Genomic DNA, 121,896 nt, shown 5'->3' with positions numbered 1-121,896 from the left:
CGTCAGTGCTCTTCTGTGCGCAGAAATAACGTCACCGACATCTAGCGGTGGTGCCGCCGGGTGGTGCAGCTAATAAGTCTGAGTTTGTTGAGTCGCATGTCCAACGGCTGTTTTGGGGCCCTTCTGCATGTTCAAGAATCATTGGCTGTCCAATGAAGAACAGCAATGAAATTGCTTTTCATTTGGGTTGAGTTTTGTCAAATTTGACATTACTGTGAAATTTCGTATCATGAATAGCGGTAAAGTGGCGGATCCAGACATGTTTATAAGGGTGGGAGCACCGACTACATAAGACGGGAGCCAGTTCCAGTCATGCTTCAGTGATTCCTTAACAAGCAATCAAAATGATTTCCCACAAGAGGGTGTGTGTGGGGGGGGGGGGGTTTGCATCCTGGGTATTCCCTAAATCCGTCTCTGAATACACAACATAATTTTTCAAACAAAAAATAAAAGACAGTCAAATACAGTCGTCACAGTGATGGAGAGTGCCAGTAACATATATATATATATATTGTTTCATTTTAACCTACAAAAGTTACGGCAAGATGCATTGCCAAATTTAACAGTACATTGTTGTGTTTGTTTTATTCAAAGGGTAAACATATCTGAATGTCCGAAAACACATATAAAGTCAGTGAAATTTGAATATTTATCTTGCTAATAGGCCCGCGCCCCCCCCCCCCCTTTTCTTAATAATACCCCGTGAAAAAATAATACTGTCATCAAGGGCTAAATCATCGCATTTTAATTCTTATTGATACAATATATAGCTAATTGCATACATTTTCTATTAAACTTTAATAAGAACACGTTAAATAAGGAAAAACTAATTGAAACATTGAAATATATTTTTATCTAAAAATCTTTGAAAAAGGGGGATCCCCCTTCTTTTTGTAAATATGCTTCAGATTTTTGATACACCATTAGAATCCTGGATCAGACCCCTGTTTGTACACCATGTTGCTTTTATTTAAGAATTGCCTATATCAAAACTTGACTAATAACCCCATTTATATGTTCTTTCGTTAACCGTCAAGACAGGTGGTTGTCCCCTCATTATATTTAAAACTAATTTGATTGGTCGAGCCAAAGATGACGTCTTATTTATCAAGATGACCCCGAAGTCAAATTCATTCGCATATATCGGAGTTGCATGTTGTTTGTTAAATATACACATACACAGAAAATCAATAAAAGTATATACATAAATGTTCGTCATATTTTCCAGTATATGGATTTTAAAGATTCGTAACAGCTTGAATGCTTCTGTTTAAATTGAATACAAAACTAATTTTATTGGTGGAAGGATTCACGTGGTTTGCAATAAGGTTGTTTAGCTCAGACAGCTCGATCTGGATAGGGAAAAGGAGAGGACACATTTAACAGGCGGCTGACCCACGGAAAACGACCCATCCCTCGAGGTATTCTAGGACACCTCCCGGGACTTACGACCATGGACTTGCTATACGAAAGTGATCAAAAACTCGGCGATTTGGAAGAAGACATGTGCGATATATTGGACAACGACGCTTTTCACTCCCCCTCCTCAATGGTAAGGATGCTATTTTGTTGTTCCATATGTGATACATTTTAAACTAATTTAACTAATTGGCAGTGACTAAAAATGTCTCAATGATGTTTAAAAAGGGTATGGATAAATTTATCTAAGAAGACCAAAATGAAAAATATGTTTAAACAAAACATGCCGGTAATTCGTGATTTAATTTCCATATGGTTTTGAAATTTGTAGTCACACGCCCATCTCTTTGACCACGGATGGATGATTTTATCTGTCAAAAAGTATGACAGTGAAATATAAAGTAATTATGTGTTATTTGATGTGTATTTATTGGGGACAATGGCCTCAAGTTGTTCTAAAGTATTATAAAAGATGGGATTTTCGAACCGGTTCTTGTGATATTTAAAACAAACAGCTGTTCCTATGAAATAACATGTTTTGCCCCAAGAAATTATCTTGAAAATGTATATGGTAATACCTGAATATTTCAGGTTCCTGTTTGAATCTGTTTGTTTTCTTATGTATGTAAATACCCCATGTACCAAATCTAAGGACTTCCTTGTCTTCTGAATTTTGGCAGAATTCTTGGGAAACAATACATTCTGTACATGCAGTTCAAGTTACAAAATTAAATCAATTGCCAATGATTTGGGATTATTTAAAGTACAAAAATAAATGTAGGAAGTTGAAGTAAATTTAAGAAAAGAAATGTATTTTGATTTGGTTTCTGTTGGAAATTATACAAATTTTATTCTGAAAATGATATTAAAATAAAATAAAATGATTTAAGATTTTTTTCTTTTTATTTGCAGTATTTGAAACTTTGTTTAAAATGATAGGAAACAATCTTGATTTTTATCCCTGCTTCTCCAAAATTATACATAACTTCCAGAACCCCTGCTGGTTAAATCCAGATAATATAGGAATTACAGTTAATGTGCCATTTCAGGAGTAAATTGACCTTAACTGGCTCAAGGATTTATCTGTTTTTAGTACACTGACCATTAGTACATGTGTTACAAGTACCATACATAATTAGTTACAATTTGACAGGTGGTTATAACATATTACATGTTGATCCTTATTGAGGACAACTCTCAGTGGCTTTTTGTTTTGAACCACAGTTATAATGTATGGTGGGAATATTGCAATATGTAGAACCACTTGAAAACTTAATTTTCCACGAGATGGGACCACATGTTGTTTATTATACTGATAAATGGTTTAAACCTGGAATAAATTATTATGCATGAAGCACTTGTGTAGTCACATTTTAACCTGTGTTTTTTTTATTGAGGGATAAATTCATAACATTTGTCTTAAATCTGACTGTTTAAACATCTTAATTATTGTAAGTCTTGACTTTCTCAGAATATACTTAAGTGTATATTACTATGTACAAATGAAAGACATAGTTTGAGGGTTAGGGATAAATATATTTTTAGATACATTTGTACATAAGATTCACCACAGTGACTTATAATTGAAAATAACTAGACCAAACAAATTCTGTCAGAAGAAATATAAGCTACATCAGTTTAAAATCTGATCTAACCAAAAAAGAACCCAATGTAATGTATAGCCAGTCAATGAAAAGGAATTCGAGCTATACATTTGGGAAATTACTTCCAATATTTGAAATGATGGTCAAAAGTTTATCAACTGGCTACTGAGCTGCAACTGTCAAGATAATGCATAGGAAAAGAACTGTTCTTTTGATATTTATTTTATGGTTAATACAGTGTATGTTCAAATAAAGTTCTTTTATACAACTTATTGACCAAATAGAGTACACACAATGTGATTCAGTTAGTAATCACTCAATGGTCAATGTTTTTGGTAAATTCTGGTGATAATTAGTGATTCACTCTGAATTCTCTCTGAATATACTACAGCCTTAGTACTGGATGGTAAATGGAATCACAGTTTCATCACTTGTATATTCAACTTGTTTTTAAGAAATTCACTTTTAATTGCAAGAGATCTTTTTTTCATCAAGTCGTCTGGTGTTCAGGTAATATGATACAGTATTAAAAAGATTTAGGATCACAAGTTTAAAAAAGAGGAGGCAAATGGCTCCTGCAATGTGGGTGACTAACGGTTGATTTATGTCATCGTAATTTTAAGAAGTAGTTGTTATATAATGCATACTAAACATGTGTTTTAATCATCATATATGTAAATTAAATCCAGAAACAATGGATTTTATTGAGGATAAATCTGTACCATGTCTCCATGTGTGGGAAAGTTGTATCTGTAAAGCAATTTGTCTTCTTGAAACTTGCTGAGCTAGCAAATTTGATTTCAAAGTTTGATAATGATTCTTGTGGAAATGATTTTTTTACTGGGTTGATTTTAGAATGGTTAAATAAAGATGTCACAATTTATTACCCAGAAAACTAATAAAAATTTAAGGGTATGTATTATGAGGTGCAAAAACATAAGGAAATCCTCAATACAAGTGGTTTTCATTTTAAGCCAAGATCAGCTGATGCATTGTAGAAAATGTTGACAAATTGCAAACATCAAGCCTTATTACTAAATTCTATTCTAAGCCCTTGAAATGTATAAGATAAACATTGAAGAATTTAAGTAACTAATAATGGATTTTGTAATTCAATTTATCCCAATCTGTTACGTAATTGCTACAATTCATGTTGTCATCCAAAATAATGAAATCCCCAATTATGTTTGGCATATTATTTGCAGATGACATCTCAAAGCAGCTGGCACTTATGAATCCATTCTTCATGATAATTCTAATGAACATAGGCAAATATTAGCTTTCTGTCAATGGCTAGTAGAATTGACCATAACACATGTATCTTCAGCATGTTACAAAATACAGATGTTCTTTTTATCTATTTTTAAAGTTCAAACAATACCTATGACCTTTAACCTGTATTGACCCTCAAGCAATTGACCACTCACCCTTTCAACAGAGGCATCAGCTGTTAAAATGTAAACAAAGAATTTTATCATCAGACTGAGTGCATTAAAGTGGAGTTTTCCTCTTACCCATTACTATGTTTTAATCATAGGAGTTTAGACATTGCAAGATAATGATGTGGATGTGATTCAGACCATTGTTTGTTGTTTTTGGTAGCCTTAGTGTTAATTGAATTAGGGGCTCCTGAAAGGGAAATATTGAATGTACTCAGCACTGTAACTGTAGACTACAGTACAACTGTCTGGATCTCTAGTCTTTTATCTAGGACCTTTTTGTCTGGCATAGGGGTATGATTCAGCCAAAGCATGTCTAAATACAAGTCTGTCTGATCCCAGAATGATATATATATACATGTATGCAAAGAATTAAATACATTTTTGTACTCATATTTTCGAGATTTTGTTACACTTAAAGCACATGTACATGTAGATAATATAAAATTTGTAAGATATGTAAAACTTCAAAGTAAGTAGGAATAATAGGTAAATGTTTCTATTAACCTTATCTGGTTTGAGGAGACAAAATTTGGGGTTAGAAATAGTTTAAGAAAAGATTGGGAAAATCCCTCTGGTGTTTTCGTCTAAAAGCTCACAGCCTTTGGCATAATTCCACATCTTATCTTTTCTTTATATGCATTAACTGCATTATAATTACATGCAGGTACGTGAAGATGGCTGGATGATCAGGATATTAAAGCAATAAGGGTGGATCCCAAAACTAGCTGTTTAAATTCAAATGCTACAGTTGATATCCAAAGAAAAATTTAGAAGTCCTTAGTTATCCCACCCATCTATGAATAAAATTTATGATTTATGATTATCCAAAGAAATATTTAGAAGTCCTTAGTTTTCCCACCCGTCTTTGAATAAAATTTATGATAACAAATTAGTACTTTTACTTACTTATCAAGACTGAAAGTTAATTTTAAAAGGTTTCTTTTGTCAGTTGGGTGTAAAAGTACATAAATAGACTTTTGAACTAATCATTCATTTTAATATACAACACAAAAACTTATATGAAGTGTAATTTATTATAGTAACAAAACAGTTTTGTGATTGGAGCATTTAAATCCTGTTTCCTGTTTCTTCATTAGGAAACCAGTTGAATAAAATGCCAGGCACTCATAAAAGCAAGACTTCCGAAATAAAACCAGTGTATTGGTGATACAGACATGTAATAGGAAAAGTTGTAATTTATCGCCAATGTAACTTGCCAACTAAGTATTTCTTTCTCATCCCTCATGTTCAGTTATAATATTAATGGTGTACAAATGCAGTATGCCAGTAACTGATGGTGACAAGGTCATAAAAAAAATTAAATTAAAACATCCTGTTTCGGTTAAATGAAAATAAGGCACATGGCAGATTGATTTCACAGTCCTTTCTTTCTTATACTTTGTTTAGTTTTACCATTATATACCACTGACTTTTGAGGGACAATTTTAAGGAGCATGAGCAGGTCTTCTTCTGTACATGTAGTACCAGTAATACATGTACTTCACCCTCAGACTTCACTCCTTTCCTTCTTATGGCTTGTTTAGTTTTACCATTATATACCACTGACTTTTGGGGGACAATTTTAAGTAGCTGGAGGAAGTCTTCTACAGTAGCTACAATTCATATTCTCTATTCTATACATGTTATAACAACTTTATTAAAGGAAAATATGTATAGAGAAGGGGACTTAAGGAAGTCTGATAGGCCAAAACAATGAGTGAGGGTCTTCCAATAGTGGTAATGAGAAAAGAATCTGTTTTTAGCAAAATTTTTTGATTTTCAGTTTTAATGATACAAAAGTTCTTGATTGAAATCTGTATATTAGGGTTGTCTGATCGCATTTCCAAAGATTTAATCTTCGTACTGTTTATTTTTATTTTCATATGACCATACGGTTGCTATTTTACCCTTTGAACTCTGTACCAAGTAAATATAAACAAAAATGTACCTTTGAATATTTATATCAATCACAAAAACTTTCCAGTTGCAATTCAACTATATATAATACTATCATAAATAATTTATTTTCGGGGTCATAGTATCAACGATATTGATTAGATATATGGTAAGGTTCAACAGTTGTTCTTTGGCTTACTACTTACATACAGTCTCAATTGATTAGCTGGTACACAGGTGTTAGAGCTATAGAATTCATCATGTGATTATTACTAAGACGAGAAAACCTACATCCCCCCTTTTTTTTTGCGAATTAAAAGATTGTTTTATGACAATAATCTGATCTGAAAGTGAGATTTTATTTCGTATTTGGAGTACATTTTATTTCAAAATTTCTTTTTATACATATACAAATTCTATGTTTAAAAGGTAATTTAATACCCAAATCTAATTGCTTGGTTCAGTGGTTTCAAAATGTAGAACTACATGTATGCAGTACTTAAAACAAAGAAAGGGATTGGAAGACTTGTATTTGTTTAAAGAAAAAACATGTGAAATGTGTTCTTGTTGGAAAAGGGAGGACTCATTTTTAAAAGACAAATTTCCGATTACTGAAATAAAAACTTAGTGTGAAGTTGTAATGTTTTTATCAATAGGAAAATGTACACTATAAGGGTCATATTTGTGACATGATGATATATGTATCTTATCTAGTTCACACACCTTCTATGGGATATGTCACCTGGTGTACAATGTCGCTTAAAAGATGGAAATATCAAATACGCACAAATTTGTCAGTAAGTTTTTATCAGCTGTGGCACACTAAGATAATTTGGACTTTTATGTGTTAGTCGTACTTTTCCATAAATTGTGCATTAGTTTCTTTTAATGAATATGATGGAATACTGGCTAACATACATGTACATGTAGATTTTGTACAGTACACTACACTAATGGACTTAGTTCATTTGAACTATGGATATTGTGAAATGAATTTGTCATTTTTGGGGCCATTTAAAGCTTGTGGTTGTGTGTGAGCCAAGGCTCTGTATTGAAGACCGTACTTTGGCCTAAAATGGTTTACTGTTACAAATTGGAACTTGGATGGAGAGTTATCTCATGGGCACTCATATCACATCATCTTGTATCTTTTTACATACATGTACATGTAGATTTTGTACAGTATGAAATGGACTAGGTTCATTTGAATTATGAACAAATTGGATATTGATGTGCAATGAATTTGGACTACTTCTGTCATTATGTGATGATTGCATGTACATTTTTAATCGTCTCTAACAGAAAGAGACATTTGTTCTTCATAATATATATTCAACACTATAAATATGTTGGATTGTTTTACCCCCTTTAGAAGCCTTTACCACATCAAACATTACTGTACAAGTCATGCAACTTAACAATGATGAATGTTTCAGTAATTTGGTTTAATTTGATTTCCCATAGAAAGTGGTGCATGCTGTAGTGTTTGTGATGATCTACATATAAACCAGACATTTACAAAGGAGGTTAATGGTCTGATTATGATCTCTGTAATATAAGTCTACCGTTACTTGATTTGACTCAGCTTTTCTTACCATGATCTATTGAAGAGAAGATTCTGAAAATGTAGAAGTTGTTGTTCATTTATTTTTCTTGACCACTAATAAGCCCTCCATGGATGGTTAAAGTCTCCTTTATACATTTGTAATTGTTGATAATTTCTGAACATAAATTCCATAGATATTGAAAATGGGTATTGTTTGGGTAAAACCAATTTTATTTTGCAGGTTGCATTTAAGTTTTATCTATGTCCTAGATTTAATTTGGGTATTTTTTGTTTCAAACAAAAACAAAGAGAGAAAGAAACAATTTGTCTACAAATGCCTTAAATATCTGAAAATCTTTGTTACTGCAGGTACTACATGTACTCATAAATCGCTCTTAGTACATGTAGTACCTGCAGTAACAAAGATTTTCAGATATTTAGGGCATTTGTAGACAAATTGTTTCTTTCTCTCTTTGTTTTTTTTATGGTGTTCATTATGGCAGATCTTTATAGCTGTGATACACAAATGATTTGTATTTATTTTAACCAGAACTTGATAGACTACAAACAAATCAATTGATCTTCTAATAACCTCCCTCCCCTGAAGTCTGAACAGTTTAGTATATGTGTTAACGTTACAAATATAGGTCATATGTTATTTTGATTTAAATGTACTGGAAGATACCCGTTATCTTCTTTAGATAGGGGTTTTCTTGTAAGTTGAAAAGTTGTAAAATCAAGTGGATTGATTGTGAAGTTGGAATCGGCACTAAGTTGATAAACCCTCTAGCTTGGACAGTTTGACCCCACTGGAATTGGTACATGTATGCTCTGTCTTACATTTTATTGAAAGACAAACGTGTAAAATCCATTCAAACAAGATCGTAAGCATTTGTAGTCAATATTATTTTGACTAAATTTGCTGTAAAAAAATATTTTAGGGAAAAGAGTAAATCATATCACAAATGTAAAATTTGGGACTGTAGAATTACAAAAAGAAAACTGGAAATATCAACAAATTTGGATAGACCGGGGCTAGAAGCAAAGTACAGTAAAGTACATGGGAAAAATAAGTCGGTTAACAGTTTAAGAGGTTAAAACTGAAAAATTTTGGGTGATGACAACTTTTGATAGATAAAAATGTTCAATCCTCCATGCAGTTTATAATGTTGTGATAACCAGTAATTGATGACCGACTTATTTTATATTTTAAATATTTATAAATAAAACTATAAAAACTGTAAAACTGTAAATCTTGCATTTTGTTTTAATTTGCATAACAACAGATGTCTTAAATATTGTAGAAATGTGTTGGTCGGAACTCACTCACATTACTACAATCTGTCGCCATCTTCAATCTGTTAAAAAGAAACTTTCTTTAAATTGTCCTTACCCATCTTACATCTTTGTGGTTGTTGGGATAATCTTTGGTCATTGAAAAAAGGGGATTAATTGACTTTTTTTATTGAATATAGATGGAGATAGGTTTGCAAGATGTGAGTTGGCAAATCCATGTTGGCAAGCTGACGCAACATTGATAAATTTTCTATCAATCGATATGGCTAACAATGTACCGGAATACTATCCATTCAAATTTGCGAGGAGTAACCGTGCAGCCATGTTTGAACTAATGGAGGATATCGTGGATTATTTTATGGTTGATATTTATGTGTTTTCGTAGTTTATTAAGTTAGAAATGTGAAATGAAGATTTAAAGTCTATTTTTGTATTCACATTTGTCTCATCTTGTTGTTAAAGGATTTTAATTGTGCTTTTAAAATGGTGATCATTGGATTATATTTTGTTTGTTACAATTACAACAAGTTGTACAAAAATGTAAATATTGGTACTTATTGTTTATTTTGTGGCTTTGTATTTGTATTCAATTATATATTCACTCTGACCTCTTTAAAACTGCTAATTACACCATGGAATGTGCTCTTACTATAACTTCATCAAGGGGAGGTAATTACTTATTACAGAGCTGTTAGCCTGGGATCCGGCCCAATCTAGCTGCGTGTCGTAAGGGCCAGGTGGGGAACAAATACCATGTGATCGATTCAGTGCCAGTTGACTCTGAATCTAAAGTGAGGCTGAATAAATATTTGCATAAAATTTGATGTTTGATGTAAACCAGCACAATTGGAATCCAATTGACACCTTGGACATGTGAAATCTTAAACTTTTAACTTTCTCACCAGGGGATTGCTGATAAGAATTAACCCTTTTCTGCTTACTAATTATCATCTTACTACTAATTAGATATGATAACACTATACATCAATTCATAAAGAAAAATAATTACAGTCTAATTTTTACTAATTGATGTTAAACAAGAATTGATTGGGTACAGATGTAAAACAAACATTGAGGACAAAATTAGTATAAACCAATCATTGACAGGCAGTACATTGATACACGCCTGGCTATACTGACAAGATTAGCCAGGACCCCAGGCTACAGAGCTGTGAAAGGGGGAGACAATTACAGTAATATGGATTATTTGTTTGTTAGTGGTTAACTGAACCAGCTATGGTCATATGTTTATAAATAAAGTATCCTAGGGAAAATGGAAGATTATATTGCATATGAATATTTTATGTTTGTCCAGAAAGATTGTTTCTTCATTATTTTTAAAGTCTTGAAAAAAAATACTAAATTTTACAAATCAAAGCTACTGATGGAGAGACAAATTGAACTTTTATTGTTTACAGTTAAGATTTATATCCAATAATATAAAAATATATCACCCAGTTGTTTACATATTTAGTTGACTGTCATAGTAGATTAAATGATATCAATATTTGTAAGTAATACTTGAAATCTTGATTTGATCTTTAACCCCCAAGTCATGTTAATTGAGAATAATTATTAATAAGACAATATTCTTAGTACAAAAAGAATGAGGAGATAAAATGTTGACAGACAGATTGTGTTACCTGTCAATTGAACTGGCCTAAGGGGATGTAATTTATATTGGTGGCTAAATTGTCTCAACACTTTTAAGTTTAGGGGTATAAATGGTAAGTTATCATTTTATAAATGACAACTAAAGAAGAATGGAGGTCGAAGAGGATATGTTGATAGATATAATTGTTAGTTTTCATACTTTCTTAATTGATGGATAAAAAAGTGATAGTTTGATTATTACAGTCTTCATTTAGATTAATGTTTAGACAGTTTATTTTGTGCTCTGGATTTCCCCCCTTTTATTATATTATATCATGGGAAGTTGAATTGTAGGAGACTTTGTGCAGCAGGTGTGATTAATGTGGAAAAAAATCCAAAATTTGGTAATGAAAGCTTTTTGATTGACAGGCCAATGAATTAGGTCATAAAGTTAAGGTTTTTATTGCAAAATGTTGGTAAATATGCATAATGCTGCAACAAAGAGCTAAAGTGTTTGAAAATAGCTTTAAAAATATTTATGTATATTACCTGAAACTTTTTTTATATGTTATTAAATAACTGTAAATGGTAATACAGGTTCATTTTGGACTTTTTCATGTTTTGCATAAAATGCATTCTATAAGATTGAGTGCATCATGCTATTATTTAACCTTTTATAATTTATATAGTTTTATTAACAATAAGCGTCTTTTGTACCTTTTCTATATTTACATTAGCTCGTGTATTTAATTTAAACTTAAGTTACAAGACTTACAAATATGAAGAAATAGTCAACGTTTTTGACCTAAGCTTATTTAAATAGTTCAGTTCTAAATTTAGCCATGTGTGACAATGAAGGGTAGCCCAAGTCATGATAATTTTTTGTCCAAACTTGCGTCACTTGTATGGTGTGACGTCTCTATAAACATTAGCGTAAACATCGTGAAACTATATTTTGTTAAAGGCTAATAATCAGAACATATTTTAACATGTTTAAATTCAAAAGATTTGATTTTTATGGGAGAAGGTTACATTAAAATTTAAATCTAGCTGGTTAAAGGTAAAAAAAATCTTTTAAGGATGTTTAAATTGAGAAATTTCAATGTGGGAATATAATCAACTGTGTAAAAAATTTGTGTAAATTTGTTATTAAAATTCTCTCTTTTGTTCAATTTGTAATTTCTCTCCTTTTTCAAGTGAGGGCGGGATATTTGGAGAAAAGTACAGTGCATTTGTAATTCACAAGTCTAATTATTTCCTACTGTTATGAATTATACTGGTAAACATATCTAAAATATAGGAATTTTTATTGATAAAAGTTAGTCAAGTAAAACCACTGAATGCACTCATTTCAAAACAAAAATGAATATTTTCATAATAATCTGATATATTGTCATTTATTGACTAATGCTGAAACCAAAACAGAAATAATTTTTATATATATGGGTAAATATGTTTTCAACTTAGTTGTACTTTTAGTATTATTTGTAACTTGATGTAGAATTTTTGAAGTGAAATATGAGAGAACATGTAAGGAGGCCACTGACTGATCTCTGTGAGGAGGCCAATGACCTCTGTGTCAGTAAACCTCTGTGAATGATGGATTTGTTACAAGGGTGTAGTATAGGTTTACATGATCACTCGGCCAAGAAGTCATTAAGGAAGCTGTCTGTATTAGATTTGTTCAGAGCTATATTGCCACTCAGGGTCGTTTGTAGTCTGTAATAGATTTGTTCAGAGCCAGAGCTGTATTGTATGTCAAGGTTGTTTGGGAAACTTGTCTAGAAGAGCTTGATGTATATACTGAGTACAAAAAGTTTGCAACACATATGTAATAAAAAATCTTGATATTTAAATAATTGCAGTTGCCTAATTTTATTTTTAAGAAATTTTAAGTCTAATAAATAATACACCTTATGGTTAATTTATTTGTTGCATGAATTCATTTATTTTCGATCATGATTAAAGAAAATATAATTTGATTTCATGGTTTTGTCTAAGTTTTCATACATATGTTTACTTGTTAAACTTTTAAATGTACTGAATTGGTACATAAAATAATAATGTTTTCACAGTATATAGACTTTGGAGGTCATTTTTACTTATTGGTTGGTTAGTGTTGAATGAATGTACGTATTTTTGCACATAGCTGTCTTCTGCATTGTTTGTGTTTCTAATCCGATGATTTAAGATAAAAATGGGGTTTTTGGTTGTTTTTTTTAAGTGGGGATATTATATATAATGGTCCTATTCAACCTTGGGATTTCAAATCTGTTAAAAGCTTTTTTTGTTATTGTAGGTCTAGCTGTGTAAATAAAAAAATCTTTCAAATAATTAAGAAATAAAATTGGAAGTGGCGATTTTGTTTCTAATCCATAGATGTTTGTTGCATTAACAGATAAACTTTGTCCCCTTCCTGTTCTGTATCCTTGAGATTACATAGTAAGCGTCTGCTGTGGGTCAGTTGTCTTACATTTTTTGTCCAAGATGACCACATGTATGGTGTGTCCTTATAATATGGAAGTTGGTCATTATTATGTATGTGTTTTTTCTAGATGATTTAATGGATATTGATATACTTACGAAATATGTTGTTTAGCTGTGTACTTAAATTCATGCTCAAGGTTCAAGGTCACAGCGGACAAGTTATGATTAATAACTAATGTTTTTACTCCAGAGGAATTATTGGTGTATTAAACTGTATATGCTTGTCCATATTTTTGATCTGTAAATCAAGTGTCACCTATCAAGAATATATTTGGTGTTCAAATTTTGGTAGAAATATTTCTGAATGTTGTAAGATTATTATAAAATTTTGCTGGAAGATAAGATTAAAATGGACGCTTACATGAACACTGTGACACTAAGCTAGCATGACATGCTTCTACAATAGGTCTATTTATTGCTTGCTTCTTACAGCAAAAACAAGGTTAGCTATTGCAAAGTAGAATGCTTCTACAGTAGGTCTAGCCATTTCTTACTACAGCTGACAAAAACAGGTCTAGCTATTCCTTATTGGTGCTACAACATGTAGCAAGAAATTTAGTTCAAACAAGCTTGCTTGTGTGGAAGACCGTACTTTGACCTATAACGGTTTACTTTTACAAATTATGACTTGGATGGAGAGTTGTCTCATTGGCACTCATACCACATCTTCCTATATCTATGGTTGTATAATACAATTGTATTTTTTGCTTTTCAGAGCTCTGATGACTACATGGACAATGACTGGCTCAACAGTTTTTTCGAGGACCCCGTCCTCAATGACAAGATGATTACAGATGCTGTCCCCACGCCAAGGATTCGATCAGAACACAGCTATTCTACAATCAACAATGATCCAACATCCCCCTTCGGACTTACAAAAATTGAAGGTAAATAAAACGTACATTAAAATGATGAGTCTAGAAATCTTTGAATTAGTATCTTACGGACATGGTCAAATCTAAATTGAAATTAAAGTTGAATAAATCTTACACCAATGATGTCTCTTGAACTCTTTGATTAAGTTAGTATCTTATGAACGTGGTCAAATCTTGTTGATTTTTGTTTGATATTTGTATCTTAACATGATCTCTCGTAAGTAATTTTACAAATTTAATAATGTTTTTGATAAGTTATATTGTAAGGTAAACTTCATTGAGCAATTGCAAATAAGAATTGAATCGTATGTATTTGTAAGTAAACAATTTGTTTGGATTAGGCTCAAGTTATATAGGTCTGTAATATAGATAAACTGGCTATCTTCTGTACTGGCAGATGCAATCCAATATCTGTAGACAAAAATCTGCTGTACATTAGATATCAAAAACAATTTTCAATAGCATTAGGGAAAACTGATGCCATTGTTTATGCCGAAATGATAGGGGTAATATGGTAGTCACTGCTATTGCCAGTGGCCCCCAATATCTGATTAAGAAATTTAAAGTAGACAGGAATGATTTTAATTGACTATACCGGTACATGCATTTCAATATTGACAGAGGGGGGTGTTCTGATGGACTGTTTACTGGTAGTTCTTTTGTAGGGCTTAAGATAACACTATCTACTTTTATTTATCTACAGAATTAAGTATTACATATCTATAGTGAATGTGATTAGGTCATAAATAACTAGATTATATGTAATCAACGAAAATGGCCGAAATAGTTGTTTGACCTAATCATGTGACTGCACTGCAGACTACTCTAAGTTTTAAAATTGTCAAATTTTGATTTGAATTATTTTAATTTGACATGACTTGAAAGGATTTATTTGACACTAAAAACACATGTGAAATATAAAATGCATTTAAAACTATTACAATGTTTAATGCTAATGAATAATTTAGTACATTTAAACTAGGCCTAAATTCATGATATTGATATTATTTTAAATAAATATTGCCTATATCACACACAATTAAAAGTTTAGTACCTAATGCATTGTGGTGAGAATTTTGGTCTGTTTTTACCTTAAATTGTACATTTTGTTTGAGTTTAATTAGTATTTACAGTGGTGTAAAGTATATTTTGACTCTAGGGAAATATATACATCATTTCCCTTGTTTGCTTTAAAGGGAGATAACTTAACATAATTCTAGTATGTGAAATAAATGCAAACATATATTTAGTTCATGAAATAAATGTATTATCGGAGAAAACTTGCTTAGATGTTACCAATACTGGACAAGGTGACTATATTGTAAGAGTTCAGCAGTCTGAGAGATGAAAACATGCCTAAAACTGGCCTACAGATATTTATGTAATAGATAGAAAATGTTTTAAAGATTTGAAACCTAGTACTTGTTCTATCAAGTTTGTTGGCTGGTTTTATAAACACAAGAGTGGTACAAAATGTACATACAAAAGCAAAAGTGTCTATTTTTTTGGTATAATACATCCCCATTCTTAGAATTTATCAAATATGTGCTTTCATTGGACATTAATTTACCTTTCTCTATGTATTAAATTATTTAAAGTTAGTTGAGTTAAAGCAATATATTTATGTGTATTAATCATCTTGCATTTCAGAACTTGACTTCTTTGGGAACAACCAGGCTTTGGACTTGTCCGGTACCACAGGAACACCACACAAATCTATCCCTGAAATGAGCATTAATCTGACACAGTCATTACTGAACGTGACGCCAAAAAATGAACCTGATGCAACATCACTGCCCACGATAACTACAACAACAACACGATCATCGGTGTTGACAAAGCATCAACCGACCATAATACTTGCCACATCAACTCATAGTCAACCGACACAAGTTGAACATGTCATATCTCATACGGCACCAATCGTAACCATCAAAACAGAACCACAAGATTTCATTGATTATTCCGACAATTCAGGTAATTTAGCTACAGACTGTATTTCTGTGAAAAGTATATGTATATATGTATTTTTTATATGATTTTGACATTTACATAGCAAATTAGTAACACCTGTTACAAAATCGATGTAAAAATGTTGGATAATATACACGGAAAATGTAGACACAGTACACAGAAGATGTAGACTCAGAACACAGAATTTGGTTGATTTTAAAAACAGTATCTTCCCAACATTTTGTTTCAATATGTTAGGTTTGGTGGTAGAATTTATATTCAAAACAACTTATTAATCAGGGATATGATATTTATGAGTTAAAAAGTTTTATATTCAACTCCAAAAGAGGTCTATAGATATGGAGCAAGCAAAGCAAGCCAACATACAAATTATACTATAGATAACAGATCCTTTGTTATGATATAAAAATGTTTATTTTAAGAAAAATCTCTCTTAAAATTAATATTTCAGGTTTTATAGACCATGGATTTCATTATTTAATAAAAACATTCAAAGGACAAAAGACATTTTTTATGAGAAGGCATTTATGGAAATTATTGTAATTGCTGTATAATTAGTAATTATCATTTATGATAATTGTTTTAAGTATTCCATTATAATTGACCAGAAGTAATTTGAAAGTGTTATTATGAAAGTATATGATGTGTAACAACACTAAAAATGTTGTCTGTCAATGAAAGTGACAACAGCGAATAATTAGGGGTTCATTTCACCTCAAAATGTCTACTAGGCTCAAAAAGGGAGGAGTTCACAGAGTTATATATAAACTATTCTAAGGTACTTATTCATGGTGTGGAAGGAATCTGATGAAATCCTTCCATTTTTTTATATGTCCATTTCTTTTGTTTATAATATTTTATTAAGTGGGAACTTGTCATTTGCTTGTCAAATAAATGATGATATTAGTTTTAAACCTGTTGTTGACCATCAGCCTGAAGGAAAATACAGCAAGTTTTAAATAGAAGATAAATCTGACGTTTTGTCTATAATATTGTGTTAAAGAATAGGCTATGATCTTGATTAATTGTTCTTTAATCTGGATCGTTTTCTTTTAATTCTATTATGATAAATTACATTTCAATATATGCCTACTGGCAAAAATATACATAACATGTCTTAACCCATTGATCATGCATGATAAATGTAGTACATGTACACCAGGCTTTTAGTTAATGTTTTAAAGTGCTTTTCTTTGTGATTACAATTTGAAAAGAATCACAGTTAACAAAAAACAGATTAAATTTAAATGAAATTTTAAAAGACTTGTGTTTATTTTTGCTTTTTAACTTTTAACTTTCTTGTTCAGTTTTCTTTTGGTTAACGTAATGATCATAAATTACTACAAAAAAAATGTATATTTGAAAAAATAGCAACATGTTTTGTTTTTCAAATAAAAAAGGGCATACATTTCTTTGTATAACGTTTTTACCTTGTCAATAAATGTCTACAAGTACACATGAAGTACACATGATATCATTAAGTATATGTTCTAGCGGTCATGTTGTATCAAGATCAATATGGCGCCCAAACTTCATTTTTTGCAGTGTCAAAGCACATATTTTTGACAATTACGTAATCTCTGAAAAATGAAACCTTTTTCTAAGCCATGCTTTTATCAATGATCTTTAATGAAATTCTTGATTAAAAAATATAGATCATATGTGTCTGGTATTTTAGGGGGAAGGTAATTTTGACACCAATGAAAAGAAATCTGTTCACACTGTTTAATAAAATGATTTTTCAAGAGAATAAAATCAATTCTTTTTTATTTCAGTAAACATTGACTCATTACCATTGCCACCAACTCCTCCTAGTAGTTCCTGTAGCGACAGCGACGGAGGATTGAGTCCACAACGATCAGCACCATCTAGTCCTATTCGTCACATGCCTCAGAAAGCATCACATTGTTCATCTCTATCACCATCATCATCTAAACCATACTCTCAGCCATTCTTCACTAACCCTGTAAGTACTAGACATGATGATTTAGTTCATTTGACATTTTACAACCCCTGAATGTATGGCACATGATGATTTAGTTAATTTGAGATTTTACAATTACAACACCTGAGTGTATGTGACATGATGATTTAGTTCATTTGAGATTTTACAACCCCTGAATGTATGACACATGATTATTTAGTTAATTTGAGATTTTACAATTACAACCCCTGAATGTATGTGACGTGATGGTTTAGTTTATTTGAGATTTTACAATTACAACCCCTGAATGTATGAGACCTGAAAAGTTTCATCATTCAAATAATGACACCTATAGTCTGCAGTGCCACTTGTTGATTTAGAAAGGGTCCTCTGTTGATCCATTGATAGGTTGATTTGAATGATGAAGACAAAATGGGAGATAATGCAAATTATGAAATAATAAGTTTAAAAAAAACAAAATCTTAAAGATTGAAGCATTTAGAATTTTATTTTCTATTTATTGTTGCCAAGATACTTTAGTTAAGTTGTACATGTTGCAAAGCTGTTATTGAAATGGAAAATTTTTAGTTTACAAACTAACAAAAACTTCAGTATTGGGCTAGTAACAATTATGTTATTTAAAAGCTTCATCATGTTTTCCCTCAAGACAGTAAAATAGAAAATATTTACATGTAATTTACAGATACCACAATCAGGAGTGCTAATATTATCAGAAGAAGAAAAGAGAACATTAATATCAGAAGGGTACCCAGTACCCAATAAACTTCCATTAACAAAACAAGAAGAAAAAAATTTAAAGAAAATCAGAAGAAAAATAAAAAATAAGGTAGGTATTTAGTGTAGATGTGTGTATATTTTGTATACTTTCAGTTTTTTGTTATAGTTTGTAATGTCCTTAATAGATGGATTTCCTGTCGTGTTTGAAAGAAACAAATTAGTTTTGGTATTGTATATATGACTTTAGAAATGGGGGGGGAAAAAAATCAATTCTGAAAATATTCAAACTTAGTTTAAATCCATTCAGTAAGAATTTATGATGTTTTTTAAAAAAGTATTCACCGTTTTCATAACATTATGGGAAAATTGATTATAATTAATATTTAAATATATAACATTACTCAAAAGTATGCCATTTCTAGGCATTCACCAAATTTTCATATTGTTCCTTAACAAATTTGAAAAATGAGAACATGTCAATTTAAGACCACCGATAAGATTTCCATTGTTAATTTGTAAAAATATTGCAGATCTCAGCACAAGAAAGTAGACGGAAGAAAAAAGAATATGTTGAGGCTTTGGAAAAACGAGTGGAATCCTTTTCACAAGAAAATAATGATCTGAAGAAAAAAATGGAGATGTTAGAAACAAACAATAGGTCTTTGATAGGACAGTTACATAAACTACAGAATATCGTGGGCAAAGTCACCCGGACAACGACGGGCAACGGAACGGGAACTGTGCTAATGGTTAGAAAATAATCTGTTATTATCAGGGATTAAAACTTTGAGAGGGATCATTTTATTATCTCCCTTTGTTTTATGTGTGATATTAAAACAAAGATTTATATCCAGGAGGATATTGGACTTAAATTTTGAGGATGTGAAACGAGGAAATGGACCTGAATTAATTTATTTTAGAAATGTGTTTATTTTATCTTGATTGTATTTGTAAAATGTTGATCCCTCTCAAAGTTTATGGTTGATAGGAAAGCTGTGTTGGTTAAAGTGCTATATAAATAAACTGTTGAAAATCAGGACCTGTATAAAGTGAAAATTAGGAAAAATAATGAAGAGAGAAAATCAGGACTAGACATCACAAGACAAAATCAGGACAAGACTCAACATAATACAATACAAAATCAGGACTAGAAAAGACAAATTAAAATCAGGACTAGACAAGACAACATGAGACATTGCAGATGTGAAGATAAAGTTTTACAATTTGTCCCCACCGTGATATATAGAACAAATTCAGCTGTTGCAAAATAATGAACTACATTTGAAATTTAAAAATCAGATTATGATTTTCAACAGTTAGTACATGTATGTGTCTAGTTTATGTTCATAAAACACAGAACCATCTATATATTTATAAATATTATAAATGTCTGACTGGAGTAATATTGTCTTAATATGCTGAAACATTCAAATGTGCAGAATACAGTAAACTGAACCTTTTGAATAAAAGAGTTATATGTTAATCAGTGTCAACTTTGTAAAATTTGTAAAAAAAAAATCATTAAGTTGACAAATTTAGAAAAGTACAAGTATTTATTTGTAATGACAAAAGAAAAAGAAGAAAAAATGGAGTGATTAATAGTATGTACTATTGCTGACACATGTTATTTATTTCTCAGATAAATATCATGTAAAACAATTGTTTTTTTTTCATGAATATCAAATTTTTATGTAAATTTATTATAAAACAGATTTTCTTATTGCCTGTATTTTATTACGAATACAATGTAACATTAGAAAAATTCAGCATATTAAAAACAGGACAATGGTTAACAGGAAAAAAAAAATACATGTTCAGGAATGCATTATTACCTCAGTCAAGACATACAATTTAGGTTTAAAGAAAATAGAAAAAAGAAATCGAAAATTTACATGTAAACAATTAAATTATAATCCATGGCCACACTTTGGTAAAATTTGAGAATAAAATAGAATAAGAGATTCAAAGCAATTTTTTAAAAACAAAATTTTGTAGAAAAATTCTAATTCCATATTTAATATTACAAGAAACAAAATATAGGCAAAAGTTTTGTTTACATGTAAATACTTCAAAATCAATAAGCTAAATTGTTTGCATGTTCTAATGCAGGTTTTGGTTTTGTGTTTTGCTGTCTTTTTGGGAAATTGGACACCATCCTCGTTGAATATTGGTTATTCTACGAGTTCTAGCATGTCGATGAATGGTGGGGCTTCTTTATTTTCCAATCCACGCCTGCTTCAACCATCTCCCAGGATGGGACCCTCGGTGCAGAATCCCAAGGTGGATGCTTACTCTACTCCTAACAGTAAGTATGGGGTCAAGGGTTATATGTATAATTTCTTGACTTGCTTATTTATACTTTTCAGTCAGCTGTATAATATATATGATCAACAAAATAAAGTTCATTCACAGAGAAAAAAGTGTGTGTTATGTGGTATCTATATAAAAAGAGGGGGGTAATCATTTCACTTCCAACCATCAATAAACAGGAGTTAAACTATAAATGTTTATTTCATAAATTAATTTTTAATCATCAATAATTGAATTTAGTTTTGTGGTTATATATTCAATATTTAAACAAATACAATTACATGTTAATAATTGCCCTAAATCACAGAATCTTTTTTTTTTCTTTTTTTTTCAACTTTAAATATTTTATTTGACTACTGGATGTGAACAATGTCCCTTAGCGCTTCAACAATGAAGCTAAGGTTCCTCCCTGTGTTATCTATTACTAATGAAACCAGGGGATCACAAAATCTACTGTTTGAAGTATGCACAGGACAAGTTTCAGTATAGAAATAGTATCATACTACTGATGTGAAAAGTAACATAAAATTCAAACTTTTAATCTATTCCATAATTTGTTCTTGAGATATTATAATTGTTTCAAAATTATTGAGATTCAGTCTGGTATTATTGCATTGATAAGATTGTATCATTGTCTTGTTAATGATCTACACCTGAAGAACAGAAAACTAGTCTGGTTAATTAACATAATATTGCATTAAATTAAACCACAAACATTCTTGTTTATTGTGTCACATAATTATCTTTTGTTTCATACTGTGTCAATGAAATATGTTTAGAGATGGACAAAAACTTGCACAATAAAATAAAATGAAATTGTACACAAATATATAAATTCGTGCTTATTTAAAAAAAATAGATGAAATAAATGAATTAAATTAGATTTGTTTTTTGTTTTTTAGTGAAATCTAGAGTGCTATTATCCTTGTTTGAAGAACTAGAAGATTCGACAAGGTATTATCCGTATGGCCCCATAACACCAGGTGGCACCGGTAAAGAATCTCTGTCACATGACCTTGTCAAAACTTGCGAGAAGGGTCCCGAGATATCTCCACCAACTTCTGACGACAAAACTGCCAAAAAAGTTGAAGTAGTAACAGTTGATGCCAGAATTGGTAATGGTAATGCCACCATCAATGAAAAAGATGCAACGCAAGCCATCATGTATCCAGACATATCGGCCTCAGCAGATTTCTTACAGCAAAGTGGTTCAAAAGCTGTTGATGTAGAAACAGCATAAAAAACAATTCAAATAGTGCTCTAGCAGTGGTTATGGACGTGGTATTCCGTAGAAAGTGCATTTCACAAGTTCGTTTTTTAGTCATTTTAGGAGGGTTTATGTATAGGTACACTGTTAATATTTGTTTTTGTTGATTACAACTGTTATGTGAGAAGAATTCGTTGTTTTTGTGAATTTTGCAAATGTTTATTGATGACCTTTTAATTATGTGGACCAATTTCCGTTTTTAGTGAGGTCTGTGTGAAACTTTCCACGCTTGTTACGAGCGTGGACGTTATCTCTGTCTCTTTTATAATCACCTTTTTTTGCTATCTGTTTTACAATTTTTTACTGCAGTTTTATTTTTTATTTTTAAGGAAACAGAAAAAAAAGTAAAAAGAGAGGAAAATGAATTATAATCTTTTTTTTTTTATTCTGGATTTTTTTTTGTTTTCTGTATGACGTCACGGCCATGAGTTTGAATTAAGGATCATTGAAAACCAAAAGAACTGAAGAAAAAAAATCTAATTGAGAAATTTTCATGTGTTACCATAAAGAAAGGTCCACATAATTGTATTTATTATTTTGTTAATTGTTCTCTGCTAAATGTATGTATTGATTTGGTGGTGCTTCGGCCATAAGTAAATTAATTGTTCACTGTCAATAAGAGAAAAATCTGAAGTTGCGATTAACAAGTATTCAGCATTTCCAGTGCAAAAATGTAGCAATGTGTTTGTTTTAAAATACCGGCTTGGAGGACTTTAAAAGAATAAGATACAATTTTAATTCCTTCTGGAATAACATCACCTGTGAACAGTGGACAATCTTAATTTTGCTTTTATAGGCCATGACATTTATGTTAGCATCTCAGGTGGAAACGTTGATCGTAAAATTACTTTGAGATTGAAGTATTTATTTATTTGTAAATTAAAGATAATTATTTATCGAATGTTAAATTGTTAAAAATTTATTTTGAAATTTTAATTATTTTCAATGATATATTAAACAATATTTTTGCGTCTCTGTGATAAAAAAAAAACTATCATGACTTGAATTATTTATTTTTATTTTATTTTTTTTGTTTTGCAATAGAAAGAAAGACAACTCTTTGGCATTTTATTTTTGAAATAAAGTACTTATGGTATTTTTCAGTCAACTTCTGATGACCGACTATTAAGTTTCAATGAATTATTTGTTTATTTTTTTTTCAATGTCTAAAAGATAATAATAAGAGTACAATAGTGCGTATTCATATGTATGAATGATCATTTGTGAGTCTGAAATGCATGTGTACTGTATGTGTTTGTCTCAGTTGTAAAAAAAGATATATATTTTATTCATGGATGGATGAGCTTGTCATTTATCATTTTATTGAGTTGCAATATTTTATTTTCATGCCACTGACGTGCATGAAAATTGGCTATTGTCGGCAAGAGTGCATTTTGAACATTTAGTTATTTAATGAAATTGTATTTATAAAATTTTAAAACATGAGTCCAAAATAAATTAATCGTAGTTTTATTGAATGGAATTTTAAATTTCCATATTCGTACAGCATTTCCAAAATAATCACAACTTCTATGCAAATGGTGTTGTAAAGAAAACTGTCATCAAAATTCATATTTATTTATTTGTATTTATCAAACATTAATTTATTTTGGTTTCATATTCAAATATTTTTGACACTAGTCACATGTAAATAGATTATAGATGGAAGGGAGCTTCCATATAAATATGAAATGGTTGTGGGTTTCAAACCATTATTTCATTATATCATTATGTCTGCAGTAGTACAGCTGGTTGTATTAAAATTGATGTACATCATGCATAATAAACATTTGATGATGTACAACATACAAAGTTTAAAAATCAATGTACAAAATAATTATATTTCATTAAATTTGTTTTATTAAGACAGCTAAAAAAATAGCAGTTTTTTTTGAGATTTCATTAATTTCATGTGCAACAGAAAATATTTATTTGAATCAGAAAAAGATAAAATTTGTGTGTGTACAATAGAAATTAAAGTATAGAAATTAATCAGAAAGTGCTGCTTTGCATCATTTATCATTGTAAAATTTCGGGATTACAATGGGCATGATTGTACATACAACATGTTAAAAATATATATTAATATATCAAATAAAAAAAAATCAGATACAGTTGTGTGTTGACTCCTCATAATTTACTGCCTTTTTAGAGTGAAATGGTTCGTTTACTTTCCTTTAATGCCAAGATAGGGCTTCTGTTGGTGTGATCACTATTAAAATAAGAATGTGTCCCCAGTACATGAATGCCCCATCCACATTATCATTTTCTATGTTCAGAGGACCATGAAAATGGGGGAAAATCTCTTATTTGGCATTAAAATTAGAAAGATCATATCATAGGGAACATGTTTGCTAAGTTTTAAATTGATTGGACTTCAACTTCATCTACCTCGGCCAAAAACTTTAACCTGAAGCGGGACGGATGAATGGACTCCATGGAGGCACAGACCAGAAAACATAATACCAATAAATGGGGCATAAAAAAAGATATTTTGCTTATTTGTTACTTTATGTCTAACTATCTGCTAGTGTTGTACGACCTTGACTGGCTGGTAACCCCTCACACAGTCGGTACTTTTTGTCTTATATTTTGAAGGAACAGCTAAATAATCAGTAGTGACTCATTTTCTTTGGACTTGGTCATCAAGCTAATTCTATACTATTGTTAAAGAACAGTGTAGCATTTATATTCATATTGGTGGTATTTCTGTTTTCCAAGAACTGGATGTGGTTTTGAAAATTTTCTATCTTAAACTTAAAAATTCTTCTGGTCTACCGTTCTTAGGTTTTCGTTGTCTACAAAAGAAGTCCCTAGTGTAAACAGTGTATAACTTGCATGTTTTATTTGATACACTTTCCCAATTTATTTCTTGATATTAAATGCATGAAATATTAAGTAGGGGGATGTAATTACATGTTAAAAAAAAATTGGGTGCTGAATCTTCATGTTAAGCAGTGATTTGGTCCAGTTCACAAAGGTCAAATTTTATCACGTCTGAAGCTGTCAAACTGAACTTTACACCACCTTAACACAGAATTGTCAATATTTTGAGTTAGAGCTGGTAGAAGTTTCTATAATTTTGATATTAATTGTCTCACTAGTAGTACACTACACTGTAAAAATCTTTTTGAGAAAGAGCAGGTGCAATTTTTTTAATTTGAATTTATTGTCTTAAAGAAATGCAATACGAAATAACTGTGTTCTCAGGCCAGAATTCTGTCCAATGATAATTGAAAAAGGGAAAGAAGACATGGCATATATGTCAATGAGACAACAGCCATCACAACACCTTGTAAAAAAAAAGCATCAAAAGCACCAAATGCCAACATAGTCTTGAACAATAAGTTGAGCTCTACACATCAAATTTTGCATAAGGTGTCCCACGTCTATTCATCCAATCCCCAAAACATTAAAAAAATAAACTAAGAAAGACAATGGAGTCTAAAAGTTGTTCAATAACTAAACAGAAGCTATACCTTCAACACCACATTCTCAAAATAAATTAATATATGACAAAAAAACTGACTGAAAAAGGTCAAACACATTTATGAAGATGTCAAAAATACTTTCTTTTAGATAAAGAGGGAAGAATTAGTTACAGTAAATTCAGAAATTATTGTGAGCACTTGTTAGTGCGATTTTGTTATTTAAGACTAAAATGAGATTTTAATTTTTGCTAAATTAAAAAAATACTGATCAATTCATATAAAAAATTCAAATGAGAGTTGAAATTATTGCGATTATAACCCTGTCGCATTTTTCTCAATAATAAAAACATCACAATAATTTCTGAATGTACAGTATTGTATTTGGCTAGGATATCACAGAAGAGAGTTTTAACTTTAAAAGATGGTCATTTGTCAATCACTACAATCCTTTTTGAACGAAAGTGATGCACTGATAAGATCCTCTTATATGTCAAAATGATTTCTTAATATCAGAAGACATTTGATGGTAGTAACAAAGAGTTCAAGCAATAATTTCATTACAACCTTGACATTTTATGCATGAAGAACTAGGATGAGGCAAGTTTCACAGAATGATGATGCCCCTATAATCCTCTGTATCTAAAGAGAGATATAAGGGGCCTCAATGGCCAAGCACTCTTTCAACTAGTGTATCACTAGCTTGTCAACACAGGTGAGATAAAACCCATCACATTGCAGGACTCCAATTTTAATTGACTGGGATTGTCAGTTTTCCAGTAGAAAGTCGTGGTTTATGGGCACTCCACCTATAAAAAAGACCATCTCATAATAGCCTATAGTGATGAAAGTGGCATTTAACATTAATCTACCGATCAAATTTACGAAATATCTTCTTGTTTACATTCATGATATAAGCTAAGAGAAGGAATCTCTGATGTCCAACAATAAAAAAAGCAAGTGATACGTCAGTGGTAATAAAAGATCATGTTGGAACTTGGAAGTAGAGAGAACAGCATGGACAAAAGAGAGATATTAGTCCACAAAAACCTTAAGATTGTTTAGTGAAACCAACTGTAAGAAGGGTTTTAACACTCAACCTCAGAAATATGTTGTACATGACAAAATTACCTTAGAAATATGTTGTACATGACAAAATTACCTTAGACATATGTTGTACATGACAAAATTACCTTGACAAGTCTTCCTTGGTTAAAGGATGGGGTGGTGGATTAAATATATGAATAGATGTGGTTATATGTGACACAAATATGTTAACTGCTGTGGATTAATTACTTTTGTTTAATATCAATTTAGTTTTTATGTATAGGGGAACCAAGAATTTTAAGTCCAAAGAAACACAAATTTCAATAAGAATATATGCAGACTTTGGTAAAATCATGAATCCAAATATTCACAAAATAGCAATTTTACCTCAAACCACGAAAAATTGGTACCCACGAAAATAACTGAATCCACAGTAAGTCATGAATGTCTCAAAAGTTTCAAAGATATTACTCCAGATTTCGAGTTATGCCCCTAGGAAATATAAATTGTATGCAAAATTACCTATTAAGAGCTCTAGATCTGTGTACAATTGTTGCCAGATATTTATGAAATTTATACATGTATTATCAATGTCTTTTAAAAGAATTATGCTACTTGAAAATATTGATCATATGGAAAATTGCATTATTAGCCCTTTCATATGTTCAACTCTTGCAAGAATGTCATAGGCTGATATCAGCAATTGATGTCATCTTTGAAAATAAGTTCTAATCAAATAGTTTGAACAAATTATCCCCCTTGGAATGATAGATTCTAATGAAAATCTTAACTGTATTTGCTCTGAAGAATATGTTTCTTTTATATATTGATATATATTTTTATATGACCGCGGTCATATATTGGTATCACATTGTCGTCGGTGTCGTTGTCAGCGTCGTCCGTAAACAGGTGGTTTCCGGATAATAATTTTAGTATTAGTAAATAGAAATCAATAAAATTTTAACACAATGTTTATTATCACAAAAAGAAGCTTGGGATAGATTTTGGGGGTTATGGTCCCTAAGGTTTAGGAATTAGGGACCCAAAGGGGCCAAAACAAGCATTTATCTAGTGTCAGTACAAAAAGTTGTGTATAAGTATTTCAATTGTTCTGAAATTGTACAACAATATTTAATAGCATACGTAGAAGGTTGGATGTTTATTTTGTGGGTTATGGGGCAAACAGTCTAGGAATAAAGGGCCAAAAAGGGGCTAAAAACAAGCAATTTTGTAGTTTCAAGACAATAAATTGGAGTTATATTTCTTTGTCCAGAATGGTTGTTGAATCACCTAAAACCAATGCTTTATGAAATTTTGAAAATTGGAGTTATCTTTCTTTGTCCAGAATAGTAGTTGAATCAACTTAAATCAATACTATATACAATATACAATATACAATGCAATATTCACTTTACTACCAACTGATAAGTTAAAGCAGTCTTTTCCGTTCAGTGATTACAAGCACTTTGATTACTATTCTAGGGTTATGTCCCTTTACAAATGGAAAAATTGAAGATTTTTTTAGTTTCTGTTCTCTTAACTTAAGTTGGTCTCAACTAAATTAAATGAAATATGTATATAATCTAAACTCAGTTTAAGTTCAATTTTTCTCATTTCAGATTTCAGAAATTAAATCTGAATTTCTTCAAATATTTTTTTTTTGAGAGGATTAATATTCAACAGCAAAGTGAATTGCTCAAAAGCAAAAAAAAAAAATTAAGTTCATTAGACCACATTCATTCTGTGTCAGAAACCTATGCTGTGTCAACAATTTAATCACAATCCAAATTCTGAGCTGTATCCAGCTTGAATGTTGTGTCCATACTAACCCCAAACGTTCAGGGTTCGACCTCTGCAGTCGTATAAAGCTGTGCCCTGCGGAGCATCTGGTTTCATTTATTGCCTTTCAACCTTGCATAGATATCAAATGTGCAATGCAGGGGACATTTGACCACTGTTCTTTTATTCATATTGAAATATCAGTTAATGTAACTTGAACCTCAGCCATTCATAAATGGGTTAGATTAATCACACAGTAACCATCACTTTTGCAGAATTCATAATTATTCTGGATTCAAATATCTTTCTTTTTCTACTTTGTAAACTAGACATTCTCTTATACATACAGGTGACATTTGTAGTATCTGCATGTTAGAACTTTGCACGCATTTTTTTAAGCAGAACTTTTGTGGCCAATGATTTGATTTTTGATTTTTTTTGTGTTTTGACGCCACTTTTAAAAGCACTGCTTTTGGGCTATTTCTTGTCGGTCAGTTTTTATTGGATGGGGAAGCCGGAGTGCCTGGAGAAAAACACCCACCTTGGATAATAAAACTGATAATCCTAGTTAATTAAGATTGGAGTCAAGTGCACCCACAACAGCAGGTATCAAACTAACAACCAAAGTGTTTACTCAGACTGGCTAGTGATTATAGTAGTAACTACTTGAACCACTCGCCCATCTAAGCCCTCTTGTGGCCATTGAGATTTCTTAATATTAAAAAAGAGCTCTTTTTGTCCACTTTGGCTTGTTATACTTATACAGCCTCATTTGATAGATTTATTGATTAATTAATATTTTTGTGTATTATAGACACATGAATACAATGAATGATGACTTGAATCTGAGACTACTATAACAGTACTATGTGTTATAGTAGTCTCAGCTTGAATGTAATACTTTGAAACAGTAACAATGTGTTTGAGACGCCTAATTGAAAAGAGACTTCACACCAACTCACTAGAATCATAACCAATATAAGTGTAACCTCCGAAAACTATAAACTGGCTTACAAAAGCACAAATATGAAGTTCAGGAATTTATTAGTCCTGTACCTACGAAGTGGAACCTACTGACGAAGTCAAAGGGGACTTTAGGTTTGCACTCTGTCTGTCTGTCCATCTGTCCATCCCTGAAACACGCAAATCAGTTTTCCAGACTTTTTGTCTTCATGCTTGAAGATAGTGATTTGATATTTGGTGTATTGTTTTCTCAAGTTATAACAACTTACAGGTCAAGTTCGATATTCATGATTTTAGCTTTTCTCCTTGCCCTTTCCCTAGAACTTTTTATGAAATACTTATTTTAAAAATTCAGATAAAAATAAAAACAGAATTCTTCTGTCCCTATAACTGTATAATGCTAACAATATATTTTCCTAATATCCATTTCCTTTTATCGATTTAGCTATTTAAAAAATATTTATTTTGATAAAACAGTCATATTCAAAATCATTATAAGTATTTACAAAATACACCAACCTTCAATCTTCAAATATTCTTGTTCACAAAACTGAGACACAACTACACCTGTCGATCAGTTATAAATCAATTATTAAAAACATTCAATGTAGTGAACAGTTTTTACCTTTTCTTATAGGTTAGAGAAAGGGTGAGTATGATCTAAACTAATTACTAGAATGAAGTAAATGATATCGTGAAATAGCCTACCTTTGAATAATATTTAAGCTAAATGTTCAAACTGCATCATAAATACGATTTCATAAAATATATAAATGTGATTCGAAAAATTATATTTTCTTTCTTTTTTTTTTGAATTTTATTTTATTTAACAATTTCAATTCATTTACTGAACTCGATACAAAGAGAGATTACTCAAAAATAACTAACATAAGGACCGTTTCTACATTTGAAAATGCCTGTACCAAGTCAGGAATATGACAGTTCTTGTCCATTCGTTTTTGATGCGTTTTGTTATTTGATTTTGCCATGTGATTATAGACTTTCCGAATTGATTTTCCTCTGAGTTCAGTATTTTTGTGATTTTACTTTTTCAGTATATGAAAAAGTCTTTTCCATTTGGTATTTAGTTAGAACTTGAAAAGAGTTATTTCCCTTACGTTGCAAAATTTATTTCCTGAAAAAATTATAATACACAATATTTAGCGATGACAAACTATTTATTTAGAATGAGACTAGATATATGCTTGCTTTATCTCCTAACATTATTTTCATTCTTACAGGTAAATATATCCGTAATATCCCTATCTGTGAAATAAGTACCTTAAAAATTATGTCAACAATAAATGTCGCCAAGGTTTTTCACTTACTCAAGTTACTGTCAATAGGGCTCTTCACGGTTAGTTCGGCCATATTGGATAGGGGGCAGATTTTCATAATAGAGGTAAAAATGGTGTGAAAAATACGGGAAAACATCATTAAAACAGAGCTGTTGCTTGGAAACACACATAGGATTTCCCACACTTTCATACCAAAAATTTCCACCTCCTTCCAAAAAATCTGCCCCCTATCCAATATGGCCGAACTAACCGTGAAGAGCCCTATTATGTAAAACTATCTTTTGCATGTCTGGGATCATTTGAGAAAACCCATATTAGGCAATCACAACATTAGTTCACCAGTTTACTTTTTAAACTTTTATATACCAATTAACTGTTTTTCTTTCTCAAAATGTTTGAAAAAAAGAATTGCGGAAAGTTACATTGATTCGGTTCACATAGATAACAATGCAAACATGCATAAGCAACAAACCTCCAGTTGGGGATCTACAACTCTTGAACTTTAACAGTACATTACCCAAACTGCCTGTTTGCTCTTCGTCTTCTTTTCTTTATATACAGAAAGAATATCAACTGGTTGATCTACATCTATACTATTTAGGCACTGGCTACGGTTACATTGAAATGTAACAATAATAAAAATATTATTGTAACATCGGTGACTAATTGCCGGAATGCAATGTTGGGTAAGGAACCGATTAATTATGAATGTAATAATAATTATTGAGGCTACAGTTACATTGTGTTTTTATATACATGAAAAACAGCAATGTACGCTAGATTTATTAAATTTAAATCTTCTTTAGTTGTGTTGCTTAATTCTTTCATATGTACTAAATAATACTTGTAATAATGATAGATAATAAATATTATTATTCAACAAATGGTGTTTAAATAGTTTTACGTATTAATGGTTTTGATTGTCTTAAAGATACTACTTTAGATTAGTAGTGCCAAAGGCGAAACATATAGTTCAATGGTTTGTTGTTGAGAACTTGGACTGAGAAAAGTGTTTACTGCACACCTACTATTATTACTGTCATTACACTTTAAACAATTGCAATAGATGAAGAGATTCATATTACCAATTTTGTTTTGGATGAAAAAATTAAAACTTGAGATGCATTTGAAGCGAAACTGAAACAATATCAAGACACAGATTTCATACAGCTATAGATACAAACGCAGCTCTAAAAAAATTGATACATCAAAAGCAAAGTTTGCTAACTGCTAAGTTGTATACTAAAATCTGAGGTAAACCTAAAATCCGTAATGGACGGCAATGCGTTCATATTGATAGATGACATGAAACTACACCACATGCTTCCAACAAAATATTGGATGAGAATATCAACATTGCTAGAGTAAAAAAGTAAATGTCTTCAACTTTTATTATTTAGTACATTCTTATGGCATTGATGTTTTTTCGTGTAACAGTAATGTATGTAACCGTAGCCTCAATAGTTATTGTTACATTCGTAATTAATCGGGTCCTTTCCCAACCATGCATTCCGGCATTTAGCCTCCAATGTAACAATAATATTTTTATTATTGTTACATTTCCATGTAACCGTAGCCAGTGCCTACTATTTATCTGCTGTCGAAATCAATAATGCAGATGATAACTTTTAGGCGCATGCCTGGTTTAACAGTATTGTTGATGATTAGAAATATATTTTTAATTTTATAATAATTTTTCAATTTTTATACATGTATATATACAAATGTATATGCTTCGAGTACCCAAATTGCACCTATTCAACAAATATAGCTGTGGAAATCTTAAAGTTTTTTTTGAGACAAAACACTTGGTATTTTTATGATTTGACATAATACACATCTGTCAACATAGCTGAACACATTGAATTTAAATATACACAAAATGATCACAGTATTAAGTATCAACAGATGAAGCGCTCACTGGAAAAAGTAAATCTACAGAAACGTCGTCATGCAACGTTCTCAAAAAGTCATCTTTTAAAAATGAGCAAATTAAATATGTTACAAGCATCCATTTCTTATAAAATGGATATTAAGAATGGACTTATGTCAAATTGTTTTAAATATTTGAAGAAATGGAATGAAGGATGTTAATTAAAGCATGGATGCAATTTGAGTACTCCTCATTACAGAATCCTGGATTGTTTGGGTCGTTTCAAACCCATTTTTCTATGATTCAATATGGATTCAAAATTGAATTGATTTAACTATCTAGTAAATAGATACATAGTCTAAATAAACACTAAATGGAAACTTTTGTCTGCATCACAAACAAACATAGGTGAAAAATTGTCAAAAAAGGTGCAATTTTGGTATTGACAGGTTACACGTCATACAACATGTACAACAGCAATCACTTTTCCTTTGTGGTGTCAGATATTTTCCCTCGTCAGGAAGTCGAAAGTTATGAAAAAAAATACTCATTTCCACAAAACACAGATGGATTTTGGTGGTGTCTTTTACATGTATACTATTTTAGAGTTATATCCCTCTACAAATGTAAAAAAAATGCTCAAAAATAGGTTTGGATCGCTTACTTCAGTTTGCCTCAACCAAATGTTATGAAACTTATACACAATGCTCATTACCAAAATAAGATCAATTGAATTGTTGTGGTGTCAGTATTACCGTTCTAGAGTAATGCCTCTTACATTAAATGAAAGGGGGGCATCATCTGTGTCCCATGGAAATATCTCTCATTTATTTTATAAGAGAAAGACTATTTTTCTCAACCTCATGAATATTCATCTTAGTTTAATTTGCCTTTGATATTGACATGTTAACAAAATTGCAGTTGAAAGGAATGGAAGTTCATGGACTAGCTAGAACACTTCTATAGAAATACATGTATTCATATACATTTTGCTGCAGGATGTTGAAATAACTTTTCAGGAATTAATGAATAATTTTGTTCCAATTTTAATCATTGAAAAATCAATTTTTGACATAGAAAAAATGTAAGTTAACTGCATATTAAAGTTTCTAATGAATGACATTATGGGGTTTGTTTGGATATACGCCTGAGGCGGCCTATTGTTACCCATAGGTACCTATGGTTTGATATTTTGTGTATAAAATATCAAATCATAGGCTGCCTAAGGCGTATATCCAAACACACCCCATGTTACATGTACATCTTCTCTGTAATTTTTTTCAGGCAGCATCACAAGACACAAGTTTCGAAGATGTAAGATGTAAATGTGTTTGTCCTCCGCTAAATGAAGTTAACTCTACACAAGATAGAACAGTTTTCATAAGTGCTAATGTTAATCCAAACATGTGGTAAGTTGTTCAATCAAGGTTAATTGAAGACATTGTACATTTTTTATTCTACAGATAGGAATGGATAGAAATACATGGTTTCAACTGGTACATTAAAATAAGGAGATGTAGAATGATTGCCAATGAGACAACTATTCATCAGAGTCGCAATAACATTAGTTGCTGTACAGCCTTCAACATGAGCAAAACCCATACTGTATCGTTAGCTTTACAAGACGAAATGTGAAACAATTTAAAGGAGAAAACCAACAACCTTATTTATAACACAACAATTAATAAAAAACCAATATGATATACAGCAACCAATGATATCCACTGAATTAACTGCCATTGAGTTATTTGAAGTTCCATGCATATGAACATTTATTTATAATATTGTAGCATCTATATTATATTATTTTTTGTAGTACATTTGTAAATGTATATAATGTTTGACCATGAATCAACAGTTACACCATTCCATTTATGGATGATTAATAGTGTTGTAATGAAGGTTAAAGCATCTAAAAAAGAAAATTTACAAGACATCTCAGTAATTACACAGATATCTATTAAAATGTACTTATTTTAAGTTTTGTTTTACAATAATATAATTTTTTTTTATTTCTATTTTCAGTACTTGTGTTGAGGTAGTAAAAAATGCATCACCAAAATTATGCGCACAGTGTGAATGTAAATATGAAAGTAGAAATACAACTACAATAAAGGTAGGGGAAATAAGTCACAGTGTGAATGTAAATATGAAAGTAGAAATACAACTGCAATAAAGGTAGCGTGGATAAGAAAAAGTTGTAATTCTGTAAATACATTATGATTTGCTTCAATTTATTTTAGATTTATTTTTATATTTTACACTATTATCAAATTATAGTTAAGTTGGTAAGGCATAGTATAAAAATATACTTGATCAAAGTAAAGAAATCCTAACACAAGGAAGATATGATGATAAATTTTAAAGTTCTATACCAATGAATAATATTAATGATTTTTAACAGGAATTATCAATAAAAGATTAAACAGTATACCTGTAATACTAAAATCGAACATTGGGAAAAAATGCTTTTTTTGTTTGTTTTTGAAGCAAAATGACTGATACATGTACAAAGAACATTTAAATGGGATTTTAAGCCACTTATTATATATTATATATTGAAAAGCAAAAATAATCATTGATAAAAAAAATCAGCAAAAAATTACATGTGAGTGATATAGGCCCTTGAGAGCCTCTTGTTTGTGTTTACACTTTCTTTCTACGAATGATACTGTATAAGTTCAATCTGTACATGGTTACTGCTGTCAATTACTATTCTCACTTGAACAAATAATGAATCATTTGTTGTTAACAGGTAGTAGTCATCTTTACCATATGTGTGGTGTCACTGCTGTTTGTTTACATGGTATTCTTGTTCCTGTTGGATCACCTAGTGTCATGGAGACCATCGTCATATCAACAACACGTCAGTGAGGAGGTGAATTTGGTAACCATTTGGGCTTGGGGAAAGCCTGTTTTATATAACTTTGTATTATGATACATTAATATAAACAAGCTGGTGGTTAAAATTTAATATGTTTTTGGTGCTTTTTTCTTCCAAAATTATAAGAAAACTTTGGAAAATAGGAACAGATTCTTTGAATTTCAAAGAACTTCACTTTTTTACCTGTTAAATATTAATTATGATTAGGTAATTATTTTTCTACAACTGGAACATTAACATTCTTCTTTTTTTTTTTTACCACAAAAGACACATAGGAATTTTATCTTTTCAATTCTATTATACATTTGAAAATGATAAGATAAAGTATGATTGACAATGAGACAACTATCAAAACAGACCTTTTATAATGTAGATTCAAGCTCATCCCTGTTCAGTTGATTTTATAGGAACAGACATCAGAATACATGTAAATCCAGGTTTTGGACTGTTTAATTATTGTAAAATGATACTACAAAATTACAAATACCTTAAACTTTTTTTTCACAAATTTGACATTATATATTTTCAAGTTATTGGAATTAATTATAAACTCAAAGGGATGTTACTTATATCTATATTTATATTTTTTTTAAAGTAAAAACTTGTTTATATTATTGTACATGTTGTAGTGCTTTGCTCTATATAACTTTTAATATATGCATACATACATACATGTATACTTAACTTCAACTGCAGGGATAAAATTATTTCGGCCCTGTTATCTTAATAGTGTGAAAACTTGAAAGATTTTTAGCAGCTCAGCCAACTTCATCAGAAATGCAATGTTTGCTTGCTTTGTTTAATAGGTACATGTATTATCAGCATATATAAGAACTTTGCATGTGCATTTCTAAATCTTGTCAATATCCCAGAATAATTTAATTTTGGATGTAACTTGTCTTCTGATTGGCTGACGTTATTTTGTTATCAGGCCATAGACATAATTTAGTCATGTGACCGTGACGTCATCAATGTTTTTTCATGGTTTTCTACGGTTTAAAATGGAATTTAGAATTAAATTATAAGAAATGACTGTAATATTTTTTCTGTCTATTCGAAATAACATAAAAAATGAGGTGCACACTGTTAAATCACCTGCTACGCACGTTATTCAGTGTGCACCACATTTTTTATGTTATTTCTTCATAGACAGAAAAAATATTACAGTCATTCCTTAAATAAGTTTAATATTTTTGAAAATACTATTACCTTATCAAAACTACATCATATCATAAAATTGCAATAATTTGAAAGCCAGTACACATGGCAATATATAAAACCCTTTACATCAGTTGTAATGAAAGATGCATCTTTTGGTTATTAGGTTGGCAAACTGCCAATTCATTGAAGATGAAGAAATATATCATTAGGGGCCAAGATAAAAAAATAGTAGAGAAATTTATAAAAAAAATCTTTTACCTTTTTTCGTTAGTGTGAAATGATATGCTTTGTTCATGAGAGTGCAATATTTAACAATGTCATATGGGTATTTTTGCTTTCATGGTTAATACCAATCAAATGTGCATGTCTGCTGTGAGTCAGTTTCAATCATTACAGAATTAGCCAAAATAAAAATATCTTGGTATAATTTATGAAGTGCAAACCAGTCATTTAAGGTTCTTTTAGCTTTATACATTGATTTATTAGCAAACTTGTCTATGTCACATTTATTGAATGATTATAAAGCTAAACTGTCATTAATTAGGTCATTTGATGCTGAACTGTCATTAATTAGGTCATTTGATGCTGAACTGTCATTAATTAGGTCATTTGATGCTGAAAATAAATAAAAAAATTATCACATTGAAAACAGTAAAAACAAAATGAGGAAAATCAGAGAATACAGGGTAAAGAAATCTTTTGGAGCTGTGTTAAATTGACCATTGTTTGAAGTCCATTGATAATTCTTAAGTGTAGAGTTACATGATAACCTGAAAGACGTCATTATTGATTTGCCTCACAATAATATTCACAATACATTTTAAATTTGATCTTCATCACAAATATTAATCTTCAAATCTTTGACGTCCACATGCTTGCATTGATTTTTACATTTAATACTTTATCTAAGCATCGTCCTGAACATGTTTGAAAATTTGCTACTGGACGTTAAGCAACCAACAATCAATCTTATTTAGCATGCACAATGTACTTGTTTGTTATTACCGGTATTTCATTAAATAAATGTATAACTTGGCATGCCATCAATGCACTATGATCATAATGATTCTACAGTTTTACAGAAAGGCAAAAGATGGTTTTAGATGATGAAAATTTTGTTTAATTGAAAATGAGTTACAATTTATCATACTAATCTACAATCTATTATAAATTCTATTTGAGCATGTGAGGTTCACTAAGTTGTAGAAAAAGGTTAGGTTTAAGAAATATTGTAAGGGAATTAAGGCAACATTAGAATTTGTAGGTTCACATCAACCTGGCACTGAATTTGGAGCTGAGGACCAACTCCGGGTGCAGGATTTTCTCGCTGTGTTGAAGACCCATTGGTGGCCTTCAGCTGTTGTCTGCTTTTTAATCAGGTTGTTGTCTCTTTGACATATTCTCCATTTCCATTCTTAATTTTAATCGATAATAATTCTGTTATTAGAATAATGAGATTCCATATATAAGACATCAAGAAGAGGAGGTATGTGAATAGAGTAGACCTTTATAGTGATTTATTAAATAGAAATACTGAATAAACTGACATGTTGGATATATACTTTTAGGTAAATTTTCAAGATTTTTTGAATTTTTTAATGAAATATTTTTACAATTGCTACATTGTATTTGATTTATTATAAAATTATTTAATTGAAAAAGGAAGTTTAGTAGATGTATTTTAGATATTTATATGCTTATGCAATGGGTAAAAGTGAGTCGTAAATTTCAAATAGAAATAAGCCCAATACGAAGAATACATATGGATATAATATTTAATCATTACAGGGCTCAGTTTTAATATCCATAAAAAAGTTTTTTATCCAATATTTGTCAGAATATTCTGTAGTTCTATGGTACATTGAGTGAATATATATCCAGATTCTTCACTATTTTTACACCATCCTTCAGACTAATGAACTCTCTATTACATTAGTATTACTTAGTATAGGGGTAAAATATTTCACTAATATTACATATTGAACTTAAATTATGACATTTATCTCTGTTGTATGTTTATACTACATTTTGTATTATAATATAGTTTCTCTGTATCAATATTCAGTCTATCAGTTTCTCTCTCTGTCCTGTTTCAGGTTAAATTTGTTTGGTCTATGTAGTTTTTGATGAATTTGAAGTCCAATCAACTTGGAAACGTCGCTTTGATATGATCTTTCTAATTTTAATGTCAAATTAGAGTTTTGATCTCAATTTCATGGTCCATTGAACACAAAAAATGATACTGTCCAGCTTCAGGTTAAAGGTTTTGTTCAAAGTGGTTTTTAATGAAGGTGAAATCCAATCAACTTGAAATTTAGTACACATGTTCCCTTTGATATGATTTTTCTAATTTTAATGCCAAATTAGAGTTTTGTTCCCCAATTTTACAATTCACTGAAGATAGAAAATGATAGTGTGAGTGGGGCATATGTGAACTTTGGACGATTATTGTTTTAATTAAATTTCAAGTAGAAATGACAAATCACACTTTTTCACATCACAGACTTAATACTATCTTCGATTCCCTCCTAAAAAATTGCTAAAATGTAGAAAAATATATCATCAGTTGTGAACCTATTTTCTTGAATTTCTTAAATTTTATTCAGATTGTGTCAGAAACTATTTAAAAAGAATTTAAAGATGAGGAGATGTGATATGATTGCCAATGAAACAAGAATCCACCATAGACCAAAGGGCCTTTATAAATTGCACTTTGCACAAGAGGGACTGGAATTTAAAAAAAGCACCAGAAGGGCCTGGTTTTACTAATTTTAGTTATAGATAATATATATATATATAGGCCTTGCATGTATACTAAATATGATGTAATGGGTTAATTTTATAACCAACATACAGTTAACTTGTTATTGTTATATTAGAGAACAAACACATACAACATTCATTATAGGTTGAAATTATAACTTGTTATGTATATATATATATATATATGTATATTCCATGATAAAACGACAATTGAGTCACAATGACCCACAAAATATGTATGTTTTATGCTTGCTGCAGTTAATTATGGTGTGCAGAACTTTTGCTAGATTTCTGTTAACTCTTTATCAAACTTAGTGACTTGCAATTTTTTTTTTACTACCAGTTAACCTCTTTTAATTCATCAATATCAATTATATTTTATAATAGCACAGAATTTCTTGTCATCTTTCCTTTCTTCCCATAACACACACCCTAAAAATATTCCTTGTCACATTACTTATGCTCATAGTAGGTTATTAATAATATATGAAACAACACCTTCATTGTTCTATAAAAATGCCACAATATTAGAGAGGATGCCATAGTATATTGCATTTCAATTTCAGGAATTCTGTGAAGATCTGTCTCAGTAAATTCAGAAGTCATTTTCAGGTGTTTTCATTAAGTCCTAAAATTATCCACAACTGAAAACTTTGCCATTGATTTGACACATTATACTTTCTTTTTTTAGGATGAACACTCTGTGACGTCTGCTACCCCAGTGGTGTCAAGGGCAGAGTTGACAAGACAAAGGTCAATCATCAACCGTGTGACAGATGAACAGAAAAGATGGAAGGGAACTGTGAAGGAACAGAGAAGGAATATTTATGATAAACATTCCATGTTAAATTAATTATCACAAGACTAGGATAGATTGAAATGGAATGAATTTCAAGAAGACAACTTTGGTTAGATTGCTAGTGATCATGCATAATATATACATCATTATCTGGATGAAATAAATACATGTTTTATAAGTATGCCACCATTTAAGGAAATATTCAAATGTAAAAGTACATTTTATGTCCCACACCTATACCAAGTGTTTTGAAAACTCCATTAAAGGTCCAAATTTGTGCTCAATTAATGTCTTAACTAAGTAAAGTCCCTATACTCAATATGACTGTTACTATGATGTATTTTAGAAATGTGTTGATAACAGAATTGATGTGCTTATATTAATTGTAGAATGAATATATTTTGTTTTGACGTAAATATAACAACTTATAAACCATTGTTAGAGATGTGTTATGTTGAATTTTGAACATGGTAATCTATTATATTTATACTCAATATAAAATACAATCCCACCATGAACAATGTTAAATGGTTATCATGCTGATGATGTGAATACACTGATGATGTGAATACAGCATGCCTTTTTCCAGTTCTTGAATTTGTTTATTTTTTGGGCAGGAAGTTTAAATTTATGAATTAATGGTTGCAGTTAAATATAAAAAGTTTTGATAACAGTTTGATGAATATAGGAGACCAATATTGTGGAAGGATTTAAATGGTCTTTAAGTATCTCATAAAAAAAAGAAATATTATATTAAGTTTCATCATGGATTTGTTAAACCGTTTTAGAGTTATGTCCCTTACTATGCAAATCCTTGGTTTAACTGTATAAGATTTGTGTAAGTAGATAAAAGAGATACCATTAGAAAACCTATAACAAATTTATGAATATTTTTAAAAGGTAAAACAGTAATAAAATAAAATAAAAGTGTATAACTTAAATATAAAGCATATTTGAATATAAATAAAGATTATACTAGTTATATAGTACATTCCATGTATTGTGTCAAATGTTTATATTAATTTATTTTATTATGTAAATAATTGTTATTTTGAATTATGTAAAGTGTATATTTGATAAAGTAAAGAAATGGAACATTTATGATAATCCAAATATTTCGATGACATTTGCCCAACAAACAAATTAAGGAATGCCAGTAAATATTAGGAATGAAGCATAGAATTGTTTACAGAAATTATCACAAACAAAACTTAAAAAATTACTCATTTTAGATAGATAGAAAACAGGGTAGTAGACTATATGTTGTTCGGTGTGAGCCAAGGCTCCGTGTTGAAGGCCGTACATTGACCTATAATGGTTTACTTTTTGGGATACGATTGCCTTTAAGCAATCTGTAGACTTATACCGGTGGCTCAGAGCATTGCCCTCACGTCAATCGTTTTATTCTAAACATTAAAGAACATCTCAGATTCTTATGATTGTCTTGCTTTAAAAGGTAAAAACAAACAAAGGGATTGAACTTCAACAACTTTCCTATAATGTTCTTTTCATAATCTTCATGTTTGATAATTCCCTTGACTTATATGCGTGTTTTAAACAACACGGAAAATCAGAATTAAGCAGTATTTATATTTAGTATTTTTATAAATTTAGAAACACGTCAGAGGGAATTCCCAGTTTTGATAAAATGCGAGAGTTCTCTGAATTCCGATAAATCTATTTCCGTCATTTTTAAGAACTGAAGTGGAGTTTTTCTTATATGTTACCGTTATGAAACTGATATTTGAGATTGTACTTCCATAAAGAAATAGAGAACCATCTAGGTCGTTTAATAAACATTTAATATACGTTCTTGCTCCAGGGTTTGTTTTGGAAATTATGCGCTTGCGTATAGTTTTCTTGACTTCAAGGGGTTTTAGATTGAATGGTTGCTGTGGATTCTCCACTCAATTAATTAATTTATAACTCATGGGATCTTTTCTATGTATTTCTGCTATTGAAGGTTATTGTTGTTGCATAATTTTAAATCATATGCATCATTTGAATTAAAATAAATGTTGTCCTCATCGTAGAACACCCCTTCAGACGAAATGGAGTCTTCCATATTATTGTTTCGAGTTGTCTCCCTTCCGGAAGTAACTTCCGTGAATTCTAAATCAAAACAACACGTCGAGTATTAGCTTGTTCTGTCAATAAACGTCGTATTAAAAACGATCGCATTTTAAACCGATAAATGTGTACGGAAAGGAGTCATGATCACTGACCCAAAGGAAATTAAATATTTAAAGAGTTAGGAATGGGGTTCCTCCTAGAATTAATGTAGGAAAATAGGTGATAAGATACGAAGTGAAATACCTTCTCTCAGTCTGAGCACATCGAAGAGAGAAGCGAGAGAAGCTCTACTGTGATAGTCGACTTTGGTATATTTTTACCCCCTTATTGATATGATTTCAAACTCCTGTGGTCTGAGCACAGGCAATTGTTTCTATCCATTGGAAGACCCACTATCAACGTATATTTACGAGTAAATGTACGTTGATAGTGGGTCTTTCAATGGATAGAAACAAGTGCCTGTGAGTCTGAGTCTCAGTGACTGCTGTGGAAAGTAAACTTAGAATTGATAGTACAAAAATAAAACATAGGCCTGATTACATTGTTCATACACTTTTATCCGTGATTGGCTATTTTGTAACTATTTTAAACGTACAGTTGAATTAGTTTTGAAAATAATATTATCCAGCTACATGCATACATGTACATGTGTCAATGAAACAACGGCAATCGTATCCCTCAGAGCAATCTGCTCTTTGATTTTAAATTGTTATTTGGATGAAGAGTTGTCTCATTGGCACTCACACCACATCTTCCTATATCTATATAATATATGTATAGCTAGGAAATATTTTGTATACTATTCTATGATATTATAAGTTTTGTTTTATCATGTGATTTTTGTATGGTCAAAAATGTTTGTGCAATATAACTTCTCTTGTTTGCTAGAGACAATTATTGTAATGGAAAAAAGTGTGTTGTCTTAGATAAAAAATAAAACAGATTTTTTTCAAATATTGTGTTCTTTCATCCTTTTTTAACTGGAAGCTGAAGTTTTAAAGGTTTTGCACAACCAGTTAATGAAAAAATCTTAAGTCTTCAAAAATTAAAAAAAAAATTAAAGTTTGAATTAGTTTAAAACTTGTCTGAATATTGACATGTTGTGGTTACAGGTTTTTGTCAAATCTGCAACTAAGGATGCAGAATGTGAGACATTGGGATTAATATCATGCAGCTTCAACAGCTTAGACAATTTGTTTAAAGATTTGTATTTTAGAAGTTCTATATACCTCATACCTTGTATGCAGGAACCTTTAATATGTGATAAAGTTTCTGTCTGGCATAATTATACCCCTGCTTTACAAAAGTGGGGGTATACTGTTTTTTGTCTCTGTCTTTCAGTTAGTCGCATCTTTCTCAGGAACTACAATTCTTGGATTTCTGAAATTTGGTATCAGGGTTTACATCAATCAGCTATACCTTGTGATGGGTTTTCAGATTCATCACTCAATAAATTCCTGTTTACCAAACACTTGTATCAATTTGACAGTTTATCCCCAGAAATTCTTGGGGGATGAGTGAAATTTTTGAAACAACCAGTGATAAAATTTCATAAATGAAATCTATAAACCGTGCTGAGATTGATTCCCCTGTCATGGCAATATTGAAGGCGAAAGGAGGGGTCGGTGGGAGGCAAGTTTTTAGCTAAAACACTATTAGAGCCAATATTATTCTTATAACTGCTTAATCTGCATTTAAATAAATGAATACTCAAGGCAGCATACACAAGTTTTTAATACACAACTTCTTAATGGGATACTCCTAAGTGGGAGGAGTTAAAACTGCACCCAGATTAATGTATCAAGAAACAAAGGACAAAGGAAGCCAAATGCCACAAGTGGTCACTAATTAACAAGACATGTATATTTGTATTGGAACTGATGTAATTAGACCTCCTGCTAAGAACATGTGATAAACTTCACATCTAACTGATTGACATATGATAATAAATCTGTTTCATCTCAACAGCAAAGAAAATACACATCCTGGGAAAATCCTAAAATAATGACTACTGATTAATTAAAATCAAACTATGTATAAACCTAACTTATATAACATATAAGTACCTAATAAAGTTTCTGTCTGGCATAATTATACCCCTGCTTTACAAAAGTGGGGGTATACTGTTTTTTGTCTCTGTCTTTCAGTTAGTCTCATCTTTCTCAGGAACTACAATTCTTGGATTTCTGAAATTTGGTATCAGGGTTTACATCAATCAGCTATACCTTGTGATGGGTTTTCAGATTCATCACTCAATAAATTCCTGTTTACCAAACACTTGTATCAATTTAAACATGATAGCCTAGTTTTAAATTTTGTGTCACATTTTTCTCAGGAACTACATTACAAAGATTTCTGAAATTTGGTTTGAGGGTTTATACAAGTCAGCTATACTGTGTGATGCATTTTCAGATTCATCACTCATTAACTTCCTGTTTACCGAACAATTTTATCAATTTACACATGTTAGCCAAGTTGAAAATTTTTGTCACATTTTTCTCAGGAACAACATAACAAGGATTTCTGAAATTTGGTTCAGGGTTTATAAAAGTCAGTTATACTGTAAACCAACTTAATTTCGCGAGCGATTAATTTGCGCGACTTTCGCGAGTAGAAAAATATCGCGAAATTAAATCGTCGCAAATATGTATAACTTGGATCCTTCCTTATTAAACTACATCAAGTTAATTAGAAAATCGCAAAATTAAATTGCCGTGAAGTAGACTAGCTGGAAATAAACACGAAATAAAGTATCCGCGAAAATAAGTTGGTTTACAGTATACCGTGTGATGTCTTTCAGATTTATCATTCAACAACTTTCTGTTTACTGAACGTTTACATCTTTTTACACTATTAAAATTACCCACTTGCAGCGGGGTATCCTCAATGAGCAGTAGCTTGCAGTTTCACTTGTGAAGTTTTTTTTCCTTGGCCTCATGGTTAAGTGATTTTTTGAAAAAAAGTAAGTGTTTTTTGTAATTTAAATATCTCACTGAGTAATAGGATATCTGTACTTGGGGTATGGTTCCTTGTAAAATGTTAGTCCCACAGACAGGGTTCACCTGAGCACAACCTCATTACATGGATCAGTGAAGGTTAAGTTGTAAAGGAATGCACTTTAACTAGAAGCAACTTAGTAAAAAGGTTACACATGTTGGATATAAGCAAACTATATTTCAACACATATAACATTGTCTATTTTTTTTTGGCAATTTTAAGACTGGCGATGATGATGAATGGCTACTAAATGCATATTCAGGACAAGAACATGTTAATGAAAAATGAATATAAACCCTGCTTTGTACAAGACTGACACACTGAGCCAGATTTTTTAACAAATTACTGTAAATTCAGAAACTATTGCATGCATACAGTAGTAAAGATTCCAGGAAGACCTGTAACCCTACCAGAACACATTATTCTTACTCTTGAGTTGACCAGTCTAGCTCTTACTAATTTATGGGGTGTACTTTGTGGAGAAGCAGCAAATACTAACTTTAAAGTCTTTGGTTTAACCTACCTGGGGTTGAAACCCAGGACCTACTACACTCACCACACAACCACTAAGATGGTTTGATAACTCTGAAATGGCGGATCTGAAAAACATCCAAAATTCTAATATAACATGCCTTTGTGGGAAATAGCGTTGTCAAAATTTGAAGAGGAGTTGGTAATGCTGTGGAGAGAGGTGAACCAAAGCATTGATAAACTGATAAATGTTGGTATACTATCATATGTGCATCTAAGACAAGCACACTTAAGGTTATTCAGTGATTAGTTGGGTAAACAAAAAAGGTTTACTAATGAGGACCAGTTCCACTATTTGGGCACAAGTAGCATTCCAAAATCAACTTCAATCAGAGTGACAAACAATGCCATAGAAAGAAGCCTTGAACACTTACCATTAAATAAACACTATTTAAAGTGGCAATGACTATTTACACTGACAATCTTTTAAAATTGCTTAAGGTGGCTTGTTTGAATTTCATATAATGTTGACAAAATATTAACTTTGAGCCTTTGACAAAAATATAAAATTTCAAAAAACTTAAACCACTAACTTTTTTGGAAAAATTTCATTGGATATGTACAATGTAGTATTTTGACAAACACTTACTCAGATTATTGCGAAGCGATTATAGCTCTTCATCTTTTATATAAGCTTTGGATTTCAAATATTTTGGCCACGAGCATCACTGAAGAGACATGTATTGTCGAACTGCGCATATGGTGCAACAAAATTGGTACCATTAATTTTATTAATATTTCAATAGAACATTATCTTTACAGAGTTATCTCCCTGTAGTGTTATATACCACCTTAGACAAATGCACCACATCTTTAAGGAATGATATAAATATGATCCACTTTCAGAACAACATCTTTGTTAACCAACACACAGAATTGTTTATTTTAATTTCTGAAATTTCGACTACAATCTACTATGTGATCCCATGAATAAAGACAGAAGTTGTCAAACCAATAAAAATTAATGTCTATTAGTGACTGGGTGATATTACAACATACAAAATAAAACAAATAAGATCTTTGTACTTTTAATTCATGAATTCGTGTAACTGGAACACAACTATCTTAATGTTTTATGATACATTGTTTTCTGAAAATTCTCAAATGAGATAATAATGTTAAATAAATAAGATTTATAGTAGGTCTACTAAGAGGAATTTTCAATGAAATATTGAACTTCTTAAGGAATCTCTAATTATTTTTGAATGCTTCAACAAAATTCTGATGAATCAATTTTACATAATGAAGATCTCTTAACTTACACAGTTTTACTCATTCCCTCAGCTCCTCTTTTTTAGAGATGGAAAATGATGCAAACAGGTTTTAAATGTGTAGTACATTTAGTGCCATAGAATTTTTCATAAATTAGTGTTGAAGACAAATAGACCATTCAAAAAATCTTTTAAGTTGCTCAATTAAGTAATGCATAATACATTTTCTTTTCCACGACAAGTTTTGATTTAAAAATATTGAAAGGACTTATCTAAATTTTGATTAAGTCATTTTATTCATATGGAAATTCCTCCGAAATATACAGGAACAAAACAGTAAATGACTTGAAAAATTAATAAAAAGGTGTTGAAGACACTTTTACCTTCTAACGTATATTTTTAAAAATAAAGGATACATTAAAGCTTAGCACAATAGCATTTCTCTGCACTTATAACATTTAACAGAAAATGCATAGCATTAATAATATAACCTGTTCAATCATAAACAAGGCCACAGCAGCCAACTATTTGAAAAATGGTTTATATCTTTTGTACAACCCAGTTTCTTTACCTTTCTACACTATGGTACAGTAATGTTTGAAATTGGAATGATCTATTTGGTCAGTCATCTGAAGTTATATCTAATAAAACAAGCTTTGAAGTAAATCTTGAGACTTCTGACCAAACTATTGAACAAAATTATTAAAACTTGTAACAATTCCGTAAGCAATAGTTATAAAACAATACTTTGATTTCTGATTGATATACCGCAAATTAAGCACCAACAAGCAAAAATGTAACAAGTATTAATAACAAAACAAGGGAAATAACTTTTGACTAAAATAAATAACATTGTTTTACAAATAGTATCTACCAAGAGGCTCTGTTCATTCTATCTTATAAAAAGAAGATGTACATGTAGTATGATTGCCACTGAGACAACTCTCCACAAGAGACCAAATGACACAGAAATTAATAACTGTAGGTCACTGTATGGCCTTCAACAATAAGCAAAGCCCATACAGCATAGTCAGCTATAAAAGGCTAAAATGACAAATGTTTAACAATTCAAGCGAGAGAAGTAAAAGCCTAATTTGAAGAAATTATCATACTATTTGAGACTTTTTAATTAGTTTTTGTTGGGCACTAATTTTCATTGATTTTGTAAGATAGGTGAACCATGAGTTTTCAACAAATTTTCAACAAAACTAAACTTTTCTATATACTTGTACTTGTATACAGAACTTGTCAAATCGACGAAATCATGTATCTATGAAAAGAGATTTTTTCCTCAACTTATGAAAATGGATGAATTCACAGTACCTAATATGAACCCGAGACAACAACCCGACCAAAGAGCAAAATACAGCCAGCAGCCAATAATGGGCAAGAAAATTCTGCACATGCGGACAGGCTTCATTTGACCCCTTAACAATAATGAATATAGTTTATGTTAATTCTTGTACTGAAATTTCTTTATATAACCTAAACATATACCTATCTGATAACAAAATTAAGTCTCATGAAGCCATTTAATGGAACAATGCGTTTTAATAACATGATTGTAACAATATTTATGAGTTAATTAATGAGTTAACTGAACACATTTCTATCATCTCGCGGAAAATATACGCCGGGAAATACGAATGTATGAAGGTTACTATTAAAAGAATAATGCAAATAATCCTGGCACAACAATCTCACATTCAAAATATTTCTTAAACAAAGCAGTTACTAAATACCACTTTTAAGTACTGGATCAAAACAATAATGTATTCTACAAATTCTATGAAGAAAAAACTACAAATATTACTGTTTGGTCTAATATTCATAAATTTTGCTTTCTTCAAAAGCTTTTTTTTTTTTTTTTTTATCAATGTCCACTTAAAGATAAGTTGACACCCTTCTTGCACATTTTCAAAACAAAGCAGGTGAAACATGTCAACAAGGTTAATAAAATTGCAGACTCTCTGAATTGCTGTTGTCTATTTTAATAATTATCAAAATAAGTCAAAGTTTGCAAAGAAGCTTTAAAGAATAAGTTAATAATAGATACATCATTCAACTCTTTTTTCTATTAATCCAATACATGTTTGTTGAATAATATATATTTCTTTTATAAAATACTTGTTCCGATGGGCAATATCTTTTCAAGAACTTGTGTCACAAATTTTGTAATAAATGAAAGATATTTTCTTTTTTAAAAACCATTTATGTTTCTTTTTCAAATTACAAAAAAATATTAAAAAAAATCTTTAAAATTGATAGGACATTGAGTTGAAGTTTCTGTAAAGGTGACTTGAGGAATCATAAAATCACGTCATAATTTAGGGACCTACTGAAGATTCATTAATTTTATCATGGATTTAGAAATAAACTACCTTTTTTTCGTGATATCTTAATGGATGGTACTGCCAAAGTGTGCATAGAAGCCTGTAGAAAGTTTATACTTCTTTGCTTATACTCATTAAATTCTTCAAATATTGAAACCTAATGAGAACTAATGAACCCACTGTAATTCATGGCTCTACCGTTAGATTCATTCTTTAAACATGCAAAAGAAACAAGCAGTAAATTTATCACAGTTGAACAAAGGTTTAAATTATAAAATTAAAACCCAAACAGATAATTTAACTTTGTATTAAAAAAAAATAACAAAAAACAACATGGTTGTGGTAACTATAAATAGCCAATTTATCACAGATAAAATATATTAAGAAAACAGCAATATAAAAATTTAAGATGGTTTTAAAATAACTATGTTTTATAAAGAAATCACTAAAATTATTTTAACAATATCAAATGTCAGTAAATAACATTTGTAACAAATTAAGCAGTCAGCTCCCTAAATCTCAGACTCAGCAATATACTGTGGATTCATTATTATTCCTTGAGAGGGTTTGGGTGAAGGAGGAGTCCTGATCCCGAAATCCCTGGCTTAAAAAACGTGAGGTCCTGAATTTAAATAAATTTAAATCCAGACATCCTGAAATTCGAAAATAGAATTCCCAGATTCCGAAAGGGTCAATCCGGAAATCCCGAGCTTAAAAACGCCCTATTCCGGAGTCCCGATAAAGGTCCTATCCCCCCTCTTTGTTGGTAAAAATTTTCATGGATATTGTTGTACAGGTAAACAACGTATTTAAATGTTAGAATAACAAATTTTCTATAAGGTTGTATGGAGACTTTTACAAAACCATGAAATTAATATTCTCAAAATGGTATGAAAATTGGTACCCACGAAAATAAATGTATCCACAGTATATGTAGAGGAATGGCATTTTTATTTCTGATACTGACTTTATTAGCTATATATCAAGTGAGCCCACTAGGGTGATCTGATATATGAAATGTTGAAGTCAGTAACGGTATCAAAACATGCCATTATGCTTTTTATTGACAATAAATGCCTGGACAATATAATTTTTTTGGTTAATAATATAAAACAGTTAGTAAAGTTATTGTTTTAGCATATAAGACATTACGATAGTTGCCAATATTTTTGAGTATTATGTAATGTCCTTTATATAAAAAGTATAAGGATGTTAATCAAAGGGGAATAATCAAATTGCGGATAATTTGAGATATCAGAAGTAAATATAATGCAAATCTATCATTTGGGAGTGAACAGAGATTTTGAGATACAGAGGGTTGACTGTACTTACCATGTAAACATAAGTTACTCCAAGAAAGGCATTTTGAAATCACTAACATGTATGTTAACTTTGAAATTCAACTTTCTACGAAAGGACTTTATGAAATGATTTTCTACTTTTATCAGTGGGACATGTTGACATTGGCTGCCTTCCTGGGTAGAATTTATACTTAAATGGAAATAGTAGTGAAAATCTTTCTTTATTCATATAGTTTGATTAGCAGAATTCACAAGTAAATTACTGTAGATTCAAATATGTTCAAGGATACCATTTTTTTTTGGATTGAAAAAAAGATGTCGTTTAATGGATATTTGATTTAATGGTTTTTTCAAAGTCTGCATACAAGGTTTCAGAAAATCTTCACTAGGCAATCAAATTCGTGGTTTACCTATACCCTCAAAATTGGATTCACAAGTAAATTACTGTAGATTCAAATATGTTCAAGGATACCATTTTTTTTTGGATTGAAAAAAAGATGTCGTTTAATGGATATTTGATTTAATGGTTTTTTCAAAGTCTGCATACAAGGTTTCAGAAAATCTTCACTAGGCAATCAAATTCGTGGTTTACCTATACCCTCAAAATTGGATACCACTAATGATAATGAATCTACAGAATTTTTATTGATTTGTTGGGTATCCATTAGTTCTATGAATATTCATTAAGTATGGTAATCATTACATTAGTTGTATGAATATTCATTAAATGTCTGGATTGAATATTTACAAACTAAGTTATTGTCTATCATTCCATATATATATCTTCTGTTGGATGCGTAAATGCCATATATTCCTGGTAAAATCTCTTGAAAGCTTGTCTAAAAAATAAAGAATAAACAATTAGAATTACTTTGATGTCATATCAGCATTTTATCGTCAGCCATCGTCGGACGGGGACGATAAATGACTGACCCATGTTAAGAGAGAGCCATGTCTCTTGCACGTTAAAGACACCCTTGTAGATTTCGAAAAAGAACAGGCTAATGCCGCTACAAGGCAGCACTCGCACCAGCAAAGTGGAAAGGGATTAATATAAGTTGCGAAACTAGTTTCCCAATCCACTATAAATAAATACGTTTAAACTAACTGAGGGTTCATTAACATAATAAGTCAAAACAAATGTAGGTAGATTCATTGTATATGCATAAAATGTAGACTTTTCATACACATAAACATTTCCTTAAAGATTAAATCAGGGTTGGGTTTGGTTGGGCATACACTCTCTATCCCCTGGGCTGAATCTGTCATTGTCATTATATGACACGAATAAAACATTTTTATGTACAGTTATTTCTAAATAAATCAAATACAGATAAATTTTACATCTTCATTTAGCCTGCTTCATTTTTACATTAATCTAGAATGTTTGTTCATTTTTCAAGTCAAGCTTAATGAAAAATTATACGTAACTGTAACAAACTAATGACCGAATTTATTATTTTTTTTAATTCTGTTTCCTTTTTTTTTTTCTTACTATAAAAAGATATAATGTTACAGAATGTACATACCCTAATGCATCATTGACTTGACGAGTTGATTTTTCACCAAGAAATACATGGCATGCAAATCTATACAACTTTGGATGTTTTGTTATAAAAGCAAAATACCTGAAACAAAAATTGATTTTTAACAATTTGTATAGAAATATTTGTGGTTTTTTTAGCAACATAAGTATAACAGTGTGTAGCAAAGAAAAACAAGAATGTGTCCATGTGCCTCATCTTCACTATCATTTTCTATGTTCAGTGGACCATGAAAAATTGGGGAAAATCCCTAATTTAGCTTTAAAATTAGTTAGATCATATCATAAGGAACATGTGTACTAAGTTTCAAGTTGATTGGACTTCAACTTCATCAAAAACTGCCTCGACCAAAAACTTTAACCTGAAGCGTGACAGACATATGGACGGATGCACAGACTAGAAAACATAATGCCCATAAATTGAGCATAAAAATCTATCAACAACAGCATGGGCATTAACAGACAGCTTGTTTACTAATGTTAAACTCTAAAAACAGTGTAATGAGACATCATACAAGTGGAGGAATTAAATGTGGTCAAAGAGATGAAACAATTTGTAAGTCTGAATTTACACATTAATTTTAAATTGTAATTCTGATTTTTAACATTTTTGTCAAAACAGTGATACTGTAGTCTAGAGATTGATATATATATATATATAGTCTTATTTTTAAATTGCTTTCATCCATTAATTGGCTAAATGAAAATCAAAACTATTATGGATATTGCACTGGTGAATTGGTGAGTTATCTCCAATTATAAAGATCAAATTGTTGAGTTATCTCCCATTAAAAGATCAAATTATTGAGTTATCTCCTATTAAAAAGATAAATTTATTGAGTTATCTCCCATTAAAAAGATAAAATTATTGAGTTATCTCCCATTAAAAAGATAAAATTATTGAGTTATTTCCCATTATTAAGATCAAATGAACTCATACGAGTTATTATACAGACATGAACTTTTATTTTTCTTCAAATCTGTATCCTTGAACAGAAATTTGAATATGATATTTAAAAACATTAAAAACATTTTAAATGTTTGATACTTAGGTGAATTATTGAGTTCTTTCCCATTATGAAGATCAGATGGTTGATGTTTGTTGATGTGGCCATGAGTGTTTCTCCTTTTTTTATATAGATTAGACCATTGATTTTCCTGTTTGAATGGTTTTACACTTTTCATTATTTGGGGCCCTTTATAGCTTACTGTTCCATGTGAGCCAAGGTTCCTTGTTGAAGACCTTACTTTGACCTATAATGGTTTACTTTTACATAGGGAAATTGTTTTTGGGAGGGGGAATTTTTCATCAAGGAGCCACAGAGAAGGTTTATCGGGCTTCTGTGAGTCACAAATTGTGACTTGCCACTTGGATGGAGAGTTGTATTATTGGCACTCATACCACATATTTTTATATCTATTTTTGTTTTTTACAAAATCCTTGACCTTGTATCTGGGACAAAAAGAATAAAATAATGTTAGAAATTTTTTGAAATATTTTCTAATCCCATGTACTTAGGTAGTGAGATACTTTATGAAAACCCTCAAGTTTTGACAAAACAGGAGATAATAAATAACATTATACCTCAGTTATCATTTTCTATATAAAATAAGTACACAATAATTTTACAATTTTTTTCTAATTGCAAGCATTGAACTATTAGACCGGTCAATAGTTTCAAACTATTGGACCTTGATGAAACTTTTTGACCTCAAGCGTCATTATATTTCGCGGAATTTCCAATGCAGCTACAGGATTGAAGGATTTTGAAAATACGACAGGAGTATCAAAGTTGGTTTTACCTGTTGTATCAAGGGTTGAGGTCAGTGCAAGACATAGCCTTAGCATATCAGAATATTTATGAAGTAGCATGTAAACGTTACGGTTGTGTTTCTACTTTATATATTAAGATAATAGATTTATCTGTTGTCTTTATGATATAATAAAACACTTGACTAGATATTTGTGGAATAGTAAGTTTATTGTCCCCTTGGATACAACTATTGCCCTCGTCTACCCTCAGAACAATAAACTTACTATTCCACTCATACCCAGTCAATAAGAATGCAGTAGAGTTCACCTTTATATATTTCAACTTACTTGTCTTTCCTAGGATGACAGCCACAGTAGGTTATATTCTTTAGTGCAAAGAAATGAGTAAAATCTGTGTCTTCGTGCTGAAAACATAGTAATACATGTAAATAAATATGAAAATAATAATAAAACTTATATATATATCAAAATTAATGCTGTTGACACTGTAAAAATTATAAGATAATTTTTATTTTTTTTGTAGTTTCATTAGTAAGTAAGTAGACTATTTATTAAAGTGACCTACAGTAGTGTGTCAATTAATATAGTTTCACATACTGTGAAAGTACTTTTATTCGTGGGATACCAATTTTCGTGGTTTTCGTGGATGACTTTATCCACGAATTTAAGTGTCCAACGAAATAAAACAACCATCGTCCAAATCAAGACATTGAAAGATCCCCATCGGTTGGTTTGACTATGATCTAGAGAATATATTGAAAAACGCCAAATCTGAGAATACTTTAATAGCAGTCACAGAACTACAACCGCATGCATGCATATACCCATTTATTTTTTAATAATCCTGTACAACTTTTGATTTTTTTATTCTCATAAAAAATATTTTTGATCGATGAAAGTCAGATTTCCGGTATTGATACGCTAGTATGATAAAGTGTTCATTTTATATCCTCATAGTTCTCGTACATATATATGGGAAATAATAATTCCATGCTGGGCTTGATTTTGATAAGAATTATTTGACAATTCAAGATACTTTTATAGCTTTTGTTTATGTTACTGTTTACTTTAGGTGACATGTTTATGGCCTAGTTAGCGCCTTTGATGGTCTTCAATCTGTTGATCACTTTATCATGGGTTAATTAGTGTTATCACTACGATTTACACGGGTCAATGTTTACTTTGCAATTTAACTTCAATCCAGACTACTAAGTATTTGTTACCTTCTTTTCTAAAGGCATTAATTTTTCATTTTTTTTTTTAGAAAACTAAAATCCACGAATATAAAAACCCACGAACATGTAAATATTGCTCAAACCACGAAAATTGATACCCACGAATTAAAGTACTTTCACAGTAATATATACATATACACCCGACCCAATGGGTCTATTATAAGTCATCAGAGTGACTATCATTGCTACAAAGTGGAAATAATTAAACTAAAAAAATATGAAAGTTGGAAGACTTTGAAGCAGAGAGTCCAAAGCTTTTGATTGACAGTTAAAAAATGATAAACACTGGCATAGTATAATTTTTATGAAAACAGTTACTCACCCCAGTTTTACTTTTGTCTAACATTCTGATTCCATACTGACTTATTTCTACTGTACATAATGGTGGAGGTACTATACATTTCTGTGACCTTCTCGATAATGCAACCTGTTAAAATAAAGACAAATCTGTCAACCAAATCTATAGGATAACAATGTGTAACCCAATACTTTTCGGTGAATTAAATTCTTGTATGATTTTTAATTTTAGTTTCTTGTGTAAAATTTGGAGTTTAAAATGACGTCCAATATCATTGTACTAGTATACATATTTTTAGGGGCCAGCTGAAGGACACCTACGGGTGCAGGAATTCTCGCTACATTGAAGACCCATTGGTGGCGTTCGACTGTTGTCTGCTCTATGGTTGGGTTGTTGTCGCTTTGACACATTCCACATTTACTTTCTCAATTTTATCTCTTTTTTGCATACATGGAGCAAAAGTGACTTTGGTGCAATAAATTTTTGCTTACTTTGTTAATGTATTCTAATGAGAGATTTGTTGATACATGTAGTTGGTTGCTAAACGTCCAGTTGCAAATATTCCATACAAGTTCAGGACCATCTGATAGAAGAAGATCAAAGCTTGTGGCATAATGTCAACAATTCATATTGGACTTTTCAACTTCTCGTGAAAGTCATGAGAATAGTTACTAGTAAAATTAAGGTGCTATACAGTATTTTCCATGGAACTATTTCAATAAATCATTGTCAAAGCCTATCCCAGCACCAGGCATGGGGTAATCGTAATCAGTAATCGTAATCAGCTGTAATCGATTACATTTTGCAGTGTAATCCTATGTAATCAGTAATCATGCCATTTCTGATTACAAGTAATTGTAATGTAATCGATTACATTGCAAAAAAATGTTTGTAATCATGATTACTGTTAGATTACTTTAAGATTACATTCATACGATAACTTGCTGATTACAAATCTTGTATATATATAACAATAGTTTTTGATAGACAAGATGAAAATAAGAAAATGTAAAGCTTGAATGAAAAATCATGAAACTAGTATTCACAATGATGGGACCTTGTTTAATGTGATAAATTGTATCATCTATATAACAAATTTGTATTACCATGTGTTTTATTTTGTTAACAGTTTACTAAATGAAATAGTTACTAGTAAAATTTAGGTGCTATACAGTATTTTCCATGGAACTATTTCAATAAATCGTTGTCAAAGCCTATCCCAGCACCAGGCATGGGGTAATCGTAATCGGTAATCGTAATCAGCTGTAATCGATTACATTTTGCAGTGTAATCCTATGTAATCAGTAATCATGCCATTTCTGATTACAAGTAATCGTAATGTAATCGATTACATTGCAAAAAAACATGTGTAATCATGATTACAGTTAGATTACTTTAAGATTACATTCATATGATTACTTGCTGATAACAAATCTTGTATATGTATATAACAATAGTTTTTGATAGACAAGATGAAAATAAGAAAATGTAAAGCTTGAATGAAAAATCATGAAACTAGTATTCACAATGATGGGACCTTGTTTAATGTGATAAATTGTATCATCTATATAACAAATTTGTATTACCATGTGTTTTATTTTGTTAACAGTTTACTAAATGAAATAGTTACTAGTAAAATTTAGGTGCTATACAGTATTTTCCATGGAACTATTTCAATAAATCGTTGTCAAAGCCTATCCCAGCACCCCAACTCCATACATCATAAGGTGTTTCGAACATCTATTTAGACCAATTAGAATTAACTAATTGACCATGGCCATGTCCATCGTCAGGAGCCCAAGCCATAGCATAGTGACACTTATTATAAAAATACTGTTCATTGAAATAAAAAAAGATTTGACAACGATTTATTGAAAAATTTAAGCAGCTCATAATTTATCTGTCAAATCTTATGACAAATTACAAAATAACTTATCCATCAATTACCAAAAAAGTGCAGAAAGTTACTAGATTGACACTTGGACCAAATGCATATTACAGGCAATTTGTGTTTGAAAGTAAGGAACTTGAATACAGGAGGGATTAAGCGAAGCTTCAGCAAATATTTCAATAGTACAAACCTTATTAATTGCCTGACATAAAACTTCATCTCCTTTGTGACTATTAACTTCTACTGACCCTAGAAATCGTAACTGGAATCTCCAACTTCCATCTTCATCCTCTGTAAATATCAAGAAAAAAATCTAAAAGCCACATATTTGCTACTGTCCTGTTAGGATCATCCACTTTCTTACTCTTGGATGTTTTTTTTTTAAATTTTGGTTTCAATTAAGGTGGTACCTAACACTACAGGGAGATAACTCTGTAAAATCAACAGAACGTTTTAATGACATTGTGTTTTTAAGGGAATATTAAGCTTCTGTATGATCAAAATAAGTGTTTGTAAAACTGCTATATAACCAGTGTAATTTTTCTGATTAAACGGTTGGTTCAATTCTTTTGAAATTTTTATATTTTTGTCAAAGGGTCAAAGTAAATACTTTGTCAAAATTTTAAGAAAACAAGAAGTAATTGTAACAGGATGCTGTTACGAAGTCTCCCAAACAAAGCTCCCATAACTCGCCATTTATATGGTCCCATGTTCATTTGATTTGATTTTTTGTCAAATACAAGAATATATATGGCTTACGGGTGGGGATCTCCACCATTTACAAGTATTCAAACAGGAGGGGGTGGTGGTAATCCCCAGAGACTTAACCTACATTTCATTTGATTTGTTTTATTGTCCCATACAAGAATATATGTGGTTTAGGGGTGGGGATGTTGACCGTTTACAAGTTTTCAAACAAGAGGGGGTGGGGTGACCCCCTCGGGACTTCCCTTTTATTTCATTTCATTTGTTTTATTGTCCCCTACAAGAATAAATATGATTTAGGGGTGGGGATCTGGACCATTTACAAGATAATAGCACATTCTCAAATTGAACGGGGTGGGGGCAACCCCCAGGAACTTCCCTTTAATTTCATTTGATTAGCTTTATTGTCCCATACAAGTATATATATGGTTTAGGGGTGGGGATGTTGACCGTTTACAAGTTTTCAAACAAGAGGGGGTGGGGTGACTCCCTCGGGACTTCCCTTTTATTTCATTTGTTTTATTGTTCCCTACAAGAATATATATGGTTTAAGGGTGGGGATCTGGACCGTTTACAAGATAATAGTACATTCTTAAATTGAACGGGGTGGGGGTGACCCCCAGGAACTTCCATTTAATTTCATTTGATTAGTTTTATTGTCCCATACAAGAATAGATGTGGTTTAGGGGTGGGGATGTTGACCGTTTACAAGTTTTCAAACAAGAGGGGGTGGGGTGAGCCCCTAGGGACATCACTTTTATTTCATTTCATTTGTTTTATTGTCCCCTACAAGAATATATATGGTTTAGGGGTGGGGATCTGGACTGTTTACAAGATAATAGCACATTCTCAAATTGAACGGGGTGGGGATGACCCCCGGGGACTTCCCTTTAATTTCATTTGATTTGTTTTATCGTCCCATTCAAGAATATATATGGTTTAGGGGTGGGGATCTGGACCGTTTACAAGATAAAAGCATATTCTCAAATTGAAGGGGTGGGGATGACCCCCAGGGACTCCCCTATATTTCATGTAATTTGTTTTTTTGTCCTATAATCATTTCTGAAGACTGCATGTATCTATCACTTACAGTTTTCAAGTTATATTCTTTTGAAAATTTTAGAAAATAAAATCCTATAGGGTTCTATAGTAAACCCCTCCCTCCTTTCTACCCCCAAAAATACCCCTTAATAGACCCCAATGCACAAACGAAACATTGATGGCTCACCTAGACATGTTAGTCTAACATATTGTAAAATCCTAAGTAAATCTGACAAGCCGTTTAGAAATGCTGCGGACAAGTTCATTTTTAAAGTGGCGGAAGAAGAGGAAGAAGAAGAGGAAGAAGAAGAAGAAGAATAATAAAAATAATAAGAACTGACCAAAAACAATAAGTCTCCAAACTTTGTTTGGGAGACTTAATTAAACGAACCAAATTAATTTTAGTTAAAGTGTTAGGTACCACCTTAAATGTTTTAGAGGTTAGTATGACATCCATTTTTGCTGAACTAGTATACATTTTTGTTTAGGTGGCAGCTGAAGCCTGTCTCTTGGTGCATGATTTTCTGACAGTGTTGAAGACCTGCTGTTGGCCTTAGGCTGTTTTCTGTTCTATGGTCGGATTGTTGTTTCTTTGACATATTCCTAGTTTCCATTCTTAATTTCATATATTATTTGTTTTTGTAACTTTGTATAATAGTAGTTATCGCTATTTTGTGCATTTTTCCTTTGATTTTTTTTTGTAATAATTTTTCATATCATGCTACTCGCTTGAGATGGAAAATTATTGCTAGATTCTAAGGAAGAACGTAGCGTTGCTAACAAAATTGACATGAAATTGACAACTTTGTCATAGGTAAAATAGCGATAAACAGATTATCATTGGTCATCTCAACTCGATTGCCTTTCTTGCTTTCGCTGTCTCGGCTCAAGCGAGAAAATCAATCTTGTTGAGATGATCAACGATAATCTATAAGTATTTCTTATATATAACTATCATTGGAACATGAAAAATAAAAACCTGGTACATGGCAGTCAGAGGAACTTAAGGTAATAGCTTATACAACCTATTTATAGCCAGTGATATTGTTTTCCTTAAATTAGTGGAGAATAAAGGCTTTTTCCCCTGGAGAAGAATCCCAACTTGAAATAAAAATGGCTTCAAATTATTCCCAAAAAGACAATTATTTTCCCGAACAGTGCAGTCTCAGTAGTAATTGTGCGTGAATACAAACTTAAAAACACCCATTTAAACATTTGTCATGCCTAAAATGACTATATGTGCAGATTTGAGAGTCTATTTATGTATCTTCACTGACAATGAGGGGTCTTATTTCATATTTACCTCTTGAAAGGGGATCTGAAAATTGAAGATCCAGCCAAATTCATGGTTAATAATAAATTTCCCAATTTGATAAAAATGATGCATATTTTCCCAATAAAAAAGGGTAGAGGTAGTTTTGAAAAAAGCCAACAATATCACTGATAGCCAGGTTTGACTGTATTATATAAGTAGCTAGTAGACATGAATATGTATAGGATCTAAAAAAAGGCCACCTCACTGTACTTAGTTTTTCAAAATCACATACACAGGAAGAGACAATAGTTGAAAGAACCAGCCAGTGACTTGATTGCACTGTACAATCTATAATCTCCGTGAAAATTTAATGACCTTGAAGAAATTGTCCCTGGTTTTTGGTGGTGTCCTGTTGCACAGTCTTTAGTTTTCTATGTTGTGTTTCCTGTTCTGTTGCTGGTATTTTTTTATTTTTTTTATCAGAGTGTTGCTAGTTTATTTTGGACTTGTGAATTTAAAGATCACGTAGGTATCTTTAACATCTCTTTAATATTTTAGAAAATATAAGTCATTAGATGTAATACAAGATATATATCTAACAGCTAAATCAATGGATATTGTCTTTTATGTCGATTGAATGAACTATCAAACAGTTGAGCCGTAATGTAGTGGTTAGGGCATTGGATTGCTACCACAAAGGTTCCAAGTTTGATACCCTTGTAGATTTTAAAAAAAAGAGCAGGCTAATGCAGTTACATGGCAACACTCAAACCCACAAAGTGAAAAGGGATAAATATAAGTTGCAATAACTTGTTTCCCAATACACTATAAATAAATATGTTTAAACTAAACAGTTCAGTAGCAAATAAAGTGCATTTAGCGCCTTAAATTACCTGTTTCTTCTTCCAAGAACTGTAAATCTGTTGCATACATTGATGGAAATATTCCTTGTTGTCCTGATCGTAAATTGACACCTTAAAATCAAATATCATTTCTTTTTTAATATTTGTGGGTAAGACATTTTTACTTTTTAAATATTTTGATATATCAGAAATGACTCAATATGTAACTTTAAATATTTATAAATATCTAATTTTTTGCAGCAATTAAGTTTTGGACTAGTGGTAACATACAAAAAAAAAAGGTTTTCCATTTTACAGTTTCAAACAAGATGTTTATCATTGTCATTTAAATGTTTAGCCCTGCACATTTTTATTTCTACAATTATTTTTTATAAGTAAATTAGACAATCAAAATGTTTTATTAATTGACTGAAAAAAAAATCTCAGATACCTTTCAAATCCTTTACGACTGTTTGAGAATGAAATGACACTAAAATCGTTTTCTGTCCATATATTAACAATATTAAAGTACAAACCTTCACACCAAAGGTCGTCACTAGTTTTTGTTACATGGAGGGGATCTCCTATTTCTATTTCTACTTCGTCTTTATGTCTTGGTATAAATCTGTGCATTCCTCGGTGGGTTACTTCCAAATCTAAATAATTAACACCAGGGTAACTAGACGATGACCTTCTCCGTGAACCTGAAGTTCAGATCAAGAGGTTATTATAGATAACTACTGTAAATTCAGAAATTATTGCGTGCATTTATTATTGCGATTTCGTCATGCGATTTTAATTTTTACGTTTTTGAGAAAAATCCTGTTTACCGGTAAATCATATAAAATATTTTAAAATGCAAGTTTAGATCATTCCATTTACAACTCTGTCACATTTTTCGCAATAATTTCTGAATTTACAGTATTTAACATTTAATCCAAATCAGCCTTAGTATCATTCCTCTTTATCTCCACTATTAAACCTGAGAACTTTAGTTTGAGGTCTGATATGGATCAAGGACTGATACCATTGACAACAAGTGAAACTGCTAGCTACTGCTCACTGATGATACCCCCCGCCGCAAGTGGATAATATTAATTGTGTAAAAATATGCAAGTGTTCGGTAAACAGGAAGTTGTCGAGTGATGAATCTGAAAACGCATCACACGGTATAGGTGACTTATATTAACCCTTAAACCAAATTTCAGAAATCCTTGTATTGTAGTTCCTGAGAAAAATGAGACGAAAAATATTCATGGGACGGACGGACTGACTGACAGACTGACGGACTGACGGACTGATGGACTGACGGACTGACGGAAGGACAGACAGAGGTAAAACAGTATACCCTCCTTTTTTTCAAAGCGGGGGTATAATAAGATAAATATAATATGTTGAATTCTGTGAATTTAGTGTAAAATTTATCAATTTAAATCATAAGCTGTCATTCAAAGTGCTTGTAAGCAGTAAAAGGTAAGGATAGCATTAATTTTGCAAATGGAGCTAGATTCCTAGAATTTATGTCTGTCATATTTTCTTTTCTTAAATTTGTTTTGTTATAAATTAGGTCATCAGGTTTTCATTCAAATAGTTTGACAATTTTTCCATATCAGGGCCTCATGTAATCAACTATACCGATTGAATTTTCTGATTGTTGAAGGCCATACAGCAATCAACAATTGCTGATCTCCCCATATTTGAACTTAACTCTTGTGGATTAGTTTTTTATTGGAAATCATACCGCATTTCCTTATCTTTATATAGATAGGATGTACAGAATTTTGTGCTCCTTCAAGGGTAGGAATCTACCTTTGAATTAAATCACTTTGCAGAATCATAACAAACTTTGAATACATGAACCTCCTCATAAGGTTTTTTTTTTATTATTATCGTGATTACTTGGCCATTTTATTGTGATTTTTTTTATTACCAGACCAAATATTTCATGATTATTTGATTGTTTGATAATTTAGGACTATTTTTGAATATTTGATTTTCTTGTTTAAAAAAAAAAAAAAAATGTGATTATATAAGGAAAAATTTGTGATTATGTGATTACTTCGACACCCCCAATGAGGGGCCTCATAAAAGAAGAATGAACATACCATCTGAATCTCTTCCGTCTCTTCCTGATGCTGAGGCTACGGATAAATGTTTTTTCTCTACAGAGGAATCCTCTTCCAAATATATATTATTAGAATTTAGAAATGGTTTTGTGTTCTTTGAAACGCTATTTGTAAAGTGTGAACATTTCAACTCTTCTAAATATTTTCGACTAAATTTTGGATATATTTTGTCATTAGCAGATGATTGTTTTGTTACGGTAGGTTCACTAGGTAAAAACACATCGTCCTCTTCTGCAGAATCAGTTTTAAGTAGAGCTTCTTGCAGTTCGTCAGCTAGACATTTCTCATTTGTAACTGTTGACTTGGCTTCTTCTACTGGTAATTCAGCTGAAATGAAAATCAATTTGAATCAAAATACTTCAGACCGTGATTGATTTTTATAAAGATTTTAAAATCAAGTCTAATTCTAACCAAAAAACTAAATTCATTATTGTGAAACCAATTTTTTATTTTTATTGCTTTAAATTACTGTGCAAAGCTATTGGTTTTATTCGATATTTCCTATTTAATTATTATTTGACAAATATTGATTCTGATAATTTGCCTTATGATGAGTTTAAGGTTCTATTGGCTACACAAAGATATAGAATAAGAAAGTCTTATATCTAAATACTTGTCCCAAACAGAAGTAGATCGATTGATTGTTGCTGTTTTAAAGCCACTTTTAAGCAACATTTTTTGGCAATTTGTGGTGGTCAGTTTTTATGGGTTGAGGAAGCCCAAGTGCCTTGAGAAAACCACTGACCTTTGAAAGGAAAACTGACAATCCAAGTCAATTATGATTGGAGTCGAGTGCACCAACATGAGTGGGGTTCGAACTCACAACCTGAGTGTTGACTGGCTAGTGATTACAGTAGTATAATTTATTATACTGCACTCGTTCGATTTGAGCAGTCAAAATATGTTGACCGTATATTTTTATGTCATATATATATATTTATATATATACAGTCACTGACCAGATAGCACTTTTCCTCATGAATATTTGAATAGAAATTGCCAAATTAATTATTCATACGACATCTTCAACCTGTTCTTGTTTCCAATGTTTGAGCAACTCAAACTTATTTCTTTTGCACTTTAAAAAAAATATATTTCACTTGTTCATATTTTTGGTTTGCAAACTATTAATCATGCTTATTGTTGATATTTTAATCTATTTTCTAAAAAATTCGTTCACCATCGATTGCAGGTTTCAACAGGTTATGCATGTACATTTCATCATGTTGACAACTTGTATATTTCTCCGCCTGCATGATATAAGGCCCTTTTATATAATGGGGAAGTTTCCCAATATTTAAATCAAATAATAACATTACCACGTTAAACAACAATTGAAAATGTTTTCTTTTTTAGATTGCAGTATAAAGACAATTACAGAGCATTGACTTGATATATCAACGATTTAAGGATTTGGCTGGAAACGGGGAAAAACCTCGACAGAACCTCGCATCTCCCCGTTTCTAAGCCTCATCCTTATATCGTTGATATGTCAAGTCAATGCAATATTATTGTCTATCTATAACTACATAGACCACTTGGCCCCCAAGAGAAGAAGATATTAAATATCTAAGATAAGGAATAAAAGAACAGTATGGGTATTCAAGTACTGATGAACAATGTTGTTTTAACTTTTGATACTGTGAATCTCTCTATAACTTTTAAGAAAGGTTAAAAAAAAAACTTGTATCAAGATGAATTAAACCAAAATAAAAAAAAAATTGTATTTAAGGTGGTACCCAACACTTTCACTAAAATTAATTTGGCTCGTTTAATTTTCATAAAATTTTGTCAAAGTATTTACTTTGACCCTTTTACAAAAATATAAAAATTTCAAAAATTTTGAACCAACTGTTTTGTCAGAAAAATTACACTGGTTATATAACAGTTTGACAAACACCAATTTTGATCATTGAGAAGCTTAATATTCCCTTTACAACACAACGTAATTAAAACGTTAAGCTGACTTTACAGAGTTATCTCCCTGTAGTGTTAGGTATCACCTTAAATCAAGATAAGTTTGTGACAGAAGTACTTATAAAAAGATTTTTCTAATCGAAATACCTTTAAAGCAAAACATTTGCAATTATACTGTTATAGTTAATTCAATTCTATTTTCAAAGATCATCATCATCATCATCATCATCATCATGACATGAAAGAAACTAGATTCTCACATGACATTGTATTGATTACATGATTACTTTGTTTTATTTGTAAGGAAATCTCCTTATTTTCAAATACATATTTGTAAGCAAGACTTGTTCTACGTCTGGCCATAATGACTTCAAATCAAATAACCAATAGTTGAAAATGGCCTTGCCAAGAGCATAGATGCAGAAACCTCCTTATTCTTAAATACATTGTAAACAAGACTTGTTCTACAGGCCATACTGATTGCACCATAAAATTCAAATAAACAATAGTTGAAAATGGCCTTGCCAAGAGCCTACGTAGATGCAAACCACTTTTTCTCTTATGCCAAGAAGAATCCTAATTGATGTTTTCATATCTTCCGATTGAATAAAATTCAACACTAGACTAATAAAATTGATCGCTTTAGACTATATGATATTTGTATGTCTGTCTGAATAACTACAACATTTTTTTGGTAAGTATCTCAGAAGGAACTTTTCTATTAAATGTAGTTCAGTCAGTCAAGAATTTTTCAGAGTTTTATTTTACGATGAATTCATTTATTTTCGTAAGTACTAAATTCCAGGGATCGATTAGAGATTGTGTTTTCATGGGTATTTGATTTTATGGTTTTTGAAAAAGTCTGCATACAAACCCATACAAAAATTGCAGTAAGTTGAACATATAAATTTGTACTGAAAAGCCATGAAAATTGCTTTCCCCTTAACAATAAGGGACGACATGAAAATTCAATGTAGGATAAAAAACTTAATTCACATAGTTTTTTCACTTACGCCCCCCCCCCCCCCCCCCCCCCCTCTTTCTTAACTAAATTTCGGAAAAATTGATTTACCTATATGGATATATGTAAAATCGATTTTGGATTAACAAAACTTGCAGCAGTGTTGAACCAACACCCCACCCCCAAACTATTTGATTTAAGTTTTTTATCCTACATCGATCTTTTGATGTCGTCCCTAATTAATCCAGAGTATATATTTCTATTATATTGTAATGTTATACTATATAACTCATTTGAGCCTTTACCAGTTTGTCTGTCTACACCAATATTTTGGAATCCCCTTTTTTATAATCAATGCATTTGAATGGGGACATATTGTTGAACACTCCCCCCCCCCCCCCTTAAAAAAATGTCTGAATCCGACCCTGATTAGGACCATTGTATCATTTTCAAGTATAAGCAATTTTCTGTTAAAAATATTTGTTTAAATCTTCTTGGAGCTTCAAAACTAGAAAATCTAGCCAAACAGAAAGTCATATTTCTGGTTGTAAAATCAATATTCATTATCTAATTGGAAGCACAGTGAGTTACAAATTTTATTCATAGATATAGGAAGATGTGGTATGAGTGCAGATGAGACAACTCTCCATCAAAGTCAAAATTTATAAAAGTAAACCATTATAGGTCAAGGTTTGGTCTTCAACACTGAGCCTTGGCTCACACCAAACAGCAAGCTATAAATGGCCACCAAAAAATACTAGTGTAAAACCATTTAAACAGAAAAACCAACGGTCTAATCTATATAAAAAACGAGAAAACGAGAAACACTTATGAACCACATCAACAAACGACAACTACTGAACATCAGATTTCTAAATTAGGACAGGTGCAAACAATTGCAGCGGGATTAAAAGTTGTAATGGTACTAAACCTTCTCTCTTATCTGAAACAAAAGTGTAACATCACAACATCTATGATCTACCAGAAATTGGCTTACTTGTAAAGCAGAAGTTTAAAACTTTATAAAGGATAGTCTGAGTACACAGTTATTTCGTAGTGCATTTCTTTTAGACAATAAATGAAAATAAAAAAAATCCCACCTGCGCTTTCTCAATAATATTTTTACAGTGTGTTGTACTACTTTGGGGACAAATTATATCAAAATTATAGAAAACTTCATCGGCTCTAACTCAAAATATGGACAATTTTATGTAAAGGGGGTCTTGCAGAAATCTTTTGACAGCTTCCCAAATGCTAATTTTTAACCTTTTTCAACTGGACCAAATCACTACTTTACATTAAAATTTATGAATCAAACTTTTTCACAGTGTAATTTTATCCCTTTCTTGCTATTTAAGGCATAAAACATCAAGAAATAAATTTGGAAGGGGGTGTACAAAAAATTGACAAGTAACACACTGTCCACACTAAGGACTATATTCGTGGACAACAAAAATCAAGGGACGATAACTGTGTACTCGGACCAGATGATCAATTAATAAGATTGACTAAAATCAAATGTTTTCAATTGCATAATTAAGAAATAATTCATGGGGGCTTGAATATATCGTGATTTTACCACGGGTTGGCCCTTTATGACAAATATTTTACCCCTGAGCGATAGCGAGGGGTAAAATATCGGCATAAAGGGACAACCCGTGGTAAAATCTAGATATATTCAAGCCCCCATGAATTATTTCGATTCTTATAGGACACATACGGCAATTCTTTTGGATCAAAGCGCTCTAGGTGTAGGCAAATATTTGCCGTTCCCATAAATAAACGCACTAATAAACTAGCGTAAAAGAACGGAGCAAACTGCATTAGTGACATGCTTAAACTATTTAAAATAATGTATTTAGACAGTTTTGGATGAATTTGAATGATAATTTATTTATGTGTCTTATATGATGTACAATAAAGGGCTTTTGCCACATTTTAGCATCATTTGTGTATGTTTCCTTGTGATGATTTTCGGATTCACAAGCGTGTATTTTCCCGTAAAATGCTTACATTCTAACGTCATTGTTCTATGACGTCGGGTATCTCATTCATAAAAAAGCATATGACGTGGGAGTACAATCGGAACAGCACTGGCAATATATTCATATTTTACCACGGGTGTGTACTCAAAGCGTTTGAAGGACGTCATGTTAGAATCCACATTATACATGTACTAGCACAAAATATTGTAATTACGTAACAGTATTCTGAATCAATGATATCAATTTACTCATTATGATTGATAAAATCATAATAACAATATCAAATGAATTATATTTGATTAATGAAAACTCATTTTTCTACTTGTTATAACCTTATAATGGCTTTATATTCAGAAATTAATGTCAATAACGTGTGATAGAAATGGAAACGGTGAACAATATTAATAATTGACTAGAGGTGTAATGAAACACTGATGGTATTGATCCTGTCCTAATTGACACTAGGATATTGACATTTTAAAAATGGAATTAGGTAAACAAAGAAATGGAATAAGGTAAACAAATCCTAGTGACTATATTCAGGACAGCATAATATTATATTTTACTCTGATGTTTTGATATAAGTGTTCTACAAAGTTACATGGGATATTCCTTTGGATTCATTAATATTCTTTAAATTCAGATCTTAGTGGATTTCATGGGAACAGGCAAACCATGAATTTAAATGTTCCACGATTTACAAATTTTATACAAGGATGTATGCAGACTTTTGCAAAACCATGAAGGTGTAATACCCCCAAATCATGGTACGTCACATCCGCTTGCATACAAAAATAGGTTGAAAAAAATATTCCCTTGAATATGACATTTGTAGGTAATTAATCCTACATTCTATTGCAGTAAAACATTTCTGGGTCATAAACATATATCTTGATTCTTGGGTATTTTAAAGCACCATTACTATTTTTTATTTGGGGTTTCTATAGAAAATTTTGTAAACTTGAAGTTACATGGTTACTAAAGCTTGTACACAGGTTAAATAAGGGGGAGATTCGATTAGTTAACCTCCAGTTATTTTTTTTAAATGCAATGAAATGTTATGTGAATTTTTTTCTATAGTACTGGACAGGATAAAACTTTACTCATGCCAAGTATTTATTTATTTTAAACAAAGATAAATTCTGCACATTTTTTTGAAAAATGTAAATTTAACCAGGGGAAAATCAAAGGTGATATTACACCTAGAAATCAATTATCCATGAAAAAAATGCAATTTTTTCTCAATTGAAGAAAAAATTGATATCCATGAGAATAAATGAATCCACTGTACATTATAAACCTTTTTGGCCCTTATTGGTTGGTTTGAAATAATGGGTTGCTATCTCAGTGACATTTAACCTTTGTATAAATTATCAAACATATGTACTGCTTCAATGAAACATAAACAACTTTGCTAGCCTAAATGGGACTATAAAAATATGGGAAAATGACTAAAATGGGAATAATATCAGATCTGTAGCACACCAATACAGTAAATATCAATACAATGAAATAATTATCACTAGAAGATTATTTACCATTAGCTTGTCTAGGAATCTCTGGGAGTTTTCTTGGCCTCTTGGGAATTTTAAAACCATTTGAACTTTGGCATCTTCTATTGTTTGGTAAAGACTTATGGATTGTTTTGTCTATAGATTTGTCTAAATCCTGAAATAAAGATGAAAACTTAAACATTAATTATAGTAGAAAATCAAACATTTTTTTTTTCTTCAAAAATCATCCAATTTGTTTTTTGAAAGTAATCCAATTTTCGATGTTTTTCAATGTAAATACTTTATCAATTGTACATGGTTAGATCTGGCAATGTAATAACAGACATTCTATTTATCATTAGGAGAATAATGACTCACAAAGCACTCACGATCTGTTAAATTTTCAAATTATGACAGAAATAATTGATTCAGAAATCAGATACACAATCTACATCTGAAAACATTTTCTTAATGGAACATCCCAAAATAACAACTGTTAACATTCAGGTCAAATGTATATATGTATTATATTGACTGCAATTAGTTAATATTCAAGTAATCTTTCAATGGGTGATTCTTTTATTGACATATTTATCAAATGGGATCAAATCAATGATATATTTCTAAAACAACAGAAAAAAAAAAAATTGTCTGATTTATACAACAACAATATACCTTATAAGGCAAAAAAACTTGGTCAGAGATTGAAAATATCACTGTTTCATTCTTTAAAAGAAAATAAGTAGCCTTTTTTTTGCTGTGTTGACTACACATTGGTGGCCTTCGGCTGTTATCTGCTCTTTGGTCCAGTTGTTGTCTCTTTGACATGTTCCTCATTTCCATTATAAATTTTATTTCATGGTATTTGTTTTCATTATTCAGCAGAGAAGTGAATAATTGTTATGAAATATGGTTGATTATACAGCAAGAAATATTTGTACATTTATCATGTCATCAGCTATAGCGCAGATAATAGATAAGTTAAATACCTGCCAACCCCCCCCCCTTTTGATTGAAAAGGAAAGTATCAAACAACAAACCTTTAATAGGATATAACCAGATTTAAAGAAATAAACTCTTGTATGTGTTTTGTAGATGAGTAAATAAACAGGTCATAAATTTCTCTTGAAAATGTAGTTCGCACACAATCTCCCACACAGCTGTCAAAGCTTAGGGGGAGATCTCTCTCTTTGAAGGTTTCAGAGGTTGGCAGGTATAGGTAAGTTGTAAATTTAGAAATTATTGCCAGGTTCTTATGAATAATGCGACTATTTAAGTATGATATTGGAAAAATACAAATTTACATTTATTGTATATCAATATTTTGATCAAGAATTCCTAAATATGTAGATTTGTGTCTGATTTTAAAGTAAAACAACCTTATATTTGCACTTGTCCTAAGTCAGGAATCTGATGTACTGTAGTTGTCGTTTGTTTATGTTATCTATACATGTTTCTCTTCTCTCGTTTTTTTTATAAAGAGTACCAGATGCTCCGCAGGGCGTAGCTTTATACGACCGCAGAGGTTGAACCCTGAACGATTGGGGCAAGTATGGACACAACATTCAAGCTGAATTCAGCTCTAAATTTGGATTGTGATTAAATAGTTGACACAGCATAGGTTTCTGACACAGAATGAATGTGTTCTAATGAACTTAAAATTTTTGTTTTCTCTTAGAGCAATTCACTATGCTGTTGAATATTAATCCTCTCAAAAAAATGTTTGAAGAAATTTTCATTTTTATTTATGAAATTTCAAATGAGAAAAATTGAACCCAATTTCTTTAATCACATCCCCCTTTCCCTTATTCCAAAACTAATCTCATTAAAATTTCTAATGGAGTTTGCAACAATAACTACTCATTTAAATACATCATAAAATATTAAGATGTAAAAAAACTGCTTGTTATCACTGAATGGTAAAGATTATTTTAATCTATCAGTTGGTAGTAAAAAGTGAATATACATTGTATATTGTATATAACAAAGATTTAAGTTGATTCTGGACAAAGAAAGATAACTCCAATTAAAAAAAAATCTTGCTATTGCACAATATTTTGCAATTAGATATTTCTTGCTTACTATTCTTGACAAAGAAAGATAACTCTAATTAAAAAAAAATTTGCTATTTCACAATATTGTGCAATTAGATATTTCTTGCCATTGCGCAATACTGTGCAATTGAAAAGACTTGCTATTGCACAATACTTAATATAATAATTTTAGATCCTGATTTGGACCAACTTGAAAACTGAGCCCATAATAAAAAATCTAAGTACATTTTTGGATTCAGCATATCAAAGAACCCCAAGATTTCAATTTTTGTTAAAATCAGACTAAGTTTAATTTTGGACCCTTTGGACTTTAGTGTAGACCAATTTGAAAACAGGACCAAAAATGAAGAATCTACATACACAGTTAGATTTGGTATATCAAAGAACCCATTTATTCAATTTTTGATGAAATCAAACAAAGTTTAATTTTGGACCCCGATTTGGACCAACTTGAAAACTGGGCCAATAATCAAGAATCTAAGTACATTTTTAGATTCAGCATATCAAAGAACCTTACTGATTCATTTTTTGTCAAAATCAAACTAAGTTTAATTTTGGACCCTTTGGACCTTAATGTAGACCAATTTGAAAACGGGACCAAAAGTTAAGAATCTACATACACAGTCATGACAGTTAGATTCGGCATATCAAAGAACCCCAATTATTCAATTTTGATGAAATCAAACAAAGTTTAATTTTGGACCCTTTGGGCCCCTTATTCTGTTGGGACCAAAACTCCCAAAATCAATACCAACCTTCCTTTTATGGTCATAAACCTTGTGTTTAAATTTCATAGATTTCTATTTACTTATACTAACGTTATGGTGCGAAAACCAAGAAAAATGCTTATTTGGGTCCTTTTTGGCCCCTAATTCCTAAACTGTTGGGACCTAAACTCCCAAAATCAATACCAACCTTCCTTTAGTAGTCATTAACATTGTGTTTAAATTTCATTGATTTCTATTTACTTAAACTAAAGTTATTGTGCGAAAACCAAGAATAATGCTTATTTGGGCCCTTTTTTGGCCCCTAATTCCTAAACTGTTGAAACCAAAACTCCCAAAATCAATCCCAACCGTTCTTTTCTGGTCATAAACCTTGTGTCAAAATTTCATAGATTTCTATTAACTTAAACTAAAGTTATAGTGCGAAAACCAAGAAAATGCTTATTTGGGCCCTTTTTGGCCCCTAATTCCTAAAATGTTGGGACCAAAACTCCCAAAATCAATACCAACCTTCCTTTTGTTGTCATAAACCTTGTGTTAAAATTTCATAGATTTCCATTCACTTTTACTAAAGTTAGAGTGCGAAAACTAAAAGTATTCGGACGACGACGATGACGACGACGACGACGCCAACGTGATAGCAATATACGACGAAAATTTTTTCAAATTTTGCGGTTGTATAAAAAAGTTGGTTTTCCAGTCTTTTGAATGGTTTTACACTAGTGATTTTGGGGCCCTTTATAACTTGTTGTTCAGTGTGAACCAAGGCTCCGTGTTGAAGGCGGTACATTGACCTATAATGGTTTACTTTTATAAATTATGACTTGGATGGAGAGTTGTCTCATTGGCACTCATACCACATCTTCCTATATCTATGTAACAATTTTTTAACTTATTGTCAGTATACAAATACAGTTTGTTTCAATGAGAGGAAATAGTAACGTTAATATTTTTCTGTTTGCATCAAAGCTTTTTTAATGCCTTAATTCATGTCTATTTATATAAAAACCAAAGATCAATAGATTATAGAGTCAAATGTACATGTAATAACAGTCTTCATGCCGATTGGCAGCCCAGGCAGCCCAGGCAGGTAAAATTGCTCTCGGACCTGTAAAAATCAGACATACAGGCCAACAGAATCTAACTAAAAATTTTCAAAAATTGAGCTGCGGGCCTGAAGACTGTAATAGTGTCACAATTAAATTGCTGTATAAAAACAATATGATTGCTATGAAACAGGAGAAACAGTCTAAATTTCTAAAGCTTGTATAAATATATTTCATTTTTACCGATCAAACTATGTTGACCATGAATAACTTTATGTAGTTTTATGTCTGATTTTAAAGTAATACAAAATTACTGTTGTACAAGTGAGAGGTTTAGCGCTATTAAACCAGGTTCAATCCACCATTTTCTACATTTGAAAATGCCTGTACCAAGTCAGGAATATGACAGTTGTTGTCCATTCGTTTTTGATGTGTTATGTCATTTGATTTAGCCATGTGATTAGGGACTTTCCGATTGAATTTTCCTTCGAGTTCAGTATTTTTGTGATTTTACTTTTTAACATACCTCAGAAGTTAAAGAACCTGTTCTTGCATCAGATTTATTTTCTTGGCATTCTAGATACTGTGAATTTATAACATTATTTAATTTTTCTAGAGCTTTCTGTTGGGAAACCAGTATGTCTTCTTTATGCTGGTACCCTAATTTATCCTCTGTTCTTTCGATGTGATTTTTAGGTCTACATCTGTCCACAGTTTTTTGTTTTGTTTGTGATAAACATGAGAGTATATACTGTTCTTTTGCTGAGTAATCACTTCCACCATCATCTTCGTATCCATTATCAGGACTTATGTCATGAACAAGTCTAAAAAAAAAAAAGTGCATTATTAGGGCAGATGTCATGAACAAGTATGAAAAAAGATGCATTATCATGCCTAATGTTATGAGCATGTCTGAAAACTAGAGGCTCTAAAGAGCCTGTGTCGCTCACCTTGGTCTATGTGAATATTAAACAATGTGAATATTAAACAAAGGAAGCAGATGGATTCATGACCAAATTGTGTTTTGGTGATGGTGATGTGTTTGTACATCTTACTTTACTAAGCAGTCTTGTTGCTTACAATTATCTCTATCTATAATGATCTTGGCCCAGTAGTTTCATTGGAAAATGTTAATAAAAATTTACAAATTTTATGAAAATTGTTAAAAATTGACTATAAAGGACAATAACTCCTTAGGGGGTCAATTGACCATTTCAGTCATGTTGACTTATTTGTAAATCTTACTTTGCTGAACATTATTGCAGTTTACAGTTTTTCTCTATCTATAATAATATTCAAGATAATAACCAAAAACAGCAAAATTTCCTTAAAATTACCAGTTCAGGGGCAGCAACCCTACCACGGGTTGTCCGATTCATCTTCAAATTTCAGGGCAGATAGACCTTGACCTGATTAACAATTACACCCCATGTCAGATTTGCTCTAAATGCTTTGGTTTTTGAGTTATAAGCCAAAAACTGCATTTTACCCCTATGTTCTATTTTTAGCCATGGTGGCCATCTTGGTTGGTTGGCCGGGTCACCGGACACATTTTTTAAACTGGATACCCCTATAATGATTGTAGCCTAGTTTGGTTTAATTTGGCCCAGTAGTTTCAGAGGAGAAGATTTTTGTAAAAGTTAACGACAGACAACAGACGCAAAGTGATGGGAAAAGCTCACTTGGCCCTTCGGGCCAGGTGAGCTAAAAAAAGAATGAAATATCAAAGCTAATGTTAAGACCAAGTCTTTAAAAAGAATAAATTATCAAGGCTCATATCATGAACAAGTTTGAAAACCAAAGAACGTGTCAGGGCAGATATTATGAACAAGTCTGAAAAAAAAGAATGAATAAGGCTAATGTCATGAACAAGTCTGAAAAAAGATATAAAAACAGGGCTGAGGAGGAAAGGAAGTTGAATTCTCTTTTTCATTGTAATAATACCCAAATTTATATTGACTTAATAGCATGATTTTATAATAAGGCAAGTCACTTGGTAAGATGTATTTAAAACGTCTAGATATAAGTCAACAAACTTCTTAAGAGGGCTGGATTGTTATGAATAACAAAAAGATACTGTACACAATATATTTATTTATTTTCACTTATTTTCGTCATTTTTTTAAATTGAGAATTGAAATGGGGAATGTGTCAAAGAGACAACAACCGGACTAAAGAGCAGAAAGCATGCTTTCATTTTTGTCAATTTTCGATTTAGAATACAGCTGGATTTTTGCAGACAGATTGCTAGGCCCCTGAGGTTAGTGTGTGAACAAGTGTTGTTCAAAAGGAAACTTAGGGCTGATGTCATGAACAAGTCTTTAAAAAGAAGAAGGAATTTGCAAGTCCCGTAACTCTGGCCTTTGTTAGTCTTGGTTTTTTTTTCAACTTTTGGTTCATTAATATGTTTCAGAGTTAAGAATGATCTCCATTTTCTCTGAACTTGTACATATTTTTGGTGAGGGGCCTCTGGGTGTGTGATTTTCTCGCTGTGTTTTAGACCTGTTCTTAGTCTTGGGCTGTTTTATGCTCTTTGGTCGGGATATTGTCTATTTAACACTCTCCCGTTTCCATTCTCAAGTTCATCTAAATCAGTAAGATATACCAGCAAGAAGAAGCTTTGTATAAAACCTAAATATTTTCAAATATAAAAATAAGAAGATCTAGTATGAATGCCAATGAGACATTTCCCCACAAGAGACCAAATGACATAGAAATTAACAACTGTAGGTCACTGTCCAACCTTCAACAATAAACAATGCCAAAATCACATAGTCAGCTATAAAAGGCTGAAAATGACAAATGTTAAACAGTTCAAACAAGAAAATTAACAGCCTAATTTATGTACAATATAAAGAAAGCAAAACAAATAACTGTTTTACAACCAATGAATTACAGGCTATGAACTTGGCTCAAAGATTGTTTATGAAATATTTAGCTTCAGCTATGCTAAGCTATATGGCTTGGAGTAAAATGCATAGACCAGGACTGACATATCCTCCCCCTTTTTTCTATAATTTTCATATTTAACCAACCATTAGTAAAAGAAACCCTCCCAGACATTATGATTATTTAACTGCTAGTCCTGGAAAATTAATTATAAATGCTATACATATATATACATAATATTGTGAACCCAAATTTCAACATATGTACATGTAAATATATGTAAATATTATGAAATGTTTATTTCATGTATAAATATGAACAATATGCAATCCTAATGGCAGACAATACACAATAAACATTAAAACATAAACAACAACATCAAAATACCTGAATGTCAAGTCTGAATTAAGAGGTCTATGTAATCTTAACATAATTCCAAAATTAGACCATTAAAATGTTCAATGTTAAAATAGTGTTATCCTTATTCCATTATTAAGTGTCATATGATCTTTTCCTTGCATGAATTAAATTTGTATGTGGGCTGATGCCATCACTGACGTCTACATTAGACAATATATTACAGAGACTGAATCAATAACCCTTTACCATATTCCTACTGGCTGACTTCTCTAATTATGATAATTAGCAGAGAAAAATCAATATCCTGTGATGTCAAAAGGAAAATTCCAATTGTTTTATTAAATCAGACTATTTACTGTTCATTTAATGATTTATTTGATTATAATAACCTTAACAGGCCATCCTTTGTTAATTTATTGACGGATTCAGTGGAATATTTGTACAAGAAAATCTGAATTAGCAAAATCTGACAACATTTTTTTTATTTGAACATCTCAAAGGAAATTTTTACAACACAATACAAAGAGAAATTTTCATGTTTTAAAATTTTGTCAGTGTTCATTGAATCCAAAATTTTGTTGGAATAAAAATTTATCAATATCATGTTATTGTGAGTTATCTCCCCTTTTCTATTTAATAAAAAAAAAAAAAAAAAAAAAAAAGCACTTGGCGGTGTACATTTAGAAACAGATTTGCAATTTATTGGTTACACCGTTATTTATTTAAAGAAGACATAGTTATTCATTGTATTATCATATGTTTTCACAAATACCAAATATTTGTACTTTGTCTTTTAGAATTAATTTTTCAACTGAGCCATTTAAGGGGAAGTAACTCATTTAGTACAAAATTTTTACTGGACATATATAGGGAAATTTTAATTTTTTACTTGTTTCAAGAAAACAAGTATGGTGACACTATTTTTTCTTTTTATTTTCTTATAATATAATATAAAACCTATCTTCTCATATTTTATTTCAAAATCCTGTCTCATAGATTTCTATTTATGTATTTTTTCATGAACAATCTTAGCAAATTTTTGCAATTTTGAACGACTAGTACCATAAAAAAAAAAGCGCAGTGACCCATACTTTTTATCATTTTTTGAAAAAACAATACCAAAATCTTCATTTTGGCAAAGTATAAGAAAATTCTGTCATTTTTTTTCTATACCCCTGAACTACCTTATGCTAAATGACAATGATCAACAAAAATTAACAAAGGACTTCTAGCAGTTACTGACATGCTAGCACCAGACTTCAATTTAACTGATCATGCTGATTGAAAGAACATTTTCCATAAAAATGAATGCAGGTTGAATTCCAACTGCTTCAAATTGAAAGATTTAATTAACGGGTAAAATATACCCTGGCACCTGGCTTTAAGGGTACAGAACAAACAAATCTGCTTCACATGGAGCAGTACAAATATTTTCAGACGATATAGTAAGCCTTAAATATATAAAAAGATGTGGTGTTATTGCAAATGCGACAATTTTTCACAAAAGACCAAATGACACAGAAATTAACACCTACTCTAAAGGGCACAATACGGCCTTCAACAATGAACAAAGCTAAGGTCATTATGTCCTAAATATTGCCCTCTGGTATTAAAGATCCCGAAATCCTGAAGTCCCAAATTTATATAAATTTAATCCTGAAATTCGAAAAAAGAATTCCCAGATCCCCAAAAGGGTCAATCCCGAAATCCAGAGCTTAAAAACACCCAATCCCAGAGCAGTCTGCACGGTTAGCCACTAGTCCGATGCCCCAGACTAGTAAAATTTCATTCGGACTAGTAAGTTTTTGCAAAACTTTGTTTGGCCCAATAAGAAAAATGTCAGAATATTGGTCTTCGGACTAGTAGTTGAAAAAGTTTTTGGTGCAGACTGCCAGAGTCCCGATAAAGGTCCTATCCCCCTCATAATTCTATAAATATGATAGTCATAAGTTTGATACATATTATCTGTAAATCAACAAAATGTTAATTAATATGTATTATATGTCCCTGATACAACGTGATAAGAAAAAAAGCCCTTTCACTGTTATTTTACAGCCATGTTGAATAGGAGGTAGATTTTCTAAACGGAGGTGTTAATCATGAGTTTGAAAAATATGGGCAAACATAAAAAGAAACAGAACAGTTGCTTGGGAAACATGCACATGATTTCCCTTATTATGTTCTTGCCAAATGACATTAACGTAATTTTTCCTGCATGACGATAAAATGAACATTTTCTTTTAAACGGTAAAAAAATGATTTTGACATATATCACATGAAATTTTTTGACAAAAAGGAAAGTAGCGTTGATAATTATTTGAGACATTTAAGGATTCGCTCATGATAAGGATACTTTAGAGAATCACGGTTATTATAACCAATTTGACTCAAATGGTAGCCCAAAATGACAGTTCAACACTTTACAGTCAAGGCCGTAACTTCAATACATTGAAGTCAACAACAAAAACTTTGATATTTTGGGGTGATTCAATAAAAAAAAAAAAAAAAAAAAATCTGGAAAATTTTCCCAATATTTTCATTGTACTAATGAACTCAAAATCGTTCAATTTTTTTCTTGTCGCGTTTTTGAATTTCTGAATCTGCGCAGAAATCTACTTCCGTTTCTGGTCTTGTTTGCATGAGACTTTGAATAAAATGACTTTTTATCAGTCTAAGAAAGGAACTCAATACTAATTCATTTTTAAAAATTGTTTGTTATAAAAAAAAAAAGTTACCTGATGACAGCATTTCTTTGTTTACATTGAATATGACGTCATAACTTAAATAACGTCACAACAAAAATCCCTAACAACAGAATCAAAATCGGAAACGTTACGTTCTTTGTTTACATTGAATATGAGTTATAACCTCACACCTAAATCCATAACAACATAATCTAATTAAAAACCGATCTCTCATCGCTCCCGTTTTCTGATATATCGCGTGGGAGATCTAACGAAACCCGCTTTGAGGTCACATGTGAGTGACCTCGTAGGTTTGTCTTTTTCGACCAATGAAATAGAGTCTTCCACGATCTTGAAAGTTTATCGTAAGGTAAAGGGATGTAATTCATTTTATATACGACGAAATCGTCAGTCAAAATAATTCATAAACTTTTTTGATTGGCTTATTAATAGGTCGTCAACTCATTTGCATATCATTATAAATTCGTAACTCCTAGTTCACTCACATGTGACTTCAAAGCGGGTTTCGTTAGATCTCCCACGCGACATATCAGAAAACGGGAGCGATGAGAGATTGGTTTTTAATTAGATTGATAACAACAGAAACAAAATCGGAAACGTTACGGTATTTCCGTTTCTCTTTTTAACATGTTTGATTTATAAAAAAAAATCATACAGACTTTGTCACCATTCACAGGTTATGCCTGCCTCATATTAAAAAAAAACACCACCCCTGGCATGCCTGGCCCTCCCTCTCACAAGGTTGTTATATAACGATATAGTATTTCCAACTGTCTATGGGCAAGCCTGGATTAGGGAGCTACCATTTGATTTTTATGGGGGGGGGCTAAGATGAAAAATTTTGTCCTGCATTTTTTTTTAGCTGTAATCTCTGTCCTGCCTTTTTATTTTTCACTCTGTTCGGTCCTGCCTTTTTTTTTTTTTTAGTTTATCCTGACTTTTTTTTACCTAAATTGTCGTCCTGACTTTTTTTTTTTTGCAAGTGTCTCATCCTGCCTTTTTTTTTACTCAAAACTCCTGTCCTGCCTATTTTTTTCAAATTTCATCCTAGCCCCCCCCCCCCCCCCCTTAAAAATCAAATGGTAGCTCCCTTACAACGTCAGTTTCAGAATTTTTCACTTTTTCTTGTCGGTGTCTTCAACAAACCATCAAACCTTACTAAAACTTTTTTCGGTGCAGCAAAACTTACTAAAACTTTTTAGGTGTAAAAAAATATCAGTTTTTGCAGACGAAAATTACGACATCGTTAAAATACATTTTTTTTTATTTCATACTACAATCAATAACTAGAAATATATGATATGATTTGTTTATCAGTTTGTACAAAATTAATCATAAAACGATTTTTTTCTTAATGTCCAGCGATGTAAAATACCAGAGATTTGCGACATTCTATCTTGCAAATTGACGACTTCCGGTAGTTAGTTCTCTCCGAAGGTCAACGAAAATGCTGTCGAGACTAGCATTAAAATCAGGTAATTGTCGAAGATTTTCAGTGTTTTTGTCGTTGACAAAATGCTAGACATTACCTTGTAGTTAATAGTTTATGCTTAAGTCGATAGAATTAACAATACGCAAATAAAAAAACACATTATAAAACTTAGCCTGAAAATCTTCCTATTTTCTGTTTAAAAATCATATATGCGGGTATTTTACTATATTAATTGATGTCTACAGTTTTCAAACAAGAATGCAACATATTTTTTAAGTCAGGGGGACTCGAGGGTTTCAAAAATGACGCATCCAGCTCGATTTCCATGTGTCCAGGATGCGTGTACGTGTCTTATAAATGAGAACCCTGTTAGTGCACACAAAACTATGGAAACTTGTTTGGGTTCATCGTTGCCATTGACAGAACTGCTCGTTGACGTTAAATAAAGTCATTTAGAATATAAAAATTATTAACTTTTTTACTTTATTTTAAGTAGACAAACTTGTCAGGAATATCACGAATATTCATTAATTGGTGAATTATATGTCAATTGAGGTATAGTCTACCACCATTCCAGCATTTGAGGTGACAATGACAGAAAGAACCACTTGAAGTATTTAAAGAAAGGCAACGTAGTATACCTCTGTTCGAAATTCAAAAATCAATTGAGAAAAAAACAAATCAGAGGTTTCGAACTAAAACTGAGGAAAACTCATCAAATATAAGAGGAGAACAACTACACAACAGAAACACTAAAATGCAATACACACAGAAACGAACTATAAGATTTAACAATCCATTTTCAATGCATGATGCAGTTTTTATCACCTTTTTTTTTTTGAAGTTATTTTGAGGCATTATCTCTTTTTTGTCAGATTGATATTCACAACTAAACTCATTATATATGTCAATATGGATTTTGAACTTTGTTAAGATTTGTTAGTGATAATGTCAGAAAGAGACTTCAGAACAAAAATAAGTGTTTGAAATTAGCAGTGGCCTCATAGCCATTTTTGAGTTTTTGAGTTCTTTTTCATGCGGGCCCATAAATATTTAATCTTATTATTCCACACACATGTGCACCTACTAAGAAATAATTTTATTATAAATGCATGACATGCAGGGTAGGTTACAGAAACTAGTTTATCTGACTGATTTGATCAAATTTAAACTGTTATTTTTTTTCAAAGCTAAGCTCATTGACCATGTTGATTGACACAAACCTGGCTCAGTTTTCATTTACATGTACGCATGCAGGTCAATTTTTTGTGCTGTTCTATTTGACAGCATATTATGATTTATACATGTAACTTCGTCTCAAAATAATTTTGCCCTAATTTTTTAAGGGGACCCCAAAAATAAGTTTCAACAGAAGAAAATTCAGAATTTATAATTAAGAAAAAGCAGAGTCATTGAATTTAGGGGTTTCTGTAACAAAATGCAGAACAAAGTGTCAGAATCAATTACATACACATATCATCACTAAGTGGTTGTCAAAGATGTTATGGTAACTTAAATGAACTTTAACAACAATCATTGCCTGGTCAACTTCTTACCCAATATGTTGCTCATGGTACATGTATTTCAAATTCAGTCAAGAGTCACATTTCATCATATGCTGTATTAGGTTAAGGGTTTTAATTTGTTGGATTATCATTTAATTAATAATCTTAAAACAATTTTTTTAAAGAAAACCATTTTTCATGGGTGAAAAATACACATTATTGAAGATGTATTAAGTCATTTGACATTGCTTCTCAAAATGTGTCATGGAAATTGAGACGGACACGTTATCATGGGTAAGGGAAGAGGGTTGAGGCGCCCTCTGTTTTGAGCTGGCTGGTGGTATACTGTTATTTTTAATGTGTTTTCTTTATTTTTCAGGTTCTGTAGGCAGGTTTTGTGGATTACAGAGGTAAGTGTAAAAGTACAGCATACATTTGTAACTAACAAACAAACAAACAAATATTTTACTACTATAAACCAATTTATTGTCACAGATACTTTAAAAATTTACTTGTTAAGACATGTAAGATAAATAAGGAAAAATAAAAAGTTTTACATATTTGCAGACATTTTTTTGTCGTTATTTTTCTACTCTTGAAAATAAATAGCTCATGAAAAATTAGTTGGTTTACAGTAATCTATACTATTAAACGAGAAGACCTCATTTTGTGTGCCGCTTCTCTTTCTTCCAAAACAAATTAATCATCATGTCATGTGTCCTATAGGTACCATGCATAGTCGCATTTGTCATCCATCCTTATGACTATTCAATTTGGGTTATTTTGGGAGAAAAACAAAAATAAAGGTGTCTGGATATTGTTCCGTCATCAGACCGACTTTTAAGTCAGACATGACTACCGGTTTTAACATTGAGAACCAATCCTATGATAGATAACAAAAATAAAAAATAAATAAGCCAATCAGAGTGTTGTCCATATCGCGGATTTTAGATCGTAAGAACCACTACTATTATACCTCGGTTTTAACTTGCACATAATTTTCATAAGTACTCGGACGGGGACAGGACAATTATTTTCGCGTTTATCTGCATATATACTACAGGGATCTCCATGGATGAAAATTGAACGATGGAGGAACTTTCACCATCACAAAGCGTGTCTACATGTACAGTGTAGCGTGATAGAAAGTATTTCATCCCTCCATATAAGGAATGGTGAACATGCTAATTCATTGCTTATTTAAATTATATTTATTTAAGTTTTCATTATAGAAGTATCAATATTTTCATTAATTAATTGCTGTTTGTAACCATTCAATTGATGAGCCTTCTTGCTCCCCCCCTTAGTCGAGAATGACCAAAAGCTGTCATGCAGATCCCCATGTAATTTTCTTGCTAATTTTGGCGATTGTTATTGGGGTTAAAAATCATGTGGAGCTTTTTTTTTCACGGACACTGTCAAATTAAGAAGTCATGAACCCCTAACCGGTATCGCTGATTCGCAGCAACAACAAAACGATTTGTAATCGTACAGGTTATGTAAAAGGTTGAAGAAATATGTTAAGCAAACGTTGACAAATGAAAAGGTTTTAATGACTTATCTAGCAAATTGATGCTATGATGCATTTTTCGAGTCTATTTATAAACCGGAAATGCGGATGTATCAACTTGAATGTAAACTATGAAATGAATTCGGAATTACGATACGGTATTTCTTCACAGTAAATAGTTAAGTTTTTACTTCTTAACTTTAAAATAATTCTATATTATCGTTACAGCAGCACTCGAGTGATTTACGATGAAATAATATTAATGTGTGACATCTTATGTTGTACTTCTTTAAAAGGGGGGATGCTGTTTGCGTAAGTCAAAATAAAAGCATGTGTTTGACTTGTTAAACTGTTTTCTTTGTAACTGGATTATTAATTTATTTATTTAATCTAAATTATCATAAGAATTTGATGAAACTTAGTTGAATAATTCGATAAATGAATTGTCTATCTTCAGATAGTATTCTCCTGTCTGGTTTGTTGATCTACTGTACAAGCTCAGGTACAAGTGAATAGCGATCTTAATCCGGATATCCCTTAGGCGTTAAAACTGTGTATTGGATTATAATATAAAAAGCGTAAGGGCTATGCAATTACATGCATTTGATTATAATTGCTTAAAAAAAATGGTGTCAGGCTATCAAAAATGATAACAGTTTTGAACGATGGCGGAAGACAATTTAACGATGGCGCGGGTCATTTGACGATGGCACAAGATATTTGAACGATGGTGGGGCGCCATCGTTAAACAGGCCATGGAGATCCCTGAACTATGAATAATATACTACTATAATATATAGAGACTCTCTATATAATATATCAGTGATTGCCATGGAGAAGAAACTTAGAATTAATAGTTATTAGAAAATTAAATACACTTTAATATTTATAACATAGATACGTATTTTCATAGTATACAAAAACTCGAAAATAATGGAATATAACAGAAAACAGAATAATAACGGTCTTTGAAAAAGAGAGAGAGGGCTTAAAACTATTGTCCTGTCTCTATGTACCTATATGACTTTTGATATCATTTCAGTAAGTTAAATTCTCCAGACATAAAATCTTTTACATAAATTAATCCTAAAATAGTTAACATACTTTCAACCTAGCTTGATTTGCACTCAATTTCGCTTTTAAGTCAAACAAGACTTCCAGTTTTAAACTTACACATAAATTTCAAGAGTACTCGGGGACAGGACAATAATTATCGCGTTGATGACAGATAGAGACTCTATAATTTAGCAATGATCGCCTAGGAGAAGAAACTTGAAATTGATAGTTAATAGTTAATAGCAAATACACTTTATTTATAGTATACGTATGTATATAATATACAGAAACTTTAAAATAATGGAATTTAACAGAAAAAAAATAACGGACTTTGGAAACAAGAGAGAGGGCTTAAACTGTTTCCAAGTATCTGTCTTGATACCTTATCTGAAATTCTCCAGACATGAAATCTTTTACTGAAATTCTCCAGACACAAAATCTTTTACAAAAATTCTCCCTACAACAGTCCACATACTATCAACCAAACTCTAAATGCCTATGATTTCGCGGGTGTGTTCTAGTTCTAATAAAAGTAGTATTGGAATTTCATTTGTCTATTCATAATGTTCTGTTAGAAACCATCCTGAACAAGATCGTTGTAGTTTTACAATGTTTTAGTAATTAATTCTTTGAATACTTAGCTGATATACACTGTTCATGTTTAAGACCCCAAATTCCAGCACACAAAACCAAACCCTAAGCAAATTAACAACTCTTATTAATCTCTGACTCATAGTCACAGTAAGGCCTTTGATATGATGAGTGCCTAATGCTGATAATACTACTACTGTGCATTGAAGATGTAAATACATGTATCTACAAATTACAGATTATAGATATAAGATGTGGTATGATTGCCAATGAGACATTACATGTTCTAGAAGAAAAAAACATGTTTGAGGCGGGAAAAAAAATCTTTTACTGTGACTCGACTGTTAGTGTTGCTCTCCACCTATATCAACTTATTCAAAATTCTTTGTCACAGTAAAAATGATTTAAAATGGTTTGTGTCATAAATATTTTCGGGTAGTCTGCTTTTTATGTGGGTAGGTAGGGAACATCAAACAATTTAAAAAAAACTTTGGCCTTACTATATAAATTTACCAATTACCTGGTAGAGTGATTTTAAACTATATCAACTTGATCTCATATGCATTACAGATGCCTACCACAGATCACTGCAAGACCATCCAGTTCGACGCCAGCAGTAGGAGGTGACAAACCCTTACCCGTCCTTCCTCAGCATCAGGCAATGATAGAAGACATGGTAAGATGGACACAAGCCAATGAAGTATTTTACGGCAAGGATAGAGATACAGTTAACTTTCCTATACTGAAAATGTCACCTGAGAAACCAAAAATGAGATTTTTAGTTATACCTCAAGAGTGGTTTGATGCCTTGTACACAAGGACAGGAGTTACAGGTAAATATGTACATATATTTTGCTTTGATTTGGTAGAAAAATAAGCATATAAGAGATCAGGCCTTTTGATCATGAAAATTGCTCAGTACAAAATTTAGCTTCTAAACACCATATCAATAATTAAATTTTTTTTCCATTTATTATTTTTTAAGAGATGGTTGGTGTTCAAAGTTTTATAAGATATCCAGAACTTTGTCAAACCATCATTGGATTTTAGGAAACTTTGGCAAAAGCTGTTAAAGGCCCCAAAATGACATGTAAAACAATTCAAACAAGAAAACTAAGAACTATACAAGTATGCATTTGGTTCACTTGTATTTTTGTCCATCTGATGAGTGAAGCCTTTTTCAACTGATTTTTTTAGTTCGTTCTTATGTTGTACTGTTATACCACTGTCCCAGGTTAGGGGGAGGGTTGGGATCCCGCTAACATGTTTAACCCCGCCACATTATTTATGTATGTGCCTGTCCCAAGTCAGGAGCCTGTAATTCAGTGGTTGTCGTTTGTTTATGTGTTACATATTTGTTTTCGTTCATTTTGTTTACTTAAATAAGGCCATTAGTTTTCTTGTTTGAATTGTTTTACATAGTCTTATTTGGGCCTTTTATAGCTGACTACGGTGACCTATAGTTGTTAATGTCTGTGTCATTTTGGTCTTTTGTGGATAGTTGTCTTATTGGCAATCATACTACATCTTCTTTTTTATATTTGGTTGAATTCCTTTTTTTTCTAGGTCCATATTTACTCACATATGGACTTGCTGCTACATTGGTCAGCAAAGAAATCTTCATAGTTGACCACGTGTTTGCTGATTTGATGATGCTCACACCACCAGTGTTGTTGGCTACCTATTTTTGGGGACCAAAAGTTGGTACTTGGTTCCAGAAGAGAATTGATGTGAGTACATGTATTGTAACAATCTATCATATTTCATTTAATATTGTTTTCCACTATGTATTTGTGAATTGATACTGGTAAAATACGTTTTAAATCATAGGTCAGTGATGGATTTTTTCTTCATCCCAAAATAAATTGAGCTACCGTAAAGGTTGCTGGTAGTTAACAGAATTTTTTCTCAATTGTGTTTCTCACTTTTGCCTTACAGGCACAAGGGAGACAATCAATCTCGTTGAGATGACCAACGATAATCTATAAATATATCATACACTTCTCAGGTTTTCAACAATTTGCAACAAAGGAGTAGGTTCAGTAAGACCCCTTTTTGGCCCCAAAATATAGCAGTTTTACAAAATTGTGAAAATGTAATCTTTTGGCTATTTATTGGAAAGTAGAATGCGTCTACTACACAAATATGGGCTGTTTTTGACAATACAATGCACATATATTGGCTACTAACATCATTAAGTCATGCTAAATTACTGAAATCTTCACAATTTTAGCATTTTAGTTAAATTTTAGACGGTTTCCGTCTTAAATGAAAGTGGCCGCATTCGTGTTCATTCATAATATTGAAATGCAAGTTGTATTTGATGATAATACATAACATATATAAAGGTTGAGGATGAACATGGATGCGGCCACTTTCATTTTTGACAAAAAACATCTGAAAAGTGACGGTTTTTTGCATATTTGATAGATTTTTCATATTTAAGCTTGAATCAGAGCGTTTTTAATGACTAAATCTTCCACATAAACTAACTGAATCAATTGAAATAGACACTTAAGTGTTTAAAAAGTGTCCCAAAATCTTTCGTTAGATGAACCTAAAATTTGAGGCCAAAATCGGCCCTTACCGGACCAACTCCTTTGAATCAGGATTAATATTTCTTCAAAGAAGTAAAATAACACAAATAAAAAACTCCCAGGGAAATTCAAAATGAAAAGTCATTTATAAAATGGCAAAATCAAAAGCTCTATTACATCAAATGAATGGAATATGACGGTCATAATTAGTACAGGCATTTCCTTATGTAGAAAAAGGTGGATTAAACCATTATCGGTAGTCAAACCTCTCACTTGTATGACAATCTCATAAAATTCCATTAAAATAAAAAAAAAAATAGAATATACAAGGAGACTTTTTATTCCATTTTAATTAATGTTGAAAAATACATTGATCTTTTATTTTATGTTTTTAGAAAGAAAACAATATATGTTCTATAAAAAAAAAACTTCTCACTTGTATGACAGTCTCATAAAATTCCATTAAAATAAAAAATTATAATATGCAGAAAGACTTTTTATTCTATTTTAGTTAATGTTGAAAAATACATTTTGTACATTGATCTTTTATGTTTTTAGAAAGAAATAATCTGATCTATGAAAAACCTACTCTCACTTGAGTGACAGTCTCATAAATATCCATTAAAATGAAAACTTAGAATATACAGGGAGACTATAAATTCTATTTCAATTAATGTTGGAAAATATTTTATTTGATGTTTTTAGAAAGAAAACAATCTGATCTATGAAAAACCAATAGCAGACACAAAGGCAAGCTGTACTAAACAAATGGCTAAACTTGAAACAGCTAAAGAGGCATTAGATGCCACCAAGGACTTTGTCCATGCTCAGAAGGTAAAGTTTGGTGACATGTTTAAAAAGATCATCTGTCATACTGTAAATCAACTAGCCCGTTTCGCGGTGTCTTTATTTTGGGATTTTTAAATATATTTTATGTAATTAAGCAAGGAAAGATCAAGTTTTAATTTTTTGCGACTATTTATATTTTAATTTTTTTCTTCACAAAAAGAAGTTGGTTTTTAATACAGTAGGTGAATTGGAGGAGATTTAAGAGAAGTGTGCTGGAGATAACATCGTCATGAAACTTGCCTTAGCAGCAGTCTACCAAAGCAAAACTTAGTTTATTTCTATGGAAAAATGAATGGCGTTGTTATGAAATAAAAAGGAGGCGTGTCAGGGAAAATAAATTTTTATTTGTGTAAAGGGTGTTACTGTTTGTCTTTTTGTTCCTTCAATGTGTATGTATGTCTAAGTAAGCACATGAGTTCTTGTCACCACTTAAGTCAGTCGTTGTCATCTGTACATCCATTGTTGTGATCTTTAAAAAATAAAGAAATCTTTGATTACTGGGCTAAATATTAAAGATGATGTCCTTAGATTGGACCCATCAATAGATGCCCTGTTACTAAAATTATTCCATAGATGTTAGAGAGTACACTGCAGTTTTTTTCGGCTCACATCTTGAAAGTAAAGTAGCAAATGTAAAACTGTTGATGGTAAAAATGATCAGCAGATCAAAGTCTTTCTCCTACGGATTTTGATATTAAATATTTGTACATTGATTTGCATCATTTTCATTGAAAAATTTGGTAGATGATGAAAAACTGTAAACATTTAAAATGTTAAACAAGACACCATCAACATAACAAAAAATCATGATTTTTACCGAAATTTTGTGTATTTAGCAAAAACTAGCGGATAGAACTGTGATTTATAGGGAATTTTTACAAGTTGTTTTTATGTTTTCAGTGAAAACTATAGCTAGGATAAATAGAGACAGATTGTAAAATTTTATTTGTTACTTATTTCTGTTTTTGCCTATTATCTTGCAGTGTACATTAGAAAGGATGAAACTGAAAATTTTTTACTAATAAGGCAATCAGACTCTTAACTGCCTTGTGTTCATATTACAAAGGATAAGATAGCTTATGATTAGATTGATTTGAGAAAATAATGGAATGCTTTTATTTTTCTTCAGCATTTTTTCAAATAAATGTGTTTTACAAATGACTCAGAAATTATATCATATTATTGTCTTTTCAGGAGTATGTTTTGCTCCAACTTGAGGCATCTTATAGAGAAAGATTGAACAAAGTCTACACAGAAGTAAAGAAAAGATTGGTGAGTTTTGTTATGTATATGACCAGAGAAATCAAATGCATTATAAAGGGCCTGAGCTTAGTTTAGATAATTAAACACTATTTTGGAATTTGTATAGAATATATGTTTTACAGTACTGTAGGCATGGTATAGATATAAGAAGTTGTGGTATGAGTTCCAATGAGACAACTCTCCATCCAAGTCAAAATGTGTGAAAGTAAACGATTATAGGTCAGAGTACGGTCTTCAACATGGTGCCTTGCCTAACGCTGAACAGAAAACTATTGAGGGGTCCAAAAATCACTATTGTAAAACCATTCAAATGGAATGTTTGTATTTTCCATGGTTTAGATTTGAAATACACTTAAATGGTTTTAGATTAAAAATTTACAAAAAAATATAAATCTAGGAAAATTATGGAAATTACAGAAATATGTGTCTGTTAGGAAAGAATTTCCATCAGAAATTTCATTATTGCCAACACATATTATGAGATGTTTTACAAATACGGTAAATTCAGAAATTATGGTGATGTTTTATTATTGCAAATATGCAAGAAGGTTATAATCTCAATATTTTCAAATCGCATTTTGAAATTTTTAATATAAATTAAATAGAATTTTTTTCAATATCGCAAATTATAAAAATCACATTTTAGTCTAAAATGACAAAATTACAATAATAAATGCACACAATAATTTCTGAATTTACAATAAATTAAATTACTTCATTTTGTGAAATTTTTTCTGTTTATTTTTAGGACTTCAAAATGGAAGTTCAGAATGCACAACGTAGATTTGAGCAAGAACACATGGTTAATTGGATCACATCCAATGTTGTCAAGAGTATAACACCAAAAGAGGTAAAATAATTTTGGAAAAGCACGTACAGTGTATCATGGCTAAACTGATACTAGAGTGTTCCAGCATCCTGCTTTAACCGACACATTTTTATGGTCTCAAAGTATGCCTATCTTTGCAGGAAAAAACCTGAGTATTGCGACGCCCTGTTTAATCTGACATTTTTTTTCCCTGGTCCCTCAGTGTGTCGGATAACACAGGTTACACTGTATTGATATTATTATGTCTATGTTGCATGATTTCCAATGAGACAACTCTCCACAAGAGATCAAATGAGATAGAAGTAAAATTAACAACTGCAGGTTATTATAAAGCCTTAAAAAATAAGCAAAAGTCATACCACATAGTCAGATATAAAACACCCCGAAATAACAAATTTAAAATTATTCAAACAAGAAAACCAATGGCCTAATGTATGTACAAATCAATGAGCGAAAACAATTATACTATACAGCAACAAACAACAATCTTTAAATAATTACAAGCTCCTCATTTGGGACAGGCACATACAGAAGGTGATTGGTTAAAAAAGTTTGTGGACGCCAAACAGTCCAACCCTGGATTATTGTGACAGTAGTATACAAAAATCATCAATAATATTCTGTGGAATTATATTTTGCTTTGATTTCTTACTGCTTTTTGAGAAGCTCAATGGAGATAATTCCATTAGAACTTTTTAGTTGTGGGGATGATGTTTTTCCCCTGTCTGTCCATTCGTCACTTCATCCCTCCTTCCGTTTGTCCTTCTATCTGTGTGTCCAATTATGGATATCTTATTATTTCAGATAACTCCTACAGTTTGAATGCTATGTAGTTTTCACTGTTAAGTCTTTGCTGTCTGTTTGTACATATATATTAGGTGTGCATGTGGTCAGGGTTTTATGCACACTCTTTTCAAAAGTCATCGATCCACCACTGGATAATATATACTAAGATATGCAAGAACTTGTTAGGTAGCATGTTATCATCCGTACACTAAACCATGATAACACTAGCCTACCGGGGCCTTTTATAGCTGACTATGCGGTATGGGCTTTGCTCATTGTTGAAGGCCGTACAGTGACCTATAGTTGTTAATGTCTGTGTCATTTTGGTCTTTTGTGGATAGTTGTATCATTGGCAATCATACCACATCTTCTTGTTTATACATATATTTGTCAAATAAGGATATATAGTAATACCACTATAAAGAAATGTTGGAAACCTACACATATTTATGATTAATAATACCACCACTAAGAAAAGTGTTTGATTTGTTTTCAGGAGGAGAAAAGTATTGCTGACTGTATAGCCACCCTGAAGAAGATATCACAGGCACAATCAGCAACAGCTTAACATGAACTTAGTGTGGACTTTATTTGTTATAAAATATTTAAATAAATTTGTGGAATAAATTATAAGTTAGGACCATTTCTGTGGATTTGTATTATTGACATTGCATTTAAGGATCTTTTGGGTAAAGATTGCATTAAATGCATAGACATTTCTTTTGTGACTGGGTTGAAAGCTATTTTTCCAGGTTTTTTCCAATTTTACAGTACAAACAACATAGGTTTGGGTTTGAGCAATGAAGCGAAATTTTTTTTTATCATCCATGTTCAGCAATTTATTAAAACATTGTGGATTATTAAATATTGGTTGAATACTAATTTTCATGGATTTCGTGGATAATGAGGAACCACGAATTTTGAAGTTAAACAAATTACAAATGTTCTAAAGGAATGTATGCAGACTTTGCCAAAACCATGAATTTAAATATCCACAAATATGCAAATTTTCCTCAATCCACGAAAATTGGAACCCACGAAAATAAATGAATCCAAAGTATATATTTAGATCTTTAAGTTTACAAATAGGGTGTACATGAATAAACATACTTGTCTAGAAATCTATTTCATAAATCATGTATGGTGTATTAATCTATCTGCTCTAAAAATATGTTAAACTAAAATTACAAATCAAGGAAAAGTCTAAAATATCTCAATACGTTCCATTGGTATTGATACTATGGTGTTTATTATGGCATCAAATTTCTCTGAAAAGGTATTCGTTTTTATTAAGGGGCCAGCTGAGGTCCACCTCTAGGTTTGGGATGTTCTCGCTGCATTGAAGACTCATTGGTGGCCTTCAGCTGTTGTCTGTTCTTTGGTCTGGTTATCTCTTTGACATATTCCCAATTTCCATTCTAAATTTTATTAATTTGTGATTTTAACAAAAATTTACTTAAACTTCACTTGTTTTCTATAGGCTACTGAATATTTGGTACATAAACATGTATATTTATCAAATTACAGCTCGGGGATGTCATGAACTAGTGTAAGCATTTAAAAGACCCTGGCTCTGTGTGACCTTTAGAAGTCAATTGTGATGTGGTGTAACAAAATCACCACACATTCTTTATAAAGCATAAATAAAGAAACAGTGCTATTATTATTATTTATTACCTAAAAGTCATAATGAGGCTTTCAACATTGCTTATATACCCTTAACCAGTCGTATGAGTCAAATATTTTTACTAGACTTTTTTGTGTAAATCATACACTTTTCCATCTGAAATATATATCAAGAGTTGCCTCCCATATATCACTGATCAAACTCGAAATACACTTTTCACCAAAAAAATATCACTTGGCTTCCTTTTAAAACAGTTAAGCAAAGATAAACCAAAACAAAACAATAACAAACAAAATACTATTTATGCTTTTACCTTGACTAAAGTGAAGAGCAAAAAGATGAAAAACTGCAATAAAAACACTCCCTTTTGAAATACTAATTATTACAAAGTATAAGCGAGTTTTTTTCTCTTTGTTTCCTACATTGTTACTTTTCATACTTTTGCAAAAATTCAGTTGTGACAACTCCTTGTTAAAAATTCATTTACTAGTATATGGCAATAAATATTTCAGATACAAATATTAAGTCTTCAAATCCTGAAGTGATATATATAAAGTTTTGAAGGGTTCATAACTTCATATACATGTATGTTTAACAAAAAAATCATGATAAACAACTATCATGTTTTATACTGAAGTGTCCATAACTTATCTTGTTTAATTTTTTTGTGGAAAGGGCTGCTATTACATGGATATCAAGACAAAAAACATGTAGAAAGACTATATGATACAGATCCCAACATGACATCAAAAATAAGTAAAAAGTTTCAAAGTTTAAAAAGATTTTTAATCACCCGTACTTTTGACTTCATAATGAAAATGAATATAAACTCATTAAGTTTGCGAGACTATTTCTATAAATTCAAAAATTATTGCAAATTGTGAAGAATGGTCTTAAGTGTGAGATTAATTATTGCGATTTCAGGAACATCTGCATACAGATGCATGAATGAGAATGTGAGTTTTTATTATTGGGAAACTCATTCAGTCGAATTATTCGCCTAAATCAATTTCTGAATTTACAGTTTAGTTATTAAGCCATTTTCTTGGCACAGTCAATCATCACTTTAATGCCAGCACCACTTTTAGCAGTCTCAAATGCTTGTAAAGTTTCTTCAATGGTGAAGTTATGTGTTATGATTGGTTTGACATTAATTTGTCCAGCAGATATCATCTCTATCAGTGTCGGCCATCTGAAATACAAATTAAGAAACGGTCATTAAATCTTGCAAATATACAACTCATTTCATGTGCATTGTACATAAAAAGTAGTTTAAATTTTGAAGAGGGATTATAAAAGCAACGCATTGTTTGAGAGATTTTGTAAAATTCACATTCTTTCCTTAAAGATCAAATTCAAGCAAGGGCATATTTTTCAACATTTTTGAATCACAAGCAAAAAATTATCACTCCATTATTTGCAGATGAAGTTCTCCTGCTGCAATTATTTACATTTTTTAGAAAAATTGAATTAAAATTAGACGGTTCCAATAATTAGGGTCTGGAAGGGGTTACAGAGTAAAGAAAAGAAAATGATGGGCAAAATAAGAAAGGAAAGAATGGATAGTGATGGGCAAAAAGTGAAGGAAAGAATTGAAAATGATTGGCAAAAAAAATGAAAGAAAGAAGAGAGAATGATGGGAAAAAGTGAAGGAAAGAACGGAAAATGATTTGCAAAAAATAAAGGAAAGAAAGAACGGAGAATGATGGGGGGAAAATGAAGGAAAGAATGGAAAATAATTGGCAAAAAAATGAAGGTAAAAATAGGGAATGATTCAGATTGACAAAAAATAAAGGAAAGAATGGAAAATAATTTACAAAAAAATGAAGGAAAGAATGGAGAGTGATTGGCAAAATATTGGGAAAAAAATGGAGAATGATTAGCAAAAAAATGGAAAGTGATGGGCAAAAATGAAGGAAAGAATGGAGAATGTTTAGCAAAAAGGAAGAGAAAAATGTCTGTAAAATGTGTTTTTTTTAAACAGAAATGCAGACCCCAATAATATCCTTATTTTAAATTACAAGTGTTTTTTTTTTAATCTGGAGAACTTGGTAATACAGTTTTGCACCTGAATCGTTCCTGGAGTTTTACATATATTGTCATAATTATGAAAATCAGAGGTGAAGGAGGAGCTGAACAGAGTCGAGGCTTTGATGATACATTATCTACTTAAAACATACGTGTTGACATATCTGAAACAGCCTTTTATATCCAATTCTTTAGCCACAGTAGTAACTATAGGGAACGAGACTCTTGGTGGTCCATGCCCTATGATTCCAACTGCACCTGCATGTCTTGTAGCCTAGAAGAGATAAGTAAAAATTATGTTATCACTGATAATAAGTATAATGTAACTCTTTATAGGAGTAATTGCCCTTAAATTAGGAGACAATTTTACCATCTGTTTTGTTTGGAAACTCAAGGCTAAATAAAGATAGAGAGAAACTAAACAGACTTCAATGATCAGCAATATAAGATAAATAAAAATAAAACTGTTACCTTCGTGTCTTAATGGGGTTTACAAGATCGATAACAATGAGCAAAAAAATGAACAAATATAGAAAAATAAGCAAAAAAAATAAAGTACAAAGATAATGGGGTGCTCAAATTTAAGATGAGAGAATAATGTGTAAATAATAAAAAAAGAATAGAGAAAAAATGTAAACAGTTTTTATTTAGAGAATAGAGATAAAAATACCTACATCCTTAAGGGAGCTACCATTTGATTTTTATGGGGGGGGGGCTAGGATGAAATTTGAAAAAAAATATGACACTTGCAAAAAAAAAGTCAGGACGACAATTTAGGTAAAAAAAAGTTAGGATAAACTAAAAAAAAAAACAGGCAGGACCGAACAGAGTGAAAAATAAAAAGGCAGGACAGAGATTACAGCTAAAAAAAAATGCAGGACAAATTTTTCATCCTAGCCCCCCCCCCCCATAAAAATCAAATGGTAGCTCCCTAAAGCAGAAAGAAATGAAGAACCCCCATCCAGATCCTATTTCATAGTCGTGTCTATTTTAAAGCATCTGGTTTTAACATTTCTGGATTGAACATGTTACATAATTTGTATTTGTTATTCAACTTGATGAATTAACTTAAATCTTTATACATGTGAAATGTAATTTAAACCTGTAATTAACCAATCTATGCTAGCCAAGGGTAACGATCCAGTCCTCTCCTCTCCTCTACGTGGAGATGCGGGAACCACAGGGACTCGGTTAGCAGATTAAAATTTTGTTCATCAATGTTTTTTGGGTTTTTTTAAATCAGTATTTCGTGGCTTCCTGTAACCAGATTGATTGCATTAACATACTGACTTACATATACTGCAAGGTCAACAGAAAACTGTGCCCCACTACACTCTATAGTCTGATGTGGTGGTCCACCCATCAATTGGCCTATTTTATGACCTAGTTCTTCTGGTTTATCATCTTTACCTATTAGGTAGGTATGAGTAGCACCCAGTGATTTGGCAAATTCTAGTCTCTTAGCATCAATATCTACAAATTATTGAAACAAAATTTAAAAAGACAACACTCTTAATTTAAAGAGTAAATAATATTTGCATTCATACTCAGATTTAAATTTTAGGCAGTACTTATTTTTAGTCCCCTACCGTCAAAGTATAAGGGGACTTTAGGTTTGCACTCTATTCATCTGTTTGTCTATGTGTCTGTCAGCTGAGTCCGACAAATTGGTTTTCCAGACTTTTTTCTTCATGGCTTTAACTTTTCTCCTTGTTCAGTTAAAGCACTTTCCCTAGATTTTTTTTTTATGAAATACTTGTTTATTACTAGATTTCTGTTCAAAAGGAAATAAGTAATTTTTTAAAAGATCTGTAAAAGACATTGTATTAAGATAAATGACATTTTGATTTTTTTCCTTTTCTGTTATAAATTGTTAAGAATTTAGCGGTAGGTTTGTTTGTTATTTTATGTAGTTAAAACCCAAATAATCTTGCATTATATTATTTTTTTCTAACAATTCATATATCAAAACGGATTGTATTTCAAATTTGATATATCTTATTACTCACCAGTAATGCATATAGCTGCAGCTCCATATGCCTTTGCCACAAGCAGAGAACAAAGACCTATTGGACCTTTAAAAGTAGAAACACATTTGTTCTTTTTTAACCAAAACTATTTTACTATGCTATACTGGTAAAGTCAGATATAGAGAAGTATTTAACATGCATTTACATAAATTGTGTATATTTGAATACTCTCAAACTGATATAACCGAGTTTTTATTTCAATGAGCAATTAACACACACGACGGGTACCAATCGTCACAACTCGGCCGATTCCGTACCTCATCTAAGAATAGGATAGAAGGAGAGAAGCGGAGTCACCCGAGGATTGCCGATTGCGACGGGTACCACACGTGGAGAAGAATCTCTTTACCTTAAGGTGCACGCATATTTTTTTGTTAATTTCGTGTTGCTCAGTCTTCTGTTTTCAAATCTAGGCCATTGTGACCGTTTTTTTTTATTTGCATGACAGCCTACACGATAAGGCACATCAGATCTACGTGAAATATTTTGTAAAAAAACAATTGTTCAACTCAAATACAATGCAGGGACATCGTTGCCCAGTGGTCAGAGTAGTCGAACTAGCCAGTCAACACTGTGGTGGTGAGATCGAATCTTAATTGACTAGGATTGTCAGTTTTACTATAGGAGGTCGTGGGTTCTCTCCTGCTCCCTCTACCAATAAAACGTGTTAAAATGGCGTTTAACTCCAAGCAATCATTCAAGCAAATACAATTCAAAGCTTGAAGTTTTGTGAGAATCCTAAGATATTCTCTGTATATTATATACAGTTAAGTTGTTTCATATGTTAGTATTGCAAATCAGTGAAATCACTGAAAAAACGGTGATGGAATATTCGGATGTTACCTGCTCCAGTTATAAGAACATGGTTTCCCATAGTAACACAAACCCTTCTACAAGCATTGAGACCAACAGATAGAGGCTCTACGCATGCTCCTTCTTCAAAGCTAACATTGTCTGGTAGTCTGGAAAAAAAATACAAGCTACTTATTTCAAGTGCAGATCATTGTTTTGTAGAGCGTCAAATCATATGTGATTATATGTAAAAAGTTATCAATCAAACTTTTCATGATATTTTTTTTCATATTTATTTTTGATTATCATATTTTCATCTTTTGTCAACAAACCAGACGACATGTGCTCTCGCACGTGTTAAAGTTTCTACTTACTTGAAAACAAAATCTGCTGCGTGAACATGGAATCTTGCCAAAGCACCACTGTCTGGGGGAGTAGCCAGGAAGAACAGATCTGGACACATGTTATACCGCCCTGATTTACAGAACTCACATGATCTACACGTGATATGTGGATCCATTGCTACTCTATCACCTAAAGTATGTAAAAAGTAAAATATCAAAAATACCGATCTCCAAGGAAAATTCAAAATAGAAAGTCACTTTTCAATTGGAAAACTTTCAATCTCAAACACATAAAATGATTGAAAACAACTGTAATATTCCTGACTTAGTACAGTCATTTCCTTATGTAGAAAATTGTAGATTAAACCTGGTTTTACAGCTAGCAAAACCTCTCACTTTTATGACCGTCATATAGCATTACAAACGAACTTATTTTTAAAATTATAGTTTTTTAAGAGGATTTTTTTATTAAGAATGATGATGATGAGGTGTATGTGCAAGTCATGGTCCAGAAACTATAGATATTATATTGATAATTACATTTATATCGTTACAGAAGTGTGATTACTAATATTTTGGTAATGTTCAGAGAACATCATTCAACAAAACTCATTCAAATAAATTTTATTTTTTCGACTTATTAACTTATGTCATAATAAGATTTATTCCTATGAAGAATAAATCCGGTTATCGGAGGAAAGTGGGCTTACGTTTTGGGAGTTGTCGCGCTTTGAACACGTGGTGGAACTTGTTATGTATTATGAGTCACGTTAATTATTTTAACCTTGATAACTGACGTCATCATTCTTTCTTTACCACGTACGATACAGCAGAGAGAAGTCGCAAAAATTGGGTTCCGTATGAATTAACTAATGTTTGTTTCAAAAGTTATGAATTAACTAATGTTTGTTTCAAAAGTTAATAATATCTTTGATTTGGTGTATATGAAATGGATGTCTTTCAAAAAATCTTATTTTACTGAAAAGGTTCGGAAAGTTTGAAAGATAGGAAAAGCACATGGTTTTGATCCAGTATAAAATAGTGTTAAAGATTTTATATCTTTTGTTGTTTCTTCTGTAAAGATTTTCTAAATATTTCATTGTAAATTTTTAATTGTTGGTTTAATTCAGTGGAAATCATGAATTATATTTCCAAAAATAGAAATTTTAACAGACCCGTAATTTCAGATAAAAACTGCGCACATGGTTTTAAAGACACGTGTCGCATGGACGTCTGCGATTTTAAAACTATCGTTATATGAAATGTTTCATCTGCTACACAGCAAGCAATTTAAAGAGAAACCAATAATGAATAAATGTATGAAGTTTATAAAATATACAGATCTAACATTGTTGGGTTGATGTTTAGACGAGTTGTATAGATATTATAACTTTTCAACGGTCGTTTCACTAATATTATTGTAGTAATTTTTCAGTTTTAAAAACCAAACATCTTATGGAAATCGGGAAAGCATATCGTATGTCACAAAGGCCCTCTACAAGTCCTTATAAATGCAGCCAAAGGCAAAGGGTACAGCAGAGGGGCGTACCGACACCGTTGGGAAACAGATCTAGCAATGTCGTTGGACAGCATACTTCCACGCAAGTTTTAGCTACATGTATGATGACTCCAGAACTTAGGAATGAAGTTGTTCAGATTGTCAATGGCAATGCCCTTATTCACTCTCCAGCTACTGTTAGTGTTACATCTCCTGACTCAGTCAATGAAAGGCAACAATCGAATACAGGTATAACACAAAGTTCTAATATTTGCCAATAACTAGTGCAAATGATAATCTATGTTTGAATGTTTCACAAAACTCGGAACAAAATAATTAATGGTGAATATGTAGATTTAGGTATATATTGCTTTAATACAAATTCAGGCACAGAACAGTAAATACAAATGGACAGCTGATTATCCAAACTAATTAAAACTAAGTAAAAAGATTACTGATATTAACACATGGATAGATGCTTTCCTTATTTACATAAGTATTTATGTTGGTGTACATTTAGAAGATGCACCTAACTTTATAACCGAATACATACATTTTTGTACATGTTAAAATATTTTGTGTATCCGTGTTTCCAGTGCAAAATTTACAAAATCTCTCATTAGAGGGTATTGTTGGTCTTGCATACCTACCAGTTTCTATTGATAATGAGTGTGCACTTATTCTTAATTTAGTGATAAATAAAAAGTTAACCACAGTTTCCATCTTATATCTTAGATAGTTCAAATTTAATTTAATTTTGTAGAAATCTTCTAGTTTCTGTTTGAAATTACTATTACAATGCTTGTTAAAGGGTATTCCAATATATTTCATTAATTCAGATAATTTATTAGACCACAAATTTTCTCTGTACTAAGTTGATATTTTAATAGGATTGATTGATTGTTGGTTGCTTAATGTCCAGTGGCAAATATTTCACGCATATCTATCAGGACGAATATTTACACAGTGTCTGTAAATTGTGTCATTTTAGGATAATTTAGTTTGTATCAAGCGGATACATTGTTATGACACAGTGTCTGTAAATTATGTCTTTTTAGAATAACTTAGTTTGTATCAAGGAGATATTCTGGTAGAACACAGTGTCTGTGAATTGTGTCTTTTTAGGATAATCGAGTTTGTATCAATTAGATCCATTGATAGGACAAAGTGTCTGTAAATTGTGTCTTTTAAGGATAATATAGTTGTATCAAGTAGATATATTGATAAGACACAGTGTCTGTAAATTGTGTCTTTTAAGGATAATATAGTTTGTATCAAGTAGATATGTTGATAGGACAGTGTCTGTAAATTGTGTCTTTTAAGGATAATATAGTTTGTATCAAGTAGATATGTTGATAGGACAGTGTCTGTAAATTGTGTCTTTTAAGAATAATATAGTTTGTATCAAGTAGATATGTTGATAGGAAAGTGTCTGTAAATTGTGTCTTTTAAGGATATAATAGTTTGTATCAAGTAGATATGTTGATAGGACACAGTGTCTGTAAATTGTGTCTTTTAAGGATAATATAGTTTGTATCAAGTAGACATGTTGATAGGACACAGTGTCTGGAAATTGTGTCTTTTAAGGATAATATAGTTTGTATCAAGTAGATATCTTGATAGGACACAGTGTCTGTTACGGATAATATAGTTTGTATCAAGTAGATATGTTGATAGGACAGTGTCTGTAAATTGTGTCTTTTAAGGATAATATAGTTTGTATCAAGTAGATATGTTGATAGGTCACAGTGTCTGTAAATTGTGTCTTTTTAGGATAATTAAGTTTGTATCAAGTAGATACATTGATAGGACAGTGTCTGTAAATTGTGTCTTTTAAGGATAATATAGTTTGTATCAAGTAGATATGTTGATAGGACAGTGTCTGTAAATTGAATTTTTTAAGGATAATTTAGTTTGTATCAAGTAGATATGTAAATAGGATACAGTGTCTGTAAATTGTGTCTTTTAAGGATAATATAGTTTGTATCAAGTAGATATGTTGATAGGACACAGTGTCTGTAAATTGTGTCTTTTAAGGATATTTTAGTTTGTATCAAGTAGATACATTGATATGACACAGTGTCTGTAAATTGTGTCTTTTAAGGATAATTTAGTTTAAATGTATCAAGTAGATATGTTGATAGGATACAGTGTGTGTAAATTGTGTCTTTAAAGGATAATTTAGTTTGTATCAAGTAGATACATTGATATGACACAGTGTCTGTAAATTGTGTCTTTTAAGGATAATTTAGTTTGTATCAAGTAGATACATTGATATGACACAGTGTCTGTAAATTGTGTTTTTTAAGGATAATATAGTTTGTATCAAGTAGATACATTGATAGGACAAAATGTCTGTAAATTGTGTCCTTTAAGGATAATTTAGTTTGTATCAAGTAGATACATTGTTAGGAAACAGTGTCTGTAAATTGTGTCTTATGAGGATAATTTTGTTTGTATCAAGTAGATACATTGATAGGACACAGTGTCTGTAAATTGTGTCGTTTAAGGATAATTTAGTTTGTATCAAGTAGATACATTGATATGACACAGTGTCTGTAAATTGTGTCTTTTAAGGATAATATAGTTTGTATCAAGTAGATACATTGATAGGACAAAGTGTCTGTAAATTGTGTCTTTTAAGGATAATTTAGTTTGTATCTAGTAGATACATTGATATGACACAGTGTCTGTAAATTGTGTCGTTTAAGGATAATTTAGTTTGTATCAAGTAGATACATTGATATGACACAGTGTCTGTAAATTATGTCTTTTAAGGATAATTTAGTTTGTATCAAGTAGATACATTGTTAGGAAACAGTGTCTGTAAATTGTGTCTTATGAGGATAATTTAGTTTGTATCAAGTAGATAGATACATTGATAGGACAAAGTGTCTGTAAATTGTGTCTTTTAAGGATAATTTAGTTTGTATCAAGTAGATACAATGATAAGACACAGTGTCTGTAAATTGTGTCGTTTAAGGATAATTTAGTTTGTATCAAGTAGATACATTCGATAGGACACAGTGTCTGTAAATTGTGTATTTTAAGGATAATTTAGTTTGTATCAAGTAGATACATTGATAGGACACAGTGTCTGTAAATTGTGTATTTTAAGGATAATTTAGTTTGTATCAAGTAGATACATTGATAGGACACAGTGTCTGTAAATTGTGTCTTTTAAGGATAATTTAGTTTGTATCAAGTAGATACATTGATAGGACACGGTGTCTGTAAATTGTGTATTTTAAGGATAATTTAGTTTGTATCAAGTAGATACATTGATAGGACACAGAGTCTGTAAATTGTTCCTTTTTAGTATTTTTGATTTGTATCAAGTAGATACACCAGAAACATAGTGTACATGTCTAGTGGCTTTCGAAGCGTTCCGTAAATTGTATAATTATGATATCATTTGGCCACCATTTTTAGAATCACTTAAGGCATTTTTATTGCATGAAACTATATTTATTGCTTATATGTCACTTGACAGAAATTAAATGGGTTTATAGGATAGCTAACTGTTATCCGTAAAGAAAGATCACGTTGCAAAATTTTGCTATTATTGTTATCCCATTCTCAAAAACGGATCAATGTTGTCATGGTACATGTATAGAAATAACAGAAACTAAACTAGAATATTGTCTAATTTATTTGTTAAAAATATGAAATGCAAAGACCAAAGGTTAAAGTCCCCTTATTCTCTGACTTTGGTGACAAGTACCAGTGTTCATGTGTTCTAAGTTTTAAAAGTTTGAATACATGTAGGAATAATGGATTCAGTTTCATTTTGAATCGGAGATATGGTAAAAACCAATAAGCATGAATAAAGCAGCCACAAGAATGTACACCTTTGCCGCCTAGCTATATATACAATTGGGAGGTTGTTACATAAAATAGCCTGAAATATATAATAAGCCCGATATATTCACATCTGACGGCGTTACTTTATCTCATGTGGGCAATTGTTTTTCTTCTTATTTTATTACAGGGTAATTTAAATATAAATATATGTGTGTGGTCATTTAAAAGTACGGTCACGGCGGGTGTGTTGTGTCGCTACCGCATTTGTGGCGGTGGTCGAACTCAGTGTCCAATAACTCTTGGCATAGCCACTGAATTCGACCATGTGGCGAAAATAGCGACACAACATCTACAAATATATTATGCTTCTTATAATGGAATTATGTATCCGCTGAGCTTCTGTTTCCCAGGGCCAGCATCCGATATATTTTGGAAGCAATAATGTTAATAAGGATATTATATTGATATATAAGGAAATGACATTATAAGGAATAACAATAAGGTGGAAATAAGGAATAAGAATAATGTGGAAATAAGGAATAAGGAATGGACAATAATGTGGAAATAAGGAATAAGGAATGGACAATAATGTGGAAATAAGGAATAAGGAATGGACTATAAGGTTTAATTATATATACTAGGGACTTGCCAATTATGTTTCTCGGCAGTCCCATTCTTTGTCAAGCCGTGGCCGTACAATTTTGTACTTTTGCCAAATAAAATATTTCTTACTTTATATATTTGTATGTCATTTGGCCCCACGTTGTCTCAGATAATGTATAACATTCAATTAGATAAAGCAAAAATCAGCTAATACATACCAACTTTAAGATTTTTGACATTTGGTCCGAGCTTTGTGACTATTCCGCTGGCCTCATGGCCAAGTAATATAGGACCTTTGACAATAAAATCTCCAATGGCTCCTGCTGTCCAATATTTCACATCTGATCCACAAATACCAACTTTTTGCATAGAAATTTGTACTTCTGCAAGTATCCGAATTATAGAACTTACATTATGAAGATGGAATTAGCAACATGATAAACACAGTGTAAAATGTCAATTTTATTTCAGCATGTTTACTTTATACTTTAAATAACCTATATTTTCTTTAAAAAAAATCATAATGTACATCAACTATTTTCCTCTTCCACCATGGGCGCTTGCGCATATGGGACATTTTTTTCTCTTCACTTTGGTGTTAAATTTTAAAGTTTAAGAGTAAATAATATTCCATAACATTTAAGCTTATTTTCATTTATTCAATGTGTTATTAGATGGATGTAGTGACATTTTCCAGCAGAAGCAGAGAAGGTTAATCCCCAATTCCTACAGGACTTTCGGAATTTGTTTTCTCTCTCTTTTTTGTATGCCTTATTTTTTCAATAATATTCTTAAATCTAAAACTTATTGCACTTATTTGATGTTTTCTTGCTTTTATCAAAACATTATCACAATAACATTCGTTCAGATATGCTGGGGGGGGGGGGGGGGGGGGGGGGGGGGAAGAGGGGCAGCATATAGAAATAACTGTTGTTGTCGACTTTGAAAAGTTGAATATAACTATTCAAAATTGGAGTTATTTTTTTTATGCTTAATTGAAAAAAAGAACCTTCATATCTTCAGATGAAAACATAGATAACATTGAGAATGGAAATGGGGAATGTGTCAAAGAGACAACAACCCGACCATAGAGCAGACAACAGCCGAAGGCCACCAATAGATAGTCTTTTGTAATTATAATTACCACCGGGACCAGGCTCCGGAATACCCCTATCTTCCTGTAAATAAGAAATATAAGAATTTTAAGATAAGCCCATAAAGGGCATCATTGGTAAAAAAGAAAAACAAAAACCTAATATAATTATATTCTGTTATGGATAAGATCAGCTGCAGGGCCCGTATGCATAAAGCTACTTAAGTTAAGATTTTCCTTAGTAAACACTTAAGTTAAGGAAACTCCGCCCTTTTTATCTAAGTGGTATGCATAAAAAATCTTAAACTAAGTATTTCCTAAGTAAAATCTTAGTTGTTTTAAGTCACGCCCACAAAACTTAAGTGGTATGCATAAAACTCCTTATACTAAGGAAACGCCTAAGATAACACTTAAGTCTAATTAAGGTACCTATAGAGCTACCTTAAATTTTCAAAAATAGTTAAAAATTAGTCGAAAGTTTGCGTTTTTGGTAGAACATTATTATGTTACCTACAATTTGATTGATTAATATTTATATCAGTAATAAACTAATTATTCGTTTATTTATTGCTAAATAATTATAAGTAAATATTAAAGATCATCGTTATTTTCTTCGAATCACGTATAATCAACAAATCAAGAGATAACAGTGGGTAGTTATATATACTATTTCCTAATCTCGATGTTATGTATACCGAAAATGAAAAGTACTGAGTGTTACACACATGTAATTCATGGTACTTTTTTTCTTTTGTTTACTTTGTACGTGCACGTTTTTTCCTTAATTATTAAAATACACCGCGCGGTATTAATTTTAACCGTTAGTTTAAAACCGAATCAAGGAATGAAGAAAGCATGAAAAAACACACTTTATATATGTGTGGGGGTGGTTTCTGTTTTGCCGGGTGGATGGGGTTGGGTGGGGGGTGGTGCGTCATTTGAACTTTCAATTCAGTTTTATTCTAAAGATGTAGGGCATACCCTAATTTTTTGTTCACTTACCGGGACAAAATAGAAAAGTTTTAAGACCTACCCAGAGGTGGATTTCTTTCATAAAAGGGGGGGGGGTATGAAACAATTAGATTGATTGTTTGGAATCACTGTTACGGCAGTCAGAAGTCTCCATGGAATTTGTCGGTTATATAAGGTATTTGTGATACCTTACTCGTTTTAAATTATTTTTTCATATTACCTTATATATCAGTCAGAGAGATATATTGCGGTTCGAAAATATTTCTAAGTTCGTTAAGATGTGGAGAATATACTTACTGTAATAATTTGTTTTAGTAAAGATTGTAGGACTTTTGAAATATACACTAGTTTGTATATGGATTTCTGGAAAACAATCTACCCTCCCCCTTTTTTTGTTGTAAAAGGGAAGTGATAAAAATGTTAATTTCACATCAAAATAGATATTTTTTGAAACTATAAGCAAATGTAGGCAAGAGTTCTGAACAGGGAGATGGCAGCGCATAATAAGCTCAACGATAAGTGAACATTTTATTGAAAAAAAGTGTTTTGTAAAATTATTTGTTAGCACATGCATGCTTACAATGCTGTACTCAGTCTTGTGCTACGCCACTGATTTAACCTTGATCATGTTTTGTTAGAGTTTAAAACATATTGTTGTCTCCACAAAATATTACACCCATGAAAGGTAATTAAAGATTAAGTAGAGGAAAGTTTTGGATTAACAATGCTCATCCGTCAAAGCATCAACAATAAAAAGCGTTGTCTTATATGCGCCAATTGTTCATCATTAAACTATGTTACGTTCTATTGAATTGTTTTACATGCCTATATCAATTTAACCCCAGCTCTTTAAAATAAAAGCATGCATTGATCAATAAATTAAAATAATCATAACAAACTTTTACACGGATGAGTACATGTGATGAACTAATATTTATCATACGGTAACTTCAGAAAGGTTCCGATTTAAGTATTCCTTAGTTAAGTGTATACTTAAGTAAGTTTATGCATGACATTTAAGAATTTGACTTAACTAAGGAAATTCTTAGTGAAATCTAAGTTTAAGGAATACTTAAGTTAAGATGTTTTATGCATACGGCCCCAGAGCCTTACACATCATGTGTCTTATATAACTATTACAATATATCTCATAATAAACAAATATCAAAATAAAATATAAAGTTTATATTAAAAATAAATGCTTGGAAAGTTATTCTGTCTTTTAAACTCCCAATCCAAGAGAAAATGATGAAATTGAGTGACCCTTTTTACTGAAAGTTATATTAAAGACATGAGGCTCTACAAAACAAACATCATGATTCCCGTGTGCACAACGCATGCATATGTTTTGAAATTACCATCGTCGGACTTTTTTTTTGTAAAGGCCCAAAAGTATCGCGCTCGATTTTTTTTTATAAAGGCCCAAAAGTAACTCCTAAGAGGATAAGACTTGTGATGTGCTGTTACATCACTGTCCCATGTGAGATGGAGGGTTGAAGCCTCAACAAATATGCTTAACCCTTGCTTAAAATTTTAAAGTTTGCTATGCAGTATGGGTTTTGCTCATTGTTGAAGACCAGACAGTGACCTAAAGTTGCTAACCTTGCACATAATTTAGTCTCTAGCTGGGATTCAATGTCTCATTGGAATCATACCGTATCTTCTTATTTTTCATTAAATATTGAAGCCTATAAAGTCGTGTAATGTCAATTCTTTCTTTAACTATGATATGAAACTATAAATTGAATACCAAACAGGGATCTTGGTATTCTGAGATTACTCTGCGTCCAGCGGCAGTTTTGTCAGACAAGCTTGGCCGTATCTGGCAAAACAGCCGCTACATGGACGTCAGAGTAATTCGGACTAAGTTATCCCCGGCCTTCTCCACCAATAAAAGCTCTCAGTCGTCTGATCTAGATTTTTTGAAGGGGAGCTTTGTTCCATAAAAGCGAACATACTTAATGTAAAATGGCGAGCGGAGCGAGACGACAATTGTATTGGACAATTTCACACAAAACATTTATTTTCTCCGATTAAAGATAAAGCCGACGTATGTCTTGAAAAGCACTATGTATCCGTTTTTTGGAAGATATATAAAGTAAGCTTGTATATATGCGCTAAGTACACATTCAAGTAATAAATTAAAGCTGTTTAAGACATTGATACTGTACATTAGGAATAACATATTATAGTACTGATGGCCACTGTCCTACATGTGTGAAGTAAGCGTATGTGTCTGAAACAGATTTAATTAAAGAAAGATTTAGTTGACGTTGCAAGGTAATATACCGGTATAACCCTTTTCCAGATATATAGAAGTTATCAATGTATTCTACTCCATATACAGCACCAATGGAATGTCGAGGGTGACCAAACATCCATTTAATAAACGTAGTATATCAACATACTTTGTTTTACATATCTTCTTCTAACATGTCAAAGTGTAACAGTAGCTAGACAGTGGCGGATCCAGGGGGGGGGGGGGGGGGTTGCGGGGGTTGGAACCCCCCCTTTTTTTTGGCCGATCAATGCATTTGAATGGGAGCATATAGTTGGAACCCCCCCTTTACTCTGGGTTGGGAACCCCCCTTTTTAAAATGGCTGGATCCGCCACTGCTAGAGTAGTTAATCATGATATAATTATGTAATAGAACCATAACTTAGTCCCCGAGATGAATACATCACCTGGGTCAGGCAGACCATTACAACAGTCTGCACAGTGTCACGGACGTATATTAGATACGTATGTTAGGACAGTGTAAATAGAAAATTGCGTTATACAGGAGTCGTCAGTTGTGTGAAAGTTGAAATTTAGATTTTTCTAAGTTTGAAGTCTCGCTTGTCAGAAGTGCATAAAAATGATAAATGGTTATGCATGGCTACACTTACCAATCGGAGATCACCTTTCTTATAAAGTACTGCTGAAAGATTAGTATCCGACATCTTCACGATCGTATAGTTTATTCAAAAGTAAACACATTAGATTTATCTACAATATGTAATCAACTAGGTTCAATATCTAGGTGAAGATAAAGTGCGATGGAAAAGGTATACTGAACAACAAGAAAAACACAGTACTATGTGGAAATAAAATTCAGGCGACGTAGCTGCAGGAAATTAATTAAAAAAAAAAAACAAAAAAAAAACAAAAAAAAACCGGCAGATCATTCTACAGTAAATGCTACATCTTGAATCCTTTTCTATAGTGATCCATCATTGTGTATAACATCCGAATAAGTTTATAATATATATATATGTATATATTTATAATTGTGTTTGATACAATTTATGTTTTAGTTTGCACATGTCTTTGTGTTGTGTGCGTGTGATGTGTTCTATTAGACATTTAGATGTATGTTTCATCATTATCAATCTAATTAAAAACCGATCTCTCATCGCTCCTGTTTCTGATATGTCGCGTGGGAGATCTAACGAAACCCGCTTTGAGGTCACATGTGAGTGACCTCGTAGGTGTGTCTTTTTCGACCAATGAAATTGAGTCTTCCACGATCTTGGAAGTTTAACGTAAGGCAAAGGGATGTAACTCATTTTATTTACGACGAAGTCGTCAGTCATAATAATTCATAAACTTTTTTGATTGGCTTATTAATAGGTCGTCAACTCATTTGCATATCTTTATAAATTCATGACTTTTAGTTCACTCACATATGACCTCAAAGCCGGTTTCGTTAGATCTCCCACGCGACATATCAGAAACAGGAGCGATGAGAGATCGGTTTTTAATGAGGGCCCTCATGGGGTTTTTGATTATGTGATTACTTGGCCGTTTTTTTAATGATTATTTGATTATTAAGCCAAATATTTCATGATTATTTGATTACCTAGGACTGTATTTTTAGTTTATGATTATTTGATTACTAAAGATAAGCAAATATTTAATGATTATGTGATTATATTGGCAAAAAAATGGTGATTATGTGATTACTAGGACCCCCCCATGAGGGGCCTCTTTAATTAGATTGCATCATTATGACACCGCTATTTTGATTGGCTAACAGCAATTTCGCGTCCTTCTGGAATATAACATTCATTACACAATGAAGATGATACGAGGTCCCACCCCACATAAAGTGCAAAAAAAAAGTTGCGTTAAATATCGTAGCGGCTACGAAGTGCTGCGTAGATTTTTTTCTATTGAACGTGTAGCTAATCTATAGAGTCTACATAGATATTGATGCGGTTACGTAGCTGCTACGATATTGAACACGACCCAGTAAATTAAAGGAATTTTATAGAAATCGTGTTTTATGATCCTAGCTAATAAAAAATGTAATTATAAGTATTAAATGCTCCTTTTTGTAATGTCATAGTGTTGTAAAAGCCTTGTCCTTGCGCACATTTTTAGAATGAAGCGCTTCCTCGCTTTACACAAAATGTACTTCGGTCAACGCTTTTACACCTCAATGAATTTACAAAAAGAATCATTCAATTCTTAAATATAAAATATCGCTGGGAGTGTACCACTTTAAATCCCCAAACGAGGAGCTAGAAGCCCATAACACATTCAAAATATTTAAAACATTAGTGCATTAGTGCATTAGTATTAAAAGTGGTATAATAAAAAATTTCTCAACCACTTTTTGTCCTTAATTTTCTCCAAGATATTTAAACAGCTGCGAGTGATATGCAGCGTCTACCAGTATCATGGGTTAAATGTTTAACCTCCAGTGGCAAATATGACATCTTATCATGACAAAAACATGTTACTTAGTGATATGCATATCAAATAAAGCTATGGTGTAAGAACTCTGCTTTGTATTAGACCTACACACTAGGCTACTTCCTTTAACATATTATAAAAAGGTCACCACCAAAGGGCGATAACTATATATAAAGAGTTAACTGAAAATTTCAGTTTTGTTGGCATGCGTAGATCTTGTACTGATGGTATTTTTTAAAATTTTTGAAGTTTCTATCTTTTATCACTCCAACAATTACCAGTTCATTGTAAGACATGTCACCCTACTTGGTCAAGCCTCTAATCCAACCATTCAGTGTTTGCTCTTAATACCACGTGCATAGTGGAGAAGAGTAAATACCCAATTTTTCTATTCCTTGGTTTTGTCGGGAATGTAATTGAATCCCGACCAATTTCTACCACCACTTGTTGGTATGTTCTATATATTTCATTTATTAGTACCAGATAAGCAGAAACTACATATATAACGTAAATCCATATGTATTTGTCAAAAAGAGCGTTAAATTTGGTTCTTGAAATTCGTACCCAATTTATACTGGACTGGAAGCTGTTGGCATGACTGGGCATTGGTATGGGACTGTTTAACTGGATGTCGACTCACTATTAAAGATAATCGATAGGTTTCAGTATTACTCATTTTAAATGAAAGAATTTGTCCGGCTTTGATTTATAAAACAAAATGATCAACGCAGATACAAAGTTCTTGTTTTGGAAAGGGACAAATAATAAGTTGTAAAAAGTACTCCAATTTGAGTAAAAATTCGCCAAATTTGACATTACTGCAGGGAAATAGTATGCGTTTCTTTGTTTTTTTTGTGTGGATAAACGGTCAGCTGTCATGAGCAACAAGACGGGTGTCACACAAAGAACAGGAACTGCTAAACATTCACAGAGTAAATGGGTACCCGCCTTCTTTTTTTTCGTGTGGCCTAAACTAACCATTGTACCTACTAAACTTTGATATTAGACTTCCGTAAAAATTGACTTTGAACGACTTAAATTAGCACTAAGAATTTCAAAAACGATACAAGTTTTATATAATCAAAACATTTACTAAATTCTATCAACAATATATACATTTATAGTGGAAGATAATATTGCTCCTTTCCCAGAATTAAGTGGTATTTGACAAGTATCAAGTTTGGTGTTAAAAGACAACAATTACCATGTTAATACAGTGTTATAAAAAAAGTGAAAGTACAAAAAAAAACTCCAAGAAAACATCAACATGGAAAGACCCTTATCAATATAAAAGGCAAAATCAAAGCTCAAATACATCAAACGAATGGAAAACAACTGTAATATTTCTGACTAGGTACAGGCATTTCCTAAAGTAGAAAATGGTGGATTAATAAAATTGAGGATGGGAAAGGGGAATTTCAAAGAGACAACAATCCGATCAAACAGCAGAACACAGCCGAAGGCCACCAAAATGGGTTTATAGCTAGCTAAACCTATGACTTGTATGACAGTCAGTCGTATAATATTTCATTTTATTGACAACATTGTGTGAATAAAAAAAAACAAAAAACGTAAAAATGTTAAAAATAGTGGTACACCAGTCAATATTGTGTTATTATTTATTTTAATTACTATAAAAATAAATAACTTTTTAAACAAAGAATTGACATTATGTTATTTTATTCATTAAATTAGGTACACAAATAGATTACTAAAACACATGTATCTAGTAATTGGTCACATAATACTATATATTTTGGTTTATTTTGTGAGATGATGAAAATAATTTAAATATCTAACAAAAAAAGAAAGGCAAGAATAGCTGGATATATACATATACTTAAGAGCTCTTGGTATTATCATGCATTGAAATTTGATAAAACAAACTGCGAATGATACAAGAAGGTCTGGATGGGGGTCCTCCTTCATGTTTTTCTCTATTCTTTATCGTTTTTGCTCATTATTCTCTATTATTTATAGTTTTTGCTCATTATTCTCTATTTTTTATAGTTTTTGCTAATTATTCTCTATTTTTTATAGTTTTGCTTATTATTCTCTATTCTTTTTAGTTTTTGCTAATTATTCTCTATTCTTTTTAGTTTTTGCTTATTATTCTCTTTTTTATAGGGTTTATACACCGTACATTATGTATGTATGTGCCTGTCACAAGTCAGGAGCCTGTAATACAGTAGTTGTCGTTTGTGTATGTGTTACATATTGTTTATTCATTCATTTTTTGTACATAAATAATGCCGTTAGTTTTCTCATTTGAATTGTTTTACATTGTCATTTCGGGTCCTTTTTTAGCTGACTATGTGGTATGGGCTTTGCTCATTGTTGAAGACAGTACGGTGACCTATAGTTGTTTATTTCTGTGTCATTTTGGTCTCTTGTGGACAGTTGTCTCATTGGCAATCATACCACATGTTCTTTTTATATATTTGGTCATTATTCTATATTTTTTATATCATAGCACACCATTATTCTCTATTCTTTATTTTTGTACATACATTTATATCTTCTTTATATCGTTTGCCCTTTATTCTGCACATTTTGTCAATTATTCTCTATTCTGTAAATTCCACCCAGACCTCATACAAACTACAGTCTTCTGATAAACTATTGACTTGATACTTGACAATAAGGCCAAACTAATTATACAATATGTACACTGTATATATTGCTCGCAAGTAATAACTGATATTGGTTGAATCTTTTCTGACAGATTTTCGGAATCGTAACATGTTGTCTTAGATTATGCCATATTGGAGGGTATAATATTGATGGTGATTTACAGAAAAGAGAATAATGTGGTATAGTTTGAAATCTCATCATTGCAAACTATTTGCAGTGATAGACTTGATGATAAAACAACTGTATAACAACTTTGTATAATGTGGCGATGACACCTTGAAATAAAATCCGTAAGTTACAGTTCTAAAGCAACAGTCCGACTGTTCCTTAAAAAAATAATAACCAGAGGCGGATTTAGGGGGGGGGCAGGGGGCCCGGGCCCCCCCTTTTTGGGAAAAAATTTGGTTGTTTATATAGGGAATCACTGAAGCGTGACTGGAGCGGGCCCCCTCTTAGGTCAGTCAGTGGGCCCCCACTTATGAAAATTTCTGGATCCGCCACTGATAACATGTTGTCTTTGACGCTGTTAACATGATATAATCACCACAAACAATTATGCAGATCTTAAATTCAATTCCTTTTAGTTCAGTCTAACAATTGTGAAACAGGAATCATTATATATCAGCTGAGAACCACCAGTCCTAACGGTTATTTCATCACCGACATCCAACATTGTGACAAACACTCTGGTTCTAGTTTGGTAAAGAGACTCAACATGACCGTAAAATGTAGTTATCATTTTGTCATTGTTTTTATAAATGTGGTAATACTCATCATTTGTGCCTGACATCATAACTGCAGAAACATGGTACAATCCAGCAATAGTACAAACGAATTTTCCAGTTGATATATAAGCAGATAAGTCGGTTATTCCAATGTTGGTTTTGATATTCGGAAATTGTACAACTGTTCCACCTGACACAGTATCATATGTAGCACAGGCGGTAAAAGCAACTGAAAAAGGAAAAAGAAGAACATGTTCATTTAAAAATATTTCTTAAAAATTTCATGATATGAAAAATGAGTAAGAACATCCAAAGAAGTGTGATTTAAAGATAAGACAGATATTTACGTTACTTATAGTCGTCAAACAACAGTTGCAGCTTGTTTAAGCAAGACATCAGCGAATTTCCTGACCAAATATCGTTCTTTATATAATCGTCATAAAACAGGTGTAGTTTACCATGGTAAGAAACGAGTGAATTCTATAGCCACATGGCGCTCCTTATAATCCTAAAATCAAACTTGAAATTTGATTAAGCTAGAAACAATTGAATTATCTGGCCAAATGCCGTTCTTTAAAATCCTTACACAAAACTTTCTATTTGGTAATACATTAGTGGCGCTTGGTGCTTGACTCCCTTTTTTCTTTTTGGTGTTTCATTTTAAAACTAAAAATTCTTTAATTATAAAACTAATTTTGATTTTTTTAATGTCCTTGCTCAAAATAGTCACACAATCTTACAATAGTAAATGTGTATACCTTCCCCTCTATTTCTATTTAGATAGAGAGGAAGCAGAGAGGCAAAATAGATATTGAAGAAACATCAAATAAGAAGGAAACTAATTTAAACAAACGAAAATTGACTTTTCGAAATATTATTATTTTCCTTGTGCATAAACTTGTATTAAAGTTTTGAATAAAATGGTTTTTATATTGATTTGTTCTCAAGAAACATGAGCGTCACTGATGAGTCTTATGTAGACGAAACGCGCGTCTGGCGTACTAAATTTTAAACCTGGTACCTTTGATAACCTTTGTAAATATGTTTAATTACAATCAAAATATTAATTAAGAAAACAGACGTTGACAATACTTATAAAAGTACTTGACAAATGTACTACCAAAAGTCATCGTCTAGAAAATCATCTATTCTAAAATAAAGTTACGTGCCTGTGTCGCTGACCTAAGTATATGTGCATCTTCAACAATTGACACTCTTCAAAACAGAAACGAATTCGTGACAAAATCTCTTTTTTTTTATCGTGTTTTGCTTATACTGTGAATATATTATTATTCGCGGGATACAAATGTTTGTAGATATTATGGACAAAAAGACCAACGAAGTACAAATTATTTACAGGTATATGGCATACTAATGGAATAAATATACACGAAAAAAGATTATTGTTACTCAATCCCCAAGAATTGGTACCAATAAAAATTAACTATTTCACAGTTGGATTTTTTCCCTGTTTATAGTTTCTATCTTCCTTATTTTTGCTCCAACCCCCCAAAACCAACTGTTGAAAATATTCAGGGTAATTTCAGGGCAATCACTCGAAGAGATGCCGAACAACTTCAACAACTTCAAGTATTTGAAGACCTTGTCTTGTTTGTCATTTTTGTTTATTTAAGTATTTATATAGCTATCATAGTTTTTATAAAGATATAAAACAAAAACGCAATTTATAGTAATAAAAATCGTCATTAAAGGGTAATAACTCCAATAAGGAGTCGTCGGGCAATCGTGTCTTGCGTATAAAAAGTTGTTAAGATAAAAGGAAAAAATGATGAAAAGGGATAAAATTAAGGGCAACAACTCCTGTATAAAGTCATCTGACAGTTTTGATTTAAAATGACACTTATACTATTAGGTATATGATATGTTGTTAACTGTAATAATGAAACCTACCTTTCTGCTGTTTTAAAGCAATTTCTTGCAAAGACTTGTTGAAGCGAACCTGGAAGTTTTCTGAAATCTTATCAAACGATTTATTAAATCGATTCTGTTCTTGACGAAGTGTTAACTTCATTGTACTGTCCCTTTTACGTTCAGCTTCACTTAATTTTTGAACTTTAGAAGAAAATGAATCCAACAATGAATTCATCTGTCTTTCGTAAAACTTGGTTTCATTTTCAGACTGCAGTTTGAAACGATCAATGGCTCCTAGGAAAGAATCATTAAACCGTGTTTGGTCCTTTAGATGTGCGTCTAGCATTGAATAAACAAATGTTTCAGTTTGTTTCTTCACATCATCGAACGAATCATTGAAACGCGTTTGGTCCTTTAGATGTGCATCTCGCATTGAATCAACAAATGTTTCTGTCTGCTTCTTCACATTATCGAAAGAATCATTAAAACGCATTTGGTCCTTTATATGTGCATCTCGCATTGAGTCAACAAATGATTCTGTCTGTTTCTTCACCCCAACCAAAGAATCATTCAAACGTGTTTGGTCCAGTAGATGTGCATTTCGCATTGATTCAACAAATGTTTCTGTTTGTTTCTTCGCTTCAGTCACTTTATCCAAACTAGATGAAAAAGACTCTTCCCATAATTTTACCTTTTCCGCATATACTTCCATTTTATGTTCCAAACGTACAACCTTTTCCAGGACTTTTTCTTCAAAATGAAATTTTGAACAGCTCAATAAGGATTCGGATTCTGAATTAATAGATCTGGTTAAAATTCCTATCATTGGAGTGATTATACAAATAAATTGAATAATAAACATGTTTGTGTATCCTTTATTCTTCTTCAAAATGTAAGGTACATTTGAGGCAGAACATATATGATCATATACACTTTTATTCCAATTAGTTACAGTATCCTGTTGTTTGGGCTAATAATGTCTGCCTATAGTCTGATTCCCAAAATTGTTTAAGATATCATTATTCGTCTGCAGGTGATGTTTTTGTTTTGTAAATTAATAAGCTTTACATATTTTTGATACCGCAAAGCATTAACAAAGTAATAAAACGACAGAGATCAAAACATTTACACAATTGAAAGAGCAAGGTAAATGAATTTCCGCCTCCTGTTATTTTCATTTATGATTATAATTTTTGAGTATTTAATTGACAACTACAGTTGCATGTTCTAATCGGGTTTGTATTTCTTATAAGATATAATGACCTAGGTCAAATCTGTTATCGGAAAATCGTCCACAACATGCATGAAATATTTGCCACTGGACGTCAGACAACCAACAATCAATCAACTATCGGACCAATGTGTTAGTTTAAACATATTTATTTATAGTGGATTGGGAAACAAGTTTTGCAACTTATATTAATCCCTTTCCACTTTGCGGGTGCGAGTGCTGCCTTGTAGCGGCATTAGCCTACTCTTTTTCGAAATCTACAAGGGTGTCTTTAACGTGCAAGAGATATGGCTCTCTCTTAACACGGGTCAGCCATTTATCGTCTCCTTCCGACGGACTATCATCGTTTCCTCAAGACTATACTCGCAAATGGTGTCAAGGGAGAGCCGAAAATTTAGTTCCTGAAATTTTCATCCCAAACGGGAATCGAACCAGGAATCTTTGTGTTAGTAGTCTGATGCACTAACCACTACACCACGACCAATGTGTTAACAATTGATACTAAAATGCATAGGGAGAATAAGCAGGTTAACATAAACCTTACCATTGACTGAGTTTTAGTGTCCGTTTGATTTCTATTTAGTTTGTCATTACTTTATTTTTTTTATTTTATTTTTTTCTGCATTCCAATGGTATTCAATCTTATTACATAGAAATCATACTAATCATTAATAATCAATTATTTTGTTTCTTATATTTTACTTAATTCAAAATATGGTATATTATATATTGTTTTGCAATATTGATGATTATTCTGATTGTGCCCAGTGATTAGCAGACTAAAGTATCTTGAATCATTGAGACATTTGCAGAACAAAATTCTGTAAAAAGGCTTCAAATCAAAACCTTGTTTTTGATGTCGAATATACTAAAAAGATATATTGTCTTAACATATATCAAGAAAAATATGTAGATTTGAGCAAATTGATTATAGATGCCAATTTAACAGTTAATTTTTACTTTTATATTGTATTCTACTGCCTCTTGTGCACAAACGTGTGTATTTTCATTTTCTTTTTTCTTTTTCATATCATTATGATACGATGTATAAATATTTTTTTAACGTTTTCTGGTTACGTTGCAATTTTATTTTCCTACAAAAAGCATCGAAATGAATGTCCCCATATCTACGGGACCTTGTTGCGTATTTTATATTAATATGACACCGGCAAAAGGATGGCTAACAAGAATGTGTTCAAAGTACACGTTGCCCCACTGATGGTATCATTTTCTATGTTCAGTGGACCGTAAAATTTGTGTAAAAACTCTAATTTGGCATTAAGATTAGAAAGATCATATCATAAGGAACGTGTGTACTAAGTTTCAAGTTGATTGGACTTCAACTTCATCAAAAACTACCTTGACCAAACACTTTAACATGAAGCGGGACGAACGAACGGACGGATGAACGGACGAACGAACAGAAGGACGAACGAACAGATCCACACACCAGAAAACATAATGCCCCTCTACTATTGTAGGTGGGGCATAAAAATTGAGTTGTGTATGTTTTATTTGTCTAACTGGATGTCGACACGCTATCAAAGATTATAAGTTGGTTTCAGTATTCCCCATTCTAAATGAAATATTTGGTTCAAAATTGTTTTATAAGACAGAATGGCAAACTTAGATTTATATTTCTTACTTTAGGAAGGGAAACATCATTCCTTGAAAAAGGTTCCCTGATTCAAATAGACTATAAAGATATACTGTCTTAACATGTATCAAGAAAAATATGTAGATTTGAAAAAATAAATTTTTAAGAATTTTTTCTGCAAATATAATTATAGATGTCAATTTAACAGTTAATTTTTACTTTTATATTGTATTCTACTGCCTCTTGTGCACAAACATGTGTATTTTAATTTTCTTTTTTTCTTTTTAATGCCATTATGATACGATGTATAAATATTTTTTAAACGTTTTTTTGTTACGTTGCAATTTTATTTAAGAATTGAATGCTGCTTTTTGTAAATTTATTGGGGTGTAAAAAAGTTGACCGAAGTACATTTTGTATGAAGCGCGGAAGCGCTTCATATTAAAAATATGCGGAATGTCAACGCTTTTACAACCCTATAAAGTTACACTGTGCACTTTATTGTGGGACCTCGTGTCATCATGAATGATAAATTTTATTGTCTAATGCAATTGTTTCAGGAATAGCATGTGATGTGTAGTTAGCCAATCGGAATAACGTATTATAATGAAACATACATCTAATGTAATTATTCCGAAATGAACGTTCCCATATCAACGGGCCCTTATTGCGTATTTTATATAAATATGACACCAGCAAAAGGATGGCTAAACATTGAATTTTGTATGGTTTATTTTTCTAAGTGGGTGTCGACACGCTATCAAAGATAATAAGTTGGTTTCAGTATTCCCTATTCTAAATGAAAGGTTTGGTTCAAATTTGTTTTATAAGACAAAATGGCCAACTTAGATTTATATTTCTTACTTTAGGAAGGCGAACATCATTCCTTTAAAAAAGGTTCCCTGATTCGAGAACAAAATTCGTTCGCTGTATCTAACATTCGTAAAGGGTTATATGCCATCATCAACACGACGGGTGTCACACATAGAGCGAAACACTAAACCCTTTATGTAGCACTTTGTTCACCTATCCCTTTTTTTGTGTGGCCTAATCCCTAATATTTTTATGAAGTGATGTTTTTTTCATTGTTGTCCGTCTTTTTGTTGTAGCTTTTATTTTGTCATGGTGTTTGTTTACTTGCTTTTTCCCTTTGGTATCTCTTTCCTTATATCTGTAAGTTCCGAATCCTCAGGTCCAACAATATTGATTTGTTTCTTAGATTAACATAAAAAAAAAGACATTCTTGGCAGACAATTATGATAAGGTGGTAGTATGACTTTTTTTTACAGAATTCAATAACAAGAGAATCCAAAAAGCGGGTAAGTAAATAAGGAGTCGTCTGATAAATTCAGCCATGTTGACTAATTTGTCTCTCCTAATACAAATTTCTCTGTATCTATTTTTATGTTTTAAAATGAAAGACAAAAACGAAAAATTATCAAATTTCACAATAAAGAGCAATAAGTTGTATTAAAATTCTTCTGACAGTTTTGGTGTAAATGGATTACCAGTTCTCCAAAGGCTTAACGTTTTGCACCGTCACATTTTCTCATATCAAAGATACCCGTATAATGATTGTGGACAAGTTGGGTTAAATATGATCAAGTTAACAGACGACGGCGGCGGACAAGGACGTCATGGGATGAGAAAAACGTACTGGGCCTTTCTGACAGGAGAGCTAAAATGTGGCATTTCACATATGAAAACTAAGAATTGGCCTAAATCGATAATAAGAATCATGATCATAGAGTATTATGACATAATGTAATTTTATTAATAAGAATATGTATATTCTTTAATTAATAATAATAAATTAATCATACTCTCTTGCCAGAGTGTAGGTATAGGGCTGCTTCAAATCTGTTTTCTTTAATTTTCTCTCTATTCTTTATAATTTTTGCTCATTATGCTCTATTCCTTTTTTACCTACGTTTCTCTCTTCTGCAAATTTTGTCTCTTATTCTCTATTTTGTAAATCCCATTCTGGTCCTCATACTTCTGATAAACTCTTAACTTGATACTTGACAATACGATCATACCATTATACATTTTCTATATCTATATTGTATATATTGCTTGCAATAACTGATATTGGTTGATTCTTTTCTCACAGATTTTCAGAATCGTAATGACTTTGTCTTTGATTATACCTTAACGGTGGGTACAGATTAATTATGTGATCTAGTTTCAAATCTCATCATTGCAAACTATTTGCAGGGAGACAACTGATGATTAAAAAAAACCATGGCATAATGTGGAACTGACATCTAGGTTAAATTCCAGATACATGTATTACAGTTTTAAAGTAACAGTCCGACTGTCCCTTAAAATAATAAGGTACACATATATA

At 31.5% G+C, this 121,896-nt stretch overlaps 6 protein-coding genes across 14 annotated transcripts; 3 read left to right on the top strand and 3 right to left on the bottom strand.

Annotated features, from left to right (window-relative positions):
• Positions 1 to 1,180: 1,180 nt before the first annotated feature.
• On the top strand, positions 1,181 to 24,485 carry LOC143047423 (cyclic AMP-responsive element-binding protein 3-like protein 2). 5 transcript variants are annotated; one of them, XM_076220474.1, is made up of 8 exons: positions 1,181 to 1,552; positions 13,999 to 14,170; positions 15,809 to 16,135; positions 17,908 to 18,098; positions 18,760 to 18,903; positions 19,325 to 19,543; positions 20,904 to 21,099; positions 22,007 to 24,485. In XM_076220474.1, exons 1-8 carry the CDS (start codon positions 1,454 to 1,456, stop codon positions 22,342 to 22,344), a joined length of 1,686 nt encoding a protein of 561 aa, XP_076076589.1. In that variant the 5' UTR covers positions 1,181 to 1,453; the 3' UTR covers positions 22,345 to 24,485. The 5 variants fall into 5 exon arrangements, with proteins under 5 accessions (XP_076076589.1, XP_076076588.1, XP_076076590.1 ...); XM_076220473.1 differs by lacking the exon at positions 1,181 to 1,552 and adding an exon at positions 7,088 to 7,158; XM_076220475.1 differs by lacking the exon at positions 1,181 to 1,552 and adding an exon at positions 9,523 to 9,564.
• Positions 24,486 to 30,696: 6,211 nt separating this feature from the next.
• LOC143047420 (proton-transporting V-type ATPase complex assembly regulator TMEM9-like) lies at positions 30,697 to 43,393 on the top strand. 4 transcript variants are annotated; one of them, XM_076220463.1, is made up of 6 exons: positions 30,697 to 30,829; positions 34,044 to 34,168; positions 34,785 to 34,875; positions 35,515 to 35,637; positions 38,252 to 38,290; positions 40,259 to 43,393. In XM_076220463.1, exons 1-6 carry the CDS (start codon positions 30,755 to 30,757, stop codon positions 40,418 to 40,420), a joined length of 615 nt encoding a protein of 204 aa, XP_076076578.1. In that variant the 5' UTR covers positions 30,697 to 30,754; the 3' UTR covers positions 40,421 to 43,393. The 4 variants fall into 4 exon arrangements, with proteins under 4 accessions (XP_076076578.1, XP_076076577.1, XP_076076580.1 ...); XM_076220462.1 differs by having other exon boundaries at positions 35,515 to 35,646; XM_076220465.1 differs by lacking the exon at positions 38,252 to 38,290.
• A 5,488-nt stretch (positions 43,394 to 48,881) lies between these two features.
• Positions 48,882 to 77,187, bottom strand: LOC143047419 (uncharacterized). 2 transcript variants are annotated; one of them, XM_076220461.1, is made up of 11 exons: positions 76,980 to 77,187; positions 74,230 to 74,527; positions 69,924 to 70,053; positions 63,502 to 63,849; positions 61,933 to 62,052; positions 61,448 to 61,528; positions 57,744 to 57,844; positions 55,687 to 55,791; positions 54,457 to 54,533; positions 52,342 to 52,440; positions 48,882 to 51,651 (listed from the first exon to the last, which is right to left on the bottom strand). In XM_076220461.1, exons 1-11 carry the CDS (start codon positions 77,021 to 77,023, stop codon positions 51,579 to 51,581), a joined length of 1,476 nt encoding a protein of 491 aa, XP_076076576.1. In that variant the 5' UTR covers positions 77,024 to 77,187; the 3' UTR covers positions 48,882 to 51,578. The 2 variants fall into 2 exon arrangements, with proteins under 2 accessions (XP_076076576.1, XP_076076574.1); XM_076220459.1 differs by having other exon boundaries at positions 61,933 to 62,100; positions 76,980 to 77,185.
• Positions 77,188 to 81,013: 3,826 nt separating this feature from the next.
• On the top strand, positions 81,014 to 92,658 carry LOC143047418 (ATP synthase subunit b, mitochondrial-like). Its single transcript, XM_076220458.1, has 8 exons — positions 81,014 to 81,132; positions 82,974 to 83,004; positions 86,322 to 86,584; positions 87,318 to 87,481; positions 88,994 to 89,122; positions 90,332 to 90,409; positions 91,149 to 91,250; positions 92,512 to 92,658. The coding sequence occupies exons 1-8, from the start codon at positions 81,105 to 81,107 to the stop codon at positions 92,581 to 92,583; spliced, it is 867 nt and encodes a 288-aa protein (XP_076076573.1). The 5' UTR covers positions 81,014 to 81,104; the 3' UTR covers positions 92,584 to 92,658.
• Positions 92,659 to 94,406: 1,748 nt separating this feature from the next.
• LOC143047417 (sorbitol dehydrogenase-like) lies at positions 94,407 to 109,843 on the bottom strand. Its single transcript, XM_076220457.1, has 9 exons — positions 109,696 to 109,843; positions 105,886 to 105,919; positions 104,960 to 105,124; positions 98,867 to 99,026; positions 98,544 to 98,662; positions 97,680 to 97,745; positions 96,965 to 97,143; positions 95,823 to 95,944; positions 94,407 to 94,834 (listed from the first exon to the last, which is right to left on the bottom strand). Exons 1-9 carry the CDS (start codon positions 109,747 to 109,749, stop codon positions 94,675 to 94,677), a joined length of 1,059 nt encoding a protein of 352 aa, XP_076076572.1. The 5' UTR covers positions 109,750 to 109,843; the 3' UTR covers positions 94,407 to 94,674.
• A 4,858-nt stretch (positions 109,844 to 114,701) lies between these two features.
• Positions 114,702 to 117,570, bottom strand: LOC143049468 (uncharacterized). The gene is made up of 2 exons (XM_076223086.1): positions 116,758 to 117,570; positions 114,702 to 115,075 (listed from the first exon to the last, which is right to left on the bottom strand). Exons 1-2 carry the CDS (start codon positions 117,542 to 117,544, stop codon positions 114,702 to 114,704), a joined length of 1,161 nt encoding a protein of 386 aa, XP_076079201.1. The 5' UTR covers positions 117,545 to 117,570.
• Between the last annotated feature and the right edge of the window lie 4,326 nt (positions 117,571 to 121,896).

The sequence above is a fragment of the Mytilus galloprovincialis genome, chromosome 10 (assembly GCF_965363235.1).
Source record: "Mytilus galloprovincialis chromosome 10, xbMytGall1.hap1.1, whole genome shotgun sequence".
NCBI classification, from domain to species: Eukaryota; Metazoa; Mollusca; class Bivalvia; order Mytilida; family Mytilidae; genus Mytilus; species Mytilus galloprovincialis.
The sequence above is the reverse complement of the archived record's forward strand: the minus strand, read 5'-3'. Positions and strand labels throughout refer to the sequence as shown.

What these genes read in the sequence shown, in the direction of transcription:
- LOC143047423 (XM_076220474.1), top strand. Translation starts at nt 1,454, where the DNA reads ATGGACTTGCTATACGAAAGTGATCAAAAACTCGGCGATTTGGAAGAA. An exon ending in TGATTATTCCGACAATTCAG is followed by an intron (nt 16,136 to 17,907) that starts GTAATTTAGCTA and finishes TTTTTATTTCAG; the next exon opens with TAAACATTGACTCATTACCA. An exon ending in AGCCATTCTTCACTAACCCT is followed by an intron (nt 18,099 to 18,759) that starts GTAAGTACTAGA and finishes TGTAATTTACAG; the next exon opens with ATACCACAATCAGGAGTGCT.
- LOC143047420 (XM_076220462.1), top strand. Translation starts at nt 30,755, where the DNA reads ATGACAAACTATTTATTTAGAATGAGACTAGATATATGCTTGCTTTAT. An exon ending in AATGTTAATCCAAACATGTG is followed by an intron (nt 34,169 to 34,784) that starts GTAAGTTGTTCA and finishes TTCTATTTTCAG; the next exon opens with TACTTGTGTTGAGGTAGTAA. An exon ending in TCAGTGAGGAGGTGAATTTG is followed by an intron (nt 35,647 to 38,251) that starts GTAACCATTTGG and finishes TTCTGTTATTAG; the next exon opens with AATAATGAGATTCCATATAT.
- LOC143047419 (XM_076220459.1), bottom strand. Translation starts at nt 77,023, where the DNA reads ATGTTAAGATTACATAGACCTCTTAATTCAGACTTGACATTCAG. An exon ending in AGACGGAAGAGATTCAGATG is followed by an intron (nt 62,101 to 63,501) that starts GTATGTTCATTC and finishes TCTGAACTTCAG; the next exon opens with GTTCACGGAGAAGGTCATCG. An exon ending in TATGTCAGGCAATTAATAAG is followed by an intron (nt 55,792 to 57,743) that starts GTTTGTACTATT and finishes TTATTTTAACAG; the next exon opens with GTTGCATTATCGAGAAGGTC.
- LOC143047418 (XM_076220458.1), top strand. Translation starts at nt 81,105, where the DNA reads ATGCTGTCGAGACTAGCATTAAAATCAG. An exon ending in CACAAGGACAGGAGTTACAG is followed by an intron (nt 86,585 to 87,317) that starts GTAAATATGTAC and finishes TTTTTTTTCTAG; the next exon opens with GTCCATATTTACTCACATAT. An exon ending in AGAGTATAACACCAAAAGAG is followed by an intron (nt 91,251 to 92,511) that starts GTAAAATAATTT and finishes ATTTGTTTTCAG; the next exon opens with GAGGAGAAAAGTATTGCTGA.
- LOC143047417 (XM_076220457.1), bottom strand. Translation starts at nt 109,749, where the DNA reads ATGTCGGATACTAATCTTTCAGCAGTACTTTATAAGAAAGGTGATCTC. An exon ending in GCAGCAGATTTTGTTTTCAA is followed by an intron (nt 98,663 to 98,866) that starts GTAAGTAGAAAC and finishes TTTTTTTTCCAG; the next exon opens with ACTACCAGACAATGTTAGCT. An exon ending in TGTTCTTATAACTGGAGCAG is followed by an intron (nt 97,746 to 98,543) that starts GTAACATCCGAA and finishes CTACTTTTAAAG; the next exon opens with GTCCAATAGGTCTTTGTTCT.
- LOC143049468 (XM_076223086.1), bottom strand. Translation starts at nt 117,544, where the DNA reads ATGATAGGAATTTTAACCAGATCTATTAATTCAGAATCCGAATCCTTA. An exon ending in TGCTTTAAAACAGCAGAAAG is followed by an intron (nt 115,076 to 116,757) that starts GTAGGTTTCATT and finishes TTCCTTTTTCAG; the next exon opens with TTGCTTTTACCGCCTGTGCT.